The following is a 144,179-nucleotide window of genomic DNA, read 5'->3' as shown; positions in this document are numbered from 1 at the left end:
CTCTGTGTCGGCAGTGCTCGTCCATAATTGTATACCTACCTGTGGTGGGTTTTTTTTTCTATCTTCTTCATACTAGTGGTTTAGGAGTCTGCTGCTGACAGTGTCCAGCAGGTCCGTCATTATATAATATATACCTGTCCTGCAGTAGTGATATATATATATTTTTTATATCATTATCATCCAGTCTATACTAGCAGACGCAGTACGGTAGTCCACGGCTGTAGCTACCTCTGTGTCGGCAGTGCTCGTCCATAATTCTATACCTACCTGTGGTGGTTTTTTTTTTCTATCTTCTTCATACTAGTAGTTTAGGAGTCTGCTGCTGACAGTGTCCAGCAGGTCCGTCATTATATAATATATACCTGTCCTGCAGTAGTGATATATATATATTTTTTATATCATTATCATCCAGTCTATACTAGCAGACGCAGTACGGTAGTCCACGGCTGTAGCTACCTCTGTGTCGGCAGTGCTCGTCCATAATTGTATACCTACCTGTGGTGGTTTTTTTTTTTTCTATCTTCTTCATACTAGTAGTTTAGGAGTCTGCTGCTGACAGTGTCCAGCAGGTCCGTCATTATATAATATATACCTGTCCTGCAGTAGTGATATATATATATTTTTTATATCATTATCATCCAGTCTATACTAGCAGACGCAGTACGGTAGTCCACGGCTGTAGCTACCTCTGTGTCGGCAGTGCTCGTCCATAATTGTATACCTACCTGTGGAGGTTTTTTTTTGCTATCTTCTTCATACTAGTAGTTTAGGAGTCTGCTGCTGACAGTGTCCAGCAGATCCGTCATTATATAATATATACCTGTCCTGCAGTAGTGATATATATATATTTTTTATATCATTATCATCCAGTCTATACTAGCAGACGCAGTACGGTAGTCCACGGCTGTAGCTACCTCTGTGTCGGCAGTGCTCGTCCATAATTGTATACCTACCTGTGGTGGTTTTTTTTTTCTATCTTCTTCATACTAGTAGTTTAGGAGTCTGCTGCTGACAGTGTCCAGCAGGTCCGTCATTATATAATATATACCTGTCCTGCAGTAGTGATATATATATATATATTTTTTATATCATTATCATCCAGTCTATACTAGCAGACGCAGTACGGTAGTCCACGGCTGTAGCTACCTCTGTGTCGGCAGTCACTCGTCATCCATAAGTATACTAGTATCCATCCATCTCCATTGTTTACCTGAGGTGCCTTTTAGTTGTGCCTATTAAAATATGGAGAACAAAAATGTTGAGGTTCCAAAAATAGGGAAAGATCAAGATCCACTTCCACCTCGTGCTGAAGCTGCTGCCACTAGTCATGGCCGAGACGATGAAATGCCATCAACGTCGTCTGCCAAGGCCGATGCCCAATGTCATAGTACAGAGCATGTAAAATCCAAAACACCAAATATCAGTAAAAAAAGGACTCAAAAATCTAAAATAAAATCGTCGGAGGAGAAGCGTAAACTTGCCAATATGCCATTTACCACACGGAGTGGCAAGGAACGGCTGAGGCCCTGGCCTATGTTCATGGCTAGTGGTTCAGCTTCACATGAGGATGGAAGCACTCAGCCTCTCGCTAGAAAAATGAAAAGACTTAAGCTGGCAAAAGCACAGCAAAGAACTGTGCGTTCTTCGAAATCACAAATCCACAAGGAGAGTCCAATTGTGTCGGTTGCGATGCCTGACCTTCCCAACACTGGACGTGAAGAGCATGCGCCTTCCACCATTTGCACGCCCCCTGCAAGTGCTGGAAGGAGCACCCGCAGTCCAGTTCCTGATAGTCAGATTGAAGATGTCAGTGTTGAAGTACACCAGGATGAGGAGGATATGGGTGTTGCTGGCGCTGGGGAGGAAATTGACCAGGAGGATTCTGATGGTGAGGTGGTTTGTTTAAGTCAGGCACCCGGGGAGACACCTGTTGTCCGTGGGAGGAATATGGCCATTGACATGCCTGGTGAAAATACCAAAAAAATCAGCTCTTCGGTGTGGAAGTATTTCAACAGAAATGCGGACAACATTTGTCAAGCCGTGTGTTGCCTTTGTCAAGCTGTAATAAGTAGGGGTAAGGACGTTAACCAACTCGGAACATCCTCCCTTATACGTCACCTGCAGCGCATTCATCATAAGTCAGTGACAAGTTCAAAAACTTTGGGCGACAGCGGAAGCAGTCCACTGACCAGTAAATCCCTTCCTCTTGTTACCAATCTCACGCAAACCACCCCACCAACTCCCTCAGTGTCAATTTCCTCCTTCCCCAGGAATGCCAATAGTCCTGCAGGCCATGTCACTGGCAATTCTGACGAGTCCTCTCCTGCCTGGGATTCCTCCGATGCATCCTTGCGTGTAACGCCTACTGCTGCTGGCGCTGCTGTTGTTGCTGCTGGGAGTCGATGGTCATCCCAGAGGGGAAGTCGTAAGACCACTTTTACTACTTCCACCAAGCAATTGACTGTCCAACAGTCCTTTGCGAGGAAGATGAAATATCACAGCAGTCATCCTGCTGCAAAGCGGATAACTGAGGCCTTGGCATCCTGGGCGGTGAGAAACGTGGTTCCGGTATCCATCATTACTGCAGAGCCAACTATAGACTTGTTTGAGGTACTGTGTCCCCGGTACCAAATACCATCTAGGTTCCATTTCTCTAGGCAGGCGATACCGAAAATGTACACAGACCTCAGAAAAAGACTCACCAGTGTCCTAAAAAATGCAGTTGTACCCAATGTCCAATTAACCACGGACATGTGGACAAGTGGAGCAGGGCAGACTCAGGACTATATGACTGTGACAGCCCACTGGGTAGATGTATGGACTCCCGCCGCAAGAACAGCAGCGGCGGCACCAGTAGCAGCATCTCGCAAACGCCAACTCTTTCCTAGGCAGGCTACGCTTTGTATCACCGCTTTCCAGAATACGCACACAGCTAAAAACCTCTTACGGCAACTGAGGAAGATCATCGCAGAATGGCTTACCCCAATTGGACTCTCCTGTGGATTTGTGGCATCGGACAACGCCAGCAATATTGTGTGTGCATTAAATATGGGCAAATTCCAGCACGTCCCATGTTTTGCACATACCTTGAATTTGGTGGTGCAGAATTATTTAAAAAACGAGAGGGGCGTGCAAGAGATGCTGTCGGTGGCCAGAAGAATTGCGGGACACTTTCGGCGTACAGGCACCACGTACAGAAGACTGGAGCAACACCAAAAACGCCTGAACCTGCCCTGCCATCATCTGAAGCAAGAAGTGGTAACGAGGTGGAATTCAACAATCTATATGCTTCAGAGGTTGGAGGAGCAGCAAAAGGCCATTCAAGCCTATACAACTGAGCACGATATAGGAGGTGGAATGCACCTGTCTCAAGCGCAGTGGAGAATGATTTCAACGTTGTGCAAGGTTCTGCAACCTTTTGAACTTGCCACACGTGAAGTCAGTTCAGACACTGCCAGCCTGAGTCAGGTCATTCCCCTCATCAGGCTTTTGCAGAAGAAGCTGGAGACATTGAAGGAGGAGCTAACACAGAGCGATTCCGCTAGGCATGTGGGACTTGTGGATGGAGCCCTTAATTCGCTTAACAAGGATTCACGGGTGGTCAATCTGTTGAAATCAGAGCACTACATTTTGGCCACCATGCTCGATCCTAGATTTAAAACCTACCTTGGATCTCTCTTTCCGGCAGACACAAGTCTGCAGGGGTTCAAAGAACTGCTGGTGAGAAAATTGTCAAGTCAAGCGGAACGCGACCTGTCAACATCTCCTCCTTCACATTCTCCCGCAACTGGGGGTGCGAGGAAAAGGCTCAGAATTCCGAGCCCACCCGCTGGCGGTGATGCAGGGCAGTCTGGAGCGACTGCTGATGCTGACATCTGGTCCGGACTGAAGGACCTGCCAACGATTACGGACATGTCGTCTACTGTCACTGCATATGATTCTATCCCCATTGAAAGAATGGTGGAGGATTATATGAGTGACCGCTTCCAAGTAGGCACGTCAGACAGTCCGTACGTATACTGGCAGGAAAAAGAGGCAATTTGGAGGCCCTTGCACAAACTGGCTTTATTCTACCTAAGTTGCCCTCCCACAAGTGTGTACTCCGAAAGAGTGTTTAGTGCCGCCGCTCACCTTGTCAGCAATCGGCGTACAAGGTTACTTCCAGAAAATGTGGATAAGATGATGTTCATTAAAATGAATTATAATCAATTCCTCCATGGAGACATTCACCAGCAGCAATTGCCTCCACAAAGTACACAGGGAGCTGTGATGGTGGATTCCAGTGGGGACGAATTGATAATCTGTGAGGAGGGGAATGTACACGGTGATGAATCGGAGGATGATGATGAGGTGGACATCTTGCCTCTGTAGAGCCAGTTTGTGCAAGGAGAGATTAATTGCTTCTTTTTTGGTGGGGGTCCAAACCAACCTGTCATTTCAGTCACAGTCGTGTGGCAGACCCTGTCACTGAAATGATGGGTTGGTTAAAGTGTGCATGTCCTGTTTATACAACATAAGGGTGGATGGGAGGGCCCAAGGACAATTCCATCTTGCACCTCTTTTTTCTTTCATTTTTCTTTGCGTCATGTGCTGTTTGGGGAGTGTTTTTTGGAAGGGCCAGCCTGCGTGACACTGCAGTGCCACACCTAGATGGGCCAGGTGTTTGTGTCGGCCACTAGGGCCGCTTAGCTTACTCACACAGCTACCTCATTGCGCCTCTTTTTTTCTTTGCGTCATGTGCTGTTTGGGGAGTGTTTTTTGGAAGGGCCAGCCTGCGTGACACTGCAGTGCCACTCCTAGATGGGCCAGTTGTTTGTGTCGGCCACTAGGGTCGCTTAGCTTACTCACACAGCTACCTCATTGCGCCTCTTTTTTTCTTTGCGTCATGTGCTGTTTGGGGAGTATTTTTTGGAAGGGCCATCCTGCCTGACACTGCAGTGCCACTCCTAGATGGGCCAGGTGTTTGTGGCGGCCACTTGGGTCGCTGAGCTTAGTCACACAGCTACCTCATTGCGCCTCTTTTTTTCTTTGCATCATGTGCTGTTTGGGGAGTGTTTTTTTGAAGGGCCATCCTGCGTGACACTGCAGTGCCACTCCTAGATGGGCCAGGTGTTTGTGTCGGCCACTAGGGTCGCTGAGCTTACTCACACAGCTACCTCATTGCGCCTCTTTTTTTCTTTGCATCATGTGCTGTTTGGGGAGTGTTTTTTGGAAGGGCCATTCTGCCTGACACTGCAGTGCCACTCCTAGATGGGCCAGGTGTTTGTGTCGGCCACTAGGGTCGCTGAGCTTAGTCACACAGCTACCTCATTGCGCCTCTTTTTTTTCTTCTTTGCGTCATGTGCTGTTTGGGGAGTATTTTTTGGAAGGGCCATCCTGCCTGACACTGCAGTGCCACTCCTAGATGGGCCAGGTGTTTGTGTCGGCCACTTGGGTCGCTGAGCTTAGTCACACAGCTACCTCATTGCGCCTCTTTTTTTCTTTGCATCATGTGCTGTTTGGGGAGTGTTTTTTGGAAGGGCCATCCTGCGTGACACTGCAGTGCCACTCCTAGATGGGCCAGGTGTTTGTGTCGGCCACTTGGGTCGCTGAGCTTAGTCATCCAGCGACCTCGGTGCAAATTTTAGGACTAAAAATAATATTGTGAGGTGTGAGGTGTTCAGAATAGACAGAAAATGAGTGGAAATTATGGTTATTGAGGTTAATAATACTTTGGGATCAAAATGACCCCCAAATTCTATGATTTAAGCTGTTTTTTAGGGTTTTTTGAAAAAAACACCGGAATCCAAAACACACCCGAATCCGACAAAAAAAATTCGGTGAGGTTTTGCCAAAACGCGTTCGAACCCAAAACACGGCCGCGGAACCGAACCCAAAACCAAAACACAAAACCCGAAAAATTTCCGGTGCACATCTCTACCGAATAGTCACGGGCAGAGGTGTAGCTAGGCGCCATGATGCTCGGAGCAAGAGTACGTTTTGGCGCCCCCCTCCCCTGTACTTAGTTGGGGTCCTAGCCAACACGTGGTGGTATGTTTAATTTGAAAAGAAACAAATATTTAAAAATCCTAAATTGGTGACAGGACCGGTTCTAGACCTTGTGGAACTCAGAGTGAAAATTTTCTTTGTGTGCCCCAATGTTTAAAATAGGGTCAGTGCATGCCGAAGGCTTGCCACATCAATATAGGGGCATGGCAGTGCGGATGGTGTGATGGTTAGCACTACTGCCTCACAGCACTGAGGTCATGGGTTCCATTCCCACCATGGTCCTAAGTGTATGGCATTCATCTACACTCTACATGCTTATGAGGGTTTCTCCTGGGTACTCTGTTTTTCTCCCACTAAACAAAAATATATTGGTAGGTTAATTGGCTCCCAACAAAAATGAACCCTGTGGTGTGTGTGTGTGTGTGTGTGTGTGTGTGTGTGTGTGTGTGTGTGTGTGTGTGTGTGTGTGATAAGGAATATAAGGGCAGATGCATTAAGCCTGGAGAAGTGATAAAGCAGTGATAACTGGAAGGTGATAACGCACCAGTCAATCCGCTCCTAACTGTCATTTTTCAAATGCGTAATGATTCGCTGGTGCATTATTACCTTCCACTTATCACTGCTTTATCACTTCTCCAGGCTTAATACATCTGCCCCATAGATTGTAAGCTCTCATGGAGCAGGGACTGATGTGAATGGCAATATATGCTCTGTAAAGCTCTGCGGAATATGTGTATGCTATATAAATAACTAGTAATAATAAATAATAATAAATAAATAATGGCTTTATTGGGAATATGCGTGGCCACAGAATAATACCAATTCACATTACACCACATAGTAGTTAGTGTCTATTATTCACATTACACCACACACTAGTGCCCCTTACAGGCCGAATTAAGCCTTGGGGGGGCCGGGGCACTTAAGACAGGGGGACCCTGGTGAAAGGGGGATGTGTACTCAGGGTTGGACTGGCCCACAGGGATACAGGGGAAACCACCAATGGGCCCTACTGCCTGGGGGCCCACCCCCTCCTCTAGGGATCAGGTTCCAGACTGTGCTGTTACTAGAGATGTGCACCGGAAATTTTTCGGGTTTTGTGTTTTGGTTTTGGATTCGGACGCGTTTTAGCAAGACCTCCCTGAAATTTTTTTTGTCGGATTCGGGTGTTTTTTTCCAAAAACCTCTCAAAAACAGCTTAAATCATAGAATTTGGGGGTCATTTTGATCCCATAGTATTATTAACCTCAATAACCATAATTTCCACTCATTTCCAGTCTATTCTGAACACTGAACACCTCACAATATTATTTTTAGTCCTAAAATTTGCACCAAGGTCGCTGGATGACTAAGCTAAGCGACCCAAGTGGCCGGCACAAACACCTGGCCCATCTAGGAGTGGCACTGCAGTGTCAGACAGGATGGCACTTAAAAAAATTGTCCCCAAACAGCACATGATGCACAGAAAAAAAGAGGTGCATCAAGGTCGCTGGATGGCTAAGCTAAGCAACCCAAGTGGCCGACACAAACACCTGTCCCATCTAGGGGGTAAATTTACTAACATTCGTATTTTCCCGTTTCAGGTCAAAGTTCAATCACGAATGACATCGAAAGTGTAAAACTGCAACTTTTTGAATTTATTACGACTAATTTACTAAGCTGTCGTATTCGGGTTTTTCTTTTGTTCCGATGTCGATGTAATTCGTGGTTTTTTTTTTTACGGCAGTGATTAGCAAAACACTGCCGACTTTTTAAAAATGAATCTCGGCCGGATCTGTGTGATCCGTGCTGGGGTTCATTTTTTTTTTTTTTTTTTTTAATTAAACAGTGTAAAATAAAAAAAAAAATTGCGTGGGGTCCCCCCTCCTAAGCATAACCAGCCTCGGGCTCTTTGAGCCGATCCTGGTTGCAGAAATATTGGGAAAAAAATGACAGGGGTTCCCCCCATATTTAAGCAACCAGCATCGGTCCTGGTTCCAAAAATACGGGGGACAAAAAGAGTAGGGGTCCCCCGTATTTTTAAAACCAGCACCGGGCTCCACTAGCTGGACAGATAATGCCACAGCCGGGGGTCCCTTTTATATAGTGCCCTGCGGCCGTGGCATCAAAAATCCAACTAGTCACCCCTGGCCGGGGTACCCTGGGGGAGTGGGGACCCCTTCAATCAAGGGGTCCCCCCCCCAGCCACCCAAGGGCCAGGGGTGAAGCCCGAGGCTGTCCCCCCCATCCAATGGGCTGCGGATGGGGGGGCTGATAGCCTTTTGTGATAATGAAAAGATATTGTTTTTAGTAGCAGTACTACAAGGCCCAGCAAGCCTCCCCCGCATGCTGGTACTTGGAGAACCACAAGTACCAGCATGCGGCGGAAAAACGGTCCCGCTGGTACCTGTAGTACTACTACTAAAAAAATACCCAAAAAAAGACAAGACACACACACCGTGAAAGTAAAGATTTATTACATACATCCACACAAACATACATACATACTTACCTTATGTTCACACGAGGGTCTGTCCTCTTCTCCAGTAGAATCCAAGGGGTACCTGTTGAATAAATTCTACTCACCAGATCCCGGGTCCCAGGGTCCTCGGGGCAACCATTTGTAATCCAGGTACTTGAATAAAATAACAAAACGGATACCCGAGCCACGAACTGAAAGGGGCCCCATGTTTTCACATGGGACTCCTTTCCCCGAATGCCAGAAACCCACTCTGACTTCTGTCTAAGTGGGTTTCTTCAGCCAATCAGGGTGCGCCACGTTGTAGCACTCTCCTGATCGGCTGTGTGCTCCTGTACTGAGTGACAGGCGGCACACGGCAGTGTTACAATGTAGCGCCTATGCGCTCCATTGTAACCAATGGTGGGAACTTTCTGCTCAGCGGTGACGTCACTTTAGGTCAACCGCAGGGCAGAAAGTTCCCACCATTGGTTACAATGGAGCGCATAGGCGCTACATTGTAACACTGCCGTGTGCCGCCTGTCATACAGTACAGGAGCACACAGCCGATCAGGAGAGTGCTACAACGTGGCGCTCCCTGATTGGCTGAAGAAACCCACTTAGACAGAAGTCAGAGTGGGTTTCTGGCATTCGGGGAAAGGAGTCCCATGTGAAAACATGGGGCCCCTTTCAGTTCGTGGCTCGGGTATCCGTTTTGTTATTTTATTCAAGTACCTGGATTACAAATGGTTGTGGATTCTACTGGAGAAGAGGACCGACCTGCGTGTGAACATAAGGTAAGTATGTATGTATGTTTGTGTGCATGTATGTAATAAATCTTTACTTTCACGGTGTGTGTGTCTTGTCTTTTTCTCTGACGTCCTAAGTGGATGCTGGGGACTCCGTAAGGACCATGGGGAATAGCGGCTCCGCAGGAGACAGGGCACAAAAGTAAAAGCTTTAGGATCAGGTGGTGTGCACTGGCTCCTCCCCCTATGACCCTCCTCCAAGCCTCAGTTAGATCTTTGTGCCCGGCCGAGAAGGGTGCAATCTAGGTGGCTCTCCTAAAGAGCTACTTAGAGTAAAAGTTTTGTTAGGTTTTTTATTTTCAGTGAGTCCTGCTGGCAACAGGCTCACTGCATCGAGGGACTTAGGGGAGAAGAAGTGAACTCACCTGCGTGCAGGATGGATTGGCTTCTTAGGCTACTGGACACTAGCTCCAGAGGGACGATCACAGGTACAGCCTGGATGGGTCACCGGTGCCGCGCCGCCGACCCCCTTGCAGATGCTGAAGAGAGAAGAGGTCCAGAAATCGGCGGCTGAAGACTTCCCAGTCTTCTTAAGGTAGCGCACAGCACTGCAGCTGTGCGCCATTGCTCTCAGCACACTTCACACCAACGGTCACTGAGGGTGCAGGGCGCTTGGGGGGGCGCCCTGGGCAGCAATGAAAGTACCTATGCTGGCTAAAAATACATCACATATAGCCCCTGGGGCTATATGGATGTATTTAACCCCTGCCAGGTTGTCAGAATAACGGGAGAAGAAGCCCGCCGAAAAGGGGGCGGGGCCTATTCTCCTCAGCACACAGCGCCATTTTCCCTCACAGAACTGCTGGTGGGAAGGCTCCCAGGCTCTCCCCTGCACTGCACTACAGAAACAGGGTTAAAACAGAGAGGGGGGGCATTTTTGTGGCGATATTATTACATATTAAGATGCTATAAGGGAAAACACTTATATAAGGTTGTCCCTGTAAAATTATAGCGTTTTGGTGTGTGCTGGCAAACTCTCCCTCTGTCTCCCCAAAGGGCTAGTGGGGTCCTGTCCTCTATCAGAGCATTCCCTGTGTGTGTGCTGTGTGTCGGTACGTGTGTGTCGACATGTATGAGGACGATGTTGGTGAGGAGGCGGAGCAATTGCCTGTAATGGTGATGTCACTCTCTAGGGAGTCGACACCGGAATGGATGGCTTATTTAGGGAATTACGTGATAATGTCAACAAGCTGCAAGGTCGGTTGACGACATGAGACGGCCGGCAAACCAATTAGTACCTGTCCAGGCGTCTCAAACACCGTCAGGGGCTTTAAAACGCCCATTACCTCAGTCGGTCGACACAGACACAGACACGGACACTGACTCCAGTGTCGACGGTGAAGAAACAAACGTATTTTCCATTAGGGCCACACGTTACATGTTAAGGGCAATGAAGGAGGTGTTACATATTTCTGATACTACAAGTACCACAAAAAAGGGTATTATGTGGGGTGTGAGAAAACTGCCTGTAGTTTTTCCTGAATCAGATAAATTAAATGAAGTGTGTGATGATGCGTGGGTTTCCCCCGATAGAAAATTAAAGGCGCTCACACGCTTATCAAAACAAGTGGCGTTACCGTCTCCAGATACGGCCGCCCTCAAGGAGCCAGCTAATAGGAGGCTGGAAAATATCCTAAAAAGTATATACACACATACTGGTGTTATACTGCGACCAGCGATCGCCTCAGCCTGGATGTGCAGCGCTGGGGTGGCTTGGTCGGATTCCCTGACTGAAAATATTGATACCCTTGACAGGGACAGTATTTTATTGACTATAGAGCATTTAAAGGATGCATTTCTATATATGCGAGATGCACAGAGGGATATTTGCACTCTGGCATCAAGAGTAAGTGCGATGTCCATGTCTGCCAGAAGATGTTTATGGACACGACAGTAGTCAGGTGATGCAGATTCCAAACGGCAGTATTGCCGTATAAAGGGGAGGAGTTATTTGGGGTCGGTCCATCGGACCTGGTGGCCACGGCAACAGCTGGAAAATCCACCTTTTTACCCCAAGTCACATCTCAGCAGAAAAAGACACCGTCTTTTCAGCCTCAGTCCTTTCGTCCCCATAAGGGCAAGCGGGCAAAAGGCCAGTCATATCTGCCCAGGGGTAGAGGAACGGAAGAAGACTGCAGCAGGCAGCCCCTTCCCAGGAACAGAAGCCCTCCACCGCTTCTGCCAAGTCCTCAGCATGACGCTGGGGCCGTACAAGCGGACTCAGGTGCGGTGGGGGGGGGTCGTCTCAAGAGTTTCAGCGCGCAGTGGGCTCACTCGCAAGTGGACCCCTGGATCCTACAAGTAGTATCCCAGGGGTACAGATTGGAAATTCGAGACGTCTCCCCCTCGCAGGTTCCTGAAATCTGCTTTACCAACGTCTCCCTCCGACAGGGAGGCATTATTGGAAACAATTCACAAGCTGTATTCCCAGCAGGTGATAATCAAAGTACCCCTCCTACAACAAGGAAAGGGGTATTATTCCACACTATTTGTGGTACTGAAGCCAGACGGCTCGGTGAGATCTATTCTAAATCTGAAATCTTTGAACACTTACATACAAAGGTTCAAATCAAGATGGAGTCACTCAGAGCAGTGATAGCGAACCAGGAAGAAGGGGACTATATGGTGTCCCTGGACATCAAGGATGCTTACCTCCATGTCCCAAATTGCCCTTCTCACCAAGGGTACCTCAGGTTCGTGGTACAGAACTGTCACTATCAGTTTCAGACGCTGCCGTTTGGATTGTCCACGGCACCCCGGGTCTTTACCAAGGTAATGGCCGAAATGATGATTCTTCTTCAAAGAAAAGGCGTCTTAATTATCCCTTACTTGGACGATCTCCTGATAAGGGCAAGGTCCAGAGAACAGTTGGAGGTCGGAGTAGCACTATCTCAAGTAGTTCTACGAAAGCACGGGTGGATTCTAAATATTCCAAAATCGCAGCTGATTCCGACGACACGTCTGCTGTTACTAGGGATGATTCTGGACACAGTCCAGAAAAAGGTGTTTCTCCCGGAGGAGAAAGCCTGGGAGTTATCCGAGCTAGTTAGGAACCTCCTAGAACCAGGCCAAGTGTCAGTGCATCAATGCACAAGAGTCCTGGGAAAAATGGTGGCTTCTTACGAAGCGATTCCATTCGGCAGATTTCACGAAATAATTTTTCAGTGGGATCTGCTGGACGAATGGTCCGGATCGCATCTTCTGATGCATCAGCGGATAATCCTGTCTCCAAGGACAAGGGTGTCTCTTCTGTGGTGGCTGCAGAGTGCTCATCTACTAGAGGGCAGCAGATTCGGCATTCAGGACTGGGTCCTGGTGACCACGGATGCCAGCCTGAGAGGCTGGGGAGCAGTCACACAGGGAAGAAATTTCCAAGGAGTGTGGTCAAGTCTGGAGACTTCTCTCCACATAAATATACTGGAGCTAAGGGCAATTTACAATGCTCTGAGCCTAGGAAGACCTCTGCTTCAAAGTCAACCGGTGCTGATCCAGTCGGACAACATCACGGCAGTCGCCCACGTAAACAGACAGGGCGGCACAAGAAGCAGGAGGGCAATGGCAGCAAGGATTCTTCGCTGGGCGAAAAATCATGTGATAACTCTGTTAGCGGTGTTCATTCCGGGAGTGGACAACTGGGAAGCAGACTTCCTCAGCAGGCACGACCTCCACCCGGGAGAGTGGAGACTTCATCTGGAAGTCTTCCACATGATTGTGAACCGTTGGGAAAGACCAAAGGTGGACATGATGGCGTCCCGTCTGAACAAAAAACTGGACAGGTATTGCGCCAGGTCAAGAGACCCTCAGGCAATAGCTGGGACGCTCTGGTAACACCGTGGGTGTACCAGTCGGTGTATGTGTTCCCTCCTCTGCCTCTCATACCCAAGGTACTGAGAATTATAAGAAGGAGAGGAGTAAGAACTATACTCGTGGCTCCGGATTGGCCAAGAAGGACTTGGTACCCGGAACTTCAAGAGATACTAAGAAGGGACTTGCTTCAGCAAGGATCATGTCTGTTCCAAGACTTACCGCGGCTGCGTTTGACGGCATGGCGGTTGAACGCCGGATCCTAAGGGAAAAAGGCATTCCGGAAGAGGTCATCCCTACCCTGGTCAGAGCCAGGAAGGAGGTGACCACACAACATTATCACCGCATTTGGCGAAAATATGTTGCATGGTGTGAGGCCAGGAAGGCCCCCACGGAGGAATTTCAACTCGGTCGATTCCTACATTTCCTGCAAACAGGAGTGTCTATGTGCCTCAAATTGGGGTCCATTAAGGTTCAAATTTCGGCCCTGTCGATTTTCTTCCAGAAAGAATTGGCTTCAGTTCCTGAAGTCCAGAAGTTTGTCAAGGGAGTACTGCATATACAACCCCCTTTTTGTGCCTCCAGTGGCACTGTGGGATCTCAACGTAGTTCTGGGATTCCTCAAATCACATTGGTTTAAACCGCTCAAATCTGTGGATTTGAAATATCTCACATGGAAAGTGACCATGCTGTTGGCCCTGGCCTCGGCCAGGCGAGTGTCAGAATTGGCGGCTTTGTCTCACAAAAGCCCATATCTGATTGTCCATTCGGACAGGGCAGAGCTGCGGACTCGTCCCCAGTTTCTCCCTAAGGTGGTGTCAGCGTTTCACCTGAACCAGCTTATTGTGGTACCTGCGGATACTAGGGACTTGGAGGACTCCAAGTTGCTAGATGTTGTCAGGGCCCTGAAAATATATGTTTCCAGGACGGCTGGAGTCAGGAAAACTGACTTGCTGTTATCCTGTATGCACCCAACAAATGGGGTGCTCTTGCTTCTAAGCAGACGATTGCTAGTTGGATGTGTAGTACAATTCAGCTTGCACATTCTGTGGCAGGCCTGCCACAGCCAAAATATGTAAATGCCCATTCCACAAGGAAGGTGGGCTCATCTTGGGCGGCTGCCCGAGGGGTCTCGGCTTTACAACTTGGCCGAGCTGCTACTTGGTCAGGGGCAAACACGTTTGCAAAATTCTACAAATTTGATACCCTGGCTGAGGAGGACCTGGAGTTCTCTCATTCGGTGCTGCAGAGTCATCCGCACTCTCCCGCCCGTTTGGGAGCTTTGGTATAATCCCCATGGTCCTTACGGAGTCCCCAGCATCCACTTAGGACGTCAGAGAAAATAAGAATTTACTTACCGATAATTCTATTTCTCGTAGTCCGTAGTGGATGCTGGGCGCCCATCCCAAGTGCGGATTGTCTGCAATACTCGTACATAGTTATTGTTAAACAAAAATCGGGTTATTATTGTTGTGAGCCATCTTTTCAGAGGCTCCGCTGTTATCATGCTGTTAACTGGGTTCAGATCACAGGTTGTACAGTGTGATTGGTGTGGCTGGTATGAGTCTTACCCGGGATTCAAAATCCTTCCTTATTGTGTACGCTCGTCCGGGCACAGTATCCTAACTGAGGCTTGGAGGAGGGTCATAGGGGGAGGAGCCAGTGCACACCACCTGATCCTAAAGCTTTTACTTTTGTGCCCTGTCTCCTGCGGAGCCGCTATTCCCCATGGTCCTTACGGAGTCCCCAGCATCCACTACGGACTACGAGAAATAGAATTATCGGTAAGTAAATTCTTATTTTTTGGGTATTTTTTTAGTAGTAGTACTACAGGTACCAGCGGGCCCGTTTTTCCGTTGCATGCTGGTACTTGTGGTTCTCCAAGTACCAGCATGCGGGGGAGGCTTGCTGGGCCTTGTAGTACTGCTACTAAAAACAATATCTTTTCATTTTCAAAAAAGGCTATCAGCCCCCCATCCGCAGCCAATTGGATGGGGGGGACAGCCTCGGGCTTCACCCCTGGCCCTTGGGTGGCTGGGGGGGGGGGGGGACCCCTTGATTGAAGGGGTCCCCACTCCCCCAGGGTACCCCGGCCAGGGGTGACTAGTTGGATTTTTGATGCCACGGCCGCAGGGCACTATGTAAAAGTGACCCCCGGCTGTGGCATTATCTGTCCAGCTAGTGGAGCCCGGTGCTGGTTTTAAAAATACGGGGGACCCCTACTCTTTTTGTCCCCCGTATTTTTGGAACCAGGACCAGGCGCAGAGCCCGATGCTGGTTGCTTAAATATGGGGGAACCCCTGTCAATTTTTTCCCCATATTTCTGCAACCAGGATCGGCTCAAAGAGCCCGAGGCTGGTTATGCTTAGGAGGGGGGACCCCACGCAATTTTTTTTGAGAAAATAATCACTTTCCCACCCCTTCCCACTGATATACATGCACGGATCTCATGGATCCGTGCATGCCTATCCAATCACGGAAAAAAAAGCAGGTCTGTTTTTTTTAAGCACTTTTTTACGAGTTGTAATTTTTCACGGCAGTGTTTTGTTTTTTTTTGCTTTGCACTTCTTAGTAAATGACCGAGATTCATACTTAAACAGCCGCGTTTTGACCGATGGTGTATTCATTCGTGATTTTTTCCTAGGACTTCCAAATATTACGAATGCCCTCATCACTGCCGTGATTATTGCTTAGTAAATTACCGAGATGACACTTTGATGAAAAAACGGCATCTCGGTCAAAATCGGGACCTTAGTAAATTTACCCCTCGGAGTGGCACTGCAGTGTCAGACAGGATGGCACTTAAAAAAATAGTCCCCATACAGCACATGATGCAAAGAAAAAAAGAGGTGCACCAAGCTCGCTGGATGGCTAAGCTAAGCGACCCAAGTGGCCGGCACAAACACCTGGCCCATCTAGGAGTGGCACTGCAGTGTCAGACAGGATGGCACTTAAAAAAATTGTCCCCAAACAGCACATGATGCAAAGAAAAAAAGAGGTGCACCAAGGTCGCTGGATTGCTAAACTAAGCGACCCAAGTGGCCGGTCTCCCTCCACATTTTTGTTCTCCATCTTTTAATGTGTGGAATTATATGCCAGTAATATATCAATAGCAATGGCCTACTATACCGTACTGCTATATATATATATATATATACTGGTGGTCAGCAAAATTCTGCACTGTCCTCCTACAATGCAGCACAGACAGTGGCGTCACAAGGCGGGTGCGGGGGGGGTGCGGCCCGCACCCGGGTGTGACACCTGGAAGGGGTGACACCAAATGTCAGCTCCTCCGTAGTGACAGGAGCCAGGTGCTGCAGTGTGAAATTCCGCTACAGCACCCGGCTCCTGTCATAGCAGAGGAGCCGACAGCACACTGAGACCGTCTCTGGGGGAAGCCCAGCATCTCCGGAGATGCTGGGCACGCCCCCAGAGTGACGATACCAGTATCCCCGCGAAGCCACGCCCCCTAGCTGTAAGGTCACGCCCCTTTTTTTGCCGCGATCGCGGCAGTACATCAGGGGTGCGCACCAGGTGTCACCACACCTGGTGACGCCTCTGAGCACAGATATGGAGCGTTTTCAGGCAGAGAACGTAGATATTTGCAGCACACTGAGCACAGATATTTGCAGCACAGTGAGCACCTATGATTGTCGGACCCGGAGATCATTCCTGTATATTTTGGAGGATTTGGTTTTAAACGGTGGTGGTGGACACTTGCAAACACTGAATACCGGGCAAGGCACTTTAACATGGCAGAATCAGCATCTGATGAGGATATAGAAGGAGGCTACAGGCACTTCAATTATCCTATAGGAGAAACCCTTACATTTTCAGAATCCGAAGTAGAAGCCATTCTGGACAAAGATCAACTGTCGGATCAGATTGAAAGTAAGTCATTGGCTTTATTATACCGGGATTTGCTCAGATTAAGGAAAAAAGAAGTGGACTTTAAATGTCACAGTGTATCACTAAGTGATTACTATAGGGCAAAGAAAATACCCCGAGGGTTGCGGGTTAAAAATGGCCCTACAATCGGGAGGCATGATCCGTTTTTTTTGCAGACGCTGGGTAGCCATAGTTAATAAGTGCTCGATGGACTTAATGATTTTAATTATTGAACAGTCCAACAAAGAGTTAAATTTGATTAAAGAAAAGATCGCAGCATTTGAGCTTGTGAACAAAGTCACTTTGGAAAATTATGTGGATGGTGATTGGTACAATAAGTTGAACACAGATTCAGAATTATAAAAAGGAGTTGGTGAAATTTAAACAGGAGAAATTTTTAAAAGTAGAAGGTGACTATGAACATCAGACTGTGTATCAATGGACAGGCTCTAAAACCTTTGAGGACAGACGTCCGTTTTTTAGGAGATTCAGGAAAAAACAGTTTACAGATTCGTCTCAGGATGGTGGTTCCTCAGGCAGTGAGGGAGATACACCTCAATTGTCCAACACTGGTTCTCTCCCTTTAGGCGCTACTACTCGGGCGAAAAAAGCAGGACAAAACGGCAAAACACCCGCCGGGGGGGCCAAGGGAAAAGGCAGGGGAAAAGCAGGGGGAGACAAGAAACCCCCGATAGCCCGCAGAATGTAATCCTTAATTTGTCATCTTATCAGTTATCAAGATCTGAAGAGAAGGTATTGTCAAAGGGCCTTTCCAGGCCCGAAACTAGGGGGGGGCTAGGGGGGCAGGCGACCTGGGCGCCGGATTGGAGGGGGCGCCGAGACCCCCTAACACCCTCTCCCTATGCGCCAGTGCCGTTTCTTGCGGCGGGCGAGCCGTGCAACCGCACGGGGCGCCCGCCGCGGCACTTCTTTGTACTTTGAAACCCCCTTCTCCCTCCTCCCGAGTGCCCAGCTCGGGGGGGGCGGGGTTTCGCGGAATGACGCGATTGCGTCGTGACGTCACGACGCAAACGCGTCATTCCACGAAACCCCGACCCCCGAGCTGGGCACTCGGAAGGAGGGAGAAGGGGGAGCCGCGCAGACGAGGAGGGAGAGGCGGCTGAAGAGCGGCGAGAACCGCTTCAAATGTAAGTCAGCCCCTCTCCCTCCCTCTCTCTCTCTCTCTCCCTCCCTCTCCCCACCACCTGCCGGAATGTGTAAAATGGGGACCTGTCTGCCGCAATGTGTAAGATGGGGACACTTTTTCCTGCCGCAATGTGTAAAATGGGGACACTTTTTCCTGCCGCAATGTGTAAAATGGGGACACTTTTTCCTGCCGCAATGTGTAAAATGGGGACACTTTTTCCTGCCGCAATGTGTAAAATGGGGACACTTGCCTGTCGTACTGTGTAAAATGGGGACACGTGCCTGCCGCAATGTGTAAAATGGGGACACTTTTTCCTGCCGCAATGTGTAAAATGGGGACACCTGTCTGCCGCAATGTGTAAAATGGGGTCACCTGTCTGCCGCAATGTGTAAAATGGGGACACTTGCCTGTCGTACTGTGTAAAATGGGGACACGTGTCTGCCGCAATGTGTAAAATGGGGACACTTGCCAGCGTACTGTGTAAAATGGGGACACGTGCCTGCCGCAATGTGTAAAATGGGGACACTTTTTCCTGCCGCAATGTGTAAAATGGGGACACCTGTCTGCCGCAATGTGTAAAATGGGGTCACCTGTCTGCCGCAATGTGTAAAATGGGGACACTTGCCTGTCGTACTGTGTAAAATGGGGACACTTTTTCCTGGATATGAAATTTATGTTAGAAAAGGCAATTTTTCAGGTAAAAAAGTTCTGAAAGAGAGATATATATATATATATATATATATATATATATATATATATATATATATATAATATTTTTATTCATTTATTTATTTATTTTAAAATTTTTATTTTTTTTATTTTTTTATTTATTTATTGTAAAAAAAAATCTTTTTTTATTTTTTTTGGGGGGGTCAAGTGACTACCTTGCCCCGGGTGACAAAAATCCTAGTTTCGGCCCTGGCCTTTCATTCATACCTACTAATAAGTTTGACAAATTAACATGGTAAGTGGAACATAACAAATTACAGCGTAAATTACGCCTTAGAGAACATTTTGTGAAATATCCGAATGTGGAAATAGAGGGGGGTGACGTCATTCCCAAACAATTGAAAAATTTACTGCCTCCTTCTAAGTTTGACCCTCTTTCGTCGAATGCCACCATTAAAGCTTTTTCAAAGGTGCTGGACTATGAGGTGGAAAAGGAGATTGTGTCCAGAAGCCCCGTATACCAGAACTTGTGTAGAGAAGAATGGACGGCACTTAGGAGCCTGTCAGAGAATAAGGATTTGATCTTTAGACAAGCGGATAAAGGGGGAGCACTGGTGATTCAGGACTTAGATGTGTACTGTAAAGAGATAGAACGTCAATTAGCAGATTCATGTGTTTACAAGAAACTAATAAAGGATCCTACCGAGGTATTTAAAAGGGAATTAAGTGTTACTTTAAATGAGGCCATTGTGGATGGGCTAATTACAGCTAAATTGAGAGATGCAGTGATCCCTAATTACCCGGTGGTGCCTTTATTGTATACTATACCGAAAGTGCACAAGAGTATTGTTAATCCGCCCGGCCGCCCGATTGTGGCAGCCAGGAATTCACTGTTTCAGTCGGTAGCTACGTATATAGATACATTATTTCAACCTTGTGTACATAGTCATCCCTATTTTTTACTAGATACTACTACTTTGATTAACAAATTGTCTGCCCTCCCTCCCATCCCTGAAGATATATGGTTGTGTAGTGTCGATGTGTGTAATTTATACACATCGATCCCGCATGGGGAAGGGGTGTTAGCGGCAGAAAGATTTCTAAAGGAACATCCACTGTACAGAGGCCCGGAGCTGAGTTTGATTCTGTCATTATTGAATATGGTGTTATCCAGGAATTACTTCATGTATGCTGGAGAGTTCTATCTACAGACGGGGGGCTGTGCCATGGGTTCTCCTATGGCACCAGCCTATGCCAACATGTATATGTTTACAGTAGAAAGACAAGTGTTCTTTGAGGACCCTGCTATTAAGCGATATATATTTTTCTCTGACGTCCTAGTGGATGCTGGGTACTCCGTAAGGACCATGGGGAATAGACGGGCTCCGCAGGAGACTGGGCACTCTTAAAAGAAAGATTAGGTACTATATCTGGTGTGCACTGGCTCCTCCCTCTATGCCCCTCCTCCAGACCTCAGTTAGAATCTGTGCCCGGCCAGAGCTGGATGCACCTAGTGGGCTCTCCTGAGTTCACTAGAAAAGAAAGTATTTGTTAGGTTTTTTATTTTCAGTGAGATCTGCTGGCAACAGACTCACTGCTACGAGGGACTGAGGGGAGAGAAGCAAACCTACCTGCTTGCAGCTAGCTTGTGCTTCTAAGGCTACTGGACACCATTAGCTCCAGAGGGATCGAACACAGTGCCCGACCTCGATCGTCCGTTCCCGGAGCAGCGCCGCCGTCCCCCTTGCAGAGCCAGAAGACGGAAGATAAAGATGAAAAACGGCGGCTGAAGACTCCTGTCTTCATTAAGGTAGCGCACAGCACTGCAGCTGTGCGCCATTGCTCCCATAGCACACCACACACTCCGGTCACTGTTGGGTGCAGGGCGCGGGGAGGGGGGGGGGGGCGCCCTGGGCAGCAATTAGTTTACCTTTTGGCATAAATTAGCACATAATACAGTGTATAACACTGTATATGTGCAAAAAAAACCCGCCATTAACATTATAAAAAGCGGGAGAAGCCCGCCGCTGAGGGGGCGGGGCTATCTTCCTCAGCACAGCCAGCGCCATTTTCTCTTCACAGCTCCGCTGGAAGGACGCTCCCCAGGCTCTCCCCTGCAGTATCCAGTACGACAAGGGTAAAAAAGAGAGGGGGGGGGGGCACATAAATTTAGGCGCAATTTGTGTATTAGAAGCTATTGGGAAAAATCACAGTATAGTGGAAATCCCTGTGTTATATAGCGCTGTGGTGTGTGCTGGCATACTCTCTCTCTGTCTCCCCAAAGGACTTTGTGGGGTCCTGTCCTCAGTCAGAGCATTCCCTGTGTGTGTGCGGTGTGTCGGTACAGCTGTGTCGACATGTTTGATGAGGAGGGCTACGTGGAGGCGGAGCAGGAGCCGATAAGTGTGATGTCGCCCCCTACGGGGCCGACACCAGAGTGGATGGATATGTGGAAGGTATTAACCGACAGTGTCAACTCTTTACATAAAAAATTCGATGACGTAACAGCCTTGGGACAGCCGGCATCTCAGCCCGCGCCTGCCCAGGCGTCTCAGAGGCCATCAGGGGCTCAAAAACGCCCGCTAGCTCAGATGGCAGACACAGATGTCGACACGGAGTCTGACTCCAGTGTAGACGAGGATGAGACAAATGTACAGTCCACAAGGGCCATCCGATGCATGATTACGGCAATGAAAAATGTATTGCACATTTCTGACATTAACCCGGTTACCACTAAAAAGGGTATTATGTTTGGGGAGAAAAAGCAGCCAGTGACTTTTCCCCCATCTGATGAATTAAATGAATTGTGTGAAGAAGCGTGGTATTCCCCTGATAAGAAACTAGTGATTTCTAAGAGGTTACTGATGGCGTACCCTTTCCCGCCAACGGATAAGTTACGCTGGGAGACATCCCCTAGGGTGGACAAGGCGCTCACACGATTATCTAAAAGGGTGGCACTGCCGTCTCAGGATACGGCCGCCCTAAAGGAGCCTGCAGATAGAAAGCAGGAGGCTATCCTGAAGTCTGTATATACACACTCAGGTACTATACTGAGACCTGCTATTGCTTCAGCATGGATGTGTAGTGCTGCAGCAGCATGGTCTGATACCCTGTCAGACAACATGGATACCCTCGACAGGGATGCTATTTTGCTAACCATAGAGCATATAAAGGACGTTGTCTTGTATATGAGGGATGCACAGAGGGACATTTGCCGGCTGGCATCTAGAATTAATGCAATGTCCATTTCTGCCAGGAGAGTATTATGGACTCGGCAGTGGACAGGTGATGCTGATTCTAAAAGGCACATGGAGGTTTTGCCTTATAAGGGTGAGGAATTGTTTGGGGACGGTCTCTCGGACCTCGTATCCACAGCAACAGCTGGGAAGTCGACTTTTTTACCTCAGGTTTCCTCACAGCCTAAGAAAGCACCGTATTATCAAGTACAGTCCTTTCGGCCTCAGAAAGGCAAGCGGGTCAGAGGCGCATCCTTTCTGCCCAGAGGCAGGGGTAGAGGGAAAAAGCTGCACCAGACAGCCAGTTCCCAGGAACAAAAATCCTCCCCTGCTTCCACTAAGTCCACCGCATGACGCTGGGGCTCCACAGGTGGAGCCAGGTGCGGTGGGGGCGCGTCTCCGGAACTTCAGCGACCAGTGGGTTCGCTCACAGGTGGATCTCTGGGTTCTACAAGTGGTATCTCAGGGATACATGCTGGAGTTCGAGGCGACTCCCCCTCGTCGTTACCTCAAATCAGCCTTGCCAGCGGCTCCCAGGGAAAGGGAGGTAGTGCTGGCGGCTATTCACAAGCTGTACCTTCAGCAGGTGATAATCAAGGTTCCCCTCCTTCAACAGGGACGGGGTTACTATTCCACAATGTTTGTGGTACCGAAACCAGACGGTTCGGTGAGACCCATTCTAAATTTGAAATCCTTGAACACTTATGTAAGGAAGTTCAAGTTCAAAATGGAATCGCTCAGGGCGGTTATTGCGAGCCTGGAAAAGGGGGATTTTATGGTGTCGCTGGACATCAAGGACGCTTATCTGCATGTCCCCATTTACCCACCTCACCAGGAGTACCTCAGGTTTGTGGTACAGGACTGTCATTACCAATTCCAGACGTTGCCGTTTGGTCTGTCCACGGCACCGAGGGTATTTACCAAGGTAATGGCCGAAATGATGATACTCCTTCGGAAGAAGGGAGTTATAATTATCCCGTACTTGGACGATCTCCTAATAAAGGCGAGGTCCAGAGAGCAGTTGTTAGTCAGCGTGGCACTTTCTTGGGAAGTGTTGCAACAGCACGGCTGGATTCTGAATATCCCAAAGTCGCAGCTGATTCCTGCGACGCGTCTGCTCTTCCTGGGCATGATTCTGGACACAGAACAGAAGAAGGTGTTTCTCCCGGTGGAGAAGGCCCAGGAATTGTCATCGCTGGTCAGGGACCTCCTGAAACCAAAACAGGTGTCGGTGCATCACTGCACGCGAGTCCTGGGAAAGATGGTGGCTTCTTACGAAGCAATTCCCTTCGGCAGGTTCCATGCAAGGATCTTGTTTCAGTGGGATCTGTTAGACAAATGGTCCGGATCGCATCTTCAGATGCATCGGTTGATCACCCTGTCCCCAAGGGCCAGGGTGTCTCTGCTGTGGTGGCTGCAGAGTGCTCATCTTCTCGAGGGCCGCAGATTCGGCATACAGGACTGGATCCTGGTGACCACGGACGCAAGCCTCCGAGGGGGGGGCAGTCACTCAGGGAAGGAACTTCCAGGGACAGTGGTCAAGTCAGGAGACTTCACTACACATAAATATACTGGAACTAAGGGCCATTTACAAGGCCCTGAGTCAAGCAGAGCCCCTGCTTCAAAACCAACCAGTGCTGATTCAATCAGACAACATCACGGCGGTCGCCCATGTAAACCGCCAGGGCGGCACAAGAAGCAGGATGGCGATGGCAGACGTGCTAGCACTGTCAGCAGTGTTCATTCCGGAAGTGGACAACTGGGAAGCAGACTTCCTCAGCAGGCATGACCTCCACCCGGGAGAGTGGGGACTTCAACCAGAAGTCTTCACGCAGATTGTAAACCGTTGGGAACGGCCACAGGTGGACATGATGGCGTCCCGCCTCAACAAAAAGCTAAAAAAATATTGCACCAGGTCAAGAGACCCTCAGGCGATAGCTGTGGACGCACTAGTGACACCGTGGGTGTACCAGTCGGTTTATGTGTTCCCTCCTCTTCCTCTCATACCCAAGGTACTGAGGATAGTAAGAAAGAGAGGAGTAAGAACTATACTCATCGTTCCGGATTGGCCAAGAAGAACTTGGTACCCAGAACTACAAGAAATGATCTCAGAGGAACCATGGCCTCTGCCTCTCAGACAGGACCTGTTACAGCAGGGGCCCTGTCTGTTCCAAGACTTACCGCGGCTGCGTTTGATGGCATGGCGGTTGAACGCCGGATCCTAACGGAAAAGGGCATTCCAGATTAAGTGATTCCTACGCTGATGAAGGCTAGGAAAGATGTGACAGCACAACATTATCACCGTATATGGCGAAAATATGTTGCTTGGTGTGAGGCCAGGAAGGCCCCTACAGAGGAATTCCAGCTGGGTCGATTCCTGCACTTCCTACAGTCAGGAGTGACTATGGGCCAAAAATTAGGATCCATAAAGGTCCAGATTTCGGCCCTATCTATTTTCTTTCAAAAAGAACTGGCTTCACTGCCTGAAGTTCAGACGTTTGTTAAGGGAGTGCTGCATATTCAACCCCCTTTTGTGCCTCCAGTGGCACCTTGGGATCTTAACGTTGTGTTGGATTTCCTGAAATCCCACTGGTTTGAGCCACTTAAGACCGTGGAACTAAAATATCTCACGTGGAAAGTGGTCATGCTATTGGCCTTAGCTTCGGCTAGGCGTGTGTCAGAATTGGCGGCTTTGTCGTGTAAAAGCCCTTATCTGATCTTCCATATGGACAGGGCAGAATTGAGGACTCGTCCCCAATTTCTCCCTAAGGTGGTATCAGCGTTTCATTTGAACCAACCTATTGTGGTGCCTGCGGCTACTCGGGACTTGGAGGTCTCCAAGTTACTAGATGTAATCAGGGCTTTGAAAATCTATGTAGCCAGGACGGCTGGAGTCAGGAAGACTGACTCGCTGTTTATCCTGCATGCGCCCAACAAGCTGGGTGCTCCTGCTTCAAAGCAAACTATTGCGCGCTGGATCTGTAACACGATTCAGCAAGCTCATTCTGCGGCAGGATTGCCGCATCCTAAATCAGTAAAAGCCCATTCCACGAGGAAGGTGGGCTCTTCTTGGGCGGCTGCCCGAGGGGTCTCGGCTTTACAACTTTGCCGTGCTGCTACTTGGTCGGGTTCAAACACATTTGCTAAATTCTACAAGTTTGATACCCTGGCTGAGGAGGACCTTGCCTTTGCTCATTCGGTGCTGCAGAGTCGTCCGCACTCTCCCGCCCGTTTGGGAGCTTTGGTATAATCCCCATGGTCCTTACGGAGTACCCAGCATCCACTAGGACGTCAGAGAAAATAAGAATTTACTCACCGGTAATTCTATTTCTCGTAGTCCGTAGTGGATGCTGGGAGCCCGTCCCAAAGTGCGGACTCTCTGCAATACATGTATATAGTTATTGCTTACATAAAGGGTTATTGTTTTGAGCCATCTGTTGACTGAGGCTCAGTTGTTGTTCATACTGTTAACTGGGTATGGTTATCACAAGTTGTACAGTGTGATTGGTGTGGCTGGTATGAGTCTTACCCTGGATTCCAAATCCTTTCCTAGTAATGTCAGCTCTTCCGGGCACAGTTTCCTTAACTGAGGTCTGGAGGAGGGGCATAGAGGGAGGAGCCAGTGCACACCAGATATAGTACCTAATCTTTCTTTTAAGAGTGCCCAGTCTCCTGCGGAGCCCATCTATTCCCCATGGTCCTTACGGAGTACCCAGCATCCACTACGGACTACGAGAAATAGAATTACCGGTGAGTAAATTCTTATTTTTTTATTGTCGTTTTATAGATGATTTATTGATTTTTTGGAGAGGTCCCAGGGAAATGTTTGAACACATTATAGAACAGCATAATGCTAGAGGAGGAAACATCAGGTTCACTTTTTCTATGAGTAAGGTGGAAATTAATTATCTAGATGTGAATATTAGCATTAATAATCAAAAAGTAGTTACTAGATTATTTGCTTAAACAACAGATCGTAATAATCTGTTGAGATTCAACAGTTTCCACCCAAGACCCCTGAAGGCAGGTCTGCCATACTCTCAGTTACTGAGGGTCTGGTGAATCAACAGTGATTATGGTACCGCAGTGTCACAATTAGATGACATGATTGACCGCTTCTTAGATAGGGGATATCCGAGAGATCTCCTATTGAAAGCCAAAGAAAAGGTTATGTCTATAGACAGGGAAACTCTTTTGTCCACTAAAACCAAGGACAAAAATTCTAGAGAAGTGATGCCCTGGGTTACGACATTTACAACTGGCAGTTAATACTATTTCTAAGAAGTATTGGCCATTAATCAGGGCTGACAAAGATCTAGGATTAAGAAAGACTAACCTAATGCCTTGTTATAGAAGAGGACGGAATTTGAGAGATTTCCTAGTGAAGTCAGATGTTACAGAGGTGGTAAAGAAAAAATCATCACATTTTTTGAGAGCTAAAAATGGCTGTTTTGGTTGTGGCTGCACAACGTGTGGTTTTTTATTAAAAGGAGAAACCTTCCAGCATCCCCGCACGGGGAAGATATTTAAAATCAGACATCATCTAACGTGTACTACTAAATTTGTGGTGTACGAGATCATATGTCCGTGCGGGCTGGCGTATATAGGGAAGACTGAGAGTAGTTTTAAAGAAAGGAAGACAGCAATAAGGAAAGGAAGACAGCTCAGCAATAAGGAAGGCCATCAGCACTGGCTCAAGTGATCAGCCGGTGGCCCGTCATTTTGTCGAGGTAGCCCACAATTTGTCAACATTACGCTATCGTATGATAGATCATGTCCCTCCAAGCATTAGAGGGGATGATCGGGGCAGTAAATTATTAAGATGTGAAAGTAAGTGGATTATGAGGTTGGAGACGCTGGTACCAAAGGGGTTAAATGATAAACTGATTTTGAGCTGTTTTCAATGATTATATGTGTTCTACTGGTATAGACTGTATCACTGCCCATTATATAATTCATAGCTGGGATATTGTATTGCCTGTCATTCGATGTCTGCTAGTGTTTTTAAAAATTTTTATCACATACTTGGTGGTTCTGGGTGTTTCAGTAAGGGTAAAACACTGACACACCTGCTGTATAATGAAGCTATTAGTGTAATTAAGACAGGTGTTCCCAGAAGTGAAGGGGAGTGAGTTACCTGGTGCACTGGCTATATAACTGTGGTTCATTTGTTGTATGTGTATCCTGAAGACAAAGTAAAACTTTGAAACGTTGATGTAATACACGTTGTGGAGAATTTATTACAGCCCAGGGAGTGCCGCCAGACAGTGGAGTATATATATATATATATATATACTGGTGGTCAGCAAAATTCTGCACTGTCCTCCTACTATATACTGCGCACAACTACAATGCAGCACAGATATGGATAGTATACTTGACGACACAGAGGTAGAGCAATGGACTACTGTACCGTACTGCTATATATATATATATATATATATATATATATATATATATACTGGTGGTCAGCAAAATTCTGCACTGTCCTCCTACTATATACTGCGCACAACTACAATGCAGCACAGCTATGGATAGTATACTTGACGACACAGAGGTAGAGCAATGGACTACTGTACCGTACTGCTATATATATATATATATATATATAACACTAGTAAAAGTCCGTCACTCACATATCCACAGGGTAACTTGATCCGGTGCCAGCATAAGCCTTGCAGCTACGTAGTTTCCAAATGATGCGGCACTCGTGATACAGTCAACAATACAAAATCAGCAAATCAACGTTTCAGTTTATTCAACTGTTTTCAAGATATAATAAAATCCAATACATCACTCACCTATATACCCGTCACCATCACCATGTGTCACAAACAGCTGGAGCTGTTTCTCAAACCGCCCGCTGAAGATGACGTCATGACGCATCCAGTGCCTCCTGACGACGTCATCCGTCGCACACCACGTGACCAACACCGCATCTGTTGCCAAGCAACCAATATTACAAATACGGATCACCATGCCACTTCCTCTATCTTGTAAACATACTTAAACAGCGCTGATCATTATATATATATAAACTAAATAAGACTTAATACAAGATTTCCAAATGTTATCCCACAGAAATGCATAGCGAAATTCCATAAACAATGATCAATATCTATAAATCTAATCCGGCACTGGCTAATGATATATAATAATTAATAGGGAGTGAAATATCTGTATATTTTAATATTTTGAACCCCTATATGTATGCACACATTAATGACCTCTGAGTTAATTTAGCAAGTTAAAGAAAACAGGTAAACGAGACGGATTCATTTAGCCCTTTTGGGGCCAATACATCAAGTTTAGAGATCCAATAGGCTTCCCTTTGTAATAGCTTTTTGTTTCGATCTCCACCACGGCTGTTCGGAGGAATAAAATCAATCATTCTATATCTTAAGGTAGTTAGCGGATGATTTTTCTCAGCAAAATGTCTTGCTACAGGTTGTTCGCTAGTACCTTTAATCAATGCAGTTCTAATAGCATGGCGATGATTCGCCATCCTTTCTTTAAATTTAGTTTGTGTTTTTCCAACATAAGATAATGCACAAGGGCATGTCAATTGATAAATTACAAAGCAGCTATTGCAAGTCAAATGATGTTTTATTTTAATGGGCTTGCCTGTCTGTGGATGATTAAAGGTATCACCAGAAATCATAAACCCACATGTTACACATCCACACCGAAAGCATCCAGGTTTTCTAACAGACAGAAATTGACTCTTCTCACTGGGTGTAACAAAATTGGTTTTCACTAAGATGTCCCGTAGGTTTCTCCCCCTTGAATAACATGGCATCAACTGGGAGTTGGTTAAACCAATCTCAGGATCCGTTTTAATTAAAGGCCAGAGTTTTTTGGAACTCTTCTGTATATTGGATGACATGGTAGTAAATTGGGATACCCAAGGGATCCGATGTTTATTATCTTTATCTTTTATTTTGCGTTTAAGTAAATCAGCTCTATTGATAGCTAATACCCGTCTCTTGGTATCCAACAACAGTTGCCTATGATAACCTCTTGACACAAACTTCTCAATCATGACATCTAGTTGAATAATGGTCCTCTCAGGATCACTATTGAGTCTATGCACACGGAGCATTTGTGAATAAGGTAACCCCATCTTCAAGCTCCGCGGATGGCAACTGTTATATTCAAGTAATGAATTTCTATCTGTTGGTTTGGTGAACAATGTGGTTGTTAACACATTATTCTCCTTTAGAATCCGTACATCTAGAAAATCAATAGTATCTTGGCTCATTGTCCATGTAAACTTTACTGGACTAGGGGAGAGATTGTGCCCTTCCATAAACTTAATAAACAACTCCTGTGGCCCATTCCAAAAAAACAGTAAATCATCAATAAAACGCGTATAGAAATATATATGGGAAGAAATCTCAGAGTCACTGAAAAATAACAAATCTTCAACCATAAACATAAATGTATTGGCATACGCCGGGGCCACAGAAGACCCCATAGCGCAGCCAGTCAGCTGTAAATAATACTTATTGTCAAACATAAAATAATTGCTTTTAAGTATCAGGTCCAATGCTAACAATATAATTTCAATATGGTCCTGTCTCATGGCACCATCACCCTTCAAAAGCTCACCCACAGCACGAATACCTTCATTATGGGGAATGACCGTATATAAACTTGATATGTCGGCAGTAATTAACCATAATTCATCAGGTAAATCGTGTAGAGCCATAAGTTTATTAAGCAACATAGTGCTATCCAACAAAAAGTGTTTATGTCTCTGAACCAGAGGTTGTAAAATAGAATCAAGCCATACAGATGTTGGCTGGAACAGAGAACCCCGAGCAGAGATAATTGGTCTCCCAGGAGGGGGGGTTATCCCTTTGTGTATTTTAGGGAGCGTATATAGAATTGGAGTAATAGGGTGTGATGGTACCAATATTGACAGCATCCTTTCCTCGATCAATGAAATATCCATAGCATGGGTAAGAACCTCAATCAGTTGTTTCCTAAAGGGAATCGTCGGATCACCCTTTAATACCTTATACACAGTTGTATCAGATAATTGACGGTAGATTTCATTAGCATAATCAATTGAATCCTGTAAAACAATTGCTCCGCCCTTATCGGCGGGGCGAATGATCAAAGAAGCATTATTGGACAAAGTGCTAAGTGCATGTCTCTCTAGTGAGGTCAAATTAGGGTATGGACACAGTTCTTTATCACTTTGTGCATCTCTTTTGACCTGATGGTCTAGTGTCCGAAAAAAAGTTTTTATTGAGGCGTTATTGGAAACAGGGTCAAAACTGGACTTTTCACAGAACTGAGTTAGCTGAGATGGTATGGAAGTGGTGTTCATACTATATATATATACTGGTGGTCAGCAAAATTCTGCACTGTCCTCCTACTATATACTGCGCACAACTACAATGCAGCACAGATATGGATAGTATACTTGATGACAGAGTAGAGCAATGGACTACTGTACCGTACTGCTATATATATATACTGGTTGTCAGCAAAATTCTGCACTGTCCTCCTACTATATTGCGCACAACTACAATGCAGCACAGATATGGATAGTATACTTGACGACACAGAGGTAGAGCAATAGACTACTGTACCGTACTGCTATATATATATACTGGTGGTCAGCAAAATTCTGCACTGTCCTCCTACTATATACTGCGCACAACTACAATGCAGCACAGATATGGATAGTATACTTGACGACACAGAGGTAGAGCAATGGACTACTGTACCGTACTGCTATATATAGCAATAGACTACTGTACCGTACTGCTATATATATATACTGGTGGTCAGCAAAATTCTGCACTGTTCTCCTACTATATACTGCGCACAACTACAATGCAGCACAGATATGGATAGTATACTTGACGACACAGAGGTAGAGCAATGGACTACTGTACCGTACTGCTATATATATATATACACTGCTGGTCAGCAAAATTCTGCACTGTCCTCTTACTATATACTGTGCACAACTACAATCCAGCACAGATATGGATAGAATACTTGACGACACAGAGGTAGAGCAATGGACTACTGTACCGTACTGCTATATATATATACTGGTGGTCAGCAAAATTCTGCACTGTCCTCCTACTATATACTGCGCACAACTACAATGCAGCACAGATATGGATAGTATACTTGACGACACAGAGGTAGTGCAATGGACTACTGTACCGTACTGCTATATATATATACTGGTGGTCAGCAAAATTCTGCATTGCCCTCCTACTATATACTGCGCACAACTAAAATGCAGCACAGCTATGGATAGTATACTTGACGACACAGAGGTAGAGCAATGGACTACTGTACCGTACTGCTATATATACATACTGGTGGTCAGCAAAATTCTGCACTGTCCTCCTACTATATACTGCGCACAACTACAATGCAGCACAGATATGGATAGTATACTTGACGACACAGAGGTAGAGCAATGGACTACTGTACCGTACTGCTATATATATATATATATATATATACTGGTGGTCAGCAAAATTCTGCACTGTCCTCCTACAATGCAGCACAGATATGGAGCATTTTCATGCAGAGAATGTAGATATTTGCAGCACACTGAGCACAGATATTTGCAGCACACTGAGCACAGATATTTGCAGCACAGTGAGCACAGATATTTGCAGCACACTGAACACAGAAACTGAGAGAACGCAGCCACGTCCTCTCGCTATCATCTCTAAAGCACGAGTGAAAATGGCGGCGACGCGCGGCTTCTTATATAGAATACGAATCTCGCGAGAATACGACAGCGGGATGATGACGTTCGGGCGCGCTCGGGTTAACCGAGCAAGGCGGGAAGATCCGAGGCTGCCTCGGAACCGTGTAAAATAGGTGAAGTTCGGGGGGGTTCAGATCAAGAGGAACCGAACCCGCTCATCTCTAGCTATTACTAATCTAGTACATTATCTTGCATGCACTAGAGCACAGGTTCTCAAACTCGGTCCTCAGGACCCCACACAGTGCATGTGTTATGCACACCAGTGCCTGCAGGAAAGTACTGGTGTCAGAACTGTTATGCACTCCAGTGTCTGCAGGAATGTACTGGTGTTTGAACTGTTATGCAAAACAGATGGACTCACAGACAAACTGGGGGATATGACATAATGTACACAGAAGGTGATAGGGTAACAAAATACACACAAAGTGAACAGAGAAGCCCAGAGGCTAAGGAACTGGGTATCTCCCTTGTATTAGAACTGCTCAGATGGAAAAGCAAGATGTTGTGTTTTAATACGTAGAGAACCCGAAATGCTGTTGCTAAGGGCAACAGCAAAACCCTAAAGGGTTACCAACGGGTGTGGCAGTAAACTCCTTGGTCAGAGATGGAATGATAGACACAAGGAGAATCTCCACAATCCTAATTCTCACTTGCAGTGCACAGGTTTTAGCTTACTGCCACTAAACTGACCCCTGACACCTAGCACAGTGAGACAGGATTAGACAGGCAAGTCTTAGAATACAGCCGCAAACTTGCTAAGTTCACAGAGTAGTAACAGAACCCCAGCAAGCTAAACGACTGACTCCAGTCTTACTGCTAGGTCTGGATTGGCAGAGTGTAATACCAAATCCCCAGGCCTATTTGCAGTAAGCAACAAACAAATACAAAGCTACACAGTACTGGCTAACTTTCATGAACTGACTAACCAACAAAGATTCAGCAGCATCTGCTTACCCTGAAAAGAGGCCTTATAAAGCAGGTGCTGTCCACGCCCCACTCAGACCTCACAGACTGTGAGCACAAAAACCAGCACCGGATCCCCTGCCGTGCACAGAGCCTATAACCACTGCACAGCAAAAGACCCGAACCGGAGTATCAGCTGCGCTCAGGTTACACCACTAGCACTTGTCTCCCGGTTGCCATGACGACGTGGCAGCACAGGGCAGGAGACCCTAACAGTACCCCCCCTCTGACGAGGGGTCAAAGAACCCCTACCACCGGGTTTATCGGGGAACTGCGAGAAGAAAGAGCGTATCAGTCTGGGGGCATGAAGATCACAACTGCGCACCCACGACCGCTCCTCCGGGCCATACCCCTTCCAGTGCACCAAAAATGACAGCCGACCCCGAACCACCTTGGATTCAAGAATCCTTTCAACAACAAACTCCCTCTGGCCACGTATCAGAAGAGGGGAAGGTCTTCCATTGGAAGAAGGATTACTAATCGCCCGTTTTAAAAGGGAACAATGAAATGTTTTATTGATACCCAAAGAACGGGGCAGATCTAACTGAAATGCCACCGGATTGATAACCCTGGTGATCTTATAAGGGCCGATGAACCGGGGCCCTAACTTATGAGATGGCTGTCTCAACTTCAAATTCTTGGTAGACAACCAGACGAAGTCTCCTAATTTGAAGCTGCAGGGTCTTTTCCGCTTATCAAAAACCCTTTTGGTCACTAATGACACAGACACAAGGGCTTTCTTCACTTTCCGCCAAATACCTCTAAGGACCGAAACCACAGAGGAACCACCAGGCGTGGAGTCCAGGGGGTCAAAAGAATTGGCCTTAGGATGATGCCCATACACACAAAGGAAGGGAGAGATCCCTGTAGCAGAGTGAGCCGCGTTGTTATAGGCAAACTCCGCCATGGACAGATGAGCAACCCAGTCAGTCTGACACTTGGAGACATAACACCTGAGGAACTGCTCCAAGGACTGGTTCACCCTTTCAGTCTGCCCATTAGACTGCGGATGGTAGCCTGACGACAAGCTGACAGAAATCTGGAGATCGGAACAAAATGCCCTCCAGAATTAGGCCACAAACTGGGATCCGCGGTCAGAGACCACATCAAGTGGCAACCCGTGGAGACGCACAACATGCAGCATAAATAATTCAGACAGGCGTCTGGCTGATGGCAGCCCAACCAGTGGAACGAAGTGCGCCATCTTCGAAAACCTGTCAACGACAACCCAGATGGCTGTCATCCCCGAGGATTTGGGCAAGTCCACCACAAAATCCATTGAAATGTGGGTCCATGGCTTAGATGGGATAGAGAGTGGATGTAATGGGCCAACAGGAACCCCTCTAGGAGTCTTATTTCGGGCACAGATGTCACATGCCCGAACCCACTGATCCACATCCTTAGCCACCGAGGGCCACCACACCGCCCTAGATAGCAACTCCCGAGTTCTGGCAATACCCGGGTGACCTGCCGACTTCTTGGCATGGAATTCCAGGAACACTCGCTGTCTTAACCTAGGAGGCACAAACAAAAGACCTACCGGAAGGTCTGGAGGAGCCTGCTCCTGTGCTCTAAGGACTAATGATAAGAGGTCCTGGGTAATGCCCACTTTAATACATGATGGGGAAACAATGGGCAACGGCTCCTCGGTGGTCTCCTGGATTGGAGCAAAACTCCGCGAGAGCGCATCAGCCTTGATGTTTTTTGACCCAGGGCGATATGTTATCAAAAAATTAAAGCGAGCAAAAAACAAAGCCCATCGTGCCTGCCTGGCATTGAGACGCTTCGCTGACTCTAAATATGCCAGATTCTTATGGTCAGTGAGAATTGAGACCACAAACTTAGCCCCCTCAAGCCAGTGTCTCCACTCCTCGAGTGCATCCTTAATAGCCAACAATTCCCGGTTACCCACGTCATAATTCATCTCGGCAGGCGAAAATTTACGGGAAAAGTAAGCACAGGGATGAAGGCGATTATCAGACACTCCCATCTGAGAAAGCACTGCCCCAATACCCATCTCAGAGGCATCCACCTCCACCACAAAAGGACGCTCTGGATCTGGGTGTCGCAGCACCTTGGCCGAAACAAATGCCCTTTTGAGACGGGCAAAAGCCGCTTTAGCCTCACAAGACCAGTGAGCAACATCCGCCCCTTTCTTAGTGAGTGCCACCAAGGGCGCCACTATAGACGAAAATCCAGCGATAAATCGTCTATAAAAATTCGCAAAGCCCAGGAAACGCTGAAGCGCCTTCAAACTAGTGGGCTGCACCCAATCCAGGACTGCCTGTACCTTGGAACCCTCCATTTGGAAACCTTCTGGGGAGATAATATATCCTAGAAATGCGATTTGCTGAACTTCAAATTCGCACTTCTCCAGCTTCGCCCCAAGCCGGTGGTCTCTGAGTTTCTGGAGGACTAAGCGTACATGCTTCCGATGTTCCTCCAGGGAATGGGAGAAGATTAGGATGTCATCTAAGTATACAACTAAGAATCTATCCAAATATTCCCTGAGCACATCATTCATGAAATCCTGGAAGACTGCCGGGGCATTACAGAGCCCAAAAGGCATCACCAAATATTCATAATGCCCTGAGTGGGTATTAAAGGCAGTCTTCCATTCATCCCCCTCTCTTATTCGGATTAGATTGTACGCACCGCGTAGGTCAATCTTAGAAAAAATGGTGGCAGTACGAAGCTGGTCAAACAAGACCGAAATGAGAGGCAGTGGGTATGAGTTTTTAATCGTGATACGGTTCAATTCCCTGAAGTCGATGCAGGGTCGCAACGAACCGTCCTTTTTACCCACGAAGAAGAACCCCGACCCAACTGGAGACTGTGAAGGTCTGATAAATCCCTTAGCCAAGTTCTCCTGAATGTACTCTGCCATAGCCTGAGTCTCAGGACGTGACAGGGAGTACAACCTGCTCTTGGGAAGCTTAGCATTTGGCAACAAATCAATGGCACAGTCATAGGGGCGATGGGGAGGTAGTACCTCTGCAACTTTTTTGGAGAACACGTCCGCAAAATCTACATAACACCCTGGCAATCCTGGCAAACTTAGCTGCGAGAGCCTGACTGGAAGGCTCAAGCAACTCCTGAAACAATCAGTACCCCAATTAAGAATCTCCCCAGAGACCCAGTCAAATTGAGGATTGTGGGCCCTTAACCAGGGTAACCCCAACACCAATGGGGCAAAAGTACAGACAGTCACATAAAAGGACAATTTTTCAGAGTGTGTGGCTCCAATAAACAAAGAAATCTGGCTAGTGCAAGAGGTAATTTTACCTTGGGATAATGGTTCCCCGTTTAACCCACAAATCTCAATTTCCGATGCCAAGGGTACTAAGGGAACAGAGTGTTTCAGGGCGAATTGGCGGTCCATAAAAACCCCGTCGGCCCCACTGTCCACAAAGGCCTCAGTCTTGACAGTTTGACCGAGGATCTTCAAGGTCACCGGAATGATAAAAGTCTTCTTGGGAAATTCTGACTTCTGGCCTGACAGGATATTTCCCATCACCCTCAGGCCCTGAAGTTTTCCGGCTTTTCTGGGCATGATACTACCACATGACCTTTATTCCCACAGTACAAACACAACCCCTGCTGTCTCCTCCGCGTCTTCTCACGCGAGGAGAGGCGGGTAGCCCCAATCTGCATAGGCTCCTCAGAAAATTCCTCAGAGTCTGAGGTTCCCTTGGGAAGGAAGGAAATCTCAGTCTCCCTTTCAAGCCTACGCTCTCTCAGCCGTCTATCCACCCGGATGGATAACTGCATGAGCTGATCCAAGCTATCAGGCAAGGGATATTGTACCAGTTGGTCCTTTATCTGGTTAGAAAGACCTCTTCGGTACTGGTGTCTCAGGGCTGGGTCATTCCACTGGGTATCATGGGCCAACCTCCGAAACTCCGTACAGTAAACCTCAACTGGCCTTCGCCCTTGCTTAAGGATCGAAATCTGAGCCTCGGCTGAGGCCGTCTTGTCAGGGTCATCATACAACATGCCCAGTGCCGTAAAAAAAGCATCAACACTTTTAAGCGACGGACAGTCAGGCTGCAACCCATATGCCCAGACCTGTGGGTCTCCTTGTAGCAAGGAAATCACTATGCCCACCCGCTGAATCTCCGACCCAGAAGACTGAGGCCTAAGCCGGAAGTATAGCTTGCAGCTCTCCTTGAAACAAAAGAACTGCGAGCGATCTCCAGAAAAACGATCCGGGAGATTTACTTTCGGCTCCTTAACCCCTGCAGGTGCTGCTGCTGCGGGAGCTCCGCCAGCAGCCTGGGAGGTGTGCATTTTAATGGACAAATCATTAAATTGTCGAGTCAGGACCTGCACCTGATCGACCACCTGTTGCAACGTATTTTGAGGGGTATGCTCCATATTCCCACAAAATTTCAACAGGAGTATTAGGCTGCTGAATATGTTATGCACACCAGTGCCTGCAGGAAAGTACTGGTGTCAGAACTGTTATGCACTCCAGTGTCTGCAGGAATGTACTGGTGTTTGAACTGTTATGCAAAACAGATGGACTCACAGACAAACTGGGGGATATGACATAATGTACACAGAAGGTGATAGGGTAACAAAATACACACAAAGTGAACAGAGAAGCCCAGAGGCTAAGGAACTGGGTATCTCCCTTGTATTAGAACTGCTCAGATGGAAAAGCAAGATGTTGTGTTTTAATACGTAGAGAACCCGAAATGCTGTTGCTAAGGGCAACAGCAAAACCCTAAAGGGTTACCAACGGGTGTGGCAGTAAACTCCTTGGTCAGAGATGGAATGATAGACACAAGGAGAATCTCCACAATCCTAATTCTCACTTGCAGTGCACAGGTTTTAGCTTACTGCCACTAAACTGACCCCTGACACCTAGCACAGTGAGACAGGATTAGACAGGCAAGTCTTAGAATACAGCCGCAAACTTGCTAAGTTCACAGAGTAGTAACAGAACCCCAGCAAGCTAAACGACTGACTCCAGTCTTACTGCTAGGTCTGGATTGGCAGAGTGTAATACCAAATCCCCAGGCCTATTTGCAGTAAGCAACAAACAAATACAAAGCTACACAGTACTGGCTAACTTTCATGAACTGACTAACCAACAAAGATTCAGCAGCATCTGCTTACCCTGAAAAGAGGCCTTATAAAGCAGGTGCTGTCCACGCCCCACTCAGACCTCACAGACTGTGAGCACAAAAACCAGCACCGGATCCCCTGCCGTGCACAGAGCCTATAACCACTGCACAGCAAAAGACCCGAACCGGAGTATCAGCTGCGCTCAGGTTACACCACTAGCACTTGTCTCCCGGTTGCCATGACGACGTGGCAGCACAGGGCAGGAGACCCTAACAGCATGTTTTGCAGGTCTCCTCACAGAATCACAAGTGACATAATTAGCTCCACCTGTGGACCTTTTAAAATGTGTCAGTGAGTAATTAATACACCTGTGCACCTGCTGGGTTACCTGCAAAACATGCACTGTGTGGGGTCCTGAGGACCGAGTTTGAGAACCACTGCACTAGAGTATTTGCTGTATATATTTATCTAGGTGACCAACACTTGCAAAATGGTTAGGCAAACCAATGTGGTGGCTGGGCACACCCCTCTAGAGTCTGGCCACACCCCTAAACATAGGCCCCTACCACTGCATCCCCCTGGTGGGCCCACTGTGTATACTAGATTGTGCACACCTCCCAACATGGGGGTCTTTCCGAGTTGTTCGCTCACTAGCGGTTTTTAGCAGCCGTGTAAACGCATTGTCACCGCCCACCAGGGAGTGTATTTTCGCTTTACAGAAGTGCGAATGCCTGTGCAGCAGAGCGCCTGCAAAAACATTTTGTGCAGAACAAGACCAGCCCTGGACTTACTCTTCGTGTGCATTGATTCTAACGTTGGTGGGACGGCTTTTGACGTCACACACCCGCCCAGCGTTCGCCCAGCCATGCCTGCATTTTCCCTGGCACGCCTGCGTTTTTCCAAACACTCCCAGAAAACGGTCAGTTGAAACCCAGAAACGCCTCCTTCCTGTCAATCTTCTTAGTTGTGCCGTGCGACTGAAAGCTTCGCTAAAACCTGTGCTAGAACCTGTGCGCATTGCGGTGCATATGCATGCGCAGAAATGCAATTTTTTTTGCCTGATCGCTGCGCTGCGAACAACGGCAGCTAGCGATCAATTCGGAATGACCCCCATGATCCATTCCAGGAGGAACAAAATGCTCTCTACCTGGAATTCCCTCTTACATCCAGACGGGGTTCCCCAGACACCCAGATGGTAAGAATAAGAAGCTGGGATCCCTGGGTCACTTACAGGTCTTTCTCCCTTCCTATCTATCCTCTGGTTCAGAAGCTCCATTGGTAGCTCAAGAAACCTGTTACTCCTTAGTGTCTACCTGCCCTGCATACTGTCCTGTTCACATACTGGCTGCCTGGTTCTGCTGCTGCACAAGAAGGAGAGCTAGTGATGTCAGTGCACTCCAGCAGGGGTGCCCCGGGGTACAGTATGACTTGTGCCTCCACCTTAATCTGGCTATAACCCCTTATACATGTTATGCCACACAGTGCAGTCCTTTATACACATTACGCCACACAGTATAAAACTATTTAATTGTTTAATTCAGATAAATTAAAACTATATATGCCCCAACTGACCTGATCTCACAAGCCCCCAATTTCTCAATGAAAATAAAGCCCCCCCCCCCCCCCCCACACACACACACACACACAGACCTGATGACCTCTCCTATCTCTGAACCGTTGCCTCAATGAAAATAATGTCCCAAATGTGACACCCCATCCCCACAGACCTGAAACCCCCTAACTATCAATTGAAGTAAAGCACCAACATCCCCCCCCCCTCTGGTTTGATAATCCCCCAATGCCTCAATGAAAATAATACCCTAGAACTGCCATCCCAGACCTGATAATCCCACTATGCTTTAATGAAAATGTCCCAGAATTGCCTGAGGGATAGAAAGAGCTGTGCTGCAGCTTCCTGGGGGGCACAGAGAAAGCTGTGCCGCAGCAGCCTGTGGGGCTGAGAGAGCTGCACCACAGCCGTCTGAGAGGCAAAGAGAGGTGCTGCAGCAGCCTGAGACACAGAGTGAGGTGCTGCTGCAGCAGCAGCCCGAGGGGCAGAGAGAGCTGCACCACAGTTGTCTGAGGGGCAGAGAGAAGTGCTGTAACAGCCTGAGGGGCAGAGAGAGGTGCTGCTGCAGCAGCAGCCCGAGGGGCAGAGAGAGGTGCTGCAGCAGTCTGAGATGCAGAGTGAGGTGCTGCAGCTTCTAATGCAGAGCGAGGTGCTGCAGCAGCAGATGGGGTAAAGAGAGGTGCTGCAGCAGCCGGGGCAGAAAGAGGTGCTACAGCAGCAGCTGGGGTAGAGAGAATCGGAGATGTGCTGCAGCATCAATGCAGAGAGAAGTTCTACAGCAGCTGGGGCAGAGAGAGGTTCTGCAGCAGTCATGGCAGAAAGAGGTGCTGCAGCAGCTAGGGCAGAGAGAGCTTCTGCAGCATCTGAAGACATGCTGCAACTTCCAGGAAAGAGAGAGATGCTACAGCAGCAGGGGCAGAGTGTGGTGCTGCAGGACATAAGTAACCCTACACCACAGCTACAAGCAGACAGTGAGACATATAAAGTGGGTGGGCAGAGCTCCGGCATGTGCTGGCTGTCAATGTCTCTTGCTGTCGCCTCAGGCCTGCCCTGTTCCCTGCATTGGGGGTAATTCAGATCTGATCATAGAAGTGCTAAATTTAGCACATCTATGATCAGTTACTCAGACATGCGGGGGGGGCGAGGACGCCCAGCACAGGGCTAGTCTGCCCCGCATGTCTGCCCCCCCCCCCCGTCCCACAAGGGTGCAAAAGCATTGCACGGTGGCAATGCTTCTCCACCCGCTGCGTAGCTCTCTGCCTGCGCAGCCTAGCTGTGCTGGCAGACCTGCCGCATCCCGAGTCACAGCGGCTGCGTGTGATGTCACGCAGCAGCCGCGGCCCGCTCCTGCAACGGTCCGGACATGCCTGCATTGTCCGGGCCGTGCACCTTCCTGCACCACGACCGCCTCTACCTGTCAATCAGACAGAGGCGATTGCAGCCCAGAGATGCTGTTAGCATCTCACTGGGCTCCCGGGGAGCGCACACGCAGTGCACCCGCTGCGCATGCACACTCCACAAAGGGCTTCAGACTGCCATCGCTGCCGCTGCAGCGATCCAGTCTCAATTACCCCCTTTGTCTCCAAGTCAGTTTGCGCCCCCTCTGCTTCTCCAGCTCTGTGGCTGCCAGTATAATGGCCCGTGGGATGGGGGTGGTGGACAGCAGCGCGCCCTCTAACTTTATCGGTGCCTTGGACATGCGCTTCACCGGAGCCACCATCGCTACACCCCTGGTCACGGGACATATTAATCTCTTTAAAAATGTCTGTTCAGCCTAACTACTTACACCTTTTGCCACACTCTCTGGTCTACATTCCTAAAAAGATCCTCTCCACTATTGACACAGTTTTGTCCTCCTTTATTTGGGGTGATAAGCCAGCTCATCTAGCTATCAAAACACTGTTTTGGTCTTAGGCTTCAGGTGGTCTAGGTCTCCCTAGCCTGTGACTGTACTTTATAGCTGCTCAACTGATTCATTTATCGAGTTGGGCTTCTGAGGTTGGGGGTTCTAGCCTGATTGGATTTCTGGCTGAGCGGATGGGGCCTCTTTTTTCTCCTTTGCAATTTTTACTCCCCAGTCTCTCTGTCTCTGGTCTTTCCCACCTATATTACAGCAAGCCCTGCTGGTTTGGCGGTATGCCAAACCAGCCAGATTGGACTGACTTTGATGGCGAATTTCCCTTATGGTTTAATGCCGCATATCCTGAATTGCCAAAGCTTTCCTCTGACAATATTTGGTTAATAAAAGGGATTACCTCTTTGGGTCAACTGCTAAGAAAGTTAGTAATACAGAATCTGGGCGCTTCAGAGGGTTCGGCCTGTGGCAGTATATACTAGGGTCTAGCCCCGTGGCCCCCACGGTAAAGTGTAAAGTGTGTGGATGGTATTTGCCACCTGGCGCTCTCATGTTGGTTGATGGTTCGAGTGTGAAAGTGAGATGAAGAATAAAAACTATACGTTTCTGTAAAGTGGCAGTGGTCCTGTGTGTCTTTTCTCTGCCGTGGGCGGATAGTCTGTCGGAATATTCCTCGCAATGGAGATCCACTTATATTGAGATTCCAACAACATGTAGTAATGTCAAAGTTGACAGAAGGATCAATGCAAAATGTGGCAAGTATAATATTTCTCACTATGTGGGCAATGGAACAAAGGGGAATGCGTACCCCAACTCAATAAAAAATAAGTGACTGGGGGATGCGTGGCCTGGTGAGACTCCGGAGCAGACGTCAGACGTTTGCGCTCCTTCCAAAAGTGCCCTTATCTATCTTATTACCTGCTCTCCGGGTGCTGGCTCGCCTTCTCTTCCGCCCCTAACACCGGCTCTTGTGCCCCACAGTAGCGTTGCGGAGCCGGAAGCCATCTTGGAGGCCTCTGCGGGTTGCGGCCTACTGGGGAGCTGGAAGCCGTGGCCTCAATTACCGCTGCTTGCCCGCCAGAGACGTACCTCTGGCTCGGAGGTACAGCAACTGGCGCCCATCCTCCTACCTACGGCGGCCTCCTCGCGGCCCACAGCTGTGGTGGCCCTGCACTGATCTTTCCCCTGTGAAGTGGGATAAACTACCCGGCCCTGCAGTGGCCAACGCGAGATCTTGGAGCTGGGGACTGGACCATCTCACCAGCCTGGTGTCAAGCTCCATGTCCAGACTGCGGGGGTGTCCCCGGTTTGGTGAGTCCGGGCATTATATTCTGCCCTCCTCCTCCTTAACCCTCTAGCAGGTCTCCACCTCATACACACCCTGCCCTGCATATTTGGATCTGGAGATTGGAGTTAGCACCACCCCTCAGCCTGCAGTTAAGCCTGTGGGCCCTGCTGCACCTGCATTGTAGCACTGTGTATATTACATATCTGCCTCATAGAAGCTGTGCAGAAGCTTGAACTTGTTTGTGCTCTTTTTTCATATTAATATGTGATCACCTCACGCTTCTCTCACCGCCACTCAGGCTGGTCTCATCAACATGTATTAAATGTTACTGAGTGACCTTCTCAACGCTGGTAATTTTGACTGGAATCCTGCTGCGTCAGTGAGCTCTATAACCAGTACTTGTGACTTTTTTCTTTTTTTGTGTATTCTGCTTTTATTTACAACACGATATGCCTCCCAAAAAGAACAAAGACCATCCATCTTCCAAAATCCCTTACACTACCTGGAAACCCCTTCAAATCTCTCCTTTACAGGGCAGTCCCACTCCACCCTCCGGCCTAGACCCTGCTATGTCAGACATTCTGACGTCCACACTCTCAGCGTCTGGTGTGGACTGCAAGTCACATGCCCCTCTGACGGTGAGGTCCCTATGTCAAATCCTGTCAGCCTTCAAATCAGACCTCTCTAAGGACCTCACTTCAGCAATCCGCGAGGTCAAAACTGAGTTGGTGGCTATTGGAGACAGAACCGATCTTTTAGAACGCAAAATGGAGGAATTGGTTGCCGCTCACAATGACCTGATTTCCTCACATGATCGGCAACAGCAAGACCTGGAACAGTTCAAATCTAAATTAGCGGATATCGAGGACAGATCTCATCGTAATAACATTAAGATCAGGGGCATCCCCGTCTCCAACTCTGAATTAGAATCGTATGCTGGTGCTTTGTTCAGGAAACTACTTCCTGCCGCCGATGCACAGGAACTCCTGATTGATAGAATACATCGTCTACCCAGACCCTGAACCATTTAGTCTGACCTGCCTAAAGATACCCTTCTTCGGGTCCACTTCTTCACCATCAAAGAACGCCTCCTGAGAGCGGCTAGGGAATCTAAGAACTCTGATGTTCTCGGAGGTCTACAAATTTTCCAAGAATTCTCAACAGTTACCATCGCAAAGAGGCGAGCCTTTGCACCAATCACACTGGCTCTTAGAGCTCACGACATCCCCTATAGATGGTGTTTTCCAGTCAAACTGATCATCTTCCATGAGGACTCCACCTACACAATCTCCTCTCTCGATGCAGGAGTTAAACTACTGATGGACTGGGATATCTCCATTAAAAATCCTCCTGGAACAGCTTGAATCCCTGCAGTCCGTCAAGAATGGTCGAATATTTGATCCACCTGGGAATATCATCAGGTTCTTTACCCTGTTCCTTGGTCCCTCACGGTCTTTAACCAGTGTCCCTCTCACCGGGACACTGTTGTTAACGAGTTCTCCTTTTCCTTTGTTGCAACTTATCTCGTACTAATTACCTCAGGTTTACTCTCTCACTTGCTCCTATATATTGTTAAAAACGGAAACGCCTGGGGGAGTGGCTCTACTCCATGTGTAACGTTAGTTTAACAGTTTCTGGCTTCTTCCCCGTCTTAACCCTATATTACTGTTTTAAAAATTACATGTTCATAGTTTTCACTGTTGTTTTGTTTGAGTGGCGGTGTATGTTCCGCCTGGTTGCCCCCGACTCTTCCTGTACTACTGCATTTTTCCATGTCTCCCTTTTACCCTGCAGTAGACATGCAGGTCCAATATACCGGACCTTTTTGGTTTTCTTCCTCTGTCCTTTGGCTACTCTTTTGTCGCCAGTTTTTCCTGTCTCCCCCTCCCCACCACTCTCCAGATATTCATTATTCAACTGTCCAGCGAGGTACTTCCTTTCTAGCTACCTATCATTACCCTGTGCATCAGAGCTCCCCCACCTCATCCCTGACCCTCAGTCGCAATGCTGAACCTTTGCCCTCAATGTTAAGGGCTTAAATTCTCCTAACAAACGTAGGCTAGCCCTCTCCTCCTTCCATAAACAAAAAGCTGATGTTGTTGCACTTGCAGGAAACACACTTTTCCTCTATCAATCCTCCGTTCTTTAAAAATAGTAATTTCCCTATCGGTTATTATGCTAACGGTCCATTCAAACGGAATGGGGTAGCCATACTATTCAGTAATAATGTCTCTTTCACCCTTCATTCCCAAATTTCAGACAAAAATGGTCGTTATTTGATCATCACAGGCCTCCTAGAAGACCGTCTCACCACTCTAGTATGTTTGTATGCGCCCAACTCTAACCAAGTGCCGTTTCTTCGCAAACAGTTTCTTTTAATTGCCAAATTATTCAAGCGCTCTATGGTCGTATTGGGTGACTATAATCTAGTCCTAGAGCCTAAATTAGACAAATCACATCGTCCCCAATACCCCATCCCGTCCGCCCAGTCCGGCCCTTCCCTGGCCTTTCTGTAATTTGTTGACAGAATTCGACCTTTAAGATATACCGAGAACCCATAACCCGTCAGGTCGGGAATATACATTTTACTCCCCTGTCCAAAACTCTTATTCTAGAATAGACTTTATCCTCTGCGATAAATGGAATCTCCAAAAATCTACGGATATTGACATATTACCAATCACCTGGTCGGATGACGCCCCCATTTTTTGGAAGTGGAATCTTAATTGTACCCGCACCCCTCCCCGACCATGGTGCCTTTACCCCCATTTACGTAAAAATCCCATGTCCAAAAAAATAATTCTAGACTCAATAAACTCCTATCCGTTAGATACCTCCATTATAAACCACTGGTGTGCGTTCAAAGCGGTTACACGTGGAGCTGCCATCCAGGCCGGAGCAACTTTTAAAAAACAATCTTCCCAGCTACAGTCATGCCTAGAAGCTAAACTGAAGGACCTAGAATCTAAAAATATGACCTCTCCTTCCAGAGTTCTCAAAAAATAAATCTATTGGGTTCGTAGCCAACTCCAGAAACTTCTCTTAGATCGCACTCAAGCTGCTTTAAATAGGATGAGACAAAAGTTTTACCTACTCGGTAACAGATCGGGCAGAATGTTGGCCCGTAAGCTTTGTAAACAACAAACCAGAAACAGAATTTAATTCCTCTATTCCCCCTCCAAGCAAAAAGTTCTAAATCCTAACGACATTACGAACCACTTAGCGCAATATTACTCTAAACTTTATAACTTGCAATTCGATCCCTCTGTTACACAACCCTCTCCATCCTCTATTTATTCCTTTCTACATAATTTGCCTTTTCCCACCCTCTCCCAGGAGCAATTGTCCTAACTCAATGCCCCTTGGACTACTGATGAAATATCGGCAGCTATCAAGTCCCTTCCTCGTGGCAAGGCCCCGGGCCCTGACGAGTATATCACAGACTTCTACATCACTTTCCGTGATCTGTTGGCTCCTCATCTGACTGAACTTTTTAACGAATTCTCCAGCTTAGGCTCTCTTCCTAATGAGCTGCTGCAAGCGTGTATTATAACTAGTGATGTGCACCGGAAATTTTTCGGGTTTTGTGTTTTGGTTTTGGATTCGTTTCCGCGGCCGTGTTTTGGATTCAGACACGTTTTGGCAAAACCTCCCTGAAATTTTTTTTGTCGGATTTGGGTGTTTTTTTTTACAAAAAACCCTCAAAAACAGCTTAAATCATAGAATTTGGGGGTCATTTTGATCCCATAGTATTATTAACCTCAATAACCATAATTTCCACTCATTTCCGGTTTATTCTAAACACCTCACACCTCACAATATTATTTTTAGTCCTAAAATTTGCACCGAGGTCGCTGGATGACTAAGCTAAGCGACCCAAGTGGCCGACACAAACACCTGGGCCATCTAGGAGTGGCACTGCAGTGTCAGACAGGATGGCAGATTTTAAAAATAGTCCCCAAACAGCACATGATGCAAAGAAAAAAAGAGGTGCACCAAGGTCGCTGGATGGCTAAGCTAAGCGACCCAAGTGGCCGACACAAACACCTGGCCCATCTAGGAGTCGCATTGCAGTGTCAGACAGGATGGCACTTAAAAAAATAGTCCCCAAACAGCACATGATGCAAAGAAAAAAAGAGGTGCACCAAGGTCGCTGGATGGCTAAGCTAAGCGACCCAAGTGGCCGACACAAACACCTGGCACATCTAGGAGTGGCACTGCAGTGTCAGACAGGATGGCAGATTTTAAAAATAGTCCCCAAACAGCACATGATGCAAAGAAAAAAAGAGGTGCACCAAGGTCGCTGGATGGCTAAGCTAAGCGACCCAAGTGGCCGAGACAAACACCTGGCCCATCTAGGAGTCGCACTGCAGTGTCAGACAGGATGGCACTTAAAAAAATAGTCCCCAAACAGCACATGATGCAAAGAAAAAAAGAGGTGCACCAAGGTCGCTGGATGGCTAAGCTAAGCGACCCAAGTGGCCGACACAAACACCTGGCACATCTAGGAGTGGCACTGCAGTGTCAGACAGGATGGCACTGCAAAAAATAGTCCCCAAAAAGCACATGATGCAAAGATAAATGAAAGAAAAAAGAGGTGCAAGATGGAATTGTCCTTGGGCGGAGGACCCTTATGTTATATAAACAGGACATGCACATTTTAACAAACCCATCATTTCAGCGACAGGGTCTGCCACACGACTCTGACTGAAATGACTGGTTGGTTTGGGCCCCCACCAAAAAAGAAGCAATTCATCTCTCCTTGCACAAACTGGCTCTACAGAGGCAAGATGTCCACCTCCTCCTCATCGTCCGATTCCTCACCCCTTTCACTGTGTACATCCCCCTCCTCACAGATTATTAATTCGTCCCCACTGGAATCCACCATCTCAGGTCCCTGTGTACTTTCTGGAGACAATTGCTGGTGAATGTCTCCACGGAGGAATTGATTATAATTCATTTTGATGAACATCATCTTGTCCACATTTTTTGGAAGTAACCTCGTACGCCGATTGCTGACAAGGTGAGCGGCTGCACTAAACATTCTTTCGGAGTACACACTGGAGGGGGGGCAACTTAGGTAAAATAAAGCCAGTTTGTGCAAGGGCCTCCAAATTGCATCTTTTTCCTGCCAGTATACGTACGGACTGTCTGACGTGCCTACTTGGATGCGGTCACTCATATAATCCTCCACCATTCTTTCAATGGTGACAGAATCATATGCAGTGACAGTAGACGACATGTCAGTAATCGTTGGCAGGTCCTTCAGTCCGGACCAGATGTCAGCACTCGCTCCAGACCAGCCTGCATCACCGCCAGCGGGTGGGCTCGGAATTCTTAGCCTTTTCCTCGCAGCCCCAGTTGCGGGAGAATGTGAAGGAGGAGCTGTTGATGGGTCATGTTCCGCTTAACTTGACAATTTTCTCACCAGCAGGTCTTTGAACCTCTGCAGACTTGTGTCTGCCGGAAAGAGAGATACAACGTAGGTTTTAAATCTAGGATCGAGCACGGTGGCCAAAATGTAGTGCTCTGATTTCAACAGATTGACCACCCGTGAATCCACATGCCTAGCGGAATCGCTCTGTTTTAGCTCCTCCATCAATGTCTCCAGCTTCTTCTGCAAAAGCCTGATGAGGGGAATGACCTGACTCAGGCTGGCAGTGTCTGAACTGACTTCACGTGTGGCAAGTTCAAAGGGTTGCAGAACCTTGCACAACGTTGAAATCATTCTCCACTGCGCTTGAGTCAGGTGCATTCGCCCTCCTTTGCCTATATCGTAGGTAGCTGTATAGGCTTGAATGGCCTTTTGCTGCTCCTCCATCCTCTGAAGCATATAGAGGGTTGAATTCTACCTCGTTACCACCTCTTGCTGCAGATGATGGCGGGGCAGGTTCAGGGGTGTTTGCTGGTGCTCCAGTCTTCGGCACGCGGTGGCTGAATGCCGAAAGTGGCCCGCAATTCTTCAGGCCACCGACAGCATCTCTTGCACGCCCCTGTCGTTTTTTAAATAATTCTGCACCACCAAATTCAATGTATGTGCAAAACATGGGACGTGCTGGAATTTGCCCACATGTAATGCACGCACAATATTGGTGGCGTTGTCCGATGTCACAAATCCCCAGGAGAGTCCAATTGGGGTAAGCCATTCTGCGATGATGTTCCTCAGTTTCCGTAAGAGGTTGTCAGTTGTGTGCCTCTTATGGAAAGCGGTGATACAAAGCGTAGCCTGCCTAGGAACGAGTTGGCGTTTGCGAGATGCTGCTACTGGTGCCGCCGCTGCTGTTCTTGCTGCGGGAGGCAATACATCTACCCAGTGGGCTGTCACAGTCATATAGTCCTGAGTCTGCCAGGCTCCACTTGTCCACATGTCCGTGGTTAAGTGGACATTGGGTACAACTGCATTTTTTAGGACACTGGTGACTCTTTTTCTGAGGTCTGTGTACATTCTCGGTATCGCCTGCCTAGAGAAGTGGAACCTAGATGGTATTTGGTACCGGGGACACACTAACTCAATAAATTCACTAATTCCCTGTGAATTAACGGTGGATACCGGACACACGTTTAACACCACCCAGGCTGCCAAGGCCTGAGTTATCTGCTTTGCAGCAGGATGACTGCTGTGATATTTCATCTTCCTCGCAAAGGACTGTTGGACAGTCAATTGCTTACTGGAAGTAGTACAAGTGGTCTTCCGACTTCCCCTCTGGGATGACGATCGACTCCCAGCAGCAGCGCCAACAGCAGTAGGCGTTACACTCAAGGATGCATCGGAGGAATCCCAGGCAGGAGAGGACTCGTCAGACTTGACAGTGACATGGCCTGCAGGACTATTGGCTTTCCTGTCTAAGGAGGAAATTGACACTGAGGGAGTTGGTGGTGTGGTTTGCAGGAGCTTGTTTACAAGAGGAAGGGATTTAGTTGTCAGTGGACTGCTTCTGCTGTCACCCAAAGTTTTTGAACTTGTCAATGACTTCTGATGAATGCGCTCCAGGTGACGTATAAGGGAGGATGTTCCTAGGTGGTTAACGTCCTTACCCCTACTTATTACAGCTTGACAAAGGCAACACACGGCTTGACAAATGTTGTCCGCATTTCTGTTAAAATAATTCCACACCGACGAGGTGATTTTTTTTGTAATTTGACCAGGCATGTCAATGGCCATATTCGTCCCATGGACAACAGGTGTCTCCCCGGGTGCCTGACTTAAACAAACCACCTCACCATCAGAATCCTCCTTGTCAATTTCCTCCTCAGCGCCAGCAACACCCATATCCTCATCCTGGTGTACTTCAACAGTGACATCTTCAATTTGACTATCAGGAACTGGACTGCGGGTGCTCCTTCCAGCACTTGCGGGGGGCGTGCAAATGGTGGAAGGCGCCACCTCTTCCCGTCCAGTGTTGGGAAGGCCAGGCATCGCAACCGACACAATTGGACTCTCCTTGGGGATTTGTGATTTAGAAGAACGCACAGTTCTTTGCTGTGCTTTTGCCAGCTTAAGTCTTTTCATTTTTCTAGCGAGAGGATGAGTGCTTCCACCCTCATGTGAATCTGAACCACTAGCCATGAACATAGGCCAGGGTCTCAGCCGTTCCTTCCCACTCTGTGTCGTAAATGGCATATTGACAAGTTTACGCTTCTCATCAGACGCTTTTAATTTTGATTTTTGGGTCATTTTACTGAACTTTTGTTTTTTTGGATTTTACATGCTCTCTACTATGACATTGGGCATCGGCCTTGGCAGACGACGTTGATGGCATTTTATCGTCTCGGCCATGACTAGTGGCAGCAGCTTCACCACGAGGTGGAAGTGGATCTTGATCTTTCCCTATTTTACCCTCCACATTTTTGTTCTCCACTTTTTAATGTGTGGAATTATATGCCAGTAATATATCAATAGCAATGGCCTACTGTACCGTACTGCTATATATATACTGGTGGTCAGCAAAATTCTGCAGTCCTCCTACTATATATACTGCGCTCAACTAAAATGCAGCACAGGTATGGATGGATAGTATACTTGACGACACAGAGGTAGGTAGAGCAGTGGACTACTGTACCGTACTGCTATATATATACTGGTGGTCAGCAAAAACACTGTCTTCCTACTATATATACTGCGCACAACTAAAATGCAGCACAGGTATGGATGGATAGTGTACTTGACGACACAGAGGTAGGTAGAGCAGTGGACTACTGTACCGTACTGCTATATATATACTGGTGGTTAGCAAAATTCTGCACTGTCCTCCTACTATATATACTGCGCACAACTAAAATGCAGCACAGGTATGGATGGATAGTATACTTGACGACACAGAGGTAGGTAGAGCAGTGGACTACTGTACCGTACTGCTATATATATACTGGTGGTCAGCAAAATTCTGCACTGTCCTCCTACTATATATACTGCGCACAACTAAAATGCAGCACAGGTATGGATGGATAGTATACTTGACGACACAGAGGTAGATAGAGCAGTGGACTACTGTACCGTACTGCTATACATATACTGGTGGTCAGCAAAATTCTGCACTGTCCTCTTACTATATATACTGCGCACAACTAAAATGCAGCACAGGTATGAATGGATAGTATACTTGACGACACAGAGGTAGGTAGAGCAGTGGACTACTGTACCGTACTGCTATATATATACTGGTGGTCAGCAAAATTCTGCACTGTCCTCCTACTATATATACTGCGCACAACTAAAATGCAGCACAGGTATGGATGGATAGTATACTTGATGACACAGAGGTAGGTAGAGCAGTGGACTACTGTACCGTACTGCTATATAATACTGGTGGTCAGCAAAATTCTGCACTGTCCTCCTACTATATACTACAATGCAGCACAGATATGGAGCGTTTTTCAGGCAGAGAACGTAGATATTTTCAGCACACTGAGCACAGATATTTGCAAGCACACTGAGCACAGATATTTGCAGCACACTGAGCACAGATATTTGCAGCACACTGAACACAGAAACTGAGAGAACGCTGCACGTCCTCTCGCTATCATCTCCAATGCACGAGTGAAAATGGCGGCGACGCACGGCTCCTTATATAGAATACAAATCTCGCGAGAATCCGACAGCGGGATGATGACGTTCGGGCGCGCTCGGGTTAACCGAGCAAGGCGGGAAGATCCGAGTCTGCCTCGGAACCGTGTAAAATGGGTGAAGTTCGGGGGGGTTCGGATCTCGAGGAACCGAACCTGCTCATCACTAATTATAACTATCCCTAAACCCGGAAAAGACCCAGCCTACTGCCATAATTACCGCCCTATTGCTCTGCTTAATTGCGACGTCAAATTATATGCCAAATTAATTGCAACCCACATTAACACTTTTCTTCCTATGCTGATACACCCAGACCAGTTAGGGTTTGTTCCAGGAAGGCAAGCATCTGATAATACACGTAGGGTGTTTAATGTGATTGACTCCCTCCCCACTGACCAAGGTCTCCTTTTGCTGTCTCTCGATGCTGAGAAAGCATTCAATAGATTAAATTGGTCATATATGCGTGACGTCCTTATCCGTTTCGGTTTCAAAGATCGTATTTTAAAATCTATCCTAGCCTTATATAGCTCTCCCACGGGCCGAGTATTCAGTAATGGTTTTTTTATCCGATCCCTTCCCAGTCACTAATGGTACGAGGCAAGGCTGCCCCCTATCCCCCTTAATTTTTGTTCTGTCGATTGAACCCCTTGCCATCAAGCTGCGCAATGATCCCAAATTCATAGGCATGCAGAATGGCCCTTCCTGTCACAAAATGAGTTTGTTTGCTGACGATGTCCTCCTCTTCATTTCTAATCCTGACTCTTCTCTTCCCTGTCTTCATACTATCTTGAATGCATATAGCTCAGCGATTTACTACAAACTCAACACCACTAAAACCGATGCCCTACCTATTAATCTCTCTCACTCACTCCCTGCGCACCAAGCTTCTTACACTTACAACTGGCAGACGACTATGATAAAATACCTAGGCATCAACATTCCAGTTAACACCTCAAATGGCTTCTCTACTAACCTCTCCCGTTTAGCAGTAACCCTGGAAGCGCTCTCACGCTCCTGGATGTCATACGACGTCTCCTGGATGGGACGCATGGCTGTATTCAAAATGTCCATTCTGCCCAAGTTAATGTATTTTCTCATACGTCCTAGAGGATGCTGGGGACACCAAAAGAACCATGGGGTACAGACGGGATCCGCAGGAGACACGGGCACTCCAAGACTTTCAAAAGGGGTGTGCACTGGCTCCTCCGTCTATGCCCCTCCCCCAGACCCCAGTTTTAGAATTGTGCCCAGTGAGACTGGACACACTACAGGGAGCTCTACTGAGTTTCTCTGAAAATACTTTTTTGTTAGTTTTTTTATGTTCAGGGAGGCTGCTGGCAACAACCTCCCTGCTTCGTGGGACTGAGGGGAGAGAAGTATGACCCACTTCTAGTGAGTTCAAGGGCTCTGCTTCTGGCTACAGGACACCATTAGCTCCTGAGGGTTTGATCGCTGGGTACGCTCAGATGCTCGCTCCCACAGCCGGCCGTCACCCCCCTTACAGAGCCAGAAGTCAGAAGACAGGTGAGTAGAAGAAGAAAGAAGACTTCAGTGACGGCATTTCTCTGAGGTACCGCGCAGCGGACGGACGCTGCGCGCCAAGCTCCCACTCACACACACAGCACTTCTGGGTGCAGGGCGCGGGGGGGGGGGGGGGGGGGCCTGGGCAGCTTAATATACCTTAGCAAAAGTCTGGCAAGAGGGGACATTAGTGTAAGACGCTGTCCTAACCCCCGCCAGTATAATCCGTAGCATAAAAGAGCGGGACGGAAGCGTGCCATTAAGGGGGGGGCGGAGCTTCGTCCCCACAGCTCACTCGGCGCCATTTCTTCTCCGCTGGCTGCAGAGATGCTGGTCCTTCCTCACACTGCTGAACAAGTATCGGGGTGCAAAACGGGGGGGGGGGGGGGGCAGGTTATTTGGTGCAATATTATATAATATAAAAAGCGCTACAGGTCTGGGGCATTTTAGTTAACGCTTCTGACCCATTGTTTTGGCGCTGGGGTGTGAGCTGGCAAATTCCCTCTGGGTAAAGGTATTGAATGCTTTGAATACTAATGTAGCTCTTATTAGTATAAGATTGGACAAGTCTGAGTCTCAGACCCAAGCATGGAAGAAATCTGTGGAAGATATGTTATTGCAAAGTAGGGATGTGCACTTGAAATTTTTCGGGTTTTGTGTTTTGGTTTTGGGTTCGGTTCCGCGGCCATGTTTTGGGTTCGAACGCGTTTTGGCAAAACCTCACCGAATTTTTTTTGTCGGATTCGGGTGTGTTTTGGATTCGGGTGTTTTTTTCAAAAAACCCTAAAAAACAGCTTAAATCATAGAATTTGGGGGTCATTTTGATCCCAAAGTATTATTAACCTCAAAAACCATAATTTCCACTCATTTTCAGTCTATTCTGAACACCTCACACCTCACAATATTATTTTTAGTCCTAAAATTTGCACCGAGGTCGCTGGATGACTAAGCTAAGCGACCCAAGTGGCCGACACAAACACCTGGCCCATCTAGGAGTGGGACTGCAGTGTCACGCAGGATGGCCCTTCCAAAAAATACTCCCCAAACAGCACATGACGCAAAGAAAAAAAGAGGCGCAATGAGGTATCTGTGTGACTAAGCTCAACGACCCAAGTGGCCGACACAAACACCTGGCCCATCTAGGAGTGGCACTGCAGTGTCACGCAGGATGGCCCTTCCAAAAAACACTCCCCAAACAGCACATGACGCAAAGAAAAAAAGAGGCGCAATGAGGTAGCTGTGTGACTAAGCTCAACGACCCAAGTGGCCGACACAAACACCTGGCCCATCTAGGAGTGGCACTGCAGTGTCACGCAGGATGGCCCTTCCAAAAAACACTCCCCAAACAGCACATGACGCAAAGAAAAAAAGAGGCGCAATGAGGTAGCTGTGTGACTAAGCTCAGCGACCCAAGAGGCCGACACAAACACCTGGCCCATCTAGGAGTGGCACTGCAGTGTCACGCAGGATGGCCCTTCCAAAAAACACTCCCCAAACAGCACATGATGCAAAGAAAAAAAGAGGCGCAATGAGGTAGCTGTGTGACTAAGCTCAACGACCCAAGTGGCCGACACAAACACCTGGCCCATCTAGGAGGGGCACTGCAGTGTCACGCAGGATGGCCCTTCCAAAAAACACCCCCCAAACAGCACATGACGCAAAGAAAAAAAGAGGCGCAATGAGGTAGCTGTGTGAGTAAGCTAAGCGACCCTAGTGGCCGACACAAACACCTGGCCCATCTAGGAGTGGCACTGCAGTGTCACGCAGGCTGGCCCTTCAAAAAACTACTCCCCAAACAGCACATGACGCAAAGAAAAAAAGAGGCGCAATGAGGTAGCTGTGTGAGTAAGCTAAGCGACCCTAGTGGCCGACACAAACACCTGGCCCATCTAGGAGTGGCACTGCAGTGTCACGCAGGATGGCCTTTCAAAAAACACTCCCCAAACAGCACATGACGCAAAGAAGAAAAAAAAGAGGCGCAATGAGGTAGCTGTGTGAGTAAGCTAAGCGACCCTAGTGGCCGACACAAACACCTGGCCCATCTAGGAGTGGCACTGCAGTGTCACGCAGGATGGCCCTTCAAAAAAATACTCCCCAAACAGCACATGACGCAAAGAAAAATGAAAGAAAAAAGAGGTGCAAGATGGAATTGTCCTTGGGCCCTCCCACCCACCCTTATGTTGTATAAACAGGACATGCACACTTTAACCAACCCATCATTTCAGTGACAGGGTCTGCCACACGACTGTGACTGAAATGACGGGTTGGTTTGGACCCCCACCAAAAAAGAAGCAATTAATCTCTCCTTGCACAAACTGGCTCTACAGAGGCAAGATGTCCACCTCATCATCATCCTCCGATATATCACCGTGTACATACCCCTCCTCACAGATTATCAATTCGTCCCCACTGGAATCCACCATCTCAGCTCCCTGTGTACTTTGTGGAGGCAATTGCTGATGGTCAATGTCTCCACGGAGGAATTGATTATAATTCATTTTAATGAACATCATCTTCTCCACATTTTCTGGAAGTAACCTCGTACGCCGATTGCTGACAAGGTGAGCGGCGGCACTAAACACTCTTTCGGAGTACACACTTGTGGGAGGGCAACTTAGGTAGAATAAAGCCAGTTTGTGCAAGGGCCTCCAAATTGCCTCTTTTTCCTGCCAGTATAAGTACGGACTGTCTGACGTGCCTACTTGGATGCGGTCACTCATATAATCCTCCACCATTCTTTCAATGGGGAGAGAATCATATGCAGTGCCAGTAGATGACATGTCCGTAATCATTGGCAGGTCCTTCAGTCCGGACCAGATGTCAGCATCAGCAGTCGCTCCAGACTGCCCTGCATCACCCACCGCCAGCGGGTGGGCTCGGAATTCTGAGCCTTTTCCTCGCACCCCCAATTGCGGGAGAATGTGAAGGAGGAGATGTTGACAGGTCGCGTTCCGCTTGACTTGACAATTTTCTCACCAGCAGGTCTTTGAACCCCAGCAGACTCGTGTCTGCCGGAAAGAGAGATCCAAGGTAGGTTTTAAATCTAGGATCGAGCACGGTGGCCAACATGTAGTGCTCTGATTTCAACAGATTGACCACCCGTGAATCCTTGTTAAGCGAATTAAGGGCTCCATCCACAAGTCCCACATGCCTAGCGGAATCGCTCTGTGTTAGCTCCTCCTTCAATGTCTCCAGCTTCTTCTGCAAAAGCCTGATGAGGGGAATGACCTGACTCAGACTGGCAGTGTCTGAACTGACTTCACGTGTGGCAAGTTCAAAAGGTTGCAGAACCTTGCACAACGTTGAAATCATTCTCCACTGCGCTTGAGACAGGTGCATTCCACCTCCTATATCGTGCTCAGTTGTATAGGCTTGAATGGCCTTTTGCTGCTCCTCCAACCTCTGAAGCATATAGAGGGTTGAATTCCACCTCGTTACCACTTCTTGCTTCAGATGATGGCAGGGCAGGTTCAGGCGTTTTTGGTGTTGCTCCAGTCTTCTGTACGTGGTGCCTGTACGCCGAAAGTGTCCCGCAATTCTTCTGGCCACCGACAGCATCTCTTGCACGCCCCTCTCGTTTTTTAAATAATTCTGCACCACCAAATTCAAGGTATGTGCAAAACATGGGACGTGCTGGAATTTGCCCAGATTTAATGCACACACAATATTGCTGGCGTTGTCCGATGCCACAAATCCACAGGAGAGTCCAATTGGGGTAAGCCATTCCGCGATGATCTTCCTCAGTTGCCGTAAGAGGTTTTCAGCTGTGTGCGTATTCTGGAAACCGGTGATACAAAGCGTAGCCTGCCTAGGAAAGAGTTGGCATTTGCGAGATGCTGCTACTGGTGCCGCTGCTGCTGTTCTTGCGGCGGGAGTCCATACATCTACCCAGTGGGCTGTCACAGTCATATAGTCCTGACCCTGCCCTGCTCCACTTGTCCACATGTCCGTGGTTAAGTGGACATTGGGTACAGCTGCATTTTTTAGGACACTGGTGACTCTTTTTCTGAGGTCTGTGTACATTTTCGGTATCGCCTGCCTAGAGAAATGGAACCTAGATGGTATTTGGTACCGGGGACACAGTACCTCCAACAAGTCTCTAGTTGGCTCTGCAGTAATGATGGATACCGGAACCACGTTTCTCACCACCCAGGATGCCAAGGCCTCAGTTATCCGCTTTGCAGCAGGATGACTGCTGTGATATTTCATCTTCCTCGCAAAGGACTGTTGGACAGTCAATTGCTTGGTGGAAGTAGTAAAAGTGGTCTTACGACTTCCCCTCTGGGATGACCATCGACTCCCAGCAGCAACAACAGCAGCGCCAGCAGCAGTAGGCGTTACACGCAAGGATGCATCGGAGGAATCCCAGGCAGGAGAGGACTCGTCAGAATTGCCAGTGACATGGCCTGCAGGACTATTGGCATTCCTGGGGAAGGAGGAAATTGACACTGAAGGAGTTGGTGGGGTGGTTTGCGTGAGCTTGGTTACAAGAGGAAGGGATTTACTGGTCAGTGGACTGCTTCCGCTGTCGCCCAAAGTTTTTGAACTTGTCACTGACTTATTATGAATGCGCTGCAGGTGACGTATAAGGGAGGATGTTCCGAGGTGGTTAACGTCCTTACCCCTACTTATTACAGCTTGACAAAGGCAACACACGGCTTTACAAATGTTGTCCGCATTTCTGTTGAAATACTTCCACACCGAAGAGCTGATTTTTTTGGTATTTTCACCAGGCATGTCAATGGCCATATTCCTCCCACGGACAACAGGTGTCTCCCCGGGTGCCTGACTTAAACAAACCACCTCACCATCAGAATCCTCCTTGTCAATTTCCTCCCCAGCGCCAGCAACACCCATATCCTCCTCATCCTGGTGTACTTCAACACTGACATCTTCAATCTGACTATCAGGAACTGGACTGCGGGTGCTCCTTCCAGCACTTGCAGGGGGCGTGCAAATGGTGGAAGGCGCATGCTCTTCACGTCCAGTGTTGGGAAGGTCAGGCATCGCAACCGACACAATTGGACTCTCCTTGTGGATTTGGGATTTCGAAGAACGCACAGTTCTTTGCTGTGCTTTTGCCAGCTTGAGTCTTTTCATTTTTCTAGCGAGAGGCTGAGTGCTTCCATCCTCATGTGAAGCTGAACCACTAGCCATGAACATAGGCCAGGGCCTCAGCCGTTCCTTGCCACTCCGTGTGGTAAATGGTGTATTGGCAAGTTTACGCTTCTCCTCCGACAATTTTATTTTAGATTTTTGAGTCCTTTTTTTTACTGATATTTGGTGTTTTGGATTTTACATGCTCTGTACTATGACATTGGGCATCGGCCTTGGCAGACGACGTTGATGGAATTTCATCGTCTCGGCCATGACTAGTGGCAGCAGCTTCAGCACGAGGTGGAAGTGGATCTTGATCTTTCCCTATTTTTGGAACCTCAACATTTTTGTTCTCCATATTTTAATAGGCACAACTAAAAGGCACCTCAGGTAAACAATGGAGATGGATGGATACTAGTATACTTATGGATGACGAGCGACTGCCGACACAGAGGTAGCTACAGCCGTGGACTACCGTACTGTGTCTGCTGCTAATATAGACTGGATGATAATGAGATAAAATTAATATATATATATATATCACACTAGTACTGCAGCCGGACAGGTATATATTATGTAATGACGGACCTGCTGGACACTGTCTGTCAGCACTGCAGACTCCTAAAGTAAGCTACTAGTATCAAGAAGATAGAAAAAAAAAAAACCACGGGTAGGTGGTATACAATTATGGATGGACGAGCGACTGCCGACACAGAGGTAGCTACAGCCGTGGACTACCGTACTGTGTCTGCTGCTAATATAGACTGGATGATAATGAGATAAAATTAAAATATATATATATATCACACTAGTACTGCAGCCGGACAGGTATATATTATGTAATGACAGACCTGCTGGACACTGTCTGTCAGCACTGCAGACTCCTAAAGTAAGCTACTAGTATCAAGAAGATAGAAAGAAAAAAAAAACACGGGTAGGCGGTATACAATTATGGATGGACGAGCGACTGCCGACACAGAGGTAGCTACAGCCGTGGACTACCGTACTGTGTCTGCTGCTAATATAGACTGGATGATAATGAGATAAAATTTAAATATATATATATATCACACTAGTACTGCAGCCGGACAGGTATATATTATGTAATGACGGACCTGCTGGACACTGTCTGTCAGCACTGCAGACTCCTAAAGTAAGCTACTAGTATCAAGAAGATAGAAAAAAAAAAAACCACGGGTAGGTGGTATACAATTATGGATGGACGAGCGACTGCCGACACAGAGGTAGCTACAGCCGTGGACTACCGTACTGTGTCTGCTGCTAATATAGACTGGATGATAATGAGATAAAATTAAAATATATATATATCACACTAGTACTGCAGCCGGACAGGTATATATTATGTAATGACGGACCTGCTGGACACTGTCTGCAGAATGCGTTTATAAAAACACCACACGACGAGTGTTTAACTTTTTCAGGCAGACAATCACAATATACTGGTGGTCAGCAGACAATCACAATATACTGGTGGTCAGTGGTCACTGGTCAGTCACACTGGCAGTGGCACTCTGGCAGCAAAAGTGTGCACTGTACTTAAAATATGTACTCCTGCTATAACTGCTCCCCAGTCTCCCCCACAATTAAGCTGTGTGAGCAGTGAGCACTCAGCACAGTCAGATAATGATATACAGTATTACATATGATGCAGCACACTGGGCTGAGCACAGATATGGTATGTGACTGTGTCACACTGTGTATCGTTTTTTTTCAGGCAGAGAACGGATTAATTAAACTGGTGGTGGTCACTGGTCACTGGTCACACTATCAGCAAGTAGTACTCCGTCCTAAGCAGACAATCACAATATACTGGTGGTCAGTGTGGTCACTGGTCAGTCACACTGGCAGTGTGGCACTCTGGCAGCAAAAGTGTGCACTGTACTTAAAATATATTATTTATGTACTCCTGCTCTAACTGCTCCCCAGTCTCCCCCACAATTAAGCTGTGTGAGCAGTGAGCACTCAGCACAGTCAGATATACAGTATTACATATGATGATGCAGCACACTGAGGCTGAGCACAGATATGGTATGTGACTGTGTCACACTGTGTATCGTTTTTTTTCAGGCAGAGAACGGATTAATTAAACTGGTGGTCAATGGTCACTGGTCACACTATCAGCAAGTAGTAGTACTCCAGTCCTAATATGCTCCCCAAAATTAGTAAATAGTGTCTCTAACTCTCTACGTTCTTCTCTATAAACGGAGAGGACGCCAGCCATGTCCTCTCCCTATCAATCTCAATGCACGTGTGAAAATGGCAGCGACGCGCGGCTCCTTATATAGAATCCGAGTCTCGCGATAGAATCCGAGCCTCGCGAGAATCCGACAGCGGGATGATGACGTTCGGGCGCGCTCGGGTTAACCGAGCAAGGCGGGAGGATCCGAGCCTGCTCGGCCCCGTGTAAAAAAAGCTGAAGTTCGGCGGGTTCGGATTCCGAGAAACCGAACCCGCTCATCACTATTGCAAAGTCAGGTTCCCTCAGGGTCACAAAAACGTATGTTGGCCCAGTTGGCAGACACTGCTACCGACACGGACTCTGATTCCAGTGTCGACTACAGCAATTCCAGATTAGATCCAAAGTTGGCAAAAAGCATTCAGTACATTATTGTGGCGGTTAAAGAGGTATAACATATCACTGAAGACCCAGCTGTCCCTGATAAAAGGGTCTGTATGTATAAGGAAAGGAAACCTGAGATCACGTTTCCTCCCTCTCATGAACTGAACACGCTATTTGAAAAAGCCTGGGAAGGTCCTGACAGAAAGTTTCAGATTCCCAAAAGAATTACGGTAGCTTATCCATTTCCCTCGACGGATAGGGAAAAGTGGGAGTCACCACCCACCGTGGACAAGGCCCTGTCATGTTTGTCTAAAAAGGTGGCGTGCCGTCACCTGACACGGCGGCCCTTAAGGATCCTGCGGATCGAAAACAAGAAACTACGTTAAAGTCCATTTATGCGACCACTGGTACGCTACTCAGGCCTGTCATTGCGTCTGCGTGGGTAAGTAGTGCTATCGAAAAGTGGGCAGACAACTTGTCTTCTGAAATAGATACCCTAGATAGGGATAGCGTCCTTTTGACGCTGGGTTATATCAAGGACGCTGCAGCATACCTTAAGGAAACTGCGAGAGATATTGGTCTTTTGGGATCAAAGGCAAATGTCATGGCGGTCTCAGCTAGACGAGCGTTGTGGATTCAGCAATGGAATGCTGATTCCAAGAAAAGTATGGAATCTCTACCATATAAAGGTAAGGCTTTCTTTGGTGACGGCCTTGATGATTTGGTATCTACAGCTACCTCGGGTAAGTCATCCTTTTTGCCTTATGTTCCTCCACAACAAAAGAAAACGCATCACTATCAGATGCAGTCCTTTCGGACCAATAAATACAGAAGGGGCCGAGGTTCCTCCTTCCTTGTTACTAGAGGAAGGTTAAGAGATAAATGATCACCAGCCTTGTCAGGCTCCCAGGAGCAGAAGTCCTCCCACGTCTCAAACTCTTCAGTCAGTTTTGGGTTCGTTCGGACCTAGACCCATGGGTTTTACAAATAGTATCCCAAGGGTACAAGCTGGGGTTTCAAGATGTTCCCCCTCGACAGGGAGGTAGTTTGCGACGCAATACAAAAGTTGTGTCAAAATCAAGTTATCGTCAGGGTTCCCAGTCACAACAGGGAGAAGGCTTTTATTCGAGCCTGTTTGTGGTCCCGAAGCCGGACGGTTCGGTCAGACCAATCCTAAACCTGAAATCCTTAAATTTCTACCTAAAGAAATTCAAATTCAAGATGGAGTCTCTCCGAGCAGTGATCTCCAGTCTGGAGGAAGGGGATTTTATGGTGTCGGTGGACATAAAGGATGCCTACTTACATGTTCCCATTTATCCTCCGCATCAGGCTTACCTGAGGTCTGCCGTTCAGGATTGTCATTACCAATTTCAAACGTTGCCGTTTGGTCTGTCCACGGCCCCGAGGATTTTCACCAAAGTGATGGCGGAGATGATGGTTCTCCTTCGCAAGCAAGGAGTCATGATTATCCCATACTTGGACGATCTCCTGATAAAGGCGAGATCCAGGTACCAGTTAGTAAAGAAAGTTGCTCTCTCCCTGACAGTCCTTCAGCAACATGGTTGGCTCCTAAACTTGCCAAAATCACAGTTGATTCCGACAACGCGGTTGTCGTTTTTGGGAATGATATTGGACACAGAACTACAGAGAGTTTTTCTTCCAGTGGAAAAGGCTCTGGAACTTCAGAGTCTGGTCAAACAAATTCTGAAGCCAGCAAGAGTGTCAATCCATCAATGCATTCGGTTGCTGGGGAAGATGGTTGCGGCCTACGAGGCCATTCAGTTTTGCAGGTTCCATGCCAGAGTGTTCCAGTGGGACCTGTTGGACAAGTGGTCCGGGTCCCACCTACACATGCACCGGAGGATAGTACTATCTTCCAAAACCATGGTATCACTCCTGTGGTGGCTACACAGCTCTCACCTCCTATAAGGGTGCAGGTTCGGGATACAGGACTGGATACTAGTGACCACGGATGCAAGCCTCCGAGGCTGGGGGGCAGTCACAATGGGAGAAAATTTCCAAGGAAGATGGTCAAGTCAGGAAACTTGTCTCCACATAAATGTTCTGGAGTTAAGGGCCATTTACAACGGCCTTCTGCAAGCGGAACATCTTCTTCAAGATCTACCTGTGCTGATCCAGTCGGACAATGTAACAGCAGTAGCATACATAAACTGTCAGGGCGGAACGAAAAGCAGAGCGGCAATGGCAGAAGCCACTAGGATTTTCCGCTGGGCGGAAAAACATACAAGCGCTCTGTCAGCGATCTTCATTCCAGGAGTGGACAACTGCGAAGCAGACTTCCTCAGCAGACACGATCTCCATCCAGGAGTGTGGGGCCTCCACCAAGAAGTCTTCGCAGAGGTGACAAGTCGTTGGGGAGTTCCTCTAGTAGACATGATGGCATCTCGTCTCAACAAGAAGCTTCAGAGATATTGTTCCAGGTCAAAGGACCCTCAAGCAATTGCAGTGGATGCATTGGTGACACCGTGGGTGTTTAAGTCGGTGTATGTATTCCCTCCACTTCTTCTCATTCCAAAGGTTCTAAAGATCATAAGAAGAACAAAGATCTGGGCGATCCTCATTGTCCCAGACTGGCCAAGGAGGGCTTGGTATCCAGATCTTCAGGAATTACTCATAGGAGATCCCTGGCCTCACTTGGAAAGTGGTCATCCTGTTGGCCTTGGCATCTGCAAGGCGGGTGTCGGAGTTGGCGGCCTTGTCTCACAAGAGCCCTTATTTGATTTTCCATGAAGATAGAGCTGAATTGAGGACACGTCAACAATTTCTACCGAAGGTGGTTTCCTCTTTCCACATGAACCAACCTATTGTGGTGCCTGTGGCTACTGACGCCTTCGCTGAGTCAAAATCTCTGGATGTGGTCAGAGCTTTGAAGATTTATGTCGCCAGAACGGCTCAGATTAGGAAAACAGAGACTCTGTTTGTCCTGTATGCTCCCAATAAGGTTGGGTGTCCTGCTTCCAAGCAGACCATTGCACGCTAGATCTGTATCACGATTCAGCATGCTCATTCCACGGCTGGATTGCCGTTACTGGAATCGGTAAAAGCCCATTCTACTAGAAAGGTGGGCTCATCCTGGGCGGCTGCCCGGGGGGGTCTCGGCATTACAACTTTGCCGAGCAGCTACTTGGTCGGGGTCAAACACTTTTGCAAAGTTCTACAAGTTTGACACCTTGGCCGATGAAGACCTTAAGTTTGGTCAATCGGTGCTGCAGAGTCATCCGCACTCTCCTGCCCGTTCTAGAGCTTTGGTATAACCCCATGGTTCTTTTGGTGTCCCCAGCATCCTCTAGGACGTATGAGAAAAATAAGAATTTACTCACCGGTAATTCTATTTCTCGTAGTCCGTAGTGGATGCTGGGAACTCCGTAAGGACCATGGGGAATAGCGGGCTCCGAAGGAGGCTGGGCACTCTAGAAAGATTTATGACTACCTGGTGTGCACTGGCTCCTCCCACTATGACCCTCCTCTAAGCCTCAGTTAGGACACTGTGCCCGGACGAGCAGACATAATAAGGAAGGATTTAGAATCCCGGGTAAGACTCTTACCAGCCACACCAATCACACCGTACAACTCGTGATACTATATCCAGTTTGACAGTATGAAAACAACTGAGCCTCTCAACAGATGGCTCAACAATAACCCTTTAGTTAACAATAACTATTTACAAGTATTGCAGACAATCCGCACTTGGGATGGGCGCCCAGCATCCACTACGGACTACGAGAAATAGAATTACCGGTGAGTAAATTCTTATTTTCTCTGACGTCCTAGTGGATGGTGGGAACTCCGTAAGGACCATGGGGATTATACCAAAGCTCCCAAACGGGCGGGAGAGTGCGGATGACTCTGTAGCACCGAATGAGAGAACTCCAGGTCCTCCTCAGCCAGGGTATCAAATTTGTAGAATTTTGCAAACGTGTTTGCCCCTGACCAAGTAGCTGCTCGGCAAAGTTGTAAAGCCGAGACCCCTCGGGCAGCCGCCCAAGATAAGCCCACTTTCCTTGTGGAATGGGCATTTACAGATTTTGGCTGTGGCAGGCCTGCCACAGAATGTGCAAGCTGAATTGTACTACAAATCCAGCGAGCAATAGACTGCTTAGAAGCAGGAGCACCCAGCTTGTTGGGTGCATACAGGATAAACAGCGAGTCAGATTTTCTGACTCCAGCCGTCCTGGAAACATATATTTGCAGGGCCCTGACAACGTCTAGCAACTTGGAATCCTCCAAATCCTTAGTAGCCGCAGGCACCACAATAGGCTGGTTCAGGTGAAACGCTGACACCACCTTAGGGAGAAACTGGGGACGAGTCCTCAATTCTGCCCTATCCGTATGGAAAATCAGATAAGGGCTTTAACATGACAAAGCCGCCAATTCTGACACACGCCTGGCTGAAGCCAAGGCCAGTAACATGACCACTTTCCACGTGAGATATTTTAGATCCACGGTTTTAAGTGGCTCAAACCAATGTGATTTTAAGAAACTCAACACCACGTTGAGATCCCAAGGTGCCACTGGAGGCACAAATGGGGGCTGAATATGCAGCACTCCTTTCACAAACGTCTGAACTTCAGGTAGCGAAGCCAGTTCTTTCTGGAAGAAAATCGACAGAGCCGAGATCTGTACCTTAATGGAGCCTAATTTCAGGCCCATAGTCACTCCTGCTTGTAGGAAATGCAGAAATCGACCTAGTTGAAATTCCTCTGTTGGGGCCTTTTTGGCCTCACACCAAGCAACATATTTCCGCCATATGCGGTGATAATGCTGTACAGTCACATCTTTCTTGGCTTTAAAAAGCGTAGGAATGACTTCTTCCGGAATACCCTTTTCCTTCAGGATCCGGCGTTCAACCGCCATGCCGTCAAACGCAGCCGCGGTAAGTCTTGGAACAGACAGGGCCCCTGCTGCAGCAGGTCCTGTCTGAGCGGTAGAGGCCAAGGGTCCTCTGAGAGCATCTCCTGAAGTTCCGGGTACCACGCTCGTCTTGGCCAATCCGGAACCACGAGAATTGTGTTTACTCCTCGCTTTCTTATTATTCTCAATACCTTTGGTATGAGAGGCAGAGGAGGGAACACATAAACCGACTGGTACACCCACGGTGTCACTAGAGCGTCCACAGCTATCGCCTGAGGGTCCCTTGACCTGGCGCAGTATCTTTTTAACTTTTTGTTGAGACGGGACGCCATCATGTCCACCTGTGGTTTTTCCCAACGGTTTACCAGCATCTGGAAGACTTCTGGATGAAGTCCCCACTCTCCCGGGAGGAGGTCGTGTCTGCTGAGGAAGTCTGCTTCCCAGTTGTCCACTCCCGGAATGAACACTGCTGACAGTGCTAGTACATGATTCTCTGCCCATCGGAGAATTCTTGTGGCTTCTGCCATCGCCATCATGCTTCTTGTGCCGCCCTGTCGATTTACATGGGCGACTGCCGTGATGTTGTCTGACTGGATCAGCACCGGCTGGTGTAGGAGCAGGGATCTTGCTTGACTTAGGGCATTGTAGATGGCCCTTAGTTCCAGAATATTTATGTGAAGGGAAGTCTCCTGACTCGACCATAGTCCTTGGAAGTTTCTTCCCTGTATGACTGCCCCCCAGCCACGAAGGCTGGCATCCGTGGTCACCAGGACCCAGTCCTGTATGCCGAACCTGCGGCCCTCTAGAAGATGGGCACTCTGCAGCCACCACAGTAGAGACACCCTGGTTCTTGGAGACAGGGTTATTAAGCGATGCCTCTGAAGATGCGATCCGGACCACTGGTCCAACAGGTCCCACTGAAAGATTCTGGCATGAAACCTGCCGAAGGGAATTGCTTCGTAAGAAGCCACCATCTTTCCCAGGACCCGTGTGCAGCGATGCACTGATACCTGTTTTGGTTTCAGGAGGTCTCTGACTAGAGATGACAACTCCCTGGCTTTCTCCTCCGGGAGAAACACTTTCTTCTGGACTGTATCCAGAATCATACCCAGGAACAGTAGCCGTGTCGTCGGAACCAGCTGTGACTTTGGGATATTCAGAATCCAGCCGTGCTGGTGCAGCACCTCCTGAGATAGTGCTACTCCCACCAACAACTGTTCCTTGGACCTCGCTTTTATTAGGAGATCGTCCAAGTACGGGATAATTAAAACTCCCTCTCTTCGAAGGAGTATCATCATTTCCGCCATAACCTTGGTAAATACCCTCGGTGCCGTGGACAGTCCAAACGGCAGCGTCTGGAATTGGTAATGGCAATCCTGTACCACAAATCTGAGGTACTCCTGGTGAGGATGGTAAATGGGGACATGCAAGTAAGCATCCTTGATGTCCAGGGATACCATGTAATCCCCCTCGTCCAGGCTTGCAATAACCGCCCTGAGCGATTCCATCTTGAACTTGAATTTTTTTATGTACGTGTTCAAGGATTTCAAATTTAGAATGGGTCTCACCGAACCGTCCGGTTTCGGTACCACAAATAGTGTGGAATAATAACCCCGGCCTTGTTGAAGTAGGGGTACCTTGATTATCACCTGCTGGGAATACAGCTTGTGAATTGCCGCTAGCACCGCCTCCCTGTCTGAGGGAGCAATCGGCAAGGCAGATTTTAGGAACCGGTGGGGTGGGGACGCCTCGAATTCCAGCTTGTACCCCTGAGATACTATTTGCAGGATCCAGGGATCCACCTGTGAGCGAGCCCACTGATCGCTGCAATTTTTGAGGCGACCCCCCACCGTACCTGGCTCCGCCTGTGGAGCCCCACCGTCATGCGGCGGACTTGGAAGAAGAAGCGGGGGAGGACTTTTGCTCCTGGGCACCTGCTGTTTGTTGCAGCCTTTTTCCCCTACCTCTGCCTCTGGACAGAAAGGACCCGCCTTTTCCACGCCTGTTTTTCTGGGTCCGAAAGGACTGAACCTGATAAAACGGCGCCTTCTTAGGCTGTGAGGGGACATGGGGTAAAAATGCTGACTTCCCAGACGTTGCTGTGGAAACTAGGTCCGAGAGACCATCCCCAAATAATTCCTCACCCTTATATGGCAACACTTCCATGTGCTTTTTAGAATCTGCATCTCCTGTCCACTGGCGAGTCCATAAGCCTCTCCTAGCAGAAATGGACAATGCACTTACTTTAGATGCCAGTCGGCAGATTTCCCTCTGTGCATCTCTCATATATAAGACTGAGTCTTTTATATGGTCTATGGTTAACAGGATCGTGTCTCTGTCTAATGTGTCAATATTTTCTGACAGTTTATCTGACCACGCAGCGGCAGCACTGCACATCCAAGCTGACGCAATAGCTGGCCTAAGTATAATGCCTGTGTGTGTATATACAGACTTCAGGATCGCCTCCTGCTTTCTATCAGCAGGTTCCTTGAGGGCGGCCGTATCCGGAGACGGTAGTGCCACCTTTTTAGACAAACATGTGAGCGCTTTATCCACTCTAGGGGGTGTTTCCCAACGTGACCTATCCTCTGGCGGGAAAGGGAACGCCATTAGTACCTTCTTAGGAATTACCAATTTTTTATCAGGGAAAGCCCACGCTTCTTCACACACTTCATTTAATTCATCTGATGGGGGAAAAACTACGGGTAGTTTTTTCTCTCCAAACATAATACCCTTTTTAGTGGTACCAGTAGTTATATCAGAAATGTGTAACACCTCTTTCATTGCCTCAATCATGCAGTGAATGGCCTTAGTGGGCATCAGGTTAGACTCATCGTCGTCGACACTGGTGTCAGTATCAGTGTCGACATCTGGGTCTGCTTGAGGTAGCGGGCGTTTTAGAGCCCCTGACGACCCATGCGACGCCTGGGCAGGCACGAGCTGAGAAGTCGGCTGTCCCACATTTGGCATGTCGTCAATTTTCTTATGTAAGGAGTCTATACGTGCACTCATTACTTTCCATAAGCCCATCCACTCAGGTGTCTGCCCCGCAGGGGGTGACATCCCTTCTAAAGGCATCTGCTCCGCCTCCACATCATTATCCTCATCAAACATGTCGACACAGCCGTACCGACACACCGCACACACACAAGGAATGCTCCGAATGAGGACAGGACCCACAAAAGCCCTTTGGGGGGACAGAGTGAGAGTATGCCAGCACACACCAGAGCGCTATATAATGCAGGGACTAACTGAGTTATGTCCCCTATAGCTGCTTTTTCTATATAATATATACTGCGCCTAAATTTAGTGCCCCCCCTCTCTGTTTTTACCCTGTTCTGTAGTGTAGACTGCAGGGGTGAGCCAGGGAGCTTCCTTCCAGCGGATCTGTGAAGGAGAAATGGCGCCAGTGTGCTTGTGAGAGATAGCTCCGCCCCTTTTCCGCGGACTATTCTCCCGCTTTTTTCCATATTCTGGCAGGGGTATTTTCCACATATATAGCCTCTGGGACTATATATTGTGGAGTTTTTGTCAGCCAAGGTGTTATTATTGCTTCTCAGGGCGCCCCCCCCCAGCGCCCTGCACCCTCAGTGACCGGAGTATGAAGTGTGTATGAGGAGCAATGGCGCACAGCTGCAGTGCTGTGCGCTACCTTGGTGAAGACTGATGTCTTCTGCCGCCGTTTTTCCGGACCTCTTCTTGCTTCTGGCTCTGTAAGGGGGACGGCGGCGTGTTCCGGGACCGAACACCAAGGACTGGGCCTGCGGTCGATCCCTCTGGAGCTAATAGTGTCCAGTAGCCTAAGAAGCCCAATCCGGCTGCAAGCAGGCGAGTTCGCTTCTTCTCCCTTTAGTTCCTCGCTGCAGTGAGCCTGTTGCCAGCAGGTCTCACTGAAAATAAAAAACCTAAACTATACTTTCTTTGTAAGGGCTCAGGAGAGCCCCTAGTGTGCATCCAACCTCGGCCGGGCACAAAATCTAACTGAGGCTTGGAGGAGGGTCATAGTGGGAGGAGCCAGTGCACACCAGGTAGTCATAAATCTTTCTAGAGTGCCCAGCCTCCTTCGGAGCCCGCTATTCCCCATGGTCCTTACGGAGTTCCCAGCATCCACTAGGACGTCAGAGAAATAGGATTTTAATACCTACCGGTAAATCCTTTTCTCTTAGTCCATAGAGGATGCTGGGCACCCGCCCCAGTGCTTACTATATCTGCAGTCATTAGTTATGGTTACACACCTGTTGTGTTCTGTTTATAGTCAGCCTGTTGCTGAAATTGTTCATGCCGTCGGCTTGTGTTCTGTTGAATACCACGTTGTACGGCGTGCTCGAGGTGTGTGCTGGTATGAATATCACCTTAGTTTAACAATAAATCCTTTCCTCGAAATATGTCCGTCTCCCTGGGCACAGTTCCTATAGCTGGGGTCTGGGGGAAGGGCATAGAGGGAGGAGCCAGTGCACACCCCTTTTGAAGGCCTCGGAGTGCCCATGTCTCCTGCGGATCCCGTCTATACCCCATGGTTCTTTTGGTGTCCCCAGCATCCTCTACGGACTAAGAGAAAAGGATTTACCGGTAGGTATTAAAATCCTATTTGTTCCGCACTATCCCTTATATCTTCCCTAGAAAGGCCCTCCAAACTTGTGCCTCTATACTTACAACTATGTCTGGTCCTCGAAACCCCCCACACTGGCCCACTCTAAAATGGTTCTACCAAGGGCATTGGGAGGTCTATACCTACCTGATTTACACCTATACCAAGAGGCCTGCCTCTTGGATCCCCTTAAAAAGTTTTTTAATTCAGACTCCCATGTCAACTGGATGGAACTTGAACAATCCTGTGCACGCTCCTTCCCTCTCACTGATTTACTACATATTCCCAAGTCACTCAGACCTCACTATCCCAATCTGCTCCTGTCTACTCTAGCCTCTCTGAAAATTTGGGACAAATTATCTACCTTTATGTCATCTCCCGCTTGCACCATATCACAGATCTCCATTATCACGTTAACTGCGCTGATACCTCACCTGAATCTTTCTAAGTGGAGACCCCTGGGAGTATTGGTACTAGCTGACATAATGGATGGCCATTTCCTAATGTCCTTTCCAGCACTGCAACAGAAGTTCTCTTTACCTGCTACAGAACTCTTTTGTTACCTACAAATCACACACTGGTGGAAATCGATTCCCCCCAACCAGTGGCGTAACTAGAAATTTTTCTCCCCCAAGCCAAAAAATAATTTCCCCCCCCCCTCCTTCATGCTCCATAATTGGGAGCAAGAAAGGGATAAATATGCGCGCGCCAAAGGCGCGCGTCAAAAAAGGGGCGTGGTTTTGTTAGAGTGGGCGTGGTTTCGCATAAAGGGGCGTGGCATTGCAGGAAAAGACTACCTTATACCCCAGTTTTGCAACCTGCACGCCCATACGTTGGCCACCACAGGAAAGAAAAATAATCCTGATTCATGCCCCTTACATTATTTGTCATTTTTCCTCCATATAGTAATGCCCAGTATACATTATGCCACATACTGCAATGGCCCTTAGACATTATGCCGCACACAATAATGCACGACACAATATGCACACACTGTAATGCCCCCGACACATTATGCCACACACCGTAATGTCTGTGACACATTATGCCACACACCGTAATGCCTGTGACACATTATGACAGGAATCGCAATGCCCGTTATATATTATGCTACACACTGCAATGCCCCTGATACATTATAGCACATACAATGTCTGTGACACATTATGACACACACCGCAATGTCCGTGATACATTATGCCACACACTGCAATGCCCGATACATTATAGCACATACAATGCCTGTGACACATTATGCCACACACTGCAATGACCTTGAGACATTATACCACAATGCCCGTGATATAGTATACCATACACCGTAATGCCTGTGACACATACCGCAATGCCCTGCCCGTTATACCCTATGCCACACATCTCAATGCCCGTTATGTATTATGCCACACTGCAATGACCCTGAGACATTATACCACATACCACAATGCCCGTGATATAGTATACCACACACCGTAATGCCTGACACATTATGACACACACCGCAATGTCCGTGATACATTATGCCACACACTGCAATGACCCTGAGACATTATACCACATATCACAATGCCCGCGATATAGTATACCGTACACCGTAATGCCTGTGACACATTATGACACACACCGCAATGTCCGTGATACATTATGCCACACACCGTAATGCCCATTACACATTAAGTCCTACAGTCTGGCTTCTAATTACTTTTCAATTACCTGCTCGTTGTCAGGGGTTTCATGCACTGGGTGTCATGCTCGTTGCCAGGGGTTTCATGCTCTTGGTTCCATGCACGGTGCCAGGGGTTTTCATGCTCAGGGTGTCATGCTCGTTGCCAGGGGTTTCATGCACTGGGTGTCATGCTCGTTGCCAGGTGTTTCATGCACTGGGTGTCATGCTCGTTGCCAGGTGTTTCATGCACTGGGTGTCATGCTCGTTGCTAGGAGGTAGTCCTTGTTGCTAGGGCTGTGCTCCCAGTGCCACATATGTCCCCAGTGCCAGATATTCCCCCACGGTGCCAGGTAGTTACATGCCCCAGTGCCAAATATAGTCGTCCCCCCCATGTGCCAGGTACATATATACCCCCCCAGTGCCACATATGCCCCCACTGCCAGATATTCCCCCCCAGTGCCACATATGCCCCCAGTGCCATATATTCCCCCCCAGTGCCAAATATGCCCCCAGTGCCATATATGCCCCCAGTGCCAGATATTCCCCCCCAGTGCCAGATATTCCCCCCGTGCCATATATGCCCCCAGTGCCAGATATTCCCCCCCAGTGCCAGATATCCCCCCCGTGCCATATATGCCCCCAGTGCCAGATATCCCCCCCAGTGCCATATATGCCCCCAGTGCCAGATATTCCCCCCCAGTGCCATATATGCCCCCAGTGCCAGATATTCCCCCCCAGTGCCATATATGCCCCAGTGCCAGATATCCCCCCCCAGTGCCAGATATTCCCCCCAGTGCCATATATGCCCCAGTGCCAGATATCCCCCCCCAGTGCCAGATATTCCCCCCAGTGCCAGATATCCCCCCCAGTGCCATATATGCCCCCAGTGCCAGATATTCCCCCCAGTGCCATATATGCCCCCAGTGCCAGATATCCCCCCCCCAGTGCCATATATGCCCCCAGTGCCAGATATTCCCCCCCAGTGCCATATATGCCCCAGTGCCAGATATCCCCCCCCCCAGTGCCAGATATGCCCCCAGTGCCAGATATTCCCCCCAGTGCCAGAAATGCCCCAGTGCCAGATATTCCTCCCTCCCCCCGTGCCATATATGCCCCCAGTGCCAGATATTCCCCCCCAGTGCCATATATGCCCCAGTGCCAGATATCCCCCCCCCCCAGTGCCATATATTCCCCCCAGTGCCATATATGCCCCAGTGCCAGATATCCCCCCCCAGTGCCAGATATTCCCCCCAGTGCCATATATGCCCCAGTGCCAGATATCTCCCCCCAGTGCCATATATGCCCCCAGTGCCAGATATTCCCCCCAGTGCCATATATGCCCCCAGTGCCATATATCCCCCCCCCCAGTGCCATATATGCCCCCAGTGCCAGATATTCCCCCCCAGTGCCAGATATCCCCCCCCCCAGTGCCAGATATGCCCCCAGTGCCAGATATTCCCCCCAGTGCCAGAAATGCCCCAGTGCCAGATATTCCTCCCTCCCCCCGTGCCATATATGCCCCCAGTGACAGATATTTAAGCCCCCCCCCCGCCGTCACTTTTTGGAGGGACACGGGGGGCACAGCTCGTCTCTCCTGTGTCCCTCCTGCTGCATCATCTCCGGCGGCCGCGGGTCTAATAGGGGGAAGTGCCGGTTCGTGAGCCAATTAGAGCTCACGGACGGCACTTCCCCCTATTAGACCCGCGGCCGCCGGAGATGATGCAGCAGGAGGGACACAGGGAGGCGCGCTGTGTGCCCTCCGTGTCCCTTCAAAAATCGGCGGAGGGAAGGAGATTGCAGACTGACATGCGGACGCTCGTCCGCATGTAGTCTGCTGTAAATCAGTGGCGCCCCCGCAGCCCCTCGCCCCCAAGCCACCGCGAGGACTGCGGGGGCAGTAGTTACGCCACTGCCCCCAACCTGACATCGCCCGACACAACTTCTCAACTGATCCTCTCCCGAGCCACTCTATCAAATCTAAAGGTGATATAGCATTTTGGTACAAACTTATTAATAACCCCTATTACTCCTCCCAAATCTAATGCCCAACTGAAATGGGAACTAGATATCGGTAGAACATTAGGGGTAATTCTGAGTTGATCGCATCAGCAAGTTTGTTAGCAATTGGGCAAAACCATGGGGGTAATTCCAAATTGATCGCAGCAGGAAAATTTTTTTAGCAGTTGGGCAAAACCATGTGCACTGCAGGGGGGCAGATATAACATTTGCAGAGAGAGTTAGATTTGGGTGGGTTATTTTGTTTCTGTGCAGGGTAAATACTGGCTGCTTTATTTTTACACTGCAATTTAGATTGCAGATTGAACACACCCCGCCCAAATCTATCTCTCTCTGCACATGTTATATCTGCCTCCCCTGCAGTGCACATGGGCCCTCATTCCGAGTTGTTCGCTCGCAAGCTGCTTTTAGCAGCTTTGCACACGCTAAGCCGCCGCCTACTGGGAGTGAATCTTAGCTTATCAAAATTGCGAACGAAAGGTTCTCAAAATTGCGAAAAGACTTCTCTGTGCAGTTTCTGAGTAGCTCGAGACTTACTCTGCCAGTGCGATCAGTTCAGTGCTTGTCGTTCCTGGTTTGACGTCACAAACACACCCAGCGTTCGCCCAGGCACTCCCCCGTTTCTCCAGCCACTCCCGCATTTTTCCCAGAAACGGTAGCGTTTTCTCCAACACTCCCATAAAACGGCCTGTTTCCGCCCAGAAACACCCACTTCCTGTCAATTACATTACGATCACCAGAACGAAGAAAAAACCTCGTAATGCCGTGAGTAAAATACCTAACTGCATAGCAAATTTACTTGGCGCAGTCGCACTGCGGACATTGCGCATGTGCATTAGCGACTAATCGCTCCGTTGCGAGAAAAAAATAACGAGCGAACAACTCGGAATGACCTCCATGGTTTTGCCCAATTGCTAACAAAGTTGCTGCTGCGATCAACTCAGAATTACGCCCCATGTGCACTGCAGGGGGGGGCAGATATAACATTTGCAGAGAGAGTTAGATTTGGGTGGGTTATTTTGTTTCTGTGCAGGGTAAATACTGGCTGCTTTATTTTTACACTGCAATTTAGATTTAAGTTTGAATACACCCCACCCAAATCTATTTCTCTCTGCACATGTTATATCTGCCCCCTCTGCAGTGCACATAGGGGGTAATTCCAAGTTGATCGCAGCAGGAAATTTTTTAGCAGTTGGGCAAAACCATGTGCACTGCAGGGGTGGGGGGGCAGATATAACATGTGCAGAGAGAGTTAGATTTGGGTGGGTTATTTTGTTTCTGTGCAGGGTAAATACTGGCTGTTTTATTTTTACACTGCAATTTAGATTGCAGATTGAACACACCCCACCCAAATCTATCTCTCTCTGCACATGTTATATCTGCCTCCCCTGTAGTGCACATGGTTTTGCCCAATTGCTAACAAAGTTGCTGCTGCGATCAACTCAGAATTACCCCCAATGTGCACTGCAGGGGGGGCAGATATAACATTTGCAGAGAGAGTTAGATTTGGGTGGGTTATTTTGTTTCTGTGCAGGATAAATACTGGCTGCTTTATTTTTACGCTGCAATTTAGATTTAAGTTTGAATACACCCCACCCAAATCTAACTCTCTCTGCACATGTTATATCTGCCCCCTCTGCAGTGCACATGGGGGGTAAATCCAAGTTGATCGCAGCAGGAAATTTTTTTAGCAGTTGGGCAAAACCATGTGCACTGCAGGGGGGGGGGGGGGCAGATATAACATGTGCAGAGAGAGTTAGATTTGGGTGGGTTATTTTGTTTCTGTGCAGGGTAAATACTGGCTGCTTTATTTTTACACTGCAATTTAGATTGCAGATTGACCACACCACACCCAAATCTCTCTCTCTCTCTCTGCACATGTTATATCTGCCTCCCCTGCAGTGCATATGGGCCCTCATTCCGAGTTGTTCGCTCGTTGCCGAGTTTCGCTATATTGCGATTAGTCGCTTACTGCGCATGCGTAAGGTTCGCAGAGCGCATGCGCTTAGTTATTTTACTCAAAAGTTAGGTATTTTACTCACAGCATAACGAGGATTTTTCATCGTTCTGGTGATCAGAGTGTGATTGATAGGAAGTGGGTGTTTCTGGGCGGAAACTGGCCGTTTTATGGGTGTGTGCGGAAAAACGCTGCAGTTTCTGGGGAAAACGCGGGAGTGGCTGGAGAAACGGGGGAGTGTCTGGGCGAACGCTGGGTGTGTTTGTGACGTCAAACAAGGAACGAAACTGACTGAACTGATCGCAGTGGCAGAGTAAGTCCCGAGCTACTCAGAAACTGCAAAGAAATTTCTATTCGCAATTATGCGAATCTTTCGTTTGCAATTCTGCTAAGCGAAGATACACTCCCAGAGGGCGGCGGCTTAGCGTGTGCAATGCTGCTAAAAGCAGCTAGCGAGCGAACAACTCGGAATGAGGGCCATGGTTTTGCCCAACTGCTAACAAATTTGCTGCTGCGATCAACTCAGAATTAGGCCCATTGTCACCAAACGAATTGCAAAAAAATCTTCCTGTCCTCCTACTCTGTCTCATTGTTTGAATCATACTGAAATGCACATAAAACTAGTCCACAGACTTTACCTGACCCCTGACCGACTACACAAATTCTGCTGGAGGCTTTGTGGCTCTATAGGTCATATTTATCATATTTTCTGGTCTTGTCTGGTCCTCACGTGCTATTGGTCCGATGTATTTTCCCTGCTTAATAAAGTGCTAAACCTACAACTCTCTCCCAACCCGTCCTTGGCGCTACTCCAAATGATCCCCTCACCTGTCCCACCTTCACACAGATACTTCTTAGGTCACATCATAATAGCTGCTCGTGCCAACCTAGCTCAGATGTGGAAACAACCCTCACCCCCAACTTTACTGAAAGTAATCCATAAAATAAACTACCATTTCCTTATGAAAACTGAATATATTTCTTCCACAACCGGTTCCTCCTCTCTCTTAGCTCGTTGGTCCTGGTGGCAAATATACGTGACCAAAGGTAAAGGTACCCAATACTTCCCGAACACAGCACACAGCGACCCACTTCAATTTAGCCTAAACGAGGCTCCTCTCAGCGATTAACTTCATGCCGGACCAATTAACTGATACCCTCTTATATTGACTCCTGATTTCTCCTCCCCTTACCTCTCTGGTCTTTTAAGGCTCCCAGTTTTTTATACTAGGGTTGATTCATTTGCCTGTTTTGCTATACTATAACTTTTATCCGTGATAAGGCCTTTATGTATTTTGGGAACCCACCTTAGCAATTTCTTTGTCCTTAGCTGTGCCTTTAAATACCGACATAAGTCTCATTTCTCTTCTGCTTAAAGTAATATGAATGTACCTCTATCTGGATACCATATGTTCCCTTGTATCTCCCCCCCCCCCCCCCCTCCATTTTCAATGTAATTGCCCCCCCCCCCTCCTATTTTATTTTCTGTATCCTATAAAACTGTGTTTTTTCAATAAAAATATTGATGGAAAAAAAGAAAAGAAGTGACTTCAAATCTATCAAGGTATCTCTGATCTCATCACCTCAGTAGTATGTGTCAAATCTGTCATGCCATAACTTGTCCCAAGATAACTATGATTTATTAAAGGATGCATACACTGACTCACAGTGTAAAAAGCAGTGCCTGAAAGTGGGAATCCCGAGTTATATAAAACAAGCCAAATATGGACTAATTAGTTCCCTGCAAGATATTGGGCTGGGGGAAGAGGGTAAGGGGCAGTGGCGGATTTTACCTATGTGGCCCTCCCAGGTAAAAATCCGCCACCCAGGTCAGTGTCAGTGAAACCAGATGCAGTCCATGACTGTACTGGCTTCACTGTGACTGGCAATTATTTATTTATTTATTAACAGTTTCTTATATAGCGCAGCATATTCTGTTGCGCTTTACAATTAGAACAGTAATAGAACAAAACTGGGTAAAAAACAGACAGACAGACATAGGGGTATATGCAATTGCGGTCGAATTCCCGAAATTGTCGAATTTCGGGTCATTTTCGCCCCAAAAAAAAATTCGCCTATGCAATTCAGTGCTTTCCGACCAAAAAACGGACTTTCAAAATTCGACTTTTTGAAATTCGAATTTTTGCAAATTCGACTTTTCTGCAATGATACAAGTGCTGCAATTCGACCAAAGCATATTCAATTCAAGTTTGGAAATTCGACAGCAGTGCTTTTAGACAGCAAATTCGTCATTTTCAATCCGCCACGCTTTGGAGGGTGAAAACAATAAAAAAAAATGTAAACATGTTTTTTTTGGTGTTTTTTATTTAGGAATAGCATATCTATTTATATTAGAAGGGATTAGGTACTTTTTTTTTTTTTTTTGGAGGCACAAATATTATTTATATATTTTTTAAAATATTATTTTTTTTTATTATTTTTTTATTGCTGGAACGGTAAAATCCTTTAAAAAAATGGCGTGGGGTCCCCCCTCCAAAGCATAACCAGCCTCGGGCTCTTCGAGCTGGTCCTGGTTCTAAAAATGCGGGGGGGAAAATTGACAGGGGATCCCCCGTATTTTTAAAACCAGCACCGGGCTCTGCGCCTGGTGCTGGTGCAAAAAATACGGGGGACAAAACGAGCAGGGGTCCCCCGTATTTTTCACACCAGCATCGGGCTCCACTAGCTGGACAGATAATGCCACAGCCAGGGGTCACTTTTATGCCGTGCCCTGCGGCCGTGGCATTAAATATCCAACTAGTCACCCCTGGCCGGGGTACCCTGGGGGAGTGGGGACCCCTTCAATCAAGGGGTCCCCCCCCAGCCACCCAAGGGCCAGGGGTGAAGCCCGAGGCTGTCCCCCCCCATCCAATGGGCTGCGGATGGGGGGGCTGATAGCCTTTTGTGATAATGAAAAGAATATTGTTTTTTCCAGCAGTACTACAAGTCCCAGCAAGCCTCCCCCGCAAGCTGGTACTTGGAGAACCACAAGTACCAGCATGCGGGAGAAAAACGGGCCCGCTGGTACCTGTAGTACTACTGGGAAAAAAATACCCAAATAAAAACAGGACACACACACCGTGACAGTAAAACTTTATTTCATACGTCGACACACACATACTTACCTATGTTCACACGCCGACATCGGTCCTCTTCTCCATGTAGAATCCACGGATACCTGAAAATAAAAGATCAATATACTCACCTCAGCCATGGTCCAGAGATACATCCACGTACTTGGCAAAAAAAGAAAACGAACACACGGGCCACCGGACTGAAAGGGGTCCCATGCTGACACATGAGACCCCTTTCCACGAATGAGACCTGTCAGTGACAGCTGTCACACAAAGGTCTCTAAAGCCAATCAGGAAGCGCAACTTCGTTGCGCTCACCTGATTGGCTGTGCGCTGTCTGAACTCAGACAGCGCATCACACAGCCCCGTCCATTTTATTCAATGGTGGGAACTTAGCGGCTAGCGGTGAGGTCACCCGCCGGTCAGCGGCTGACCGCGGGTAACCCCACCGCTAGCCGCTAAGTTCCCACCATTGAAACTAATGGAGCGGCTTTGCGATGCGCTGTCACAGCACAGACAGCGCACAGCCAATCAGGTGAGCGCCACGGAAGTAGCGCTTCCTGATTGGCTGAAGGGACTTCAGTGAAAGGAGTCACGTGATGTCCCGGCATTCGGGAGAAAGGGGTCTGATGTGAAAGCATGGGACCCCTTTTAGTCCGGTATGGAGCGGGTGTTCGGTTTGTTTTTTTAACAAGTACGTGGATTTATATCTGGACGTGGATGTACCTCTGGACGCTGGAAGGTGAGTATAATTTTTTCACAGGTACCCTCGGATCGTCGGAGACCGTGGCAGTCGGCGTGTCAACATAGGTAAGTATGTGTGTGTCGGTAGTGTGTAATAAAGTTTTACTATCAAGGTGTCTGTGTACTGTTTTTATTTGGGTATTTTTTTTCCAGTAGTACTACAGGTACCAGCGGGCCCGTTTTTCTCCCGCATGCTGGTACTTGTGGTTCTCCAAGTACCAGCTTGCGGGGGAGGCTTGCTGGGACTTGTAGTACTACTGGAAAAAACAATATCTTTTTATTATCACAAAAGGCTATCAGCCCCCCCATCCGCAGCCCATTGGATGGGGGGGGACAGCCTCGGGCTTCTCCCCTGGCCCTTGGGTGGCTGGGGGGGGGGACCCCTTGATTGTAGGGGTCCCCACTCCCCCAGGGTACCCTGGCCAGGGGGTGACTAGTTGGATATTTAATGCCACGGCCGCAGGGCACGGCATAAAAGTGACCCCCGGCTGTGGCATTATCTGTCCAGCTAGTGGAGCCCGATGCTGGTGTGAAAAATACGGGGGACCCCTGCTCGTTTTGTCCCCCGTATTTTTGGCACCAGCACCAGGCGCAGAGCCCGGTGCTGGTTTTAAAAATACGGGGGATCCCTGTCAATTTTTCCCCCGCATTTTTAGAACCAGGACCAGCTCGAAGAGCCCGAGGCTGGTTATGCTTTGGAGGGGGGACCCCACGCCATTTTTTTTCCGTGTTTTTCCCGTTTTTTCCCGTTTTTTAAAATCGCGGCAAAATCCGCCAAATCGGCCGATTTTCGCCCGCGGGTCTGTCGAATCCGTTTTGCATTGAATATGGTGAATTCCAGCAGCCACCTGCCGGAATTCACCTGTCGAATTGTGTCGAATTTAAAAACGGCGATAATTTGCCGCGATTCGCCGTGAATTGCATATACCCCATAGAGTTAGGAAGGCCCTGCTCGTAAGCTTACAATCTATATGGAAAAAGACACAAGAATAGATGCTACCTATTGCATAATGGTCCACCAGATTGCTAGGTTTTTAATGGGTTGTATGATATGATCACCCAGCAATGTTGGCCAAGTGTCAGGAGGGTGTGAGAGTAAAGACAAGATATGTGAAGTTATGTGTAATGTACAGAGAGGATGTAATTAGATAGGGAAGCACTGAAGGTTATGTGGGTGGGTCTGGAATTTGATAGGCTTGTCTGAAGAGGTGAGTTTGCTTGTCTGAAGAGGTGAATTCCTATTGGAAGTACTACCTATCAGTCACAGATACACAAGGCAGTCCCATTAGGAGGTGTTTCCTCCCTCTGGGACTGCCAGACCAGGCTGTGAAAAGCAGAGAGTTGTCTTCCTATAGGAAGCCACTCCCTGCTTTTGGCTCAGCCCAATCCAATTTGGCTTCTATGGACTGCAGCCGATGCAGTCCATAGAAGCCGGGGGTTTGCACATGCGCAGTTGCACCGCAGCATCTGTGCATGCGCCGTTCCGCCACCTGATGGATCATTGGCGCAAGTGCTGGGACCTCGGGCTGGGGACTGGCTGTCTCCTCTCCTCTTCCTGGCACGGGGGTAGTGGCAGCCGCCCTCCTACTAAACATAAGTAGGAACCGCCACTGGTAAGGGGGGATATGTGCCAAATGTATAAGGTATGACCTTTGACTATTCATAAGGGCAAACACCAGTACAAATCCAATGCTTACAGGGCTTTCCTTTTACATCCCCATAACTGAGCCAAAATTCCTATTAAGCAACCTACACATTTTTTAATATGTTGTGTGTATGACAATGTCCTTGTGATCATTTTAACTTAGTCAAACCATCAGCTGCATTCAGCAGACGGATTCTGGACCATAAGTCCAGCCGGCCATTGGAAAGAAAGTTGGTAAAGTCAGTCGCAGGGTAATTTTTAGGAGTGTAGTATGGTATGCCGGCGGCCGGGCTCCCGGCGACCAGCATACAGGCGCGGGAGCCCGACCACCGGCATACCGACAGTGTGGCGAGCGCAAATGAGTCCCTTGCGGGCACGGTGGCGCGGTACGTGCGCCACGCTATTTTATTCTCCCTCCAGGGGGGTCGTGGACCCCCACGAGGGAGATAAAGTGTCGGTATGTCGGCTGTCGGGATTCCGGCGCTGGTATACTGTGCGCCGGGATCCCGACAGTCGGCATACTGAAGACCACCTGTTTTTAGGGATGCAACATATTTTTGCTAACTGCGAATCATGATAACTAAGCAAGTCTCCGCTCCCTCCAGTGTTTGGAATCAGGATATCATAGTACACATAGTACTCTAACAGTAGAGGTGTTTTTGAAGAGTATAAATTTAGAACCAATAATTATTAGACGTGTTTGATTATGATCTAAGCACCTATCGTGTACCTCTAACAAAATTAGGGCTTCTTAAAATTGATCCTGCCATACTTATAGTCAGAGCCTGATTAAGGAAGAAAGGGGGGGGGGGGGTTAGAGGGGCACGTTACCCACTGTCAAAGTCGAAAAATATAGCGACCTATGATGCCTTGTACTAACCCCATGCGCTTGCCCGCTGCACGTGCACATTCTCTCCCGTGCATTTGCATATTCGCAGTTGCGTGACGGCGCCTCCACGGTCGTGCGCTCAGGCGCGTGGTATGTGCATTTACGGTAGAGTTTGTGTGCGTCTGGTGGGCGACTCGATCGTTACATATTTAATCCAAATAATGTATTTTATAGGTAATATTCCCTTTAATAATATCTGTAAGTATGATTAGTGTAACTGGTTCAGGGACAGAGAGATTCCTCTTTGCATGCTGGGAGGGCTCAGACAAAGGTTGGAGGGTAGTGTATGGTGTCCAGCTGTGGGGTATTGAAGGGGTGTTGTGCCTATGATAATTGGGAGGGATTCGCATAGTTCCTGCTCATGGTTATGCACAGAAGTAGAAAATAAGATTAATTGCATTCCGAATAAATTACACAATAGTGCAGGGTAGGTGAATGGAATTCAGTCATTTCTTTCCCACAGACTGAATACAATAGCCTTATTTACACTAAGCTTTGAGATTCTATGAAGATGGCTTACACCTTTGTTTATGAATAGAACCAGGTTTCTCTCCAGAATAATGAGTGCTGAGTAGTCAATTGTCTCAACTGAAGGTGGGGTAAACAAAGCCCAGAGACAGAGTTTGTTTGGAAGATCCAAAACAATAGCTTTCCTCAATATAATCAGACAAAGAGGAATTTAGAATACTAACAAGTCCTAGCCATCCTCCACTTCTTGAACTAACCAATGATCCCAGGTGCAGTACATGTCCCACCCCCTAACCAATGGAAAGAGAGCACACAGTATCTATTGTAGTATGTCTTGAGTTAGTAAATAAATATAGCTTGCAATAGGCTTGGGGACACAAGACTCTGCAAGGTTTTCACGCTGAAGGCTAGAGCCCTGGTCCAGGTTGCGCCGGTGAAGTCATTCCCAGTGTGTAAGTTTTTCTCTGTAACCAACTAATTCTCTGTTTGTATTTGCCATACTCTCTCTCTCTCTCTGTTATTTTTACGCTGTTGTATATTGTATAATTTCTGTTATTCTGTTTAGGTGTTTATGTTAGTGCTGTAGTGTATAAGCTGTAACTGTTTTCCCCTTTTACATACTAAAATCATCTAGATAAAGGTTTTGGAACCTTACAAGGTATTGTGTGTTTATCATTACATTGCTAAGGGTACTCGGAGCGTCTCAATCGCTCAAGCGGCTTTTATATAATAGAGGTTAATCAGTGTTACATTGTGTTGCATACAAGGTTTACTGTGTGTCATCCTGTGAGCGTCTACGCCGCTCGTGTTCCTCCTGTGGGCACAGCGTCCGCTACGCTAGTAGCGTAGCATTACGGTACTCGGACCGCCTATAGCGTGCTCGATACCCAGCGTAAGCCGTGAGCGAACGTGCCGCTCGTGCGTCTCGACCACGGCCTAGCGTCTGCTATGCTAAGTGCGTACCCTTACGGTACCCCGTACGCCCATTGCGTACTGAGTCTCTTACCAATATATAGTGAATGTTATAAGATAAATATTTAGCTTTATCACCAACCACAAGAGTGACCCCACTTAACCTTGCGGTCTACCGCAGACCGCAAAGTTCCCACCATTGGATATAATGTAGCTGCGCTAAGCTACATTGTATCCCCAGTGCGCCGCCTGACTGACAGTGCAGGAGCGCACAGCCAATAAGGAGCGTGCCATGACGTGGCGCTCCCTGATTGGCTGAAGGGACCGTCTTTGACAGGAGTCATGGGGGGTCCCGACACTTGGGGAAAAGGGATCCATGTGTAAATTTGGGGGTCATTTTGATCCCATAGTATTATTCACCTCAATTACCATAATTTCCACTCATTTCCAGTCTATTCTGCACACCTCACACCTCACAATATTATTTTTAGTCCTAAAATTTGCACCGAGGTCGCTGGATGGCTAAGCTAAGCGACACAAGTGGCCGACACAAACACCTGGCCCATCTAGGAGTGGCACTGCAGTGTCAGGCAGGATGGCCCTTAAAAAAAATACTCCCCAAACAGCACATGACGCAAAGAAAAAAAGAGGCGCAATGAGGTAGCTGTGTGAGTAAGCTAAGCGACCCTAGTGGCCGACACAAACACCTGGCCCATCTAGGAGTGGCACTGCAGTGTCAGGCAGGATGGCCCTTCCAAAAAATACTCCCCAAACAGCACATGACGCAAAGAAAAAAAGAGGCGCAATGAGGTAGCTGTGTGAGTAAGCTAAGCGATCCTAGTGGCCGACACAAACACCTGGCCCATCTAGGAGTGGCACTGCAGTGTCAGGCAGGATGGCCCTTCCAAAAAATACTCCCCAAACAGCACATGGCGCAAAGAAAAAAAGAGGCGCAATGAGGTAGCTGTGTGAGTAAGCTAAGCGACCCTAGTGGCCGACACAAACACCTGGCCCATCTAGGAGTGGCACTGCAGTGTCACGCAGGATGGCCCTTCCAAAAAATACTCCAAAAACAGCACATGACGCAAAGAAAAAAAGAGGCGCAATGAGGTAGCTGTGTGAGTAAGCTAAGCGACCCTAGTGGCCGACACAAACACCTGGCCCATCTAGGAGTGGCACTGCAGTGTCACGCAGGATGGCCCTTCCAAAAAATACTCCAAAAACAGCACATGACGCAAAGAAAAATGAAAGAAAAAAGAGGTGCAAGATGGAATTGTCCTTGGGCCCTCCCACCCACCCTTATGTTGTATAAACAGGACATGCACACTTTAACCAACCCATCATTTCAGCGACAGGGTCTGCCACACGACTGTGACTGAAATGACTGGTTGGTTTGGGCCCCCACCAAAAAAGAAGCAATCTCTCCATGCACAAACTGGCTCTACAGAGGCAAGATGTCCACCTCATCATCATCGTCCGATTCATCACCCCTTTCACGGTGTACATCCCCCTCCTCACAGATTATTAATTCGTCCCCACTGGAATCCACCATCTCAGGTCCCCGTGTACTTTCTGGAGGCAATTGCTGCTGGTGAATGTCTCCATGGAGGAATTGATTATAATTCATTTTAATGAACATCATCTTCTCCACATTTTCTGGAAGTAACCTCGTACGCCGATTGCTGACAAGGTGAGCGGCGGCACTAAACACTGGAGGGAGGGCAACTTAGGTAGAATAAAGCCAGTTTGTGCAAGGGCCTCCAAATTGCCTCTTTTTCCTGCCAGTATACGTACGGACTGTCTGACGTGCCTACTTGGATGCGGTCACTCATATAATCCTCCACCATTCTTTCAATGGTGAGAGAATCATATGCAGTGACAGTAGACGACATGTCAGTAATCGTTGGCAGGTCCTTCAGTCCGGACCAGATGTCAGCACTCGCTCCAGACTGCCCTGCATCACCGCCAGCGGGTGGGCTCGGAATTCGTAGCCTTTTCCTCGCACCCCCAGTTGCGGGAGAATGTGAAGGAGGAGATGTTGACGGGTCGCGTTCCGCTTGATTTGACAATTTTCTCACCAGCAGTTCTTTGAACCTCTGCAGACTTGTTTCTGCCGGAAAGAGAGATCCAACGTAGGTTTTAAATCTAGGATCGAGCACAGTGGCCAAAATGTAGTGCTCTGATTTCAACAGATTGACCACACGTGAATCCTGGTTAAGCGAATGAAGGGCTCCATCCACAAGTCCCACATGCCTAGCGGAATCGCTCTGTTTTAGCTCCTCCTTCAATGCCTCCAGCTTCTTCTGCAAAAGCCTGATGAGGGGAATGACCTGACTCAGGCTGGCAGTGTCTGAACTGACTTCACGTGTGGCAAGTTCAAAATGATTTCACAACGTTGAAATCATTCTCCACTGCGCTTGAGACAGGTGCATTCCACCTCCTTTGCCTATATCGTGGCCAGATGTATAGGCTTGAATGGCCTTTTGCTGCTCCTCCATCCTCTGAAGCATATAGAGGGTTGAATTCCACCTCGTTACCACCTCTTGCTTCAGATGATGGCAGGGCAGGTTCAGGTGTTTTTGGTGGTGCTCCAGTCTTCTGTACGCGGTGCCTGTACGCCGAAAGTGGCCCGCAATTCTTCTGGCCACCGACAGCATCTCTTGCACGCCCCTGTCGTTTTTTAAATAATTCTGCACCACCAAATTCAAGGTATGTGCAAAACATGGGACGTGCTGGAATTTGCCCAGATGTAATGCACGCACAATATTGCTGGCGTTGTCCGATGCCACAAATCCCCAGGAGAGTCCAATTGGGGTAAGCCATTCTGCGATGATCTTCCTCAGTTGCCGTAAGAGGTTTTCAGCTGTGTGCGTATTCTGGAAAGCTGTGATACAAAGCGTAGCCTGCCTAGGAACGAGTTGGCGTTTGCGAGATGCTGCTACTGGTGCCGCCGCTCCTGTTCTTGCAGCGGGAGGCAATACATATACCCAGTGGGCTGTCACAGTCATGTAGTCCTGAGTCTGCCCTGCTCCACTTGTCCACATGTCCGTGGTTAAGTGGACATTGGGTACAACTGCATTTTTTAGGACACTGGTGAGTCTTTTTCTGACATCCGTGTACATTCTCGGTATCGCCTGCCTAGAGAAGTGGAACCTAGATGGTATTTGGTAACGGGGGCACACTACCTCAAGCAATTGTCTAGTTCCCTGTGAATTAACGGCGGATACTGGACGCACGTCTAATACCAACATAGTTGTCAAGGCCTCAGTTATCCGCTTTGCAACAGGATGACTGCTGTGATATTTCATCTTCCTCGCAAAGGACTGTTGGACAGTCAATTGCTTACTGGAAGTAGTACAAGTGGTCTTCCGACTTCCCCTCTGGGATGACGATCGACTCCCAGCAGCAACAACAGCAGCGCCAGCAGCAGTAGGCGTTACACTCAAGGATGCATCGGAGGAATCCCAGGCAGGAGAGGACTCGTTAGACTTGCCAGTGACATGGCCTGCAGGACTATTGGCTTTCCTGGGTAAGGAGGAAATTGACACTGAGGGAGTTGGTGGTGTGGTTTGCGCGAGCTTGGTTACAAGAGGAAGGGATTGCTGTGGACTGCTTCCGCTGTCGCCCAAAGTTTTTGAACTTGTCACTGACTTATTATGAATGTGCTGCAGGTGACGTATAAGGGAGGATGTTCCGAGGTGGTTAACGTCCTTACCCCTACTTATTACAGCTTGACAAAGGCAACACACGGCTTGACACCTGTTGTCCGCATTTCTGTTGAAATACTTCCACACTGAAGAGCTGATTTTTTTTGTATTTTCACCAGGCATGTCAATGGCCATATTCCTCCCACGGACAACAGGTGTCTCCCCGGGTGCCTGACTTAAACAAACCACCTCACCATCAGAATCCTCCTTGTCAATTTCCTCCCCAGCGCCAGCAACACCCATATCCTCATCCTGGTGTACTTCAACACTGACATCTTCAATTTCACTATCAGGAACTGGACTGCGGGTGCTCCTTTCATCACTTGCAGGGGGCGTGCAAATGGTGGAAGGCGCAAGGTCTTCCCGTCCAGTGTTGGGAAGGTCAGGCATCGCAACCGACACAATTGGACTCTCCTTTTATGATTTGTGATTTCGAAGAACGCACAGTTCTTTGCTGTGCTTTTGCCGCAAGTCTTTTCTTTTTTCTAGCGAGAGGATGAGTGCTTCCATCCTCATGTGAAGCTGAACTACTAGCCATGAACATAGGCCAGGGCCTCAGCCGTTCCTTGCCACTCCGTGTCGTAAATGGCATATTGGCAAGTTTACGCTTCTCCTCAGACGCTTTTAATTTTGATTTTTGGGTAATTTTTTTACTGATCTTTTGTTTTTTTGGATTTTACATGCTCTGTACTATGACATTGGGCATCGGCCTTGGCAGACGATGTTGATGGCATTTCATCGTCTCGGCCATGACTAGTGGCAGCAGCTTCAGCACGAGGTGGAAGTGGATCTTGATCTTTCCCTATTTTTTTAACCTTCACATTTTTGTTCTCCATATTTTGCGCACAACTAAAAGCCACCACAGGTATACTTATGGACGACGAGTGCACTGACGACACAGAGGTAGGTACAGCCGTGGCCTACCGTACTGCTGCTTATATATATATAATATACTGTATAACGGACCTGGTGGACACTGTCAGCAGACTGCTAAACTAGTATGAAGAAAGAAAAAACACCACAGGTATACAATGTAGATGGATGGATAGTATAGTATTACTTATACTTATGGACGACGAGTGCACTGACGACACAGAGGTAGGTACAGCCGTGGCCTACCGTACTGCTGCTTATATATATATATAATATACTGTATAATGGATCTGGTGGACACTGTCAGCAGACTGCTAAACTAGTATGAAGAAAGAAAAAAAAAAACACCACAGGTATACAATGTAGATGGATGGATAGTATAGTATTACTTATACTTATGGACGACGAGTGCACTGACGACACAGAGGTAGGTACAGCCGTGGCCTACCGTACTGCTGCTTATATATATATATATAATATACTGTATAACGGACCTGGTGGACACTGTCAGCAGACTGCTAAACTAGTATGAAGAAAGAAAAAAAAACACCACAGGTATACAATGTAGATGGGTGGATAGTATACTATTATTACTTATACTTATGGACGACGAGTGACGACACAGAGGTAGGTACAGCCGTGGCCTACCGTACTGCTGCTTATATATATATAATATACTGTATAACGGACCTGGTGGACACTGTCAGCAGACTGCTAAACTAGTATGAAGAAAGAAAAAACACCACAGGTATACAATGTAGATGGATGGATAGTATAGTATTACTTATACTTATGGACGACGAGTGCACTGACGACACAGAGGTAGGTACAGCCGTGGCCTACCGTACTGCTGCTTATATATATATAATATACTGTATAACGGACCTGGTGGACACTGTCAGCAGACTGCTAAACTAGTATGAAGAAAGAAAAAAAAAACACCACAGGTATACAATGTAGATGGATGGATAGTATAGTATTACTTATACTTATGGACGACGAGTGCACTGACGACACAGAGGTAGGTACAGCCGTGGCCTACCGTACTGCTGCTTATATATATATATATAAAATATACTGTATAACGGACCTGGTGGACACTGTCAGCAGACTGCTAAACTAGTATGAAGAAAGAAAAAAACAACAACACAGGTATACAATGTAGATGGGTGGATAGTATACTATTATTACTTATACTTATGGACGACGAGTGACGACACAGAGGTAGGTACAGCCGTGGCCTACCGTACTGCTGCTTATATATATATAATATACTGTATAACGGACCTGGTGGACACTGTCAGCAGACTGCTAAACAAACTAGCATGAAGAAAGAAAAAAAAAAACACCACAGTGTTTTTCAGGCAGACAAACGTATACTGGACTGGTGGTCACTGTCAGCAAAACTGTGCACTGTACTCCTGCTATAACTGCTCCCCAGTCCCCACAATTAGGCAGTGTGAGCAGAGCAGTGCACTCAGCACAGATATATCATGCAGCAGTGCAGCACACTGAGTGAGCACAGCCACAGATATGGTGGATCGTTTTTTTCAGGCAGAGAAACAAAGGATTAAAATCACTGGTGGTATAATCAAAACCCTGCACTGTACTCCCTAACAGCTGCTCCCCGTCCTCAATCCTCCCCACAATTATAACAATGTCACTCTTAGACTTAGTCTTTTCTATTACGGAGAGGACGCCAGCCACGTCCTCTCCCTATCAATCTCAATGCACATGTGAAAATGGCGGCGACGCGCGGCTCCTTATATAGAATCCGAGTCTCGCGAGAATCCGACAGCGGGATGATGACGTTCGGGCGCGCTCGGGTTAACCGAGCAAGGCGGGAGGATCCGAGTCGCTCGGACCCGTGTAAAAAAAAGGTGAAGTTCGGGCGGGTCGGATTCCGAGGATCCGAACCCGCTCGTCACTAGTATTTTTACAACCAGGACCAGCTCAAAGAGCCCGAGGCTGGTTATGCTTAGATGGGGGGACCCCACGCAATTTTTTTTTTACATTTTTACACTAAACAGACCCTTTCCCATAGATAACCATGCACAGATCTCACTGATCCGTGCAAGATTATCCAAACTTGCCTGGAAAAAGCAGGTCTACTTTTTTGCTGCTTTTTTTTAACGAATCGCAAAAAAATACACCCGCAATTGAGCATTCAGAGACTAACGCCCAAATACGAATGAATAGTAAATTCCCGTGTTGTATGAACAAACATGATGACCGTCGTTTGACCGATGGTCTATTCATTCGTATTTCTGAACTTTGCTGTCAAAACCATTACGAATAGCCCAAACACTGCCGAGATTTGTACTTAGTAAATTCCCGTGTTGCCACTTAGAAAAAAAAAAAAAAAACAGACAAAATCGAAACTTTAGTAAATGAACCCCATTGACTTTGGCAGAACATTGGGGCATGGGACAGAACACAGAATTACCAATAAGTCCCTTGTGATCTCACCTCCCGGAACCTAAATGGATCCCTCTCCTGCGTCCCACTCTTCGCTGCTGCCTCAATCCGGTGCATGTTGCAGTACAGACTGGCGTGGTGACCTAGTGTGAGATTCCGGAGTCTCTGTGGTTATGCTAACCAGCCTGCTTGCACCCACATGACCTGCCCTGCCCAGTGACCTGAAGTGAAGTGAAGCGCAGCACTCAAAGCCACGACCGTCTGCTGGGGATTCCGTGTTTGTGGTTCCGGCGCTGCCCATCTTTGTCCACGGCAGCCACAGTGCTGCCTTGTATAGCTGGTCACTGGTCCGGAGAGCGTGGCTGTGATGACTCTGGGGGATTGATGGCGGCTGTGGGCGCAATATGAGGTACTGCGGGGCGACGGGGGAACATCTTGCTGCAGTCTCGTTAGGGGAGGGAGGGGGAATAAACTGATGCCGCACCGTGTCCACACACACAGCTGCCGGCGCCGCTGCAGTGTGACAGGCGTAGCAGCAGCCGGCAGCAAAGGTTTTGTACAACATAGGGATGGAGAGCAGGAAGAGCGCCTCTGCATCCTGGCGCCTACCTGCTTTGTATCCCCTTGCTGAGCGGGTCACGCCGGCTCTGGGTAAAAGCAAAAGCAGAATGGTGTCCATGGTGACGGTGGACGCAAACCAGGGAGTGTGGCAGGGGACTGTTCTGGCAGTGGGGATTCACGAAGCTGGGCTGGGAGCGGGAATCGGGGACCCATCGGGGAGGTATATGTATGGGTATGTTGTCTTTTTTCAGTTGCTGTAGGTGATGTAATGTCCTTATGACGGAGCTACGGCCTTGAAAATGTTTGAATATGACTACACTGAAGTTTGTATCTATGCTGACTCTGAGTGCCATCATTTGCTGATTATCTATCTATCTATCTATCTATTTATATATATATATACTGTATATATATATAAGTAATGAGCGGGTTCGGTTCCTCGGAATCCGAACCCCCCCGAACTTCACCCATTTTACACGGTTCCGAGGCAGACTCGGAACCTCCCGCCTTGCTCTGTTAACCCGAGCGCGTCCGAACGTCATCATCCCGCTGTCGGATTCTCGCGAGATTCGTATTCTATATAAGGAGCCGCGCGTCGCCGCCATTTTCACTCGTGCATTGGAGATGATAGGGAGAGGACATGCAGCGTTCTTTCAGATCTGTTCAGTGTGCTGCAAATATCTGTGCTCAGTGTGCTGCAAATATCTGTGCTCAGTGTGCCTGCAAATATCTGTGCTCAGTGTGCTGAAAATATCTACGTTCTCTGCCTGAAAAACGCTCCATATCTGTGCTGCATTGTAGTATATAGTAGGAGGACAGTGCAGAATTTTGCTGACCAGTGACCACCAGTATTATATCAGTACGGTACAGTAGGCCACTGTTCTACCTACCTCTGTGTCGTCAAGTATACTATCCATCCATACCTGTGGTGCATTTAAGTTGTGCGCAGTATATATAGTAGGAGGACAGCGCAGAATTTTGCTGACCACCAGTATATAATATATAGCAGTACGGTACAGTAGTCCACTGCTCTACCTACCTCTGTGTCGTCAAGTATACTATCCATCCATACCTATGGTGCATTTAAGTTGTGCGCAGTATATATAGTAGGAGGACAGTGCAGAATTTTGCTGACCACCAGTATATAATATATAGCAGTACGGTACAGTAGTCCACTGCTCTACCTAACTCTGTGTCGTCAAGTATACTATCCATCCACACCTGTGGTGCATTTAAGTTGTGCGCAGCATATATAGTAGGAGGACAGTGCATAATTTTGCTGACCACCAGTATATAATAAATAGCAGTACGGTACAGTAGTCCACTGCTCTACCAACCTCTGTGTCGTCAAGTATACTATCCACCCATACCTGTGGTGCATTTAAGTTGTGCACAGTATATATAGTAGGAGGACAGTGCATAATTTTGCTGACCACCAGTATATAATATATAGCAGTACGGTACAGTAGTCCACTGCTCTACCTACCTCTGTGTCGTCAAGTATACTATCCATCCATACATGTGGTGCATTTAAGTGGTGCGCAGTATATATTGTAGGGGGACAGTGCATAATTTTGCTGACCACCAGTATATAATATATAGCAGTACAGTACAGTAGTCCACTGCTCTACCTACCTCTGTGTCGTCAAGTATACTATCCATCCATACCTGTGGTGCAATTAAGTTGTGCATAGTATATATAGTAGGAGGACAGTGCATAATTTTGCTGACCACCAGTATATAATAAATAGCAGTACGGTACAGTAGTCCACTGCTCTACCTACCTCTGTGTCGTCAAGTATACTATCCATCCATACCTGTGGTGCATTTAAGTTGTGCGTAGTATATATAGTAGGAGGACAGTGCATAATTTTGCTGACCACCAGTATATAATATATAGCAGTACGGTACAGTAGTCCACTGCTCTACCTACCTCTGTGTCGTCAAGTATACTATCCATCCATACCTGTGGTGCATTTAAGTTGTGCACAGTATATATAGTAGGAGGACAGTGCATAATTTTGCTGACCACCAGTATATAATATATAGCAGTACGGTACTGTAGTCCACTGCTCTACCTACCTCTGTGTCGTCAAGTATACTATCCATCTATACCTGTGGTGCATTTAAGTTGTGCGCAGTATATATAGTAGGAGGACAGTGCATAATTTTGCTGACCACCAGTATATAATATATAGCAGTACAGTACAGTAGGCCATTGCTATTGATCTATTACTGGCATATAATTCCACACATTAAAAAATGGAGAACAAAAATGTGGAGGGTAAAATAGGGAAAGATCAAGATCCACTTCCACCTCGTGCTGAAGCTGCTGCCATTAGTCATGGCCGAGACGATGAAATGCCATCAACGTCGTCTGCCAAGGCCGATGCCCAATGTCATAGTAGAGAGCATGTAAAATCCAAAAAACAAAAGTTCAGTAAAATGACCCAAAAATCAAAATTAAAAGCGTCTGATGAGAAGCGTAAACTTGCCAATATGCCATTTACGACACGGAGTGGCAAGGAACGGCTGAGGCCCTGGCCTATGTTCATGGCTAGTGGTTCAGATTAACATGAGGATGGAAGCACTCATCCTCTCGCTAGAAAAATGAAAAGACTTAAGCTGACAAAAGCACAGCAAAGAACTGTGTGTTCTTCTAAATCACAAATCCCCAAGGAGAGTTCAATTGTGTCGGTTGCGATGCCTGACCTTCCCAACACTGGACGGGAAGAGGTGGCGCCTTCCACCATTTGCACGCCCCCTGCAAGTGCTGGAAGGAGCACCCGCAGTCCAGTTCCTGATTGTCAAATTGAAGATGTCACTGTTGAAGTACACCACGATGAGGATGTGGGTGTTGCTGGCGCTGAGGAGGAAATTGACAAGGAGGATTCTGATGGTGAGGTGGTTTGTTTAAGTCAGGCACCCGGGAAAACACCTGTTGTCCGTGGGACGAATATGGCCATTGACATGCCTTGTACAAAAAAAATCACCTCTTCAGTGTGGAATTATTTTAACAGAAATGCGGACAACAGGTGTCAAGCCGTGTGTTGCCTTTGTCAAGCTGTAATAAGTAGGGGTAAGGACGTTAACCACCTAGGAACATCCTCCCTTCTACGTCACCTAGAGCGCATTCATCAGAAGTCAGTGACAAGTTCAAAAACTTTGGGCGACAGCGGAAGCAGTCCACTGACCAGTAAATTCCTTCCTCTTGTAACCAAGCTCGCGCAAACCACACCACCAACTCCCTCAGTGTCAATTTCCTCCTTACCCAGGAAAGCCAATAGTCCTGCAGGCCATGTCACTGGCAAGTCTGACGAGTCCTCTCCTGCCTGGGATTCCTCCGATGCATTCTTGAGTGTAACGCCTACTGCTGCTGGCGCTGCTGTTGTTGCAGCTGGGAGTCGATCGTCATTCCAGAGGGGAAGTCGGAAGACCACTTGTACTACTTCCAGGAAGAAATTGACTGTCCAACAGTCCTTTGCGAGGAAGATGAAATATCACAGCAGTCATCCTGCTGCAAAGCGGATAACTCAGGCCTTGGCAGCCTGGGCGGTGTTAAACGTGTTTCCGGTATCCACCGTTAATTCACAGGGAACTAGACAATTGCTTGAGGTACTGTGTCCCCGGTACCAAATACCATCTAGGTTCCACTTCTCTAGGCAGGCGATACCGAGAATGTACACAGACGTCAGAAAAAGAGTCACCAGTGTCCTAAAAAATGCAGTTGTACCCAATGTCCACTTAACCACGGACATGTGGACAAGTGGACCAGGGCAGACTCAGGACTATATGACTGTGACAGCCCACTGGGTAGATGTATTGCCTCCCGCAGCAAGAACAGCAGCGGCGGCACCAGTAGCAGCATCTCGCAAACGCCAACTCGTTCCTAGGCAGGCTACGCTTTGTATCACCGCTTTTCAGAAGAGGCACACAGCTGACAACCTCTTACGGAAAATGAGTAACATCATCGCAGAATGGCTTACCCCAATTGGACTCTCCTGGGGATTTGTGACATCGGACAACGCCACCAATATTGTGCGTGCATTACATGTGGGCAAATTCCAGCACGTCCCATGTTTTGCACATACATTGAATTTGGTGGTGCAGAATTATTTAAAAAACGACAGGGGCATGCAAGAGATGCTGTCGGTGGCCCGAAGAATTGTGGGCCACTTTCGGCATTCAGCCACCGCGTGCCGAAGACTGGAGCACCAGCAAACACTCCTGAACCTGCCCCGCCATCATCTGAAGCAAGAGGTGGTAACGAGGTGGAATTCAACCCTCTATATGCTTCAGAGGATGGAGGTGCAGCAAAAGGCCATTCAAGCCTATACAGCTACCTACGATATAGGCAAAGGAGGGGGAATGCACCTGACTCAAGCGCAGTGGAGAATGATTTCAACGTTGTGCAAGGTTCTGCAACCCTTTGAACTTGCCACACGTGAAGTCAGTTCAGACACTGCCAGCCTGAGTCAGGTCATTCCCCTCATCAGGCTTTTGCAGAAGAAGCTGGAGGGATTGAAGGAGGAGCTAAAACGGAGCGATTCCGCTAGGCATGTGGGACTTGTGGATGGAGCCCTTAATTCGCTTAACCAGGATTCATGGGTGGTCAATCTGTTGAAATCAGAGCACTACATTTTGGCCACCGTGCTCGATCCTAGGTTTAAAGCCTACGTTGGATCTCTTTTTCCGGCAGACACAAGTCTGCAGAGGTTCAAAGACCTGCTTGTGAGACACTTGTCAAGTCAAGCGGAACGTGACCCGTCAACAGCTCCTCCTTCACATTCTCCCGCAACTGGGGCTGCGAGGAAAAGGCTAAGAATTGCGAATCCAATGGCGGTGATGCAGGGCAGTCTGGAGCGAGTGCTGACATCTGGTCCGGACTGAAGGACCTGCCAACGATTACTGACATGTCGTCTACTGTCACTGCATATGATTCTGTCACCATTGAAAGAATGGTGGAGGATTATATGAGTGACCGCATCCAAGTAGGCACGTCAGACAGTCCGTACGTATACTGGCAGGAAAAAGAGGCAATTTGGAGGCCCTTGCAGAAACTGGCTTTATTCTACCTAAGTTGCCCCCCCTCCAGTGTGTACTCCAAAACAGTGTTTAGTGCAGCCGCTCACCTAGTCAGCAATCAGCGTACGAGGTTACTTCCAGAAAATGTGGAGAAGATGATGTTCATCAAAATGAATTATAATCAATTCCTCCGTGGAGACATTCACCAGCAATTGCCTCCAGAAAGTACCCAGGCACCTGAGATGGTGGCTTCCAGTGGGGACGAATTAATAATCTGTGAGGAGGGGGATGTACACAGTGAAAGGGGTGAGGAATCGGACGATGAGGAGGAGGTGGACATCTTGCCTCTGTAGAGCCAGTTTGTGCAAGGAGAGATTGATTGCTTCTTTTTTGGTGGGGGCCCAAACCAACCAGTCATTTCAGTCACAGTCGTGTGGCAGACCCTGTCGCTGAAATGATGGGTTTGTTAAAGTGTGCATGTCCTGTTTATACAACATAAGGGTGGGTGGGAGGGCCCAAGGACAATTCCATCTTGCACCTCTTTTTTCTTTTATTTTTCTTTGCATCATGTGCTGTTTGGGGACTATTTTTTAAATCTGCCATCCTGTCTGACACTGCAGTGCCACTCCTAGATGGGCCAGGTGTTTGTGTCTGCCACTTGGGTCGCTTAGCTTAGCCATCCAGCGACCTTGGTGCACCTCTTTTTTTCTTTGCATCATGTGCTGTTTGGGGACTATTTTTTGAAGTGCCAACCTGTCTGACACTGCAGTGCCACTCCTAGATGGGCCAGGTGTTTGTGTCGGCCACTTGGGTTGCTTAGCTTAGCCATCCAGCGACCTTGGTGCACCTCTTTTTTTCTTTGCATCATGTGCTGTTTGGGGACTATTTTTAAAATCTGCCATCCTGTCTGACACTGCAGTGCCACTCCTAGATGGGCCAGGTGTTTGTGTCTGCCACTTGGGTCGCTTAGCTTAGCCATCCAGCAATCTTGGTGCACCTCTTTTTTTCTTTGCATCATGTGCTGTTTGGGGACTATTTTTTGAAGTGCCATCCTGTCTGACACTGCAGTGCCACTCCTAGATGGGCCAGGTGTTTGTGCCGGCCACTTGGGTTGCTTAGCTTAGCCATCCAGCGACCTTGGTGCACCTCTTTTTTTCTTTGCATCATGTGCTGTTTGGGGACTATTTTTTGAAGTGCCATCCTGTCTGATACTGCAGTGCCACTCCTAGATGGGCCAGGTGTTTGTGTCGGCCACTTGGGTCGCTTAGCTTAGTCATCCAACGACCTCGGTGCAAGTTTTAGGACTAAAAATAATATTGTGAGGTGTGAGGTGTTCAGAATAAACTGGAAATGAGGGAAATTATGGTTATTGAGGTTAATAATACTATGGGATAAAAATGACCCCCAAATTCTATGATTTAAGCTGTTTTTGAGGGGTTTTTGTAAAAAAACACCCGAATCCAAAACACACCCGAATCCGCCAAAAAATTTTCAGGGAGGTTTTGCCAAAACGCGTCCGAATCCAAAACACGGCCGCGGAACCGAATCCAAAACCAAAACGCAAAACCCGAAAAATGTCCGGTGCACATCACTAATATATATATATATATATATATATATTGAGTATCCCTTATCCAAAATTCAAAATCACACATTTTTGGGTCCCCTACTGAGATAATGACACATATATATAGATATTATATTATATACAGTGGTCGAAGTGGGGCGGTATACGGCGGTATGGTATACCGCCACTTCTTCCACTGACCCGGAAATGAGCCCAGAAAGTGCAGCAGGAGGCGAGGGAAGTGGCCATCCTGCTGCACATTGTGCTCCCCGTCCCTGCGCGGCGGCCGGCGGCTATGTAGAGCGCTGTATTAGCTCACAGCCGCTCACCGCTGCCAGCCGCCCGCGCACGCCGCTCACCATCCGCCCGCTGCTTCCGCTCACCAGCCGGCCGCCGGCCCCGCTCACCAGCCGGCCGCCGGCCCCGCTCACCAGCCGCCCGGCGCCAAGTCACTGCTGCCAGCATCAAATAAGGTAATGTTCCCCTGCTGTCACCTCTCTCCCTGCTGTTCCTGTCGTCACTGTCACTGTCGTCACCCTCCCTGTCGTCACAGTCGTCACTCTCCCTGTCGTCACTCTCCCTGTCGTCACTCGCCCTGTCGTCACTCGCCCTGTCGTTACTCTCCCTCTGTCGTCACTCTCTCCCTGTCGTCACTGTCATCACTCTCTCCCTGTCGTCACTCTCTCCCCCGTCTCTCTCTCTGTCGTCACTGTCTCTCTCTGTCGTCACTGTCTCTGTCATCACTGTCTCTGTCGTCACTGTCTCTGTCATCAATCTCCCTGTCGTCACTCTCCCTGTCGTCACTGTCGTCACTCTCTCCCTGTCGTCAATGTCGTCACTCTCTCCGTCGTCACTCTCTCCCTGTCGTCACTCTCCCTGTCGTCACTCTCGTCACTCTCCCTGTCGTCACTCTACCTGTCGTCACTCTCCCTCTGTCGTCACTCTCCCTGTCGTCACTCTCTCTCCCCCTGCCTCTCTCCCTGTCGTCACTGTCTCTCCCTGTCGTCACTGTCTCTCCCTGTCGTCACTCTCTCTGTCGTCACTCTATCGCTGTCGTCACTCTATCGCTGTCGTCACTCTATCCCTGTCATCTCTCTCCCTGTCGTCTCTTTCTCCCTGTCGTCACTGTCGTCTCTTTCTCCCTGTCGTCACTCTCTCCCTGTCGTCACTGTCGTCTCTCTCTCCCTGTCGTCACTGTCGTCTCTCTCTCCCTGTCGTCACTGTCGTCTCTCTCTCCCTGTCGTCACTGTCGTCTCTCTCTCCCTGTCGTCACTCTCTCCCTGTCGTCACACTCGTCACTCTCCCTGTCGTCACTTTCGTCACTCTGCCTGTCGTCACTCTCCCTCTGTCGTCACTCTCCCTGTCGTCACTCTCTCTCCCCCTGTCTCTCCCCTTGCCTCTCTCCCTGTCGTCACTGTCTCTCCCTGTCGTCACTGTCTCTCCCTGTCGTCACTCTCTCTGTCGTCACTCTATCGCTGTCGTCACTCTATCGCTGTCATCACTCTATCCCTGTCGTCTCTCTCTCCCTGTCGTCTCTCTCTCCCTGTCGACACTGTCGTCTCTCTCCCTGTCGTCACTGTCGTCTCTCTCTCCCTGTCGTCACTGTCGTCTCTCTCTCCCTGTCGTCACTGTCGGCTCTCTCTCCCTGTCGTCACTGTCGTCTCTCTTTCCCTGTCGTCACTCTCTCTCCCTGTCGTCACTCTCTCTCCCTGTCGTCACTCTCTCTCCCTGTCGTTACTGTCGTCTCTCTCTCCCTGTCGTCACTGTCGTCTCTCTCTCACTGTCGTCTCTCTCTCACTGTCGTCTCTCTCTCTCCCTGTCGTCACTCTCTCCCTGTCGTCACTCTCTCCCTGTCGTCACTGTCGTCTCTCTCTCCCCGTCTCTCTCTCTCTCCCCGTCTCTATCTCTCTCCCCGTCTCTCTCTCTCCCCGTCTCTCTCTCTCTCTCTCTCTCCCCGTCACTCTCTCTCCCTGTCGTCACTCTCCCTGTCGTCACTCTCGTCACTCACTGTCGTCACTCTTCCCCCCCCCTGTCGTCACTCTCCCTGTCGTCACTCTCCCTGTTGTCCCTATCGTCACTCTCTCCCTGTCGTCTCTCTCCCTGTCGTCACTCTCTCCCTGTCGTCACTCTCTCCCCCTGTATCTCCCCCTGTCGTCACTCTCTCCCCGTCGTCACTCTCTCCCCCTGTCTCTCCCCCTGTCGTCACTCTCCCTGTCTCTCTCCCTGTCGTCACTGTCTCTCTCTCCCTGTCATCACTGTCTCTCTCTCCCTGTCGTCACTGTCTCTCTCTCCCTGTCGTCACTGTCTCTCTTTCCCTGTCGTCACTCTGGCTGTCCCTGCTGTCACAATTTCAGCTCATTCAGTGTGCTACAAGGTGAATTTCGGCTCATTCAGTGTGTTACAAGGTGAATTTCGGCTCATTCATTGTGTTACAATGTGAATTTCGGCTCATTCAGTGTGCTACAAGGTGAATTTCGGCTCATTCAGTTTGCTACAAGGTGAATTTCGGCTCATTCAGTGTGCCACAAGGTGAATTTTGGCTCATTCAGTGTGCTACAAGGTGAATTTCGGCTCATTCAGTGGGCTACAAGGTGAATTTCGGCTCATTCAGTGTGTTACAAGGTGAATTTCGGCTCATTCAGTGTGCTACAAGGTGAATTTCGGCTCATTCAGTGTGTTACAAGGTGAATTTCGGCTCATTCAGTGTGCTACAAGGTGAATTTCGGCTCATTCAGTGTGTTACAAGGTGAATTTCGGCTCATTCAGTGTGCTACAAGGTGAATTTCGGCTCATTCAGGGTGTTACAAGGTGAATTTCGGCTCATTCAGTGTGCTACAATGTGAATTTCGGCTCATTCAGTTGCTACAAGGTGAATTTCGGCTCATTCAGTGTGTTACAAGGTGAATTTCGGCTCATTCAGTGTGCTACAATGTGAATTTCGGCTCATTCAGTGTGTTACAAGGTGAATTTCGGCTCATTCAGTGTGCTACAAGGTGAATTTCGGCTCATTCAGTGTGTTACAAGGTGAATTTCGGCTCATTCAGTGTGCTACAAGGTGAATTTCGGCTCATTCAGTGTGTTACAAGGTGAATTTCGGCTCATTCAGTGTGCTACAAGGTGAATTTCGGCTCATTCAGGGTGTTACAAGGTGAATTTCGGCTCATTCAGTGTGCTACAATGTGAATTTCGGCTCATTCAGTGTGCTACAAGGTGAATTTCGGCTCATTCAGTGTGTTACAAGGTGAATTTCGGCTCATTCAGTGTGCTACAATGTGAATTTCGGCTCATTCAGTGTGTTACAAGGTGAATTTCGGCTCATTCAGTGTGCTACAAGGTGAATTTCGGTATTTCAGTGTGTTACAAGGTGAATTTCGGCTCATTCAGTGTGCTACAAGGTGAATTTCGGCTCATTCAGTGTGTTACAAGGTGAATTTCGGCTCATTCAGTGTGCTACAAGGTGAATTTCGGCTCATTCAGTGTGTTACAAGGTGAATTTCGGCTCATTCAGTGTGTTACAAGGTGAATTTCGTCTCATTCAGTGTGCTACAAGGTGAATTTCGGCTCATTCAGTGTGTTACAAGGTGAATTTCGACTCATTCAGTGTGGTACAAGGTGAATTTCGGCTCATTCAGTGTGTTACAAGGTGAATTTCGGCTCATTCAGTGTGCTACAAGGTGAATTTCGGCTCATTCAGTGTGTTACACGGTGAATTTTGGCTCATTCAGTGTGCTACAAGGTGAATTTCGGCTCATTCAGTGTGCTATAATGTGAAAGGGGCACCAGTACTAGATAGTATAAAGCAGAGGTTCTCAAACTCGGTCCTCGGGGGCACACACAGTGCATGTTTTGCAGGTCTCCTCACAGAATCGCAAGTGAAATAATTAGCTCCACCTGTGGACCTTTTAAAATGTGTCAGTGAGTAATTAATACACCTGTGCACCTGCTGGGTTACGTGCAAAACATGCACTGTGTGTGCCCCCGAGGACCGAGTTTGAGAACCTCTGGTATAAAGGGTTCTACTACATGGGACACGCCCATATTTGGTGACCACGCCCCCTATTTGGGTGGCCACGCCCCCTTTTCTGGAGCCCGTGCCTTCGGCGCGCGCAGAATTACATCCTTGACTTTTGCATACCCCCACTTCAAAATTACCATTTCGACCACTGATTATATATCTATATAATATATCTATACATACACATAATATATAACATATATATTATTACCTCAGTAGGGGACCCAAAAATGGGGGATTTTGAATTTTGGATAAGGGATACTCAACCTGTATATATTTCTCTAACATCCTAGAGGATGCTAGGGTCCACATTAGAACCATGGGATGTAGGATATAGATGGCTCCACCAGGAGCCATTGACACTTTAAGAGTTTGAGAGTGTGGGCTGGCTCCTCCCTCTATGCAGGGTTAATCTTTGGTTAACTCTTATTAACTGTGGCCACAATCTTTTTCATGCACCCCTATGTAAACTCAATTGTTCTAAACTTGTGTCAGCCAGTGTCAGGTGCCTAGTGTACCTTTAAAAGCCATAAGATATGTGGCAGGTACACATTAAACCTAGTGGGCATATTTTCAGATATATTATGTGTGATACAGTTGCCAGGTTTCAATATTTAAGACTCTGTGATACAGTGGCGGAACTAGCGAGCGGTGGGCCCATGTGCGACAAAATGTTTCCCCCCCCCCCTCATCCCATCCAAGTCCACCCCCTCATCCCTGGAGAGGATCTGGTGAGGGGGACCTGCTCAGGGCCAGGGAAATGGATACCTAGCAACAGTGCCGTAATTAGACATTTTAGCGCTGTGTGCAAGAAACGGCATCGGAGCCTCCGCACTCCACATAAAACAGGGGAGGTGCACGCCGTCGGTGCGCCCCCCCAAAATAGGGGTGTGGCTTCGTGGGGAAGGGGTGTGGCCACAAAATAATACCAATTCATATAACGGTGCATAGTAGTCTCCATTATTTAAATTACGCAACACGGTAGCACCACTATACCAGGTAGGGCCCCTTTTGCACCTTGCGGTGGACAGATTCCTCTTTTTACACATTACGGCAGACAGCGTCAACCTTTTAAACATTACGACAGACAGCGTCCCATTTTTACATATTACGGCAGACAGCGTGCCCTTTTTACACATTACGGCAGATAGAGTCCCCTTTTATTACACATTACGGCAGACAGCGTCCCCTTTTTTACACATTACGGCAGACAGCGTCCCCTTTTTATACATTACAGCAGACAGCGTCCCCTTTTTGCACATTACAGTAGACAGAGTCCCCTTTTTTTACACATTACGGCAGACAGCGTCTCCCTTTTTACACATTACGGTAGAAAGCGTCCCCTTTTTTATACATTACAGCAGACAGTGTCCCCTTTTTTACACATTACGGCAGACAGCGTCCCCCTTTTTTACACATTACGGCAGACAGCGTCCCCTTTTTACACATTACGGCAGACAGCGCCCCCTTTTCTACACATTACGGCAAACAGAGTCCCCTTTTTTATACATTACGGCAAACAGCGTCCCCTTTTTAATACATATCGGCAGACAGAGCCCCCCTTTTTTACACATCACGGCAGACAGCGTCCCCTTTTTACACATTACAGCAGACAGCGTCCCCTTTTCTACACATTACGGCAAACAGCGTCCCCTTTTTTATACATTACGGCAGACAGAGCCCCCCTTTTTTACACATTATGGCAGACAGCGTCCCCTTTTTTACACATTACGGCAGACAGCGTCCCCTTTTCTACACATTACGGCAAACAGCGTCCCCTTTTTTATACATTACGGCAGACAGAGCCCCCCTTTTTTACACATTATGGCAGACAGCGTCCCCTTTTTTACACATTATGGCAGACAGCATCCCCTTTTTTACACATCACGGCAGACAGCGTCCCCTTTTTACACATTAAGGCAGACAGTCCCCCTTTTTACACATTAAGGCAGACAGGATAGATAGATAGATAGATAGATAGATAGAATAGACATACTTACTGTTTCCGCTGGCTCAGGCTCCTCGTGCAGCTTCTGGCAGATCCCAGGCAGCCAGGGAGCAGAAGGAGGAGGAGGTGGGAATGGGACTCGGGAGCCGCAGCAGCGCTGTGTAATTGGTGGAGGCGCTGCTGCTGCTGGCCCTCTCCTTCACCTTAGGCTGCCCTCCGCCGCTGTGAATGCTGGGAAGGTGGGGCAGGTGGGAGCGAGACTCAGGCATTTCAGCCATGTCTGGGTGTTATACGGCCTGGACCCTTGGGTGCAAAATATTGTGTCTCAGGGGTACAGGCTGGAATTTCAAAATCTCCCTCCTCACCAATTTTTCAAATCAGGCTTGCCAGCTCTGTTGACGGACAGGACTGTCCTGCAAGAAACCATCCAGAAGTTGGTGGAGGCACAGGTCATTGTGCCAGTACCACCTCATATGCAAAACAAAGGTTACTATTCGAACCTTTTCGTGGTACCGAAACCGGATGGTTTGGTCAGGCCCATTCTGAACCTAAAATCACTAAACCCCTTTCTGAGGGAGTTCAAGTTCATAATGGAGTCTCTAAGGGCAGTGATATCAGGTCTGGAGGAGGGGGAATTTCTGGTATCCCTGGATATCAAGAATGCGTACCTCCACATTCCGATTTGGCTGCCGCATCAAGCTTATCTTCGATTCGCACCGTTGTACTGTCATTTTCAGTTCCCGACCCTGCCATTCGGCCTCTCCACAGCACCGAGGGTATTCACCAAGGTGATGGCGGAAATTATGATTCTCCTCCGCAGACTGGGGGTGAACATAATTCCATATCTGGACGATCTGCTGATAAAAGCATCATCCAAGGAGAAGCTGTTACGGTCCATAGCTCTCAAGACCCAGCTTCTCAGGGAACATGGCTGGATCCTGAATCTTCCAAAATCACATTTGGAACCAACCGGGAGGTTGTCCCTTCTGGGAATGATCCTCGACACGGGAGTGCAGAGGGTGTTTCTTCCAGAGGAAAAAGTGTTGGTGATACAAACAACAGTCCGGGATGTCCTGAAGCCAACCTGGGTGTTGGTTCATCAGTGCATTCGCCTTCTGGGAAAAAGGTCCTTCCAACTGGATCTCCTGGACAAGTGGTCGGGATCCCATCTACACATGTAACAGAGAATACGTCTGTCACCAAAGGCCAGGATTTCACTCCTCTGGTGGCTGCAACTGCCTCACCTTCTGGAGGACCGCAAGTTCGGGATTCAGGACTGGATCCTTCTAACCACGGATGCAAGTCTCCTGGGCTGGGGCGCAGTCATTCAAGGGGAAACCTTCCAAAGAAGGTGGTCAAATCTGGAAGCCGGCCTACCGATAAACATTCTGGCACTAAGAGCCGTCTACAACGGTCTTCTTCAAGCGGCCCATCTTCTGAGAAATCGGGCCGTTCAAGTGCAGTCGGACAATGTGACTATGGTGGCTTACATAAACCAACAGGGCGGAACGAAGAGCAGTGCTGCAATGTCAGAGATAACAAGAATCATCCTCTGGGCAGAAAAACACTCATTGGCGCTGTCAGCAATCTTTATTCCGGGAGTAGACAACTGGGAAGCGGACATCCTCAGCTGACACGATCTCCATCCAGGGGATTGGGGTCTCCATCAGGAGGTGTTCAAGGAGATAACAGATCTTTGGGGTGTACCCCAGATCGAAATGATGGCCTCGCGTCTCAACAAGAAGCTTTGGCGGTATTTAAAGGTCGAGGGACCCGCAAGCAGTGGCGGTGGACGCCCTAGTGACTCCGTGGGTGTTCCAGTCAGTGTACATGTTTCCTCCACTTCCACTCATCCCAAGAGTTCTAATGCTCATAAGGAGAACAAGGGTTCAATCGATCCTCATTGTTCCAGACTGGCCAAGAGGGAAATGGTACATGGATCTTCTGGATCTACTGCAAGAAAAGCCAAGGCCTCTTCCTCTTTGAGAGGACCTGCTGCAGCAGGGGCCGTTCACCTATCAAGACTTACCACGGCTACGTTTGACGGCATGGAGGTTGAACGCCTGATACTAGCTCGAAAGGGCATTCAGAACAAGGTTATTCTTACCCTGATACAGGCTAGGAAAGGAGTAATTTCTAAACATTACCATCGAATTTGGAAAAAATATGTATCTTGGTGTGAGTCCAAGAAATTTGCTGCGGTGGAGTTTCAACTGCGACGGTTTCTCCTCTTCCTACAAGCCGGTGTGGATATGGGCCTGAGGTTGGGATCTGTGACGGTCCAGATTTCGTCCCTATCCATTTTCTTCCAGAAACAGTTGGCTGCCCTCCCGGAGGTTCAGACCTTTTTGAAGGGAGTTCTGCACATCTAACCTCCCTTTGTACTGCCTACGGCGCCTTGGGACCTTAATGTGATGTTGCAGTTCCTCCAATCAGACTGGTTTGAGCCTCTACAGTAGGTAGAGGTCAAATTTCTTACATGGAAGACTGTCACGTTGTTGGCCTTAGCTTCTGCTAGACGTGTGTCGGAGTTGGGGGCTTTGTCCTGTAAAAGCCCATACTTGATCTTCCACGAAGATAGAGCTGAGCTCTGGACACGTCAGCAGTTTCTTCCGAAGGTTGTGTCGGCATTTCATATCAACCAACCTATTGTGGTGCCAGTTGCTACTGACTCCTCAATTTCATCAAGGTCCTTGGATGTTGTAAGGGCTCTGAAAATCTATGTGAAGAGGACTGCTCGTCACAGAAAATCGTCTCTCTGTTTGTCCTGTATGAGCCCAAGAAACTTGGGTGTCCTGCTTCTAAGTTGACGATCTCTCGCTGGATCAGGTTCACTATCCAGCATGCGTATTCTACGGCAGGATTGCCGTGTCCTACGTCTGTCAAGGTCCACTCTACTCATAAGATGGGGTCTTCCTGGGAGGCTGCCCGGGGTGTCTCGGCTTTACAACTTTGCCGAGCTGCAACTTGGTCTGGGTCGAACACGTTTGCAAAGTTCTACAAGTTCGATACTTTGTCCGCTGATGATCTGAAGTTCAGTCAATCAGTTCTGCAGGAGCCTCCGTGCTCTCCCTCCCGTTCTGGGAGCTTTGGTACATCCCCATGGTACTAATGTGGAACCCAGCATCCTCTAGGACGTAAGAGAAAATATCAGTTTGGTTACCTACCGGTAAATCCTTTTCTCGTAGTCCGTAGAGGATGCTGGGCACCCGCCCAGCGCTTCGTTTTCCTGCTATCGTTATTTGGTTCAGTACAACTTCATTTTAGTTGAGTTCTGCATTGTTACTTGGTAAGTAACGTTTCAGAGGTTGCTGGTTTTTCAAGCTAGGTTAGCATGATGTGCCTTGTGTGTGTGAGCTGGTATGAATCTCGCCACTATCTGTGTTAAATCCTTCTCTCGAAGATGTCCGTCTCCTCAGGCACAGTTTCTAGACTGAGTCTGGTAGGCGGGGCATAGAGGGAGGAGCCAGCACACACTCTCAAACTCTTAAAGTGCCAATGGCTCCTGGTGGACTTGTCAATACCCCATGGTACTAATGTGGACACCAGTATCCTCTACGCACTACGAGAAAAGGATTAACTGGTAGGTAACCAAAATCCTATTTTTTATATATATATATATATATATATATATATATATATATATATATATATATATATATATATATATACAGTATATATAAAATAACTCAATAATAACTGTTAATAAATAACTTAAATCTCAGCTTTTTTTACTAGAAAACACATCCCATTCTAAAGATGACGAGGTTCTTCAGCCGTATGTAATAAGGTGGAAAGAAGGTAATACTAACTTTTTGACAAAGCAAGAGTACATTATAGCAATAACCAACATGTCTTGCCTTCATTGCTTATACAAAAATATTTACTTAGTGGAGTTTAGTTGGCCTCTAGGGTCATTTCCATGTTTTAAAACGAAGCCATCAAAAATCTGAATATTATCATAGTTCTTGTCAAAGGCAAGCTTTTGATTAAATGTATTTAGCAAACTGAAAACCTATTTAACCACTTAACTGATGATTTATTTAGCCGAAAACCACTCCGAAATTGTCGGGGTTTTTTTTATCAGTGAATTAGGTGAAGAACATAACTTTAACCCTATCCCAAATGATTTTAGTTACAAAAAGGAAAAAAAAAGTTTTCTCATACGTCCTAGAGGATGCTGGGGTCCACTTCATGACCATGGGGTATAGACGGTTCCGCAGGAGCCATGTGCACTCTTAAGACTTTTCAATGGGTGTGAACTAGCTCCTCCTTCTATGCCCCTCCTCCAGACCTCAGTTTTAGAAATGTGCCCAGGTAGACTGGATGCACTCTAGGGGAGCTCTACTGAGCTTCTCTGAAAAGACTTATGTTAGGTTTTTTGTTTTCAGGGAGAACTGCTGGCAACAGTCTCCCTGCTTCGTGGGACTGAGGGGGCAGAAGTAGGAACCAACTTCCTGAAGAGTTTCATGGCTCTGCTTCTGGCTGACAGGACACCATTAGCTCCTTAAGGGTACTGAACGCTGAAAGGATATCAGCCTCTTCTTGTACCCCTCGATTTGATGGCCACTGACGTCAGTGAGAGCAATCCTTAAAATTACAGATTATACACGACACCATGTAATTAAGAATCACTCTGCGTTTATTGTTCATAACAATGGTATATAAGGCATCATTGTCTAGGGAGGGATTGGAATGTCCAGGGAGGGGTAGGCAAAAGTAAATACTTTATTGGTTTAACTTTACTGCATAGGAGGGATAAAACAGGCTACATGGGGGGATGTAGGATACAGCCTAGTACTTCATCTAGGGGTGGTGATTTCACACAGTTCCCAACAAACTATGGGTGGAGCTATATTCATTTTATGCAATGCAAGCTAAATCCAAGGCAAAAGAAAAAGAAACAATATTTACACAATGCACAATGACAGAGGAGATTTAACCCTTCAATCCCCTCTTAGAATCATGATTGTTATATGACATGATTCTTAAGTGAGGCTCCTTTCTTGTTCCTCCAGTTCTTGAGATATTGGGCATAATCGTCGGGTCCCTTACTATCAGAGGAGGTGACAGGACTGGTGGTTATATCATAGTACATCAGGGCCTTATCAATGCCTTTGGAGGTAAGTTTCTTTCCACAGGGAATTACACAATAAACTATAATGCCTAAAAGAATTAAAGTTACAAGTATGAATATGCTTATTTGCACAAGAGCCTGTTTCCAATTTTCAAACCACCCAAAATATTGGCTCCATGGGTTATCAATACCTGAATTTTTCTTAAGTTCTATGGATAAGGTTTCTAATTTGTTTATGGCTAAAGTAACCTTACCATTAGGACCAGTGTTGTCAGGAATATATGTACAACAGCCTTCCACCTTACTAATGTAAACACATGTACCGCCTTTTTCTGCTAGAATCATGTCAAGAGCCATTCTATTTTGGAAGGTCATTTGGGAAGTGGCTTCTAGCTGTTCAGCTATACCTTTAAGAGCATCTTTGGTATCATTAACAAATCTTTGTTGGTTATAATATATATAATTAATCCAGGCTACGTTTTTATTTACAGTTACTATAGGGAACAATGATTCAAAACCCGCAGCCACTTCATCTCTAGCTTTGAACTCATTTGGAACACCTCTTGGGACCCCTATAGCATCAATGTATACGTGGGGGTCAAAGCTACCTCCTGGGAGTGCTCTTTTCTTTCGATTAGCAGGAGTATTAGAGGGAGGAGTGGGGTCATCGGTGATCATTAGGAGTGGCATTATGACTTTGGCCAGGGCACACTCACCATACCATGGTGTGTCTAATTTACTTCTAAGTTTCATATCCCCACATATGTAATAAATGTCGCCTAATGATCTAGTTTGGTTGACTAAAACAGTTGTTCTTTTATTTGCACAATACCCTGGTGGGAAGGTTTTTAAATTTCTACCTGTGGTAGTGTTAGATGTATAACAGGTATAGTTTCCAGGATATATGGTTATGGTGCTTCCTGGGTTGGGATTTTTTGACAATATGGGATATTCCCTTTTCCACATTTCGCACTGACTGTCATTTGTTTTGGTGTCATTAAAAAGGCTGAAAAAACAATTTTCCTGTTCTAGGGGTATATTAAGGGGCACTGTACCTAGGTGGGGCCTAGATTTGCCACAGACATAACAGTTACTTTTATTATGTTTGCTAGCACTATACTTCATCCATTCTAACCAGAAATTGATGTCAGAGAAACCAGTTTCAATAGCTAGGGTGTCTTTAAAGGTGGGATTGTTAACGGCCATCATATCCTTGAAGGTGGTTATATGAGGTTTCAAGAGGTTGGGGCGTGGTTTAGGGGGCTTGAGCTGGGCATACTTTTCATTGTTAAACATATCCTGTAACAAGAATGGTGTAAGGGATGGGTTTAAAAAAAAGGATTCACCTAGGACATAGGTGCCTGCATCAGTAGACTGGGGATGTTTTATGCTTAATATGAATTTACTATCACATCTGTTTTGTCTATGAAGGGTAAGACGGGTAAGCAGGGACTCACCATATTTGTCTTTTCTTGAGAGAGCCTCTTTGGGCTGGTATCCATAACTATGGCCAGAATTCCATCCCACTGATCCCCAATACGCACATTTATTTCCCCAATATTTACTAGTAACACAAATATAGGCTTCAGTGGGGGTATTACGTGTACCATACTGATCACACTGCCAGGCATAATGTTTGTTAAGACAGGGAGCAATGGTACAGAAATCTATTTTATAGGCGGCAACCTCAGTATTGGAGGAGTTATACCAAAATGTGTAGGTGCCGGATTTTTGTGTAATGTCTACTTCAGCTGTAGCTTGGCAAGTGAGGACCATTAGGATTATCAACATAGTCCCCAGGATAGAGGTAGGGGACAGGTTCCTCATCCTCCTCTGTTCTTCTGTCTTCGCTAGGTGGGAGGTCAGGGCTGTCTGCCCCCGTTTGTACCTCGCTGGAATCACTTGCTTCCCTCTCTAGGTCTGGTCTAGGAACCTTTTTCACTCGGGATGCATGGATCCAGGTGGGGCTTTCCTCTGTCAGGACTGCTGTTCTGGTTACTGCTACGACCTCTGTCTCTGGACCGTAGGTAAAGTCTCCTGGGCTCTTGTTCCTGGGGAGCACCTTCACCACGACTCTGTCTCCGACTTTAAAGGGGTGTGTAGGTTCCTGTGGATTCAAAGGGTTTTTACAAACAACCTCATGTTCAATTTCATTCAGTTTTATTATCAGGGACCTGACATACTCTTCTCTGATAAGTTCTAGATCTCCCTCCTGTATTACTAATGGTTTCTTAGCCCAAGGTGTAGGGAAGGGCCTACCCATTAATATTTCAAAGGGGGAGTAACCCAAAGTCTTTTGTGGTGTCATTCTAATTTCTGCCAAGATAATGGGAAGGACTTGCTTCCATTTGTGGAAAGTGCCTCCTGTGGCCTTCCTAAGCTTGTCTTTGAGGGTCCTATTCATGCGTTCTACGACCCCTGAACTCTGCGGGTGATACGGGATGTGGAATTTCCATTCCACCTGCAGGGTCTTTACCAAGGCCTGTGTAATTTTTGCTGTAAAGGCGGAGCCTTTATCACTATTGATTTGCAATGGGCACCCCCATCTGGGGATGATTTCCTGAGTTAGGATCCTAGCAACTGTCTTTGCATCCTCAGATTTAGTGGGGAATACCTCTGGCCATCGAGAGAACATGTCTACAATGACCAGGGCATATTCCTGTTTACCAGTACCTGGGATATGGGTGAAGTCAATTTGCAGGTGTGTAAAGGGTGTGGTGGGGTATTCAAGATGCTGATGTTTTGCCTTGTCAGGGTTGTTGGGGTTGTTTCGCAGGCAAGTGATGCATCTACTGACATACTGATCTACTAATGACTTGGCATCCGTGACATAGAAATCATTACGTAAGAGTAAGGTAGTTGTTGCCTTACTGTGGTGTCCTATGCCATGGTAGTGGGCAATAAACAAGGGTGCACTGGACTGGGGTATACAAGGTTTCCCCTCTTTGCAGATTAATCCTGTTTTAGGATTCTTCTGCAAAACTGGGTAAGTCCAGTCAGCTAGGTCGGCAGTGGAGGCTGAGGCCTGTAACTGGGTGATCAGGTAATGGTTGTCGAGAGCTGGGGGGGTCATGATGGTCATGTGGGCCTGAGTGATGGGCTGTGAGGCTGCATGTTTGGCAGCAGAGTCAGCAAGGGCATTTCCAAGGGAGACTGCATCCTTCCCCCCGGTGTGTGCCCTGCAATGGAGGATTGCAATGTCAGAGGGTAAGGTTATGGCATGCAGAAGGTCAGAGATGAGTTGGGCATGTGATATGCCTTTTCCATCAGCTCCAAGGAAACCACGGCGTTGCCAAATGACCCCATGGTCATGCACGACGCCGTACCCGTATTTGGAGTCAGTGTAGATGGTGACTGGTTTATTCCGGTAAAGGTGACAAGCCCTTGTGAGAGCAATGAGCTCTGCAGCCTGTGCTGACTGGTAAGGAATGGGCTGTGCTTCCAGAATAATGTCAGGGAGAGTGACAATAGCATAACCCGCTTGGTACGTGGTGTCATTGGGTCTGCTACAGGAACCATCTACAAAAATGACATCCGCGTCGGGGACAGGGACAGGGGACATGTCCAGTCTGGGGGATGTTTCTGACTCAATGGAAGCTGAGCAGTCATGGGGTTCAGGAGGGTGGTCTTCAGGACCTTTGAGCCCCAGTAGAGCGTTGAGAATGGGTGCAGGACCTGAAGAGTTGGTGGCATACTTAATGGTGAGTGAGGGGTTGTTCAAAAGGAGAACCTCATATCCACTAAGGCGCTGAGCTGACATGTGTTGTGTGTGTAACCCTTTTAAAATGGTTAGAACATCATGAGTGGTGTGAAGTATTGTTGTGTGGCCTAGGGTGAGTGTGGTGGCCATTTCAGTTACCATTGCACAGGCTGCAAGTGCCCTGAGGCAAGCAGGCATACCTTGCACAGTGACAGGCATTACTTTGGAAAAAAATGCCACTGGGCGCAACTTTCCTCCATGAAACTGTGTGAGCACCCCCGCCATGGTTTTACAATTGTCCCTTGCAAACAAATGAAAAGGTAGTACATAGTTGGGGAGGCCAAGTGCCGGACTTTTCATTAACATACACTTTAAGCTTTCATATGCAGTTAACATTTCTTGTGACCATTGTACAATATTAGGTTTGTCTTTCAGTGTGGCTTGTCTCAAAATGTTATCATAATAGGAACAATCAGATATCCACTGTCTGCAGTAATTTACCATACCCAGAAAAGACAGCAGTTCTCTCTGGGTAGTTGGGGTGACCAGGCCCAATACAGACTGAATGCGCTGTGGACTGACTTTCCTTTCCCCCTGAGTGAGCACAAAACCTAAGTAATCCACATGCTTCTTACACCATTGCATTTTTGTTTTGGACACCTTGTGTCCACATTCACAGAGCCAGTTTAACAGTGATATACCATCCTCCCGGCAGGCCTCCTCAGTTTGACTACAGAGCAGCAGATCATCTGCATACTGTAGCAGGACTGAACCATGGTGAGGTTGCCAGGGCCCCAATGTGGCCTGGAGTACAATGCTATAGACAACGGGTGCGTCAATATAGCCCTGGGGTAAACGACACCAGGTGAGTTGCTTGCCCTCAAAAGAAAATGCAAAAAGTAACTGTGTCTGTGCATCCACTGGAATGCTAAAAAATGCATTTTTTAAATCAATCACAGAAAAAATTGCAGCATCTGCAGGGATAGCTGAAATGAGTGAGTTAATGTCAGGTACAATGGGTGCTATGGGCACAATGAGTTGGTTAATTGCCCTGAGGTCTTGTACAAACCTTACACTACCATCTGACTTAGCAACAGGGTTGACTGGTGTGCAGTAAGGTGAGATTATGTGTCTGAGAATGCCTTGTTGGAGAAACTGTTGTATCATTGGTCTAAGACCTTCAACCTTCTCTTGTGACAAGGGGTATTGCTTTTGATAGACAGGTTGTGTGTCAGGTTTCAGGGTTGCTCTATATGGTGTGCAAGGAATGAGGCCAGTGTCATAGGGACCCTCCGACCATAGAGCAGGGTTCACTTTGTCAAAATCAGGTGTAATGTCTGTTGCCTCCCACACCGGTAGGTGTGGGGACTCGACCTCCAGGCCACTGCTAGTGGGTGAAGGGAGAATGGAGATTTCGAGTTTGCTAAGAAGATCCCTTCCCAGAAGATTAATTGGACATTCAGGTATTACAGTGAAATTGTGTTTACCCATATACGTGCCTCCCGTGGTTCTGACACTAAGGGCATCTGTCAGGTAAGCATCTGTGGGTATCCCATTGATTCCCATTGAAGGAGCAGTCTTTTCCAAATGACCATCGTACAGGTCGACACACAAAACACTAGTAGTTGCCCCGCTATCCACCAGGAAAGGGATTGCTCTCTTTCCTATAATCAAGGTTAGTAGCGGTGGGTCCTTCCAGTGTCTGGTGAGTTGGGCAAAGGCTGGGATACCCTCCTCCGGGCCCCGTCAGTGGGAGGGATCCTGCCAGTCAACCCGGAATCGGACATGATCCTGAAAGGGGTTGTTGTGTGACTGTCGGGGATGATCCCGGGAGGGAGCCGGAGCTTGGGGCTGTCGGTGGTTTTGTGGGGGACAAGGGCAATCCCTTGCCCAGTGATCGTCCCTTCCACAGTTGAAGCAGGAGGTTTGTTTCCTGCTGGCAGAGTCAGGGGGGTGGGGTGGCCTGGCTTGTGGGTTTTGATATCGGGCTGGATTGCGGGGTGGGCCAGTAAAGTGCTGCTGGCGTCTATCTCCCCGGTTTCTGTGATTTTGGTAATTATGAGTTGGGGCATTCTGCAAGGGTTTTTTAACATCAAAGCATCCTGCAGCTTCCTTTTCATATAAGTGCTTTTCAAATTCCTTAATATTATCAGAGGTCCAGGAAGAAACACCTTGCTTAACTGGGACCATAACAGATGGCAACAAGTTATTTACAAAGGTAGAAATTAGTAAATGGTCTGTATCTACAAGAGTGAGACCTGCATCTTCAGACCAACACTTTTTAAACCTCTTCCAAAACTCAGTGACAGTTTCAGTGGGCTTTTGTTTACATGCTACGGCAATAGGAAGAGAAGCTCGGGTTTTAAAAATCTCTTTCATATGGGTCTCAATTTCCTTCCACATCTCCGTTACACCGTCCCCAGTATTGAGAGGGTAGCGAACGGCATCGTTAAGGGTGGTAGGAGTGTTTATGGTGGGAATCTTTTTCCAATCCCACCCGTTGTAATGGTCTATAACCCCATCTATGATCAGCTTCATATCTTCTTGAGTATAGCTGCGTCCTGTGCAAGCCTTTTTCAAGTAAGCTATGCAGCCGTCAGGTGCAACAGTGGGTTTGGGACAGTTCTTAACAATTCTGTCTAAATCCTCTATTTCAATGGGTTTCTTTAACAACTGATCCCCTACTGTCATGAAGGGCAGGTGCTGGGTGGCGACACTGCTGGCATCAGCACTGTTTTCAAGGAAACCAGTGCCGGATCGCGTTATGGAGGGGGTAAGAGGGTGGTGAATGATAACAGTTGAGTCAGCGTTACGGCGGGAGGTGATTTGTTTGTTAGGAGTAGGGGCACTAGGGGCGGGGGTGGTTACGTCTATGTGGAGGGTACTGTCAGGGGGGGCTATTCCTCCTGAGCCTCCTTCTCCTTCCCCTTCCCCTCCTCCCCCTCCCCTTTGCATCGGCATTCGTGACAAAGCAACTGAGCCTCCTTCTCCTTCCCCTTCCCCTCCTCCCCCTCCCCTTTGCATCGGAATTCGTGACAAAGCAACTGCAGCTAACAGATCTGTGTCTTTTAAGGAGGGGTATAGGGGACTGTAGGGCGGAGGAGAAGAGTTTTTTAGAAACTTGTTGCTTCTAAATTCCTCAGCTTTGTGTAGTCGGGAAGTTACAGATTTTATTCTACGCTGTTTCTGCTTGATATTTTTGTCATACCAATGAGGTGCTATCGTGAGCCATTGCTCTCCTCCAGCGCGCATATATGTCATGTCCCATTGTGGGTCATGATCATACCACGGCCAGGCTTCCTTGTCTCCCAGACAAAGCCCTTTGATCATGTCCATATAAAATGGATAATTAATACCATCACGGGGGAATGGGCTGGGGCTGCCAACTTTCTCTGTCCACCCCGCTAAGTTATCTACCCAAGGGTTAACTAAATAATAATCTGTGGTGGAGTTACGGGCAACATATTCCTTACATGTTTCTCCTGGTAAAGGTGGAGGATAAATGACTGTCTTACTCTGACCCCCTCCCATAGTAAAGAATACAATCTACACCAGCTTTCTACGCAATTTCTACAACAACTTATAACAACTGTCTATGCAATATCACAACAAAAATGCAGTTTAAAAAAAAAACCTTCTATACAATTTCACAACAAAAAGACTTTCTATGCATGCATTAGCTAACACCAGTTAATTAGTCATTGACAATATCACAATATTATCTGTATAATGAGAACATGAAATCTTTTGACGGGTACGCTTACCTTCGTACAAGATGTCAGAAAAAATACAGCGTTTTAAACAGGAAGCAAGAAAAGTGTTTGAGTAAGATATCTGGCAGACGAAAACTTACCAGCCGTCTGAACCAAATATAAGAACTTATCACACTACAAACATACAAGAATATATAGGCGATCAAATCGGGGTATTTTCTACGTTACGTATAGACCCCAGGTCTATTTTTTTAAGTATCCCAGATACTAACGTCTTTGGAGAATTGCGCTTTTCTCAGACGTATCTTTAAGTCCCAGACATTAAAGATTATATGGTATCCCTGATACCTGTTTTATGGCTTTACATAAAACTACGTAATATTAAGTCCCGGACTTAAATATTACCTTGTCACGTGTTCCCGGAACACGGAGCGAGTTCAAATTCAGTGTTTGAACGCAATCCCTTACGGAAAAGACAGACAATGAATTCTCTATCTTACCGATTCGGGGGCGATCAACTGAATCCAGGACTGAGCCCCCACTTGAAAGGATATCAGCCTCTTCTTGTACCCCTCGATTTGATGGCCACTGACGTCAGTGAGAGCAATCCTTAAAATTACAGATTATACACGACACCATGTAATTAAGAATCACTCTGCGTTTATTGTTCATAACAATGGTATATAAGGCATCATTGTCTAGGGAGGGATTGGAATGTCCAGGGAGGGGTAGGCAAAAGTAAATACTTTATTGGTTTAACTTTACTGCATAGGAGGGATAAAACAGGCTACATGGGGGGATGTAGGATACAGCCTAGTACTTCATCTAGGGGTGGTGATTTCACACAGTTCCCAACAAACTATGGGTGGAGCTATATTCATTTTATGCAATGCAAGCTAAATCCAAGGCAAAAGAAAAAGAAACAATATTTACACAATGCACAATGACAGAGGAGATTTAACCCTTCAAACGCTAGCCCTGTCTAGATGCTCACTCCCACAGCACACCGTCACCCCCCTCACAGAGCCAAAAGTCAGAAGACAGGTGAGTAGAAGATGACAGATCTTCTATCAAAAAAAGTGATGGCTGAGGTACAGCGTGGCTGGCGGGAGCGCAGCGCGCCATTGCTGCCCACACACACAGGCACTGCAGGGTGCAGGGTGCGGGGGGGGGGGGGGCGCCCTGGGCAGAAAAAAACCACCTCTATAAACTGGCAAAAAGGGGGCATAAGATGCCCAGGCACAGCCCTACCCCGGCCAGTATAAATATTATGAAAAGTTTCTGAGGTAAAAAAGGGGCGGAGCTTCTTCAGGCAGCCAGCACACTGCTCAGAACCATTTTCTCTCTCTCCTCAGGCTGCAGAGACATCACTGGTCCTCCTTCACTTCTGACTACAAGTATCAGGGTGCAAAACAGGGGGGGGGGGGGGGCACAAGCGAATTTGGTGCTTTACAAGTGTGTTTTACTGTGTAAAAAGCGCTGAATGTCAGTGGGCATTCTGTGTTCACAGGCATTAGATACTGGCGCTGGGGTTGTGAACTGGCTGCTCCTAAACTGTGTCCCTCTGACAGATTTTACTGTGGGTCTGTCCCCTATAAGTCCCAGTGTGTCTGTGTGTGTGTGTGTGTTGTACACATGTGTAAGACATGTCAGAGGCAGGGAGAAACCATTTTAGGGACACAGAAGTGTAATGTGGTGGCGCTGCCGGCACACCAAGAGCCTGCATGGGTGAAAGAAATACGTGATAGTATGCATCATATCAATAGGAGATTAGATAAGTCTGAATCTCATGCTGAGTGCAGGAGAAAATCTGTGGAGGATGTGATGTTTCAGGGCTCTGTTCTTCCATCCGCAGGTGACCCCTCTGGGTCACATTAGAGACCATTTGCGAATATTGTGAATACTGATACCGACATGGACACTGATTCTTGTGTTGACGATAGTGACTCCAGAGAAATAGATCATAAATTGGCAAAAAATATAAAATATATGATTGTGGCTATAAGGGAAGTTCTGGAAGTCACGGAAGCCACTCCTGTACCTCAGGCTTATTTCTATAAAGAAAAGAAATCTAAGGTCACTTTCCCTCCTTCCCACGAGCTTAATACACTCTTTGAAGGGATGTGGATGAATCCTGAAAATAAATTTCGTATTCCCAAGAGAATTCAGATAGCTTATCCTGTCCCGGTGGAGGACAGGAAAAAATGGGAGTCACCCCCTGTGTTAGACAGTGCACTGTCCAGGTTGACAAAGAAGGTAATTCTCCCTGCACCTGGCACGGCTTCACTAAAAGAGCCGTCAGACCGAAAGATGGAAACTACATTGAAATCCATTTATGTTGCCAACTGTACGCTGATCAGGCCCACAATTGCTTGCGCGTGGGTGAGTCGCGCTACTGAAAAATGGTCAGAAAGCGTGTCATCAGAAATTGACACGATTGATAAAGATGAGATACTCCTTAAGTTAGGGAATATCAAAGACGCTGCCGCATACATGCTAGAAGCAATGAAAGATATTGGACTCTTGAGTTCACAAGCCGCTACCATGGCAGTATCGGCTCGGCGGGATTTGTGGATTCGCCAGTGGAACGCGGATGCAGATTCCAAAAGAAATATGGAGGCTCTCCCATAGAAAGGTGAGGCCTTATTTGGCGATGGACTGGATGCGTTAGTCTCGGCGGCTACCGCAGATAAATCGACATTTTTGCCCTCTGCGCCTGCACCGGCAAAAAAGACATATCACCCGCACATGCAGTCCTTTCGGCCCAATAAATACAAAAAGGCGAGAGGTTCCCCCTTCTTTGCGGGTAGAGGGAAGGGGAAAGAAGTTCACAGCAGCTTCAGGTTCCCAGGAGCAGAAGTCTACCCCTACTTCTGCCAAATCTTCAGCATGACGCTGGGGCTCCTTTGCGGGAGGCCGCTCAGGTGGGGGCACGTCTCAAACTGTTCAGCCAAGGTTGGATTCTGTCTGGCCTGGATCCCTGGGTGTTGCAAATAGTGTCCCAGGGATACAAGCTGGAGTTTCAAGACGTTCTCCCATGCCGATTTTTTAAATCGACCTTGCCAGCTTCTCTTCCAGAAAGGGAAGCAGTAACAGCGGCAATTCAAAAATTATGTCAGGATCAGGTCATAGTCCTGGTACCTTTGTCACAACAAGGGGAGGGGTTTTATTCAAGCCTTTTTGTAGTTCCGAAGCCGGACGGCTTGGTCAGATCGATCCTCAACCTGAAAAATCTGAATCTCTACTTGAAACGATTCAAGTTCAAAATGGAATCACTGAGGGCAGTGATTTCCAGTCTGGAGGAGGGGGACTACATGGTGTCAGTAGACATAAAAGATGCTTAACTGCATGTTCCCATTTATCCTCCTCACCAGGCTTATCTGAGATTCGCGGTTCACGATTGCCATTACCAATTCCAGACGTTAACTTTCGGTCTCTCCACGGCGCTGAGGTTATTCACCAAGGTGATAGCGGAGATGATGGTTCTCCTGCGTCAAAAAGGAGTCAATATAATTCCTTATCTAGACGATCTCCTGATAAAGGCGAGATCCAGGGAGCAGTTGTTACAAAACATCACACTCTCCCTGTCAATACTCCAACAACACTGTTGGATCATAAATGATCCAAAGTCACAGTTGGAACCGACGAAAAGATTGTCTTTTTCGGGATGATTCTGGACACAGAAGTTCAGAGAGTATTTCTTCCGGTGGAAAAGGCTCTGGAAATCCAGAAAATGGTAAAACAGATTTTGAAACCATCAAGTGTGTCGGTTCATCAGTGCATTCGGTTGATGGGGAAGATGGTGGCGGCTTACGAGGCCATACAGTTTGGCAGGTTCCATGCCAGGGTATTCCAGTGGGATCTGTTGGACAAGTGGTCGGGATCCCACCTACACATGCACCGGAAGATAATCCTGTCGTCAAAAGACAGAATTTCGCTCCTGTGGTGGCTACACAGTTCTCACCTACTAGAGGGACGCAGGCTCGGGATTCAGGACTGGGTCCTGGTAACCACGGATTAAGTCTCCGAGGCTGGGGAGCTGTCACTCAGGGGGAAAGCTTCCAAGGAAAATGGTCAAGCCAGGAATCCTGCCTTCACATAAACGTGCTGGAATTGAGAGCCATTTACAACGGCCTTCAACAAGCGGTACATCTTCTTCAAGATCATTCCGTACAGATCCAGTCGGACAATGTAACAGCAGTCGCGTACATAAACAGGCACGGCGGAACGAAAAGCAGAGCGACAATGGCAGAGGTGACGAAGATCCTCCTCTGGGCAGAAAGACATGTAAAGGCTCTGTCGGCAATTTTCATTTCGGGAGTATACAACTGGGAAGCAGACTTCCTCAGCAGACACGATCTCCATCCAGGAGAGTGGGGCCTCCACCAAGAAGTCTTCGCAGAGGTGACAAGTCTTTGGGGAGTTCCTCAAGTAGACATGATGGCATCTCGTCTCAACAAGAAGCTTCAGAAATATTGTTTCAGGTCGAGAGACCCTCAAGTAATAGCAGTGGATGTGCTAGTGGCCCAGTGGGTGTTCCGGTCGGTGTATGTCTTCCCTCCACTTCCGCTGATCCCAGAAGGGCTCAGGATCATAAGGAGAACAAGAGTTCGAGCAATCTTCATTACCCCAGACTGGCCAAGGAGTGCTTGGTACCCAGATCTTCAGGAGTTGCTCATAGAAGATCCTCGGCCTCTTCCTCTTCGCGAGGACCTGCTGCAGTAGCAGGGGCCGTGCGTGTATCAAGACTTACCGTGGCTACGTTTAACGGCATGGCTGTTGAGCGCCGGATCCTAGCCCGTAAGGGTATTCCCAAGGAAGTCATCCCCACCATTATTCAGGCCAGGAATGGAGTAACGTTGAAACATTACCACCGTATTTGGAGAAAATATGTGTCTTGGTGTGAATCCAAGAAGGCTCGTACGGAAGAGTTTCAGTTGGAACGTTTTCTCCATTTTCTGCAGGCTGGTGTGGAGGCGGGCCTCCGATTGGGGTCAATCAAGGTCCAGATTTCGGCCTTGTCAGTGTTCTTCCAAAAACAATTGGCCTCTCTTCCAGAGGTTCAGACCTTCGTGAAAGGGGTTTTGCACATCCAGCCTCCATTTGTGCCTCCAGTGGCACCATGGAACCTTAATGTGGTGTTGCAGTTTCTTCAATCGGATTGGTTTGAGCCTCTACAAGAGAGAGAGTTGAAGTTTCTCACTTGGAAAGTAGTGATGCTTTTGGCATTGGCATCCGCACGGCGGGTGTCCGAGTTGGGTGCCTTGTCTCACAAGAGCCCTTACCTGATCTTCCATGAAGACAGGGCAGAGTTGACAACTCGTCAACATTTTCTTCCAAAGGTGGTTTCATCTTTCCACATAAACCAACCTATTGTGGTGCCAGTAGTTACTGACACGTTCACTGAGTCAAAGTCTCTAGATGTGGTTAGAGCTTTGAAGATTTATGTCGCAAGAACAGCTTGAATACGGAAAACAGAGTCTTGTTTGTCCTGTATGCTCCCAACAAGATTGGGTGTCCTGCTTCCAAGCAGACTATTGCGCGTTGGATCAGAAGTACGGTTCAGCACGCTCGTACTACGGTTGGATTGCCGTTACCGACGTCGGTGAAGGCCCATTCCACTAGGAATGTGGGCTCATCCTGGGCGGCTGCCCGGGGGGTCTCGGCAAAGTTGCAACTTTGCCGAGCAGCTACTTGGTCGGGGTCAAACACATTTGCAAAATTCTACAAGTTTGACACCTTGGCCGATGAAGACCTCAAGTTCGGTCAATCGGTGCTGCAGGGTCATCCGCACTCTCCCGCCTGTACTGGAGCTTTGGTATAAACCCCATGGTCATGAAGTGGACCCCAGCATCCTCTAGGACGTATGAGAAAACAGGATTTTGATACCTACCGGTAAATCCTTTTCTCCTAGTCCGTAGAGGATGCTGGGCGCCCGTCCCAGTGCGTACTTTACCTGCAGTTTTTTGTTATTAGTTATACAAGTTGTGTTATATTAGTTTCAGCATGTTGCTGTAATTGATTCATGCCTGTTGGTGTGTGTTCTGTTGAATGCCATGTTGTGTGGCATGGTTGAGGTGTGAGCTGGTATGTATCTCACCACTAGTTTAAAGTAAATCCTTTCCTCGAAATGTCCGTCTCCCTGGGCACAGTTCCTATAACTGAGGTCTGGAGGAGGGGCATAGAGGGAGGAGCCAGTTCACACCCATTGAAAAGTCTTAAGAGTGCCCATAGCTCGTGCGGAACCGTCTATACCCCATGGTCATGAAGTGGACCCCAGCATCCTCTACGGACTAGGAGAAAAGGATTTACCGGTAGGTATCAAAATCCTGTTTTTTATTATTTAAAAATATATATAAATTTTAAACATCGAAACATCGATTGGGAACATCACAACCATCAGAACATCGGGAACATAGCGACCATCTGATGCGACCATGCCAGGCAAGTGGTTAAGAGTGGCAAACACTTTTTCTTGTGTTTGTTTTGTTCGATTTAATCCATTATATTATAAGTTTGCAACTTTTTTCCCCAGTAGTTTTTGTAGTGGGATTCGCTCCAATTTAATAATCCCCAATAGTGTTTTGTGATGCGGGCAGAATGGAGAGATAATCTCCAGTATTCGCGGGTCCGTGGAGTGGGGAAGCGGTTAACATTACCTAAATCGCGGCTTTTTCCCGATGTGGGGACGGGGCTTGATGATGTCACAGCCCGCCCCCCAAAGTCTCCTGCAGCGTCTCCTCTCCGGGCTTCTCCCGGAGAGGAGAAACTTAAAGTAGGCAAGCATGACACAAATAGTTGGAGACTTCCACTTACACAATGTGTCGAGTGCCTGCTGCTTCTGGGGAGGGAGAGCAGTTCCCTTTGTCAGTCTCCTGTCCTGGGAAAGCACTGCAAAGCGCAGAGAGAACTGACGAGCAGAGCTCTCTGTCTGCGGAGCCGCCACGGCCCGCACATGCGCAGCAGGTCCATTCACGGCCGCAGCTGTTGCTGTAGAGATGGAGATAGCTGTCTCCGTCTCAAAATCGGGGGGAGGTGGGGGCTTGTGGGCACTAGGAAACCCCCCTGCATGCGCCACTGTCTGCCAAGTAGCCTATGTAATAATCATATGCGGCAGAGTGCTAGAAATTACAGTCATCCAACCATAAGACAGCATTTCTAATCCTGTCATGGAGTCTATGGCACTCAGAGTTCATTACAATGAGTGACCACCAAAGGAAATTATACATCTACAAATCATTGGTTTGTTAGATGTCAAACTATGATGGACAAAAAAAACAACATGGATCCAGAAAGGTGAAGGAAGTGAAACCAGATGAAACCATGTGAAAATAATTATTTTGCACACTGTCTGAAGCCCTGTAGACACACAACAGCCACCCTTATGTATGTACCCTAATTATTAGCTGTTTGCACTGCAGCACTTGATGTCTATTTGAAATACAATATTAGGACAACACTGCTCCATACTTGCCTACCTGACCCTCTCCATGAGGGAGAAAATGCTCTGTTCCTGGACTTTCCTGGTAATGTATGATTGCCATCACCTGTGGTGAAACACCTTTCTTATCAATTAACTAGCTCACCACAGGTGATGGCAATCATACATTACCAGGAAAGTCCAGGAACAGAGCATTTTCTCCCTCATGGAGAGGGTTAGGTAGGCAAGTATGACTCAGGGGCATCTGCTCCTTCGGTTGGTCAGAGTCCAACAGATCCACAAACACAGCCTGTTCTGACACTGCTGTGGCATTTAAGTGTCTGTAAAGTTACCAGATCTACAAATATAATTAATATTCTAACAACATACAGGCGTACATCATTCTCTATTAAAATATACTCAACCAGTGGTTGAAGTGGAAATTTTTAAGTGGGGGTATGTAAATGTGAGGTTTGTAATTAAGCGTGCGCCGAAGGCGCGCGTGCTCCGGAAAAGGGGGCGTGGTCACTCAAAAAGGGGTGTGGTCACTCAAAAGGGGGCATGGTCACTCAAAAGGGGCGTGGTCTTCAGTGTAGTTTACCACACCATACACCCCTTATACGCATTATGCACCACAATAGTAGGACCCCTTATACTATCTAGTACTGCTGCCCCTTTCACATTATACCACACAGTATGAGCACCCGGTATGAGCCGAAATTTACATTATATGCCCCCGATAGTGCAGTGCCAGGTATACAAATGCCCCCACAGTGCCAGGTATACAAATGCCCCCACAGTGCCAGGTAAACAATTGCCCCCACAGTGCCAGGTAAACAATTGCCCCCACAGTGCCAGGTATACAAATGCCCCCACAGTGCCAGGTAAACAATTGCCCTCACAGTGCCAGGTATACAAATGCCCCCACAGTGCCAGGTATACAAATGCCCCCACAGTGTCAGGTATACAAATGCCCCCACAGTGCCAGGTATACAAATGCCCCCACAGTGCCAGGTATACAAATGCCCCCACAGTGCCAGATCCACAAATGCCCCCACAGTGCCAGGTATACAAATGCCCCCACAGTGCAAGGTATACAAATGCCCCCACAGTGCCAGATATACAGATGCCCCCACAGTGCAAGGTATAGAGATGCCCCCACAGTGCCATGTATACAGATGCCCCCACAGTGCCAGGTAAACAATTTCCCCCACAGTGCCAGGTATGCAAATGCCCCACAGTGCCAGCCAATTGCCCCCACAGTGCCAGGTATACAAATGCCCCCACAGTGCCAGTTATACAAATGCCCCCACAGTGCCAGATCCACAAATGCCCCCACAGTGCCAGGTATACAAATGCCCCCACAGTGCAAGGTATACAAATGCCCCCACAGTGCAAGGTATACAGATGCCCCCACAGTGCCATGTATACAGATGCCCCCACAGTGCCAGGTAAACAATTGCCCCCACAGTGCCAGGTATACAAATGCCCCACAGTGCCAGCCAATTGCCCCCACAGTGCCAGGTATACAAATGCCCCCACAGTGCCAGGTATACAAATGCCCCCACAGTGCCAGGTATACAAATGCCCCCACAGTGCCAGATCCACAAATGCCCCCACAGTGCCAGGTATACAAATGCCCCCACAGTGCAAGGTATACAAATGCCCCCACAGTGCCAGATATACAGATGCCCCCACAGTGCAAGGTATACAGATGCCCCCACAGTGCCATGTATACAGATGCCCCCACAGTGCCAGGTAAACAATTGCCCCCACAGTGCCAGGTATACAAATGCCCCACAGTGCCAGCCAATTGCCCCCACAGTGCCAGGTATACAAATGCCCCCACAGTGCCAGGTAAACAATTGCCCCCACAGTGCCAGGTATACAAATGCCCCCACAGTGCCAGGTATACAAATGCCCCCACAGTGCCAGATCCACAAATGCCCCCACAGTGCCAGGTATACAAATGCCCCCACAGTGCAAGGTATACAAATGCCCCCACAGTGCCAGATATACAGATGCCCCCACAGTGCAAGGTATACAGATGCCCCCACAGTGCCATGTATACAGATGCCCCCATAGTGCCAGGTAAACAATTGCCCCCACAGTGCCAGGTATACAAATGCCCCACAGTGCCAGCCAATTGCCCCCACAGTGCCAGGTATACAATTGCCCCCACAGCAGCCAGTGCTGCAGCTACTTACCGCTGCTGCACTGCTGCTGCTCCTCCTCCTCCGGGCTGTGAGGGACGGGGGTGAGAGCGCCGGGCGCCCGCCAGCGCGGCTGTGTCTGGCGCGGCAGCGTATAGCGTTCAAACCAGCCGCCGGTTCGTGAGCCAATCAGAGCTCGCGGACCGGCGGCTTTTGATTGGCTGCCGGTCCGCGAGCTCTGATTGGCTCACGAACCGGCGGCTGCTTTGAAGTCCGCTATACGCGCCGCGCCAGACACAGCCGTGCTGGCGGGCGCCCGGCGCTCTCACCCCCGTCCTTCACAGCTCTCCAATCCTGACAACTGAGACGCGCTGCCGCCGGACTGAGCGGCAGCGCGTCTCAGTGACCGCTGGACCGGCCCACGTGGCCATCGGCCCTTCTGGAATTTGCCAGAAGTGCCAGATGGCCAGTCCGGCCCTGATTGTGACTAATAGGATCGAACACTAACCTTTTCTTATATAGGAGTGTAGAGAAAACCAGGAAATATCATTATATTTAATACAGAGCAGTCACTGAGTGCTGGAAACAAGGAGGACGAAGATAATTCCTTTTCATATATTTATTAATGATAACAGATCAGAATGAGGCTGTAGGAAGACTGAGACTAATTAGTTCAGGATTGGGAAACTGTAGGGAATGAAGTCACTGTGGGAAATTCAAATGTTTGAAAAGTAGGCTGGGTGTCTTTTGTTACCTGTTTATTAGATAGGAAAAAATAAACACCCAGCTGACTTTTCAAACATTTGAATTCCCCCCACTGAATGATACGAGGCCGAGATTGAAGAACTGTGAGGAATATACTTAGGTTGATATAAAGACGAGACTGAAGAACTGTGAAGTTGAGTTGTTGAGTGATGCGAAGGCAAGGCTGAAGAACTGTGAAAACTGTTAGCCGGATGATGTGAAAACGTGAATGTGGAACTGTGAAGACTGGTTGCTGGATGATGCGAGGACGTGAATGAAGAACAGTGAAGACTGGTTGCTGGATGATGTGAAGATGTGAATGAAGAACAGTGAAGACTGGTTGCTGGATGATACAAAGACATGAATGAAGAACTGTGAAGACTGGTTGCAGGATGATGCGAAGACGTGAATGAAGAACTGTGAAGACTGGTTGCATGATGATGCGAAGACGTGAATGAAGAACTGTGAAGACTGGTTGCTGGATGATGCAAGGACGTGAATGAAGAGCACAGACTGAAGCTGGCGAACCAATCCTGCGGAATCCAAAGGCACCGGTGGGAGAGCAGTTGACCGTGACCGCACACTGGAGAGCTGGCGAGCGTTGTGCAGCGAGAGTCGGCTGAGAACTTGGAGAGCCTGATGGGACCAATTAACAAGAGACGCACAGAACAAACTGCGGAATCACAGAGCTAAGGCACAGAGTAACCACAACAAAGCACTGGCACAGAATGCAATAATCCCAGCCTATATATAAGCAGCAGGAAAACAGGATTGGCTGACACTCACCCATCACGCTCATTGGTGCTGCCCTTGGTCTCCAACATGGCCGCTCCCAGCACTGCAGACATGCCAGGAAGCTGCAGGCCGCTAGGTCCTCCCTCCAGACTCCGGAAGCCGTCACTCCCTCCGCCGACCCAGCCGTGTCCCCGTGCCGCTACAGAGTGCCACAGCGGCAGAGGACAGATCCCGGGGCCGGGACCCGCGGCGGTATACAAATGCCCCCACAGTGCCAGGTATACAAATGCACCCACAGTGCCAGATCCACAAATGCCCCCACAGTGCCAGGTATACAAATGCCCCCACAGTGCAAGGTATACAAATGCCCCCACAGTGCCAGATATACAGATGCCCCCACAGTGCAAGGTATACAGATGCCCCCACAGTGCCATGTATACAGATGCCCCCACAGTGCCAGGTAAACAATTGCCCCCACAGTGCCAGGTATACAAATGCCCCACAGTGCCAGCCAATTGCCCCCACAGTGCCAGGTATACAAATGCCCCCACAGTGCCAGGTAAACAATTGCCCCCACAGTGCCAGGTAAACAATTGCCCCCACAGTGCCAGGTATACAAATGCCCTTCATTCACGTCCTTGCATCATCCAGAAGCTGCAGGCCACTAGGTCCTCCCTCCAGACTCCGGAAGCCGTCACTCCCTCCGCCGACCCAGCCGTGTCCCCGTGCCGCTACAGAGTGCCACAGCGGCAGAGGACAGATCCCGGGACCCGCGGCGGTAAGCACCCGCTGCGTGACAGGCAGCGGCACATTGCACCCTTCGCGAGTAATAGGATTGACCCTTAAGGCTGCTCTTCACCTCTGTTATGTGTGCCGGTAGCCAACAGATCAAATGACTCACAGCTGAAAGTGATACTGCAGGGAGATGTTACAGCCTTATACCCTGTTGTCGCTAATATTACATTTACTGATCTGTTTCCCACTTACTGCATACGGAAAGAGGGGGCTAAATAGAGACAGTGTGGGTGTAGGGGCAGATAGGGACTGAAGTGGTGGAGAGTGGTGGTAGGGGCAAGTAGGGACTGGAGAGAAAGAGAGAGGGTGGGAGAGTTGGGGCAGATATGGACTAGGAGATAGAGGTGGGTAGGGGCAGATGGGGATGGGGAGAGAGGGGGTTAGATAGGGGCTGGAGAAAGAGAGGGAAGAAGGGTTGGGGTAGATAGGGACTGGGGAGAGAGTGAAGTGGTAGGGGCAGATAGTCACCTCTGTGGTGTCACCATCAGTCACTGGAGGGTGCCCGATGGAGCTCCATTTGGGACACGGACACACACATATACCATATACCGCCATTTACCGTATACTGTGTACCCCCTCCTACGTATACTATGCTGCAACCCCAGGTTACTTTCCATCCTGGGACACTGTGACAAGTGGCAATAATAACCAGGAAACAGATGCAGGAACCATCAGATGGTCCTATAGCACGCAGAGCGGAGGGACCCGGGACATGTGGTCACTTACCGGTGGGCTTAGAAGGGGAATCAGTCCATCAGGAAAGGATAAGACCCTGTGTAGGGTGAGCAGTGCAGTGACTGTGAGGAAGAGGGGTCGGTGCTGGGACTGCAGATGATGTGATTGAGAAGGAGGCTGATAACCAGCTCAGCTGCTTTATATATACTGTGCACCAGTGGAGGGGTAGGCAGGGCCGGCTCTAGGCATGTTCCAATAGATAATGTAATCGCACCCATAAATAATCGCTGCAGTGAGTACATCGGGGGGGGGGGGGATGAGAAGAATGAATGATGATGAGGATGAGGAATGAGGAGAAGGGGGGCTCTGCCATGATTTAATGTGTATTAGGGGCTCTACTGTGGCATAATGTGCATAAGGGGCTCTATTGTGGCGTAATGTGTCTAAGTGGCTCTACTGGGGCATAACATATATAAGCAGCACTATTGTGGCGTAACGTGTATAAGCGGCTCTACTGAGGCATAACGGATTCAGTATGATTGACCACCGGGATCCCGACAGCTGGCAAATTAAATGTATGCCAGCATATTGTGTATAAGCTACTCTACTGTAGAGTAACGTGTATAAGCAGCTCTACTGTGGTGTAATGTGTATAAGGGATTCTACTGTGACATAACATGTATAAGGGATTCTACTGTGGCGTAACATGTATGAGGGGCTGTACTGTGGTGTAATGTGCATAAGCTGCTTTACCATGGTGTAACATGTATGAGGGGCTCTATGGTGGCATAACATGAATAATGCTCTACTGTGGTGTAATGTGTATAACATCTCTATTGTGGTGTAACATGTATAAGGGGTTCTACTGTCGTGTAACATGTATAAGGGGCTCTACTGTGGTGTAACAAATATATGGGGCTCTACTGTGGTGTAACATATATATGGGGCTCTACTATGGTATAAAGTGTAAAACGGCCTCTATTGTGGTATAACATGTATCAGCGTCTCTACTGTGGTGTAACATGTATAAGGGGCTCTTTGGCATAATGTGTATTAGCTGCCCTACTGTTGTGTAAAGTGTATAAGGGTCTCTACTGTGGTGTAAAATATATAAGGGGCACTACTGGATGGTGTAATGTGTATAAGGAGTACTCCTGTGTGGTGTAATGTAAATAATGGACTGTGTGGTGTAATGTGAATAACGGACACTACTGTGTGGTGCAATGTGAGTAATGAACACTACTGTGTGGTGTCATGTGAATTGGTGCTATACTATGGTCATGCCTCTTCACCATGAAGCCACGCCGTTGTATTTTTGGTGCACCTTCAGTGCACACTTTCCCTATTTTTAGTATGGGGACAGGGGGCACCAATTCTCTTTCCGGCACAGGGCACTAAAATGTCTTGTTATAGCTTTGCTGTTGCCCCAGGCCACCCACATACAGGGGGCCACCACACATTGCTAAATCACCAGTTAGGGCACTGTGGCATACTATAACTGGGGTTTCTATTTGGTATAAGATGAACTGGGGCACTACAATGTGTATAACATCTTTGTAGTAGTGCTGGGAGTACTTACACTTTAGATTTTTTAATAGAGATGTGTGGCGGGCACTTTTCGTGTTTTGGTTTTGGATCTGGAACCCCGCTCGTGTTTTGATTCTGGATTGGTTTTGCCAAAACCACCCTTTTGGGTTTTGGTTTTGGATCTGGATGATCTTTTAAAAAAACACAAAAACAGCTAAAATCACAGAATTGAGGGTAATTTTGATCCTACGGTATTATTAACCTCAATAACATTCATTTCCACTCATTTCCATTCTATTCTGAGCACCTCACAATATTGGTTTTAGGCCAGAAGGTTGCACCAAAGTCACTGGATGACTAAGCTAGGCGACACAAGTGGGCGGCACAAACACCTGGCCCATCTAGGAGTGGCACTGCAGTGTCAGACAGGATGGCACTTTTAAAAACTAGGCCCCAAACAGCACATGATGCATAGAAAAAAAGAGGTGCACCGAGGTTGCTGGATGGCTAAGCTAAGCATGAGAAGCTGAGCCACCAGTCTTGAACATAGGCCAAGGCCTTAACCTTTCCTTGCCACTTCGTGTAGTGAATGGCATATTGCCAATTTTACGTTTCTCATCAGATCATTTCTTTTTTTAAACGCCCTCTATGACATTGGGCATCGGCCTTAGCAGATGACGTTGATGGAATTGCATCGTCAATGTCATGACTGGTGGCAGCAGCAGCTTCAGAACTAGTATTAGGAACTAGAGATGTGCACTTGAAATTTTTCGGGTTTTGTGTTTTGGTTTTGGGTTCGGTTCCGCGGCCGTGTTTTGGGTTCGACCGCGTTTTGGCAAAACCTCACCGAATTTTTTTTGTCGGATTCGGGTGTGTTTTGGATTCGGGTGTTTTTTTCAAAAAACACTAAAAAACAGCTTAAATCATAGAATTTGGGGGTCATTTTGATCCCAAAGTATTATTAACCTCAAAAACCATAATTTCCACTCATTTTCAGTCTATTCTGAACACCTCACACCTCACAATATTATTTTTAGTCCTAAAATTTGCACCGAGGTCGCTGGATGACTAAGCTAAGCGACCCTAGTGGCCGACACAAACACCTGGCCCATCTAGGAGTGGCACTGCAGTGTCACGCAGGATGGCCCTTCCAAAAAACACTCCCCAAACAGCACATGACGCAAAGAAAAAAAAAGGCGCAATGAGGTAGCTGTGTGAGTAAGGTAAGCGACCCTAGTGGCCGACACAAACACCTGGCCCATCTAGGAGTGGCACTGCAGTGTCACGCAGGATGGCCCATCCAAAAAACACTCCCCAAACAGCACATGACGCAAAGAAAAAAAGAGGCGCAATGAGGTAGCTGTGTGAGTAAGGTAAGCGACCCTAGTGGCCGACACAAACACCTGGCCCATCTAGGAGTGGCACTGCAGTGTCACGCAGGATGGCCCTTCCAAAAAACACTCCCCAAACAGCACATGACGCAAAGAAAAAAAGAGGCGCAATGAGGTAGCTGTGTGAGTAAGCTAAGCGACCCTAGTGGCCGACACAAACACCTGGCCCATCTAGGAGTGGCACTGCAGTGTCACGCAGGATGGCCCTTCCAAAAAACACTCCCCAAACAGCACATGACGCAAAGAAAAAAAGAGGCGCAATGAGGTAGCTGTGTGAGTAAGGTAAGCGACCCTAGTGGCCGACACAAACACCTGGCCCATCTAGGAGTGGCACTGCAGTGTCACGCAGGATGGCCCTTCCAAAAAACACTCCCCAAACAGCACATGATGCAAAGAAAAAAAGAGGCGCAATGAGGTAGCTGTGTGAGTAAGGCAAGCGACCCTAGTGGCCGACACAAACACCTGGCCCATCTAGGAGTGGCACTGCAGTGTCACGCAGGATGGCCCTTCAAAAAAATACTCCCCAAACAGCACATGACGCAAAGAAAAATTAAAGAAAAAAGAGGTGCAAGATGGAATTGTCCTTGGGCCCTCCCACCCACCCTTATGTTGTATAAACAGGACATGCACACTTTAACCAACCCATCATTTCAGTGACAGGGTCTGCCACACGACTGTGACTGAAATGACGGGTTGGTTTGGACCCCCACCAAAAAAGAAGCAATTAATCTCTCCTTGCACAAACTGGCTCTACAGAGACAAGATGTCCACCTCATCATCATCCTCCGATATATCACCGTGTACATCCCCCTCCTCACAGATTATCAATTCGTCCCCACTGGAATCCACCATCTCAGCTCCCTGTGTACTTTGTGGAGGCAATTGCTGCTGGTCAATGTCTCCACGGAGGAATTGATTATAATTCATTTTAATGAACATCATCTTCTCCACATTTTCTGGAAGTAACCTCGTACGCCGATTGCTGACAAGGTGAGCGGCGGCACTAAACACTCTTTCGGAGTACACACTTGTGGGAGGGCAACTTAGGTAGAATAAAGCCAGTTTGTGCAAGGGCCTCCAAATTGCCTCTTTTTCCTGCCAGTATAAGTACGGACTGTCTGACGTGCCTACTTGGATGCGGTCACTCATATAATCCTCCACCATTCTTTCAATGGGGAGAGAATCATATGCAGTGACAGTAGACGACATGTCCGTAATCGTTGGCAGCTCCTTCAGTCCGGACCAGATGTCAGCATCAGCAGTCGCTCCAGACTGCCCTGCATCACCGCCAGCGGGTGGGCTCGGAATTCTGAGCCTTTTCCTCGCACCCCCAGTTGCGGGAGAATGTGAAGGAGGAGATGTTGACAGGTCGCGTTCCGCTTGACTTGACAATTTTCTCACCAGCAGGTCTTTGAACCCCAGCAGACTTGTGTCTGCCGGAAAGAGAGATCCAAGGTAGGTTTTAAATCTAGGATCGAGCACGGTGGCCAAAATGTAGTGATCTGATTTCAACAGATTGACCACCCGTGAATCCTTGTTAAGGGAATTAAGGGCTCCATCCACAAGTCCCACATGCCTAGCGGAATCGCTCCGTGTTAGCTCCTCCTTCAATGTCTCCAGCTTCTTCTGCAAAAGCCTGATGAGGGGAATGACCTGACTCAGGCTGGCAGTGTCTGAACTGACTTCACGTGTGGCAAGTTCAAAGGGCAGCAGAACCTTGCACAACGTTGAAATCATTCTCCACTGCGCTTGAGACAGGTGCATTCCACCTCCTATATCGTGCTCAATTGTATAGGCTTGAATGGCCTTTTGCTGCTCCTCCAACCTCTGAAGCATATATAGGGTTGAATTCCACCTCGTTACCACTTCTTGCTTCAGATGATGGCAGGGCAGGTTCAGGCGTTTTTGGTGGTGCTCCAGTCTTCTGTACGTGGTGCCTGTACGCCGAAAGTGTCCCGCAATTCTTCTGGCCACCGACAGCATCTCTTGCACGCCCCTCTCGTTTTTTTAAAAATTCTGCACCACCAAATTCAAGGTATGTGCAAAACATGGGACGTGCTGGAATTTGCCCATATTTAATGCACACACAATATTGCTGGCGTTGTCCGATGCCACAAATCCACAGGAGAGTCCAATTGGGGTAAGCCATTCCGCGATGATCTTCCTCAGTTGCCGTAAGAGGTTTTCAGCTGTGTGCGTATTCTGGAAACCGGTGATACAAAGCGTAGCCTGCCTAGGAAAGAGTTGGCGTTTGCGAGATGCTGCTACTGGTGCCGCCGCTGCTGTTCTTGCGGCGGGAGTCCATACATCTACCCAGTGGGCTGTCACAGTCATATAGTCCTGACCCTGCCCTGCTCCACTTGTCCACATGTCCGTGGTTAAGTGGACATTGGGTACAACTGCATTTTTTAGGACACTGGTGAGTCTTTTTCTGACGTCCGTGTACATTCTCGGTATCGCCTGCCTAGAGAAGTGGAACCTAGATGGTATTTGGTAACGGGGGCACACTACCTCAAGAAATTGTCTAGTTCCCTGTGAACTAACGGCGGATACCGGACGCACGTCTAACACCAACATAGTTGTCAAGGCCTCAGTTATCCGCTTTGCAACAGGATGACTGCTGTGATATTTCATCTTCCTCGCAAAGGACTGTTGGACAGTCAATTGCTTACTGAAAGTAGTACAAGTGGTCTTCCGACTTCCCCTCTGGGATGACCATCGACTCCCAGCAGCAACAACAGCAGCACCAGCAGCAGTAGGCGTTACACGCAAGGATGCATCGGAGGAATCCCAGGCAGGAGAGGACTCGTCAGAATTGCCAGTGACATGGCCTGCAGGACTATTGGCATTCCTGGGGAAGGAGGAAATTGACACTGAGGGAGTTGGTGGGGTGGTTTGCGGGAGCTTGGTTACAAGAGGAAGGGATTTACTGGTCAGTGGACTGCTTCCGCTGTCGCCCAAAGTTTTTGAACTTGTCACTGACTTATTATGAATGCGCTGCAGGTGACGTATAAGGGAGGATGTTCCGAGGTGGTTAACGTCCTTACCCCTACTTATTACAGCTTGACAAAGGCAACACACGGCTTGACAAATGTTGTCCGCATTTCTGTTGAAATACTTCCACACCGAAGAGCTGATTTTTTTGGTATTTTGACCAGGCATGTCAATGGCCATATTCCTCCCACGGACAACAGGTGTCTCCCCGGGTGCCTGACTTAAACAAACCACCTCACCATCAGAATCCTCCTTGTCAATTTCCTCCACAGCGCCAGCAACACCCATATCCTCCTCATCCTGGTGTACTTCAACACTGACATCTTCAATCTGACTATCAGGAACTGGACTGCGGGTGCTCCTTCCAGCACTTGCAGGGGGCGTGCAAATGGTGGAAGGCGCATGCTCTTCACGTCCAGTGTTGGGAAGGTCAGGCATCGCAACCGACACAATTGGACTCTCCTTGTGGATTTGGGATTTCGAAGAACGCACAGTTCTTTGCTGTGCTTTTGCCAGCTTGAGTCTTTTCATTTTTCTAGCGAGAGGCTGAGTGCTTCCATCCTCATGTGAAGCTGAACCACTAGCCATGAACATAGGCCAGGGCCTCAGCCGTTCCTTGCCACTCCGTGTGGTAAATGGCATATTGGCAAGTTTACGCTTCTCCTCCGACGATTTTATTTTAGATTTTTGAGTCCTTTTTTTACTGATATTTGGTGTTTTGGATTTTACATGCTCTGTACTATGACATTGGGCATCGGCCTTGGCAGACGACGTTGCTGGCATTTTATCGTCTCGGCCATGACTAGTGGCAGCAGCTTCAGCACGAGGTGGAAGTCGATCTTGATCTTTCCCTATTTTTGGAACCTCAACATTTTTGTTCTCCATATTTTAATAGGCACAACTAAAAGGCACCTCAGGTAAACAATGGAGATGGATGGATACTAGTATACTTATGGATGGACGAGCGACTGCCGACACAGAGGTAGCTACAGCCGTGGACTACCGTACTGTGTCTGCTGCTAATATAGACTGGATGATAATGAGATAAAATTAAAATATATATATATATCACACTAGTACTGCAGCCGGACAGGTATATATTATGTAATGACGGACCTGCTGGACACTGTCTGTCAGCACTGCAGACTCCTAAAGTAAGCTACTAGTATCAAGAAGATAGAAAAAAAAAACCACGGGTAGGTGGTATACAATTATGGATGGACGAGCGACTGCCGACACAGAGGTAGCTACAGCCGTGGACTACCGTACTGTGTCTGCTGCTAATATAGACTGGATGATAATGAGATAAAATTAAAATATATATATATATCACACTAGTACTGCCGGACAGGTATATATTATGTAATGACGTACCTGCTGGACACTGTCTGTCAGCACTGCAGACTCCTAAAGTAAGCTACTAGTATCAAGAAGATAGAAAAAAAAAAATACGATTTTACTTACCGATAAATCTATTTCTCGTAGTCCGTAGTGGATGCTGGGGACTCCGTCAGGACCATGGGGATTAGCGGCTCCGCAGGTGACAGGGCACAAAAATAAAGCTTTAGGATCAGGTGGTGTGCACTGGCTCCTCCCCCTATGACCCTCCTCCAAGCCTCAGTTAGGATACTGTGCCCGGACGAGCGTACACAATAAGGAAGGATTTTGAATCCCGGGTAAGACTCATACCAGCCACACCAATCACACCGTACAACTTGTGATCTGAACCCAGTTAACAGTATGACAAACGTAGGAGCCTCTGAACAGACGGCTCACAACAATAACAACCCGATTTTTTTGTAACAATAACTATGTACAAGTATTGCAGACAATCCGCACTTGGGATGGGCGCCCAGCATCCACTACGGACTACAAGAAATAGATTTATCGGTAAGTAAAATCTTATTTTCTCTGACGTCCTAGTGGATGCTGGGGACTCCGTCAGGACCATGGGGATTATACCAAAGCTCCCAAACGGGCGGGAAAGTGCGGATGACTCTGCAGCACCGAATGAGAGAACTCCAGGTCCTCTTTAGCCAGGGTATCAAATTTGTAGAATTTTACAAACGTGTTCTCCCCCGACCACGTAGCTGCTCGTCAGAGTTGTAATGCCGAGACCCCTCGGGCAGCCGCCCAGGATGAGCCCACCTTCCTTGTGGAATGGGCCTTGACAGATTTAGGCTGTGGCAGGCCTGCCACAGAATGTGCAAGTTGAATTGTGCTACAAATCCAACGAGCAATCGTCTGCTTAGAAGCAGGAGCACCCAGCTTGTTGGGTGCATACAGTATAAACAGCGAGTCAGATTTTCTGACTCCAGCCGTCCTTGAAATATATATATTTTCAATGCCCTGACAACGTCCAGCAACTTGGAATCCTCCAAATCGCTAGTAGCCGCAGGCACCACAATAGGCTGGTTCAGGTGAAACGCTGACACCACCTTAGGCAGAAACTGAGGACGCTTCCGCAGTTCTGCCCTGTCCGAATGGAAAATCAGATATGGGCTTTTATACGATAAAGCCGCCAATTCTGACACTCTCCTGGCTGAAGCCAGGGCCAGTAGCATGGTTACTTTCCATGTAAGATATTTCAAATCCACCGATTTGAGTGGCTCAAACCAATGGGATTTGAGAAAATCCAAAACTACATTAAGGTCCCACGGAGCCACTGGGGGCACAACCGGGGCTGTATATGTAGTACTCCTTTTACAAAAGTCTGGACTTCAGGAACTGAAGCCAATTCTTTCTGGAAGAAAATCGACAGGGCCGAAATTTGAACCTTAATGGACCCCAATTTGAGGCCCATAGACAATCCTGTTTGCAGGAAATGTAGGAATCGACCCAATTGAAATTCCTCCGTGGGGGCCTTCCTGGCCTCACACCACGCAACATATTTTCTCCAAATGCGGTGATAATGTTGTGCAGTCACCTCCTTCCTGGCTTTTACCAGTGTAGGAATGACCTCTTCCGGAATGCCTTTTTCCCTTAGAATTCGGCGTTCAACCGCCATGCCGTCAAACGCAGCCGCGGTAAGTCTTGGAATAGACACGGTCCCTGCTGAAGCAGGTCCCGTCTTAGAGGTAGAGGCCACGGATCTTCCGTGAGCATCTCCTGAAGTTCCGGGTACCAAGTTCTTCTTGGCCAATCCGGAGCCACGAGTATCGTTCTTACTCCCCTTTGCCGTATAATTCTCAGTACTTTTGGTATGAGAGGCAGAGGAGGAAACACATACACTGACAGGAACACCCACGGTGTTACCAGAGCGTCCACAGCTATTGCCTGAGGGTCTCTTGACCTGGCGCAATACCTGTCCAGTTTTTTGTTGAGGCGAGACGCCATCATATCCACCTTTGGTTTTTCCCAACGGTTCACAATCATGTGGAAGACTTCTGGATGAAGTCCCCACTCTCCCGGGTGTAGATCGTGTCTGCTGAGGAAGTCTGCTTCCCAGTTGTCCACTCCCGGAATGAACACTGCTGACAGTGCTATCACATGATCTTCCGCCCAGCGAAGAATCCTTGCAGCTTCTGCCATTGCTCTCCTGCTTCTTGTGCCGCCCTGTCTGTTTACGTGGGCGACTGCCGTGATGTTGTCCGACTGGATCAACACCGGCTGACCCTGAAGCAGGGGTTTTGCCAGGCTTAGAGCATTGTAAATCGCTCTTAGCTCCAGTATATTTATGTGAAGAGACATCTCCAGGCTTGACCATACTCCCTTGAGGTTTCTTCCCTGTGTGACCGCTCCCCAGCCTCTCAGACTGGCATCCGTGGTCACCAGGACCCAGTCCTGTATGCCGAATCTGCGGCCCTCTAACAGATGAGCACTCTGCAACCACCACAGAAGAGACACCCTTGTCCGTGGCGATAAGGTTATCCGCTGATGCATCTGCAGATGCGATCCGGACCATTTGTCCAGCAGATCCCACTGAAAAGTTCTTGCGTGAAATCTGCCGAATGGAATCGCTTCGTAAGAAGCCACCATTTTTCCCAGGACCCTTGTGCAATGATGCACTGACACTTTTCCTGGTTTTAGGAGGTTCCTGACTAGCTCGGATAACTCCCTGGCTTTCTTCTCCGGGAGAAACACCTTTTTCTGGACTGTGTCCAGAATCATCCCTAGGAACAGCAGACGTGTCGTCGGAAACAGCTGCGGTTTTGGAATATTTAGAATCCACCCGTGCTGTCGTAGAACTACTTGAGATAGTGCTACTCCGACCTCCAACTGTTCTCTGGACCTTGCCCCTATCAGGAGATCGTCCATTTTCTTTGAAGAAGAATCATCATTTCGGCCATTACCTTGGTAAGGACCCGGGGTGCCGTGGACAATCCAACCGGCAGCGTCTGAAACTGATAGTGACAGTTCTGTACCACGAACCTGAGGTACCCTTGGTGAGAAGGGCAAATTGGGACATGGAGGTAAGCATCTGTCCCGGGACACCATATAGTCCCCTTTTTCCTGGTTCGCTATCACTGCTCTGAGTGACTCCATCTTGATTTGAACCTTTTTATGTAAGTGTTCAAATATTTCAGATTTAGAATAGGTCTCACCGAGCCGTCTGGCTTCAGTACCACAATATAGTGTGGAATAATACCCCTTTCCTTGTTGTAGGAGGGGTACTTTGATTATCACCTGCTGGGAATACAGCTTGTGAATTGTTTCCACTACTGCCTCCCTGTCGGAGGGAGACGTTGGTAAAGCAGACTTCAGGAACCTGCGAGGGGGAGACGTCTCGAACTTCCAATCTGTACCCCTGGGATACTACTTGTAGGATCCAGGGGTCCATTTGCGAGTGAGCCCACTGCGTGCTGAAACTCTTGAGACGACCCCCCACCGCACCTGAGTCCGCTTGTACGGCCCCAGCGTCATGCTGAGGACTTGGCAGAAGCGGTGGAGGGCTTCTGTTCCTGGGAATGGGCTGCCTGCTGCAGTCTTCTTCCCTTTCCTCTATCCCATGGCAGATATGACTGGCCTTTTGACCGCTTGCCCTTATGGGGACGAAAGGACTGAGGTTGAAAAGACGTTGTCTTTTTCTCCTTTATACGGCAATACTTCCATGTGCCGTTTGGAATCTGCATCACCTGACCACTGTCGTGTCCATAAACAACTTCTGGCAGATATGGACATCGCACTTACTCTTGATGCCAGAGTGCAAATATCCCTCTGTGCATCTCGCATATATAGAAATGCATCCTTTAAATGCTCTATAGTCAGTAAAATACTGTCCCTGTCAAGGGTATCAATATTTTCAGTCAGGGAATCCGACCAAGCCACCCCAGCGCTGCACATCCAGGCTGAGGCGATCGCTGGTCGCAGTATAACACCAGTATGTGTGTATATACTTTTTTGGATATTTTCCAGCCTCCTATCAGCTGGCTCCTTGAGGTCGGCCCTATCTGGAGACGGTACCGCCACTTGTTTTGATAAGCGTGTGAGCGCCTTATCCACCCTAAGGGGTGTTTCCCAACGCGCCCTAACTTCTGGCGGGAAAGGGTATACCGCCAATAATTTTCTATCGGGGGAAACCCACGCATCATCACACACTTCATTTAATTTATCTGATTCAGGAAAAACTACAGGTAGTTTTTTCACACTCCACAAAATACCCTTTTTTGTGGTACTTGTAGTATCAGAAATATGTAACACCTCCTTCATTGCCCTTAACAAGTAACGTGTGGCCCTAAAAGAAAAATACGTTTGTTTCTTCACCGTCGACACTGGAGTCAGTGTCCGTGTCTGTGTCTGTGTCGACCGACTGAGGTAAAAAGACGTTTTAACGCCCCTGACGGTGTTTGAGACGCCTGGACAGGTACTAATTGGTTTGCCGGCCGTCTCATGTCGTCAACCGACCTTGCAGCGTGTTGACATTATCACGTAATTCCTTAAATAAGCCATCCATTCCGGTGTCGACTCCCTAGAGAGTGACATCACCATTACAGGCAATTGCTCCGCCTCCTCACCAACATCGTCCTCATACATGTCGACACACACGTACCGACACACAGCACACACACAGGGAATGCTCTGATAGAGGACTGGACCCCACTAGCCCTTTGGAGAGACAGAGGGAGAGTTTGCCAGCACACACCAAAACGCTATAATTATACAGGGACAACCTTTATATAAGTGTTTTTCCCTTATAGCATCTTAATATATATAATCATATCGCCAAATAAGTGCCCCCCCTCTCTGTTTTAACCCTGTTTCTGTAGTGCAGTGCAGGGGAGAGCCTGGGAGCCTTCCCACCAGCATTTCTGTGAGGGAAAATGGCGCTGTGTGCTGAGGAGAATAGGCCCCGCCCCCTTATTCGGCGGGCTTCTTCTCCCGTTTTTCTGAGACCTGGCAGGGGTTAAATACATTCATATAGCCCCAGGGGCTATATGTGATGTATCTTTTAGCCAGTATAGGTATTTCATTGCTGCCCAGGGCGCCCCCCACAGCGCCCTGCACCCTCAGTGACCGCTGGTGTGAAGTGTGTGACAACAATGGCGCACAGCTGCAGTGCTGTGCGCTACCTCATGAAGACTGAAAAGTCTTCTGCCGCCGGTTTCTGGACCTCTTCACTTTTCGGCATCTGCAAGGGGGTCGGCGGCGCGGCTCCGGGACCGGACTCCATGGCTGGGCCTGTGTTCGATCCCTCTGGAGCTAATGGTGTCCAGTAGCCTAAGAAGCCAATCCATCCTGCACGCAGGTGAGTTCACTTCTTCTCCCCTAAGTCCCTCATTGCAGTGAGCCTGTTGCCAGCAGGACTCACTGTAAAATAAAAAACCTAAAAACTTTTTCTAAGCAGCTCTTTAGGAGAGCCACCTAGATTGCACCCTGCTCGGACGGGCACAAAAACCTAACTGAGGCTTGGAGGAGGGTCATAGGGGGAGGAGCCAGTGCACACCACCTGATCCTAAAGCTTTATTTTTGTGCCCTGTCTCCTGCGGAGCCGCTAATCCCCATGGTCCTGACGGAGTCCCCAGCATCCACTAGGACGTCAGAGAAAAACCACGGGTAGGTGGTATACAATTATGGATGGACGAGCGACTGCCGACACAGAGGTAGCTACAGCCGTGGACTACCGTACTGTGTCTGCTGCTAATATAGACTGGATGATAATGAGATAAAATTAAAATATATATATATATCACACTAGTACTGCAGCCGGACAGGTATATATTATGTAATGACGGACCTGCTGGACACTGTCTGTCAGCACTGCAGACTCCTAAAGTAAGCTACTAGTATCAAGAAGATAGAAAAAAAAAAAAACCACGGGTAGGTGGTATACAATTATGGATGGACGAGCGACTGCCGACACAGAGGTAGCTACAGCCGTGGACTACCATACTGTGTCTGCTGCTAATATAGACTGGATGATAATGAGATAAAATTAAAATATATATATATATCACACTAGTACTGCAGCCGGACAGGTATATATTATGTAATGACGGACCTGCTGGACACTGTCTGTCAGCACTGCAGACTCCTAAAGTAAGCTACTAGTATCAAGAAGATAGAAAAAAAAAAAACACGGGCAGGTGGTATACAATTATGGATGGACGAGCGACTGCCGACACAGAGGTAGCTACAGCCGTGGACTACCGTACTGTGTCTGCTGCTAATATAGACTGGATGATAATGAGATAAAATTAAAATATATATATATATCACACTAGTACTGCAGCCGGACAGGTATATATTATGTAATGACGGACCTGCTGGACACTGTCTGTCAGCACTGCAGACTCCTAAAGTAAGCTACTAGTATCAAGAAGATAGAAAAAAAAAACCACGGGTAGGTGGTATACAATTATGGATGGACGAGCGACTGCCGACACAGAGGTAGCTACAGCCGTGGACTACCGTACTGTGTCTGCTGCTAATATAGACTGGATGATAATGAGATAAAATTAAAATATATATATATATCACACTAGTACTGCAGCCGGACAGGTATATATTATGTAATGACGGACCTGCTGGATACTGTCTGTCAGACTCAGCACTGCAGACTCCTAAAGTAAGCTACTAGTATCAAGAAGATAGAAAAAAAAAAAACCACGGGTAGGTGGTATACAATTATGGATGGACGAGCGACTGCCGACACAGAGGTAGCTACAGCCGTGGACTACCGTACTGTGTATACTGCTAATATAGACTGGATGATAATGAGATAAAATTAAAATATATATATATATCACACTAGTACTGCAGCCGGACAGGTATATATTATGTAATGACGGACCTGCTGGACACTGTCTGCAGAATGCGTTTATAAAAACACCACACGACGAGTGTTTAACTTTTTCAGGCAGACAATCACAATATACTGGTGGTCAGCAGACAATCACAATACTGGTGGTCAGTAGTCACTGGTCAGTCACACTGAAAAGTGTGCACTGTACTTAAATGTACTCCTGCTATAACTGCTCCCCAGTCTCCCCCACAATTAAGCTGTGTGAGCAGTGAGCACTCAGCAGTCAGATAATGATATACAGTATATGATGCAGCACACTGGGCTGAGCACAGATATGGTATGTGTGACTGTGTCACACTCTGTATCGTTTTTTTTCAGGCAGAGAACGGATTAATTAAACTGGTGGCACTGGTCACTGGTCACACTATCAGCAGCAAGTAGTACTCCTCCTATATGCTCCCCAAAATTTGTGTCTCTCTCTAGTACTCTAGTCACTCTAAACGGAGAGGACGCCAGCCACGTCCTCTCCCTATCAATCTCAATGCACGTGTGAAAATGGCGGCGACGCGCGGCTCCTTATATAGAATCCGAGTCTCGCGATAGAATCCGAGCCTCGCGAGAATCCGACAGCGGGATGATGACGTTCGGGCGCGCTCGGGTTAACCGAGCAAGGCGGGAAGATCCGAGTCGCTCGGCCCCGTGTAAAAAAACCTGAAGTTCGGGCGGGTTCGGATTCCGAGGAACCGAACCCGCTCATCTCTATTAAGAACTGGAAGTGGTTCCTAATCTTCCACTTTTTTTTCCCTCCAAATTGTTGTTCTCCATTTCACAGGACAGCACCACTTTATTATTACAGCACACAGAACAGTGACCCTTTATTTTCACAGTGCCCCTGTATTCTTACAGCATACAGCACCAGTGTAATGTTATTTTAACAGCAGCAGCACCCCTGAATTTTTATAGCAGACAGGGCCAGTGTAATGTTATTAAGACTTCAGCAACCCTGTATTTCCCAGCATACAGGAACAGTGTGCTTTTAATTTTTAACTGCACCCAAACTTTTATAGCAGACAGGGCCAGTGTAATGTTATTAATACATCAGTACCCCTATATTTCACAGCATACAGGAGCAGTGTGCTTTTAATTTTAAACTGCACCCAAACTTTTATAGCAGACAGGGTCAGTGTAATGTTATTAAGACATCAGCAGCACCCCTATATTTCACAGTGCCCCTGTACAACACAGTGACAGCCAGGACAGCAACACACATGAAGCAGGATAGCAACACACTGCAGCACCCGGCAGTAACACCAGTGATAGCCAGGACAGCAGGGACAGCCAGGACAGCACCCCTAACACAGCACATATACACCACAGTGACAGAGCA

The sequence above is a fragment of the Pseudophryne corroboree genome, chromosome 5 (genome assembly GCF_028390025.1).
Source record: "Pseudophryne corroboree isolate aPseCor3 chromosome 5, aPseCor3.hap2, whole genome shotgun sequence".
NCBI lineage: Eukaryota > Metazoa > Chordata > Amphibia > Anura > Myobatrachidae > Pseudophryne > Pseudophryne corroboree.
The sequence above is the reverse complement of the archived record's forward strand: the minus strand, read 5'-3'. Positions refer to the sequence as shown.